Below are 137,754 nucleotides of genomic sequence, written 5' to 3' on the forward strand. Positions count from 1 at the left end.
ATAAAGTCACTGGAAAGCACGAATGGGATGTTCTGCCACTGTCGCTGCACTTACTGTAAGATGTAAACGTATGAAAATATGTGTTGCGAGATTACGCTTTCACAAGGTTCCTATGTTAAATATTAAAGATTCAGTGAAGTGAATTTGGTTTTAAAGTCAAGGGTCCGAATTGCTGGGCCAGCGTGTGGGCCGGTTTTTGAGAGTGCCTCATTGTCGGCTGTTAAGTGTTTCATTCAGAGATGGGAAATCCAGGTCCAGAAAGTAAAAACCCTGCTACCCTTTGGCTTGAGTGACAGGTCCTTGTACTCAACCAGCAGGTCATTATGAGAAGCACCTTTGACTCTGCCAGGGTTCTGACTTTCTCGACCTGCTTTTCCCATCTCTGGCTTCATTGTAGAAAGAAAGTTGGAAATGGCAGGAAAGGGGGATTTTTTTTTGAGGGAGTCCAAGTTGACAAGTCACATTTGGACCAGAGCTTCAGGCTGACCTGGCTGCTTCAAAGTAGGGTTTTAAACTAGCGTTAGGGTTTAAAAATAGGGTTATGGATTCAACTAAGGTTTTAAACTAGGGTTTGGGTTTCAACAAGGGTTAGGTTTTCAAAGTAGGGTTTTAAACTAGTGTTATTCTTTAAAAAATAGGGTTTTAAAGTAGGGTTAGGGTTTCAAAGTAGGGTTTTAAACTAGGGTTAGGGTTACAAAGTAGGGTTTTAAACTAGGGTTAGGGTTTCAAAGTAGGGTTTAAAACTAGGGTTAGGGTTACAAAGTAGGGTTTTAAACTAGGGTTAGGGTTTCAAAGTAGGGGTTTAAACTAGGGTTAGGGTTACAAAGTAGGGTTTAAAACTAGGGTTAGGGTTTCAAAGTAGGGGTTTAAACTAGGGTTAGGGTTTCAAAGTAGGGTTTAAAACTAGGGTTAGGGTTTCGAAGTAGGGGTTTAAACTAGGGTTAGGGTTACAGAGTAGGGTTTTAAACTAGGGTTAGGTGATCGAAGTAGGGTTTAAAACTAGGGTGAGGGTTACAAAGTAGGGTTTTAAACTAGGGTTAGGGTTTCAAAGTAGGGTTTAAAACTAGGGTTAGGGTTACAAAGTAGGGTTTAAAACTAGGGTTAGGGTTACAAAGTAGGGTTTTAAACTAGGATTAGGGTTTCAAAATAGGGGTTTAAACTAGGGTTAGGGTTACAAAGTAGGGTTAGGGTTTCAAAGTAGGGTTTTAAACTAGGATTAGGGTTACAAAGTGGGGTTTTAAACTAGGGTAAGGGTTTCAAATTAGGGGTTTAAACTAGGGTTAGGGTTTCAAAGTAGGGTTTTAAACTAGGGTTAAGGTTTTAAAAGAGGGTTTAAAACTAGGGTTAGGGTTACAAAGTAGGGTTTTAAACTAAGGTTAGGGTTTCAAAATAGGGTTTAAACAAGGGTTAGGGTTTCAAAGTAGGGGTTTAAACTAGGGTTAGGGTTTCAAAGTAGGGTTTTAAACTAGGGTTAGTGTTTCAAAGTAGGGTTTTAAACTAAGGTTAGGGTTTTAAACTGGGGTTAGGGTTTTAAAGTAGGGTTTTAAACTAAGGTTAGGGTTTCAAAGTAGGGTTTAAAACTAGGGTTAGGGTTACAAAGTAGGGTTTTAAACTAGGGTTAGGATTTCAAAGTAGGGTTTAAAACTAGGGTTAGGGTTTCAAAGTAGGGGTTTAAACTAGGGTTAGGGTTTCAAAGTAGGGGTTTAAACTAGGGTTAGGGTTACAAAGTAGGGTTTTAAACTAGGGTTAGGGTTTCAAAGTAGGGGTTTAAACTATGGTTAGGGTTTCAAAGTAGGGGTTTAAACTAGGGTTAGGGTTTCAAAGTAGGGTTTTAAACTAGGGTTAGGGTTTCAAAGTAGGGGTTTAAACTAGGGTTAGGGTTTCAAAGTAGGGTTTAAAACTAGGGTTAGGGTTTCAAAGTAGGGGTTTAAACTAGGGTTAGGGTTTCAAAATAGGGGTTTAAACTAGGGTTAGGGTTACAAATTAGGGGTTTAAACTAGGGTTAGGGTTAGGGTTAGGGTTAGGGTTAGGGGTTAGGGTTAGGATTAGGATTAGGGTTAGGGTTAGGGTTAGGGTTAGGGCTTAGGGTTAGGGTTAGGGTTAGGGTTAGGGTTAGGGTTAAGGTTTAGGGTTAGGGTTAGGGTTAGGGTTAGGGTTTAGGGTTAGGGTTAGGGTTAGGGTTAGGGTTAGGGGTTAGGGTTAGGGTTAGGGTTAGGGTTAGGGTTTCAAAGTAGGGTTTTAAACTAGGGTTAGGGTTTCAAAGTAGGGTTTTAAACTAGGGTTAGGGTTTCAAAGTAGGGGTTTAAACTAGGGTTAGGGTTTCAAAGTAGGGTTTTAAACTAGGGTTAGGGTTTCAAAGTAGGGTTTAAAACTAGGGTTAGGGTTACAAAGAAGGGTTTTAAACTAGGGTTAGGGTTTCAAAGTAGGGGTTTAAACTAGGGTTAGGGTTACAAAGTAGGGTTTTAAACTAGGGTTAGGGTTTCAAAGTAGGGGTTTAAACTAGGGTTAGGGTTTCAAAGTAGGGTTTTAAACTAGGGTTAGGGTTTCAAAGAAGGGTTTAAAACTAGGGTTAGGGTTACAAAGTAGGGGTTTAAACTAGGGTTAGGGTTTCAAAGTAGGGGTTTAAACTAGGGTTAGGGTTTCAAAGTAGGGTTTAAAACTAGGGTTAGGGTTTAAAAGTAGGGTTTTAAACTAGGGTTAGGGTTTCAAAGTAGGGGTTTAAACTAGGGTTAGGGTAACAAAGTAGGGTTTTAAACTAGGGTTAGGGTTTCAAAGTAGGGTTTTAAACTAAGGTTAGGGTTTCAAAGTAGGGTTTAAAACTAGGGTTAGGGTTACAAAGTAGGGTTTAAAACTAGGGTTAGGGTTTCAAAGTAGGGGTTTAAACTAGGGTTAGGGTTTCAAAGTAGGGTTTTAAACTAGGGTTAGGGTTTCAAAATAGGGGTTTAAACTAGGGTTAGGGTTTCAAAGTAGGGGTTTAAACTAGGGTTAGGGTTTCAAAGTAGGGGTTTAAACTAGGGTTAGGGTTTCAAAGTAGGGGTTTAAACTATGGTTAGGGTTTCAAAGTAGGGTTTTAAACTAGGGTTAGGGTTTCAAAGTAGGGTTTTAAACTAGGGTTAGGGTTTCAAAGTAGGGGTTTAAACTAGGGTTAAGGTTTCAAAGTAGGGTTTAAAACTAGGGTTAGGGTTTCAAAGTAGGGGTTTAAACTAGGGTTAGGGTTTCAAAATAGGGTTTAAACAAGGGTTAGGGTTTCAAAGTAGGGGTTTAAACTAGGGTTAGGGTTTCAAAGTAGGGTTTTAAACTAGGGTTAGTGTTTCAAAGTAGGGTTTTAAACTAAGGTTAGGGTTTTAAACTGGAGTTAGGGTTTCAAAGTAGGGTTTTAAACTAGGGTTAGGGTTTCAAAGTAGGGGTTTAAACTAGGGTTAGGGTTTCAAAGTAGGGTTTAAAACTAGGGTTAGGGTTTCAAAGTAGGGGTTTAAACTAGGGTTAGGGTTTCAAAATAGGGGTTTAAACTAGGGTTAGGGTTACAAATTAGGGGTTTAAACTAGGGTTAGGGTTAGGGTTAGGGTTAGGGTTAGGGGTTAGGGTTAGGATTAGGATTAGGGTTAGGGTTAGGGTTAGGGTTAGGGTTAGGGTTTAGGGTTAGGGTTAGGGTTAGGGTTAGGGTTAGGGTTAGGGTTAGGGTTTAGGGTTAGGGTTAGGGTTAGGGTTAGGGGTTAGGGTTAGGGTTAGGGTTAGGGTTTCAAAGTAGGGTTTTAAACTAGGGTTAGGGTTTCAAAGTAGGGTTTTAAACTAGGGTTAGGGTTTCAAAGTAGGGTTTAAAACTAGGGTTAGGAATACAAAGAAGGGTTTTAAACTAGGGTTAGGGTTTCAAAGTAGGGGTTTAAACTAGGGTTAGGGTTACAAAGTAGGGTTTTAAACTAGGGTTAGGGTTTCAAAGTAGGGGTTTAAACTAGGGTTAGGGTTTCAAAGTAGGGGTTTAAACTAGGGTTAGGGTTTCAAAGTAGGGTTTTAAACTAGGGTTAGGCTTTCAAAGTAGGGTTTTAAACTAGGGTTAGGGTTTCAAAGTAGGGTTTTAAACTAGGGTTAGGGTTTCAAAGTAGGGTTTAAAACTAGGGTTAGGGTTACAAAGTAGGGGTTTAAACTAGGGTTAGGGTTTCAAAGTAGGGGTTTAAACTAGGGTTAGGGTTTCAAAGTAGGGTTTAAAACTAGGGTTAGGGTTTAAAAGTAGGGTTTTAAACTAGGGTTAGGGTTTCAAAGTAGGGGTTTAAACTAGGGTTAGGGTTACAAAGTAGGGTTTTAAACTAGGGTTAGGGTTTCAAAGTAGGGTTTTAAACTAAGGTTAGGGTTTCAAAGTAGGGTTTAAAACTAGGGTTAGGGTTACAAAGTAGGGTTTAAAACTAGGGTTAGGGTTACAAAATAGGAGTTTAAACTAGGGTTAGGGTTTTAAAGTAGGGGTTTAAACTAGGGTTAGGGTTTCAAAGTAGGGGTTTAAACTAGGGTTAGGGTTTCAAAGTAGGGGTTTAAACTAGGGTTAGGGTTTCAAAGTAGGGTTTTAAACTAGGGTTAAGGTTTTAAAAGAGGGTTTAAAACTAGGGTTAGGGTTACAAAGTAGGGTTTTAAACTAAGGTTAGGGTTTCAAAATAGGGTTTAAACAAGGGTTAGGGTTTCAAAGTAGGGGTTTAAACTAGGGTTAGGGTTTCAAAGTAGGGGTTTAAACTAGGGTTAGGGTTTCAAAGTAGGGGTTTAAACTAGGGTTAGGGTTTCAAAGTAGGGTTTTAAACTAGGGTTAGTGTTTCAAAGTAGGGTTTTAAACTAAGGTTAGGGTTTCAAAGTAGGGTTTAAAACTAGGGTTAGGGTTACAAAGTAGGGTTTTAAACAAGGGTTAGGATTTCAAAGTAGGGTTTAAAACTAGGGTTAGGGTTTCAAAGTAGGGGTTTAAACTAGGGTTAGGGTTTCAAAGTAGGGGTTTAAACTAGGGTTAGGGTTACAAAGTAGGGTTTTAAACTAGGGTTAGGGTTTCAAAATAGGGTTTAAACTAGGGTTAGGGTTTCAAAGTAGGGGTTTAAACTAGGGTTAGAGTTTCAAAGTAGGGGTTTAAACTAGGGTTAGGGTTACAAATTAGGGTTTTAAACTAGGGTTAGGGTTTCAAAGTAAGGTTTCAAACTAGTGTTAGGGTTTCAAAGTTGGGTTTTAAACTAGGGTTAGGGTTTCAAAGTAGGGGTTTAAACTAGGGTAAGGGTTTCAAAGTAGGGTTTTAAACTAGGGTTAGGGTTTCAAAGTAGGGGTTTAAACTAGGGTTAGGGTTTCAAAGTAGGGTTTAAAACTAGGGTTAGGGTTTCAAAGTAGGGGTTTAAACTAGGGTTAGGGTTTCAAAGTTGGGGTTTAAACTAGGGTTAGGGTTACAAATTAGGGGTTTAAACTAGGGTTAGGGTTAGGGTTAGGATTAGGATTAGGGGTTAGGGTTAGGGTTAGGGTTAGGGTTAGAATTAGGGTTAGGGTTAGGGTTAGGGTTAGGGTTAGGGTTAGGGTTTAGGGTTAGGGTTAGGGTTTAGGGTTAGGGTTAGGGTTTCAAAATAGGGGTTTAAACTAGGGTTAGGGTTACAAATTAGGGGTTTAAACTAGGGTTAGGGTTAGGGTTAGGGTTAGGATTAGGATTAGGGTTAGGGTTAGGGTTAGGGTTTAGGGTTAGGGTTAGGGTTAGGGTTAGGGGTTAGAGTTAGGGTTAGGGTTAGGGTTAGGGTTAGGGTTTAGGGTTAGGGTTAGGGTTAGGGTTAGGGGTTAGGATTAGGGTTAGGGTTAGGGTTAGGGTTTAGGGTTAGGGTTAGGGTTAGGGTTAGGGTTTAGGGTTAGGGTTAGGGTTAGGGTTAGGGTTAGGGTTTCAAAGTAGGGTTTTAAACTAGGGTTAGGGTTTCAAAGTAGGGTTTTAAACTAGGGTTAGGGTTTCAAAGTAGGGGTTTAAACTAGGGTTAGGGTTTCAAAGTAGGGTTTTAAACTAGGGTTAGGGTTTCAAAGTAGGGTTTAAAACTAGGGTTAGGGTTACAAAGAAGGGTTTTAAACTAGGGTTAGGGTTTCAAAGTAGGGGTTTAAACTAGGGTTAGGGTTACAAAGTAGGGTTTTAAACTAGGGTTAGGGTTTCAAAGTAGGGGTTTAAACTAGGGTTAGGGTTTCAAAGTAGGGGTTTAAACTAGGGTTAGGGTTTCAAAGTAGGGTTTTAAACTAGGGTTAGGCTTTCAAAGTAGGGTTTTAAACTAGGGTTAGGGTTTCAAAGTAGGGTTTTAAACTAGGGTTAGGGTTTCAAAGAAGGGTTTAAAACTAGGGTTAGGGTTACAAAGTAGGGGTTTAAACTAGGGTTAGGGTTTCAAAGTAGGGGTTTAAACTAGGGTTAGGGTTTCAAAGTAGGGTTTAAAACTAGGGTTAGGGTTTAAAAGTAGGGTTTTAAACTAGGGTTAGGGTTTCAAAGTAGGGGTTTAAACTAGGGTTAGGGTTACAAAGTAGGGTTTTAAACTAGGGTTAGGGTTTCAAAGTAGGGTTTTAAACTAAGGTTAGGGTTTCAAAGTAGGGTTTAAAACTAGGGTTAGGGTTACAAAGTAGGGTTTAAAACTAGGGTTAGGGTTACAAAGTAGGGTTTTAAACTAGGGTTAGGGTTTCAAAATAGGGGTTTAAACTAGGGTTAGGGTTTTAAAGTAGGGGTTTAAACTAGGGTTAGGGTTTCAAAGTAGGGGTTTAAACTAGGGTTAGGGTTTCAAAGTAGGGGTTTAAACTAGGGTTAGGGTTTCAAAGTAGGGTTTTAAACTAGGGTTAGTGTTTCAAAGTAGGGTTTTAAACTAAGGTTAGGGTTTCAAAGTAGGGTTTAAAACTAGGGTTAGGGTTACAAAGTAGGGTTTTAAACTAAGGTTAGGGTTTCAAAATAGGGTTTAAACAAGGGTTAGGGTTTCAAAGTAGGGGTTTAAACTAGGGTTAGGGTTTCAAAGTAGGGGTTTAAACTAGGGTTAGGGTTTCAAAGTAGGGGTTTAAACTAGGGTTAGGGTTTCAAAGTAGGGTTTTAAACTAGGGTTAGTGTTTCAAAGTAGGGTTTTAAACTAAGGTTAGGGTTTCAAAGTAGGGTTTAAAACTAGGGTTAGGGTTACAAAGTAGGGTTTTAAACTAGGGTTAGGATTTCAAAGTAGGGTTTAAAACTAGGGTTAGGGTTTTAAAGTAGGGGTTTAAACTAGGGTTAGGGTTACAAAGTAGGGTTTTAAACTAGGGTTAGGGTTTCAAAATAGGGTTTAAACTAGGGTTAGGGTTTCAAAGTAGGGGTTTAAACTAGGGTTAGAGTTTCAAAGTAGGGGTTTAAACTAGGGTTAGGGTTACAAATTAGGGTTTTAAACTAGGGTTAGGGTTTCAAAGTAGGGTTTCAAACTAGTGTTAGGGTTTCAAAGTAGGGTTTTAAACTAGGGTTAGGGTTTCAAAGTAGGGGTTTAAACTAGGGTAAGGGTTTCAAAGTAGGGGTTTAAACTAGGGTTAGGGTTACAAATTAGGGGTTTAAACTAGGGTTAGGGTTAGGGTTAGGGGTTAGGGTTAGGGTTAGGATTAGGATTAGGGTTAGGGTTAGGGGTTAGGGTTAGGGTTAGGGTTAGGGTTAGAATTAGGGTTAGGGTTAGGGTTTAGGGTTAGGGTTAGGGTTAGGGTTTAGGGTTAGGGTTAGGGTTAGGGTTTAGGGTTAGGGTTAGGGTTAGGGTTAGGGTTTCAAAGTAGGGTTTTAAACTAGGGTTAGGGTTTCAAAGTAGGGGTTTAAACTAGGGTTAGGGTTTCAAAGTAGGGGTTTAAACTAGGGTTAGGGTTTCAAAGTAGGGTTTTAAACTAGGGTTAGGGTTTCAAAGTAGGGTTTAAAACTAGGGTTAGGGTTACAAAGTAGGGTTTTAAACTAGGGTTAGGGTTTCAAAGTAGGGGTTTAAACTAGGGTTAGGGTTACAAAGTAGGGGTTTAAACTAGGGTTAAGGTTTCAAAGTAGGGGTTTAAACTAGGGTTAGGGTTTCAAAGTAGGGGTTTAAACTAGGGTTAGGGTTTCAAAGTAGGGTTTTAAACTAGGGTTAGGGTTTAAAAGTAGGGTTTTAAACTAGGGTTAGGGTTTCAAAGTAGGGGTTAAAACTAGGGTTAGGGTTTCAAAGTAGGGTTTAAAACTAGGGTTAGGGTTTAAAAGTAGGGTTTTAAACTAGGGTTAGGGTTTCAAAGTAGGGGTTTAAACTAGGGTTAGGGTTACAAAGTAGGGTTTTAAACTAGGGTTAGGGTTTCAAAGTAGGGTTTAAAACTAGGGTTAGAGTTTAAAAGTAGGGTTTTAAACTAGGGTTAGGGTTTCAAAGTAGGGGTTTAAACTAGGGTTAGGGTTACAAAGTAGGGTTTTAAACTAGGGTTGGGGTTTCAAAGTAGGGGTTTAAACTAGGGTTAGGGTTACAAATTAAGGTTTTAAACTAGGGTTAGGGTTAGGGTTAGGGTTAGGGTTAGGGTTTCAAAGTAGGGTTTTAAACTAGGGTTAGGGTTTCAAAGTAGGGTTTTAAACTAGGGTTAGGGTTTCAAAGTAGGGGTTTAAACTAGGGTTAGGGTTTCAAAGTAGGGTTTTAAACTAGGGTTAGGGTTTCAAAGTAGGGCTTAAAACTAGGGTTAGGGTTACAAAGTAGGGCTTTAAACTAGGGTTAGGGTTTCAAAGTAGGGGTTTAAACTAGGGTTAGGGTTACAAAGTAGGGGTTTAAACTAGGGTTAGGGTTTCAAAGTAGGGGTTTAAACTAGGGTTAGGGTTTCAAAGTAGGGGTTTAAACTAGGGTTAGGGTTTCAAAGTAGGGTTTAAAACTAGGGTTAGGGTTTCAAAGTAGGGTTTAAAACTAGGGTTAGGGTTTAAAAGTAGGGTTTTAAACAAGGGTTAGGGTTTCAAAGTAGGGGTTAAAACTAGGGTTAGGGTTTCAAAGTAGGGTTTAAAACTAGGGTTAGGGTTTAAAAGTAGGGTTTTAAACTAGGGTTAGGGTTTCAAAGTAGGGGTTTAAACTAGGGTTAGGGTTACAAAGTAGGGTTTTAAACTAGGGTTAGGGTTTCAAAATAGGGGTTTAAACTAGGGTTAGGGTTACAAATTAGGGGTTTAAACTAGGGTTAGGGTTAGGGTTAGGGGTTAGGGTTAGGATTAGGATTAGGGTTAGGGTTAGGGTTAGGGTTGGGGTTAGGGTTAGGGTTAGGGTTAGGGTTAGGGTTAGGTGTTAGAGTTAGGGTTAGGGTTAGGGTTAGGGTTTAGGGTTAGGGTTAGGGTTAGGGGTTAGGGGTTAGGATTAGGGTTAGGGTTAGGGTTTAGGGTTAGGGTTAGGGTTAGGGTTAGGGTTTAGGGTTAGGGTTAGGGTTAGGGTTAGGGTTAGGGGTTAGGGTTAGGGTTTCAAAGTAGGGTTTTAAACTAGGGTTAGGGTTTCAAAGTAGGGGTTTAAACTAGGGTTAGGGTTACAAAGTAGGGGTTTAAACTAGGGTTAGGGTTTCAAAGTAGGGTTTTAAACTAGGGTTAGGGTTTCAAAGTAGGGTTTAAAACTAGGGTTAGGGTTACAAAGTAGGGTTTTAAACTAGGGTTAGGGTTTCAAAGTAGGGGTTTAAACTAGGGTTAGGGTTACAAAGTAGGGTTTAAAACTAGGGTTAGGGTTTCAAAGTAGGGGTTTAAACTAGGGTTAGGGTTTCAAAGTAGGGTTTTAAACTAGGGTTAGGGTTTCAAAGTAGGGTTTTAAACTAGGGTTAGGGTTTCAAAGTAGGGTTTTAAACTAGGGTTAGGGTTTCAAAGAAGGGTTTAAAACTAGGGTTAGGGTTACAAAGTAGGGGTTTAAACTAGGGTTAGGGTTTCAAAGTAGGGGTTTAAACTAGCGTTAGGGTTTCAAAGTAGGGTTTAAAACTAGGGTTAGGGTTTAAAAGTAGGGTTTTAAACTAGGGTTAGGGTTTCAAAGTAGGGGTTTAAACTAGGGTTAGGGTTTCAAAGTAGGGGTTTAAACTAGGGTTAGGGTTTCAAAGTAGGGTTTTAAACTAGGGTTAGGGTTTCAAAGTAGGGCTTAAAACTAGGGTTAGGGTTACAAAGTAGGGCTTTAAACTAGGGTTAGGGTTTCAAAGTAGGGGTTTAAACTAGGGTTAGGGTTACAAAGTAGGGGTTTAAACTAGGGTTAGGGTTTAAAAGTAGGGTTTTAAACTAGGGTTAGGGTTTCAAAGTAGGGGTTTAAACTAGGGTTAGGGTTTCAAAGTAGGTTTTAAAACTAGGGTTAGGGTTTCAAAGTAGGGTTTAAAACTAGGGTTAGGGTTTAAAAGTAGGGTTTTAAACAAGGGTTAGGGTTTCAAAGTAGGGGTTAAAACTAGGGTTAGGGTTTCAAAGTAGGGTTTAAAACTAGGGTTAGGGTTTAAAAGTAGGGTTTTAAACTAGGGTTAGGGTTTCAAAGTAGGGGTTTAAACTAGGGTTAGGGTTACAAAGTAGGGTTTTAAACTAGGGTTAGGGTTTCAAAATAGGGGTTTAAACTAGGGTTAGGGTTACAAATTAGGGGTTTAAACTAGGGTTAGGGTTAGGGTTAGGGGTTAGGGTTAGGGTTAGGGTTAGGGTTAGGGTTAGGGTTTAGGGTTAGGGTTAGGGTTAGGGTTAGGGTTAGGGTTTCAAAGTAGGGTTTAAAACTAGGGTTAGGGTTTAAAAGTAGGGTTTTAAACTAGGGTTAGGGTTTCAAATTAGGGGTTTAAACTAGGGTTAGGGTTCCAAAGTAGGGTTTAAAACTAGGGTTAGGGTTTCAAAGTAGGGTTTAAAACTAGGGTTAGGGTTTAAAAGTAGGGTTTTAAACAAGGGTTAGGGTTTCAAAGTAGGGGTTAAAACTAGGGTTAGGGTTTCAAAGTAGGGTTTAAAACTAGGGTTAGGGTTTAAAAGTAGGGTTTTAAACTAGGGTTAGGGTTTCAAAGTAGGGGTTTAAACTAGGGTTAGGGTTACAAAGTAGGGTTTTAAACTAGGGTTAGGGTTTCAAAATAGGGGTTTAAACTAGGGTTAGGGTTACAAATTAGGGGTTTAAACTAGGGTTAGGGTTAGGGTTAGGGGTTAGGGTTAGGATTAGGATTAGGGTTAGGGTTAGGGTTAGGGTTAGGGTTAGGGCTTAGGGTTAGGGTTAGGGTTAGGGGTTAGAGTTAGGGTTAGGGTTAGGGTTAGGGTTAGGGTTAGGGTTTAGGGTTAGGGTTAGGGTTAGGGGTTAGGATTAGGGTTAGGGTTAGGGTTAGGGTTTAGGGTTAGGGTTAGGGTTAGGGTTTAGGGTTAGGGTTAGGGTTAGGGTTAGGGTTAGGGTTAGGGTTAGGGTTAGGGTTTCAAAGTAGGGTTTTAAACTAGGGTTAGGGTTTCAAAGTAGGGTTTTAAACTAGGGTTAGGGTTTCAAAGTAGGGGTTTAAACTAGGGTTAGGGTTTCAAAGTAGGGTTTTAAACTAGGGTTAGGGTTTCAAAGTAGGGTTTAAAACTAGGGTTAGGGTTACAAAGTAGGGTTTTAAACTAGGGTTAGGGTTTCAAAGTAGGGGTTTAAACTAGGGTTAGGGTTACAAAGTAGGGTTTTAAACTAGGTTTAGGGTTTCAAAGTAGGGGTTTAAACTAGGGTTAGGGTTTCAAAGTAGGGGTTTAAACTAGGGTTAGGGTTTCAAAGTAGGGTTTTAAACTAGGGTTAGGCTTTCAAAGTAGGGTTTTAAACTAGGGTTAGGGTTTCAAAGTAGGGTTTTAAACTAGGGTTAGGGTTTCAAAGAAGGGTTTAAAACTAGGGTTAGGGTTACAAAGTAGGGGTTTAAACTAGGGTTAGGGTTTCAAAGTAGGGGTTTAAACTAGGGTTAGGGTTTCAAAGTAGGGTTTAAAACTAGGGTTAGGGTTTAAAAGTAGGGTTTTAAACTAGGGTTAGGGTTTCAAAGTAGGGGTTTAAACTAGGGTTAGGGTTACAAAGTAGGGTTTTAAATTAGGGTTAGGGTTTCAAAGTAGGGTTTTAAACTAAGGTTAGGGTTTCAAAGTAGGGTTTAAAACTAGGGTTAGGGTTACAAAGTAGGGTTTAAAACTAGGGTTAGGGTTACAAAGTAGGGTTTTAACCTAGGGTTAGGGTTTCAAAATAGGGGTTTAAACTAGGGTTAGGGTTTCAAAGTAGGGGTTTAAACTAGGGTTAGGGTTTCAAAGTAGGGTTTTAAACTAGGGTTAGTGTTTCAAAGTAGGGTTTTAAACTAAGGTTAGGGTTTCAAAGTAGGGTTTAAAACTAGGGTTAGGGTTACAAAGTAGGGTTTTAAACTAGGGTTAGGATTTCAAAGTAGGGTTTAAAACTAGGGTTAGGGTTTCAAAGTAGGGGTTTAAACTAGGGTTAGGGTTTTAAAATAGGGTTTAAACTAGGGTTAGGGTTTCAAAGTAGGGTTTTAAACTAGGGTTAGAGTTTCAAAGTAGGGGTTTAAACTAGGGTTAGGGTTACAAATTAGGGTTGTAAACTAGGGTTAGGGTTACAAATTAGGGTTTTAAACTAGGGTTAGGGTTTCAAAATAGGGTTTAAACTAGGGTTAGGGTTTCAAAGTAGGGGTTTAAACTAGGGTTAGGGTTTCAAAGTAGGTGTTTAAACTGGGGTTAGGGTTACAAAGTAGGGGTTTTAAACTAGGGTTAGGGTTTTAAAGTAGGGTTTTAAACTAGGGTTAGGGTTTTGAAGAAGGGTTTAAAACTAGGGATAGGGTTACAATGTAGGGGTTTAAACTAGGGTTAGGGTTTCAAAGTAGGGGTTTAAACTAGGGTTAGGTTTCAAAGTAGGGGTTTAAACTAGGGTTAGGGTTTCAAAGTAGGGTTTTAAACTAGGGTTAGGGTTTCAAAATAGGGTTTAAACTAGGGTTAGGGTTTCAAAGTAGGGTTTTAAACTAGGGTTAGAGTTTCAAAGTAGGGGTTTAAACTAGGGTTAGGGTTACAAATTAGGGTTTTAAACTAGGGTTAGGGTTACAAATTAGGGTTTTAAACTAGGGTTAGGGTTTCAAAATAGGGTTTAAACTAGGGTTAGGGTTTCAAAGTAGGGGTTTAAACTAGGGTTAGGGTTTCAAAGTAGGTGTTTAAACTGGGGTTAGGGTTACAAAGTAGGGGTTTTAAACTAGGGTTAGGGTTTTAAAGTAGGGTTTTAAACTAGGGTTAGGGTTTTGAAGAAGGGTTTAAAACTAGGGATAGGGTTACAATGTAGGGGTTTAAACTAGGGTTAGGGTTTCAAAGTAGGGGTTTAAACTAGGGTTAGGTTTCAAAGTAGGGGTTTAAACTAGGGTTAGGGTTTCAAAGTAGGGTTTTAAACTAGGGTTAGGGTTACAAAGTAGGCTTTTAAACTAGGGTTGGGGTTTCAAAGTAGGGTTTAAAACTAGGGTTAGGGTTACAAAGTAGGGTTTTAAACTAGGGTTAGGGTTTCAAAGTAGGGGTTTAAACTAGGGTTAGGGTTTCAAAGTAGGGGTTTAAACTAGGGTTAGGGTTTCAAAGTAGGGTTTAAAACTAGGGTTAGGGTAACAAAGTAGGGTTTTAAACTAGGGTTAGGGTTACAAATAGGGTTTTAAACTAAGGTTCAGTTTTTAATATAGGGTTTTAAACTAGGGATATGTCTTCAAAGTAGGGTTTTAAACTTTGGTTAGGTTTTCAAAGTAGAGTTTAAAACTAATGTTATGCTTTCAAAGTAGGGTTTTAAAGTAAGGTTAGGGTTAGGGTTGTGTTTTGTACGGTGACGTTCCCTCATCAACCTCCAAGTGATGATTATGCTTTTTGCAAAGTGTCAAATTAAAATATGTGCAGTGACGCCTGTTGACTGCAACATCGAGTTCCGACTGTCTTCATATCTGATTGAAATGCTTGCAAATTCCAAACTGGTTTTCCCAAAAACTGCTCTTTGAAACCTTTCATGATGCTGCAGGATTTGCCATCGTGGCCATGCGGGTTTTTGTGCAGGCTGACAGAATGTAGACAGGCCTGGGAGTAAAAGATTCACTTAAAAAATGTAAAATCACTACCTGAATGATTTCACATCTTCCAAAAGACTTTGGTTATGTAACCGTGCACTCAAAATAAGCTTGATTTCAGGTCAATGTCTTGCGTCACTTCTCGTACTGTCTCACCTGTCATTCTCAAGCCCTTGCAGGTGTCCCCTCCCTTGTGACGGGCTGGTATAAAACAAAGCTCACCTCCCCTTCTGAGACTTTTGGAACCTCTGTGCGGTGAAAGCAACTTTGATTTTTCCTTTGTGGACGAGCATGTCACCTGCGCTGGCCAGGTCGGCTCCCAGCGAGCTCAACCACTGGTGGAGTCAGATGAAATTTCGCCTTCAGAACAAGAAAGGATGGAACGAGATGCTGGATGAGACTTTTCTGACACACACCAAGTGGTAAGAAGTCTGTTTCACCCTTAAAAAATGTTGTTGTTTTTTATATCAATTACAGTGGATATAAAAAGTCTACACACCCCTGTTCAAATATACTGTAATTTGTTTATTTTTACTTCCCCATTCAGAAATGATTTATCACATACATTTTTATGTCAAAAAACTGATATTTGAACATGGGTGTGTGGACTTTTAATAATATAGTAATCTATGGCTTTATCATATCTCAGATGGATTACTGTATTGTACTTTACTTTGAAGTCAGCCAAACATCTCTAGTTGCTTTGTTATGCTGCTGCTCAACCTCTCCTCTTTGAAAGTGCTCCAAAAATAAAATTAAGTTGAATCAAAGTAAAAAAAAAAAAAATCCGCAAAATGAATGCTCAGGTTCAGATCAAGGTTATTGTAGTTAACAAAAATTAACAAAATAACAAAAACTAGAATTTTTTTAATATATTTTCGCTGACAAAATAAAATAGAGAGTGATTTAAATAAATAAATAAAACTAACTCTAAGTATATATATATTTTTTTTTATTAACTTAAACTATAATTAGAGGAAAAATGCCCTTTGTTTTTGTCTTTGTCTGTTTAAAAAAAAAAAGAATTCTAAATCTAATAGAAACAAACCCAGCATTAAAAAAAACATAAAAACCAACAAAGAGATACCTGAAAAAAAATCGACATAAGTACAGTAATGAATTTACTTCCCAACACTGACATCAGTGTAGAAAATGATGTATGGTTGGGTGTTTATTATTTCGATTTATAAAAAAAATAATAATAATCCATCAGATGCTTATGTGCAACCAGTTATGTGAAAAACTTATCTTCCAGCATCACTGACATTCCTCTCTTCTTCGCGGCGAAGAACAGCGCCGGCTGCATCAAGAAGCTGCTGGGCTGTTCTTCCACCAACATCTTTGAGAGAGGTACACCTGTCTGTCTGTTCACCCATCTGTCTGTCTGACCACCTGTCGTCCGATGCAAACACGCCTCGTTGTGCTTCAGGCGCTCTGGGCGAAACGGCGCTTCACGTGGCCGCCATGAACGACAACCTCGACGCGGCTGTGGCCCTTATTGACGGCGCCCCTGAACTCATTAACGAGCCCATGACCTCCGACCTCTTCCAAGGAGTCACTCCTCTCCACATCGCTGTTGTCAATCAAAACTTCTACCTGGTCCATTATCTGGTTAGTCGCGGGGCGGACGTGGCCACGCCCAGAGTCACTGGCCTGTACTTCCGAAAGAGGATTGGAGGACTTCTATATTATGGTGAGAAACATTGTACACACTGGAGAGGTATTCACTGGACATTATGTAATAACTTTACAAACAGCAGCAATCAAAACTGAGCATGATGTCAACATGTGCAAGTGTCACAAAAGTATGTACATTCCTCATATTTTGGGAAATATTTTTCATAATATTCATGGAACAACATGGAAGAAATGGCAGTTTGCTACAATGTTAGTGTGCAGTTTGTATAACAATGTAAATGACATGTGCAAGCTGGCAACAAAAGTGAGTACACCCCTAAGTGAAAATGTCAAAATTGGGCCACTATGCCAAAGATGAGAATTATTTGTAAAATGTCTTCATTCAATTCAACAGTACCGGTAATTAAAAAAAGAGGGATTTGAATTGAAACAAGGAGGAGTATAACAATGCCCTTGCCCCAATGTCCTCAGGGGAACACATTCTTTCTTTTGCCGCATGTGCCGGCAATGAGGACATCATCTCCATGATCATCAACGCGGGGGCCAGCACCAGGGTCCAAGACTATCGTGGTATGTGATATTGTGAAAAGAAAGCACAGCATATATTTGACACTATTTCAACTATTCTACAGTACTTAACTTATCTCGTGTCTTCTTCCCTTCAAAAGGTAACACGGTGCTTCACATTTTAGTCCTGCAGCCCAACAAGACGATTGCATGCCAAGCGATTGACCTAATAATGGCCCGCGATGCAGAGATGGACCAGTCGGTACCGCTTGACATGGTGCCCAACTCCCGAGGCCTCACGCCTTTTAAACTGGCGGCCAAAGAAGGAAACACTGTGGTGAGCGCATATGAGGCCTAACCTGTTTCGCAATGGGGGGATGTCACATACAATTACATTTATCAGATATCTGTAATTTACTTGAATATTTATTTGTCTCTAAATTGGAAAACAGATATATTGTACTTTCTACTCATTTTGTCAAGGGTTAGGATTAGGGTTAGCACAGTAGCCTATCTACCAAGCAGCTATCTATCTAGCGGCTAGCTAGCAGCTATCTATCTAGCGGCTAGCTATCAGCTATCTATCGAGCGGATAGCTCGCAGCTATCTATCTATCTAGCAATCTAACAATCTATCTATCTATCTATCACATAAATACAAATAGATTTCCAAAGTTTAATAATAAATCAGACAATGATGGCACAGCACTCGTTTTTTTGTTTGTTTGTTTGTTTTTCAATCAGAAATGCTTTGCACTGGTTAGGCAGTACTTGGCTGAAAAAAAATATTTCACAGGTAAAAAAAAAAGAAAAGGTTAAGAACCACTGATCTAGCTGATGTTTGCCATCTATTTCATAAAAAGGTGAAGTGTCTCTCCTCTTCGTCTTTAAACAGGCCTTTCAGCACCTAGTGAACAAAAGGCGCTTGGTCCAGTGGAGTCTGGGACCTTTGACCTCTCACCTCTACGATCTGAGCGAGATCGACTCGTGGGCCGACAACGTGTCAGTGCTGGAGCTGATTGTGGGAAGTCCACAAAAAGAGGTGCAGTGTAGTGTTACTGTTCCTTTTATTGAGTCTTCTAAATTAGGGGATAAGATATCAAAATGGAAGAAGGGATGGGATTTGTCAATATATTTTGTTCTTCAGGCGAGGCGAATACTGGAGGTGACCCCTGTGAGGCAGCTGGTCAGCCTCAAGTGGAACCTATATGGAAAGCATTACTTCAGGTATACCATCATGTCGCAAGTAAACAACTGCACACTTGGTTAGTGTTGCTTCAGACTTGTTCTGTTATCTTTCCAGACTCCTGATGGTTTTCTACCTGCTCTACATTGGAATGTTCACATTGTGTTGCACATATCGCCCCCTAAAGGACGTACCAGAGAACTACACATCGTCAGATTTGGATAAAACCATTCGAGTCCAGAAGGCGCTCCATGTGCGTTGGAAGCTTAAAATACAAAAGCATCAGCGCATTTATTTTCGATAGCGCTTGTCTAACAAAAGGGCAAGCCAAATAATTCTCCCTTCATCTCTCAGGAGAGTTATGTGACATATGCGGACAACCTGCGTCTGGTAGGAGAGATCATCAGTGTCCTGGGAGCTTTGGTCATCCTGTTGCTGGAAGTATGGCTATTGTGTATGGATATAAAACAGTCTACACTGCACTTTTCAGAGCCAGGTTTTTGTGACAGGTGTGCTTTTGTGTTAGAAACAGCCTGCTTGAACATCTGAACTTTATTTAGGATTAAGGCACTTTAGGTGCCAGGTCTGTGCTGACTTCCATTTAACTTGAGTTCAAATGTGATTGGTCGTTTCTGAAACCAGCCACATCACCACTTAGAAAAGGGTGTGCTCACTTGTGCAACCACATTATCTCAGTTTATTTTTATGGGGAAAAAAAAATTCACTTAGTTGAACAGGCGATAATAGGAAACAGGTTTGAAGTAATTCATCAAAACTGGCATTTAAACAGGGGTGTGTAGACTTTTTATGTCCACTTTTGCTGCCAATCCCTTTTCCCCGATATCAGATCCCTGACATCTTGAGAGTGGGAGCAAAGCGCTACTTTGGTCAGACGGCACTGGGCGGCCCCTTCCACGTAATCCTGTACGTTCACAAAATGGCCGCAAAAGCCGTATGGATTATAATACACTCTCAAATGTGTTGTTGTTGCTTGTTGTTGCAGTGTGAGCTACGCATGTCTGGTGGTGCTGCTTTGTGTGTTCCGAGCGTGCAGCGTGCATGGCGAGGCCGAGGTCATGGCCGTGTGTTTGGTGCTGGGCTGGAGCAACGTTATGTTCTTCGCCCGCGGCTTTGAAATGCTCGGCCCGTACATTATTATGATCCAGAAGGTATGAACAAAAAATGTCCTTTTAACTGACATTGTCAATTTGTAATGGTTTTTTTTTTGTGTCTGGAAGTCAGTGTTCTGTACACTCGAGTAATTTTTTTTATTATTTTTAGAAATACAGTGTGTGTGTGTGTGTGGGGGGGGGGGGGGGGGGGTAAGTATTGCCTTCATGAGTAATGCATACATGAGATTTTCTTCATACTGGCATGTGTGTGAGAGTTTTGTTTTATTTTTATTTTCTTAAACTGACTCAGTGACCCAGTATTGAGCCAAGCAAGAATGCTACAGATTTTTAAGAAATAATAATAATAAATTAATTAATAGAAATAAAATAATTACAGCCTGTTATTTACTTACATTAAATTAGAAAAATTAAAACAACAACCAACCCTGGGTTTTTGTGATTTAGTGCATGCAACAAATTTAATTAAAGCAAAAATAATTTACCCAATATTACCTTAAGTTAAATCAATTATTTAACTGAATTTTGCGCTATAACACTTGATGGAGTTTTGTTGGTTTTGGACACACCGATCACATCTTGGCCTCATTTCCTCCTAGATTATATTTGGAGACCTGACGAAGTTTATGTGGCTGAGTTTCATTGTACTTCTTGGTTTTTCAACTTGTGAGTATATCCGTTCTAAGCATACAGCATCTCACAAAAGTGAGTACACGCCTCACATTTTTGTAAATATTTTGTCATCTTTTCATTAGGCAGCAGTGAAGAAATTACATTTTGCTCAAATGTAACAGTGCTTAAGGTAGTGCTGGAAAATAATAGTGGCCACACACACAAAAAAAGACATTTTGGGGCGTACTCACTTTTGTTGCATTTAGAGGGGGCAATGTAAATTTATGTCTAAACCACTAGCAACAAAAGTGAGTACACCCCTTGGTGAAATGTGAAAATATGGCACAATTAACCATTTTCTCTTCCCAGTATTATAAAAATTGTCATGCAAGGTCTCTGACGTGAGAGTTTGTTAAAATAAATAAATAAAGTATGTGCTGTAAAATAACATAAAACTTCAAAGTTGACACAATATAACGAAATATTTACAAATATGTGATGGGTGTTCTATTTTTGTGAGATAGTGCCAACTCCAAATTCAATCAAAAATAATATACGAGCAACATAATCTTTACCCTCTGTTTGGCTTCTCAGCCCTGTGGATGGTGTACATGACTCAGGATCCAGAGTCCATGCCACCGTATCGTTCTTTCCCCATCACGCTCTTCTCCCAGTTTGAGCTCAGCGTGGGCCTCATCGACCTGCCGGTGGACCACAGCTTCACCACGCCCCCTATCGTCCACGTGCTGCACTGCGCCTTTTCCATGGTCTCCTACATCCTCCTGCTCAACCTGCTGATCGCCATGATGAGTGACACCCACTGGCGGGTAGCCCAGGAGAGGGACGAGCTCTGGAGGACTCAGGTGAGAGTTGCAGGTCTGGACAGCTGGTTATTGATTAACTCATTCACTGCCATTGACGGCTATAGACGTCAAAAATTTATTTGAACTATTTCTATTAGTTTAAATGTTTTTCTACTTTTGTTAACAGGAGTATAATTTTTTTTTTTTTTTATTGTACATTTAGAGCAGATATAACATTTCTGATTGTGAGTTAACTAGTGAAGTCGTGCGATTAATTACGATTAAAATTTTAACGCTCCAAATTTTAAATAATCTTTAAAATTTTCAATTGTAATAAATCGCATGACTTCAATAGTTAACTCACGATTAATCACACATTTTATATCTGTATTTCTAAAAAAAATTTTTTAGGTTTTCATACTCTTGTTAACAAAAGTGGAAAAAATGTTAAACTAATAGAAATAGTTCAAATGAATTTGACGTCTATAGCTGTCAATGGCAGTGAATGAGTTAAATACCTAAACGGCTCGCGATAGCTGTGGTGTGTTGCGTTGTCATGGTAACCGCTGTGCAGGTGGTGGCCACTACGCTGATGCTGGAGAGGAGGCTGCCCCGCTGTCTTTGGCCTCGACTTGGAGTGTGCGGGCTCAGCTACGGCCTGACCGAGCGCTGGTACCTCCGGTAAGACGCGCGCAACAAAGACGTGGAACATTTTTGATCACATTTTGCGAACTAGGCTGGTTTTGACCAACCAATCAGAAGACGGAAAAATGGCTCTATACTTGTGGGATAGTTAACTAGCCCTCGGAGGACAATTTTGAAAAGTGATTGGTTAAATAACAAGTTCTGTTGCAAAATAGTTTGTTACATTCTAACGGGCAGATTAGATTGGCACGGCAACACGCAGGCTGAAATCTGATTGGACAAAGCCTGATCTCTGACTCACTTTCCAGTGTTGAGGACAGGAACGACCCCCTGATGCAGAAGATGCGCAGATACATTAAAGTGTTTGCCCAGGAGGGCGAAAAAGAAGAAAAGGAAGGAAGCGAAAAGGTCGACGTGAACCTCAAGGTCAGACCGAGGAACAGGAGATCCATGATGGGCTGGCAGCTGATTCGGCAAAGTGCTTTAGGTACCGAGGCTGAGCTGGAGAAGCCCGAGGACGAGCAAGACATTCAGTTTGTCTAGACACAGCCAGTGAATGACTTCATATTCTATCTTTTTGTTTTTAGAGTAAAATGGTGAAATTTTTCTTGCAGTATTAACCTGGAGAAAAGAGTGTCTTATTTTTATATAGCAGGAGAGTAAAGTGTTACCCAAACATATTTAAATGACAAAAAATCTTTATTGAAGCAAAATCCAAGAGTGAGTCATAGATTACTCACTGGCCATTCCAAACTCTTCAGCCATATTATCACATCACCAAATAAAAATGTTACAAAAGAATATAAACTGAAATTGTGATGATATTGTGTTCATTTACTGACACACACAAAAAAAAATACTGACATTTAACTCATTCACTGACATTGACGGCTATAGACGTCATTGGCAGTGGATGAGTTGTAATTGCTCTGCCTCTTATATATGTGGCAGAGAGAGATAAACAAATACATATTTTTCTTGCAAATTTTGGATGAAAATGTCATGATTATTGTAATTTAGAAAAATAAAAATAAAGAACGTGATAATTTACTGATGCCAAATGTAGCTGCATTCCAAAACAGAAAATTTGGTTCCAATGGTTTAACATTGAATTCATCAACTGATTTCTGCGTTTGAAAAGGTGAATTCAATCCGCAATTCCTCGATCCTGTTCAAAATGTTAAGAGCTTATTGGAATTGAAAGCTTTTACATTAAAAAAGTATGTCAAACAATGAGAGTTGCTATACTAAATGTTAAGCGTGTACTATAAAAGCAAAGCTGCTACAAATTGCTACGGACGAAATACAGTGCTATGTATCTCAACTGGCAGATCATCTTTTCGCTTAAAAGGCTTCATTTTGCATGCATGGAACGTTGCACCTGACAAACTGCAGTTCAGAGGCGGACTTGGCAGATGTAGTAGGTGTACGAACTGCAGGATGACATCATCCACTTGTTCTCGCCATGATCGTTGCTGCTCAGGATCGCACAATCTCCCGATGTCTGCTGGGCTCCCCAGTAGCTGCAAAGCAAAATAAATAAAATAAATAAATACAAATCTAACTTTGTTTGATAAATCTATCCATCTATAGCGCATACTGTTGTCTTTTCATCTCTAAGCTAAATTGTAAGTTAGTGTGCAGCTTGTAGGTACTGCCCCATCAAAATAACTCAGCAAAATGCAACAAAAGTGAGTAAACCCCTAGGTGAAAATGTCAAATTTGGTCCAAAATGTCCAAATATGGGCCAAAGTGTCAATATTTTGTGTGGCTACCATTATTTTCTAGCACTGCCTTAACCTTCCATCCATCCATCCATCCATCCATCCATCCATCCACCTCTTTTGCAGTGTGGAGTTGTCAACCCAGGTCCACTTAGCCCCGTTGTTCCGCAGACCGATCCAGTATTTCACGCCGTTCCCATTTTGAGTCAGAAAGGTCTGGAATGGAAATCTGACATTGTCATTCAAACAACAACAACAACAATCAAATTGTTTTGTTATCAGTGGTGCCAAGAGGTACCAAGGAGCAATGATTGGCGTGAGAACCACCTGAACTCTTTGGCTGTTGACCACAGCCAGAGATCCTCCCCCCATGGAACAGTTCTTCTGGCTCTCGTCCCAGCTCAGCCTGAACGTGGACAAGAAGAAACAAGACTGGTCCAGCCTCACCCAGTCGGGGGGGCACTGGTGGCAGCAGTAACCTAAAGCGGGATATAAACATACCTGTACTAACTACTCACTGGAAATATGGCCAAAGTGAAGGTAATAACCGTCATTTTTTTTGTTTGTTGTCCTGCTAGTATGCCAATGTTGTCTTTCTAGGGAGGACAAAGAATGTACTATTCGATGGACCTTAATGGATGGACCATAATACTCATCCATCCCACACTCGCACTCACATCGGTTTCGTTCTTGAGAAGTGAAAGCCCGGCATTGCTCCACGTTGCACGATGACGGAACCCAGCTCACCGGGTTCACGGGGCAGGCGGGGGATCCAGCTTTCACTAGAAATTAGAGGGAAAGATTCAGGGAGGTATAAGCGTCAAGCTTCAAGACTCCAGCAGCATTTACTTTTTTATTTACCTACTTAAGATATTCATGAATATTTATTTTATTTACTTATTCACTTGCCTACTTTTATTAAGCAATTTATGTTTGCTTTATTTTCTTTTAACTTTCCTTATTGCACGGCTGATTTATATATTTTTTTCCATGTGCAGGATTTTGTATGCAGCCATGGTTGTTTTAAAGTGCTTTATAAATAAAGTTGAGTTGAGGACATAAATTTAAAAAAATACTGAATTGAATTCTCAATTATGTTCCTTTTCCATTGCACGTCATGAAAATGTAGTTTGAAAGTCATTAAAAAAAAGAAATCCAATGCATCTATGGGTAGACATGTTTAGAGTGTTTACGTGACTTCTTTTTTTTTTTTATGAGATCATGTGAACAAAATCTCGCCTGTAAGGTTGTACCTGCCAAAACTCACTTTTCACTAGGAGGACGACAACAATCAGCAACAGCACAAAGCAGAGCACGGTCAGGATCAAACATGCAACTCGGTAAGGCCTCCTCGCACTTTGGGTCTGTTTGACTGACAAGAGAGAGAAAAAAAATATGAGTTGTAGATATTGGCGACATATTCCAACCTTCCTCTTGTGATAGGGTGGCAACCAGACTTTTTTGACAGACAAAATTTGACAAAGACAAAGTGTCCAGCAGCTCAACTTTGACTGCAACATTTATTGGATGGCTCATATCGAATTTCCGGATCATTTTAGATGTTTCTTTCAGGTTGTAACTAATTCATAAAGGGAGTCAAGCCACAACAAGATGTGAACGTTTGTTACAATTGTAATACTAGACATTTGCAATTTCTGGAGAAATTGCGTGTGAAGGCTGAAAGGCTGAATTATAAAAGCATTGAAGCATGTGGACTGACCTGGAATAAGCTGACATTGGAATGGTTTGAATCAGTCAATATGTGGAAACTGGATGTAAAATGTTGTTAATTTTGTGAATGGTAATGATAATTGAGATGGCTTGAATGATCTGAACTGTTAAAGTCGGAATGGTTTGAATTGGTCAAGTAACGTTGAGAAAGAAGGGAGTAACATAGAATGTCCTGAATATGGAATTTATTGTGCGTATTTTAAAACTTTATAGTTAATAGGCCATCCATGTTGTGGATTTTTGGAATATATTGAAATTGGAATGATGTGAATTGGACCAATTATGTGGAAGGAGATGCACGAAAAAAAATAAAAATACAGTCGGAGGATGAAAAAAAAAATGAAGAAGTTTCAAAGGCTTCACCACCAAAAAGCTTAGTGAAAAATTCAAATAAATGCAAATGTTTTCCCCCCTCCCATTTAATATATGCCCATTTAATTTTGGTTATTTACCATTTTAATGAAACGTTGAGGACTGTCTAATGAAGTTTCTTCTAAGATGAATACTCTTGTAAACAATGTGTGTGTGTATATATATATATATATATATATATATATATATATATATATATAAATAAACACACACAGATAATTTCAAATAAATTAAGAGAAAATGAAATAAAATGACAAATACATCATAAAACTACTTGCCAGTCAGCCATAATTTGGCCACTTCTGCTTTTGAATCTTTTATCTTAAATACCAGCAGCCGTTATTTTAAGAAATCTTGTGTCAGTTTCTCATAAATCAATTTTATCAGCCACAAAAACACTGATGGATAGATGCCCTAAAACGTTCTCAGGCACGCTTAAGCCTGTTTTATCTTTTTTGCGGATGCACTTAAGATACTTTATGTGCCGTTTAAGTATACCTGGTTGCTTATTTGGTTCAGAAATGTTTGAGTAGATATCCTCGGGTGGCTTTTTCAGTCCAGAGTAGTCGCCTGGTTCTGCTTCCTCTGCGGCTAAACCAAAATAACGAGGGCACATTTGAACAGAAACTTTACGTAATTTGCCATCAAAAATATTATCAAACAATTATAAAAAAAAGAAAATAAGGCAAAGAGTGTATGTGTGTCTTTACAAGTTTTGTTCCAGGGACAATGCATGTTGGTTAAGGCTACAAATGTAAAAGGAAACAATTTTCTACTTACAAGATGGGCCGTCGGAAAGTGTATACGGGTTCCCTTCACCTTTGACTTCCAACATTGGTTCCTTTGCTACCGTCTCCTCTTCACGTAGTGTTTTCTTGCCGGCGACCTTCTGCAGCTCCATGATTCCTTTCTTCTTTAGGGATAACTTTCACTTTCCCTCAAAAAGGACTTGATGGGTCTGAATAGCTGATTGTAACCTATCGTCACACAAGCGTAATCGCAACTGACAAAAAGGTGCAACAAAGTGTCGAGATGAAGTTTGACCTTGACAATGTGCAATCGAGGAGGAAAACAACGCTCCCAGACGTGTCCAATCTTCAGCTGTTTATTGAAGACTGAATACTTCCCCTTAATAGGATTCTTTTTAGTGCTTGGCCTTCCTCAAAATCTTTAGTATACAGTGTGAAGGCGAATCCAGGGGAAAGGAACAAGCATTGCGCAAAAGTGCTATGTGACATGATATGCTAAATAAAGCGCTCATTAACATGCTTTTGTCATCTTTATTTGCCACAAAAAAACTCCAAGGTTGCGCCATTTACATATTAAAAAAAAATATGTTCATTAAATACAAAAATATAGAGATGAGGGGAGCGCTAGATCAAGTTCAACTTCCTTTTCCAACTTCCTTTTTGCTTTTTATATCAGTTTTCATTTTCCATTTAAGGAATTAAAAAAAAAAAAGTAAACGTTTTAACAATAAATGAAACTGCAACTGTTATCCTTTTTTCCCCCAGCGTGTGATTTCTTGTATATTACTATAGTAATATTAATAATGGCGTCTCCCGTCTCCCCTCGCTCTCGCCGCCCAGGCTGACCCGGCGTCATGTTCCCTTCAGGCGCCGTAGACGCTCTCGTTGCTGTAGGCCATGTAGAGAAACAAGTCTTCTTCGTGGTGCTCCTGGAACGCAAACACAACACGAGATACATTTTACTCACCTTCTGACCGTCTGCATATGCATGTTAAGTTCATTGAAGACGCTTAACTGTCCAATTAACATCAGAACTATGAGTCAGACGCGCTAACCACTTGAGGGTAAAATCAATGACGGTCTTACCTCATAAACTGCAGAGAGTGGGGAGCTTGAGGGGGGCAAGGAGTTGTTGACGAAGAAGAAGAGCGCCTCCTCTGGTCTCAACGACACACGCTGGCGGATGAGGAAACACAACTGGCCCACTGAGAGGGAGAGACGGCAGAAAGTAACGTGACGTCACTCGCCGAGGCCATTTTGTTTTGTGCAATTAGGAAGGAACGAAGCATGATGGAGAACAGGGGTGTGTACACTTTTGTGCACAAGGGCCACAACTAAAGGCAAGAACTGGGCCACGGTCATTTGTGGATGATGTAAAAAGATAAGTCAAGTGTGTAAAAGGGGTAAACTAGTTTATTTTAATAATAACAATTCATGCTTATTTTTCAACTTACGGTAGTTTGAAAATAAATTATGATTTATTAACCAATCATTTAACTCATTCACTGCCAATGACGGCTGTAGACGTAAAAAAGTAATTTGAACTATTTCTATTAGTTTTCCATTTTTTCCACTTTTGTTAATAAGAGTATGAAAACCTAAAAAAATGCTGTACATTTAGAACAGATATAAAATTTGCGATTAATCGTGAGTTAATTATTGAAGTCATGTGATTAATTACAATGAAAATTTTTATTCATCTGACGCGATTAAAAAGAAGAAGAAAAGATTATAAAAAATTAGGGGCGTCAGGCAATTACAATTTTAATTGTAATTAATCGCATGACTTCACTAGTTAACTCACGATTAATCACATTATATCTGTTCTAAATGAAAAATTAAAAAATTCTAGGTTCAAGGAAAAAAAAAAGTTTGACTAATAGAAATATTTAAAATGAATTCTATAGCCGTCAATTGCAGTGAATGAGTTAATAAAAGAACAAAATCAATTGTTTGGTATTTGCAAATTTGTATAAAATATATATACACTGTAACTTACTGAGTTACTTAGTTGTGGAACTCTTCTTTGCATAATATAGAGGCATGTGTTTTACTGCCCCCTGTTGGCCAAAGCACACACATGGGAAGGTGCACAATGCTAATGTGCGTTGGAGCATGAAATCCTGATGCACAAACGGTTTATTTCTTTACATTCTCTTCAGTTATGTCATTGCAGTATATTTGCTTTACAAAGTACACTACTGTAGAGTGCATTTGAAATGTACCTGTTAAATCTGAGGGCACCAAGTACTTCTTCTTATCCAGTTCAGGAGCTCGTGACCTCTGGGCTCTCTCCACGATGATCTGTTAAAAAAAACAAAACAAGAACAATCAGTCTAATAGCTTGTTGTTATCTACAAAATAAAAAATGTGCTGTTATGCTGACCGGTATCTTGTCAGGATGCTTGGCCCGGACACGCTCTCCTTCCGCTCTCCTCACCTCCAGCGGTACCATGCGCTGGTACTGACTTGCCATCTGAATGCAATGACACAAGAAAAACCTTAAGCTGACCGACAAGTGCTTTATTTACTGGGCGGACAAATGAGAAAAGATGACATCACCAAGCAGTACATTCATTCATCAAGTGACAAGTCTGTTGTAAGGCATGAGGCACGTCCGTACATTTTTGTCTTTATTAGTGGTGAGCTATTAATAATATGTAGTAACAAAATGAAAAAAAATCACATTAACGCTATTTATGTAAATTTTCTTTATTTGTTATGTGGAGTAAACCCATGTGGCACATTATTATATCAGCCAATAGTATGTTAATTAAGATATAACAGTTTCTGATGCCACAACGTGCACATGATGCATGTCAATTTTAACTGGATTCAATGGCCTGTGATTAAAAATGACAATAAATAATTGCAATTGTGTTGTTTTTAAATATGTTCAGTGTGTTCAAAATGTTAAGGCTCGTGTGTGTTTAGCTAACTTTAAATGTTTTTCAAGTCGGTAGTAAAACAATGTTTTAATATATCTCTATATCGCGGATTGTCGCGCTATAGAACGTACCCCAGACAGCGCTAAACGGGGGTTCAATACTCATTTTCGGGCGTGATCGGGGGGGAAAAAATGCAGTAAACAATAACAACAGACTGGAGCTCAAAACAGTCTCTTTTCTCCCCAAGCGGTTCAGCCACTTATCTCGTTTTTGGCCTTCACATATTTTCACGTGCTGGGTCGAAATGGTGTAAGAAAAAAAACCCCGACAGCTATTGAGCAATAACAATGACACGTCACGTCACGTCACAACAGCCGTGTTGAACTTGACAGCTTGCTCGTCTTGCTTCGACAGCCGAGTTACGATAAACAACGTTATCGAGTCTAATTAGAATGGCATGTTCAATACTAGTTGTCTACATTGTGGTACAGTTGGTTAAAAAAAATAGTAACATTAATTAACCAGCTGCTAGCGTTGCCGTGAATCGTCGTTTCTGGTTTACTTACATTCAAGACAGCTAAAATACGTCCTACTCAAAATCAGAGCAACTTCAAAAGACCCCGCTTGTTTGTCGTGTCGCTAAATTAACTATTGTAGAAAAAATACGCTCATATTCTGTTCTAGGGATTTTAAGAAGTCCAATAGAATCCAAAGATGTCGACTGTCGTCTTTCGCTCCACGAAAACAACAACAAATAACACCCGGTCGGCCCACAATATTTCTGGCCAATCACATGTGGACATGTTGATTGACAGTAATGCTCAGCCATTCAGAATTGACAACATGAGAACATGCTGTGATTTCATTGGTAAATGATCGCAATTGACCGTCCATTTTGTATGGAGTACGGGACAATCCGCCAATCGGCGCTTGCGGGACATTTTGAAAAACGCCCCCACCGTCTACGTGCTTGACGTGCTCTGTGTGCGTTGCTGCATACCTTGGGCTCAACGTGAAGGAACTTGTATTGATTGGATTCCTACACAGATGTAGGAGGTAAAAAGTAAACCTTTAAAGGTCGAGTACATAATTAAAACAACTAATTTACAACTAATGCACTAATGCTTAATGCTGTTGTCAGCAGTACTGTAGAGCAGACTGCACTGCATCATGAGAGGTATATTTTTTGTGTACTGTATTTAACTTACATTACTTTACATATACCTTAAGGGTTTGTAAACTTATTAGCACAAGCGTAAATGAACAAAAGCTAAACGTTGCTTAATGAGAAAAAAAAATGCTGTGAATCGTCACCAAAATTCACATCCAACCTCATATCAACTTCAAGCTATGAAAATATCACAATTGTCACACTATTTTGGATTTTATGGGAATTAACCATTTTCTGACCATACAGTGGGCTCATAAGTTTACATACCCCGAGGGTATGTAAATTTTCAAGCACAAATGTACACAAAATGCAGTAATTAAAATCAGCTTTCATTTTAGTCAATACATTTCAATTGGGTATAAGTTCCCACTGAAGGTCCAGGTACCAAATGCACTGCCTCTGCCTCTGGATCTCATAGGTGAGTTGATATAAATAAACTTTCCAGTAAGTCTTGCACATTGCTTCCACATGATTGAAATCTGCATTTATTGAAACATATTCAGTCTACCTAAAATGTTCTGTACATTTATTAATAAGTTGCACATTTTTACATTGAGCCATGTCAAGGTCTCTTTCATGCATGGGCTTGCGCTGCAGTAATACATGCATCATGAAATCATCTTTTCCACTCTAGTAGATATGCAAGTGTATTATTTTCCTTAAAACATCTATTGGAAAACATGTTTGCTTTTTAAAAAACATATTATAGCCACACACTGTTTGTGATGAGGATAGTATTTTTCATAGAGTCCACAGGTCCACTCCTCATCTACTGTGGTCTTACACATTGCTCCAAAGAGGCAGACTGTTCTTTTGATTAAAAGGCACATTTGGAGACACAAATGTTGAGTCTCCAATCCGTCCCAACAGGAAATGTAAAGCAAGCGGATGCACGAGAGTCTCTCGCTTTTTGTCCCGCTCATACCGCAGCTGTGGCCGTCGTGAGTTTGAGGGCGTCAGACAGATTGCGCTGTCGTACCCTGGAGTTGCTGATCAATTCCAAATGTGAGTCCGGGACCCATCCGCGATGCCGATCGGACAGTCTGGTGCCTTCGACCCAATCTGGAGAAAACGATAGAAACCAATGAGGGGAAAATCCCTACTAATTCAAATCGGTTTGAAGTTGAGGTGGTCTTACGGTCGCTGCTTTGTTGGTGCACCAGTATGATATCAGCTTTTTCTAATGATAACTCATCCGGCTGCTGGGCCACCACAGCTCTGATACACTGCATCTGTGGGAAATCTAAAAAAAAAGATGGAAAAGGGGTAACATTTTAAAAGATATGACATGACTTCCTGTATAGACACCAGTTTTTCAGAGTTACAAGCAGGTGCTTGTTGGTCGATATTTGGACTTCTGCTGACATCACTTGCTAGGCCACGCCCCTTAAAGGCACATATTCAGTACACACAAATCCCCTTCATTTCTGGACATTCTCTTTCATTACGTTTGTTTTGATACATTTTAAGGCTATTTTACTTTCTTGGGGGGGGGGGGGGGGGTCCAATTCATTTCAATATGGAAATTAGATTTGATCCTGAATACATTAAAGAAATACTGATTTAATATAAAGCCAGTATGGCTCTGAGGTCTGCAGATTCGGGCCAATTAGTGGACCCCAGAGTTCAAAGCAAACATGGTGAAGCTGTATTTAGCTATTATGCTGCACTCGAATGTAATAAGATGCCAAAAGAAGTAAAACCAGCCCCAAGTGTAAATGCTTTTAAATCCAGGTTAAGGTTAGCTTTTTTCCCCCCCTATACCTTTGATTAAAGTCTTTGAAACATTTTAAATCAATTTAACAGTGCGGTCTTTGAGTAATTTTAGTCAAACATTATTGTACAGTTATTAAGTCATTCAGGAAATGGCAGCACTAGCAGACCAAGAAACATTCATTCACCTTGTGCGGAAGAAAAATCGACTTCGGGGTGAGGGCGCGAAAGGGCGGATATCCAGCGTAGCTTATCACTCCTGAAAGAGACAAAAAGAGAAAAAAATGAGTGCATATTCCCTCAGCCTTTTGTAACCTTATGTCACAGCATGCACACCACCGCCTCTTACTGTGTGTCGGTCCTTAGCAGCAGCGACTTTTGCGACATGTGCAGCCTGAACAGGTTCTTCTGCAGGGAATGAAGTTTGACGCGGCAGTTCTCTGCCCGCAGCTCCGCCACAGGAGCGTGGTCGATCACCGTAAATCTGCCCCCTCTGGAAGAAGCGCGGTACATTAGTAGAAAGCACAATTTATGTAGAAATTGCGTGTGAATCCTTAAAGGCTGATGCTGGATTGAAATGCTGTGGAATTTATTGAACTGTTGAAATGCGCAATGACACACTTCATAGTCTTCAGTCAAGAAATGTGAAAATGGGAGGTCATTAATTATATTATCTCTTTAGTTGTGAATTTTATTGTGAACATTTGAGAATTTGGGGAATGTGATGTACAGTAAGTCAATCCCAAGATGTCCTGCTGTTCATTTTGAAGTTGAAATAGTTGGACTAAGTAAAGAAATGTGGATGGAAGAGATAAATGTGTAAAATATTTCTTAAATTTGAATGAAATGTGGAAGAAGCAAGTAAATACATAAAAAGCTCTTAATTTGGGAATTGTATTGCGAACATTTTTAAATATGGTGAATGTGATAAACAGTTGATGTCCTATTAACCGAAATATTTTGAAGTTGGAATAATTTGAACTGGTCAAGAAATATGGAAGGAGGAGGTAAATATGGAAAATATCCCCCTTCATTTGGGAATTTTATTATTGAAATTTAGGAATATGATATTTTTTTAATTCCAAAGTGTTCTAATTGACTTGACCATAGTTTAAATCAGTCAAGAAATGTAAATGTATTTAAAAAAAAAAAAAGAAATGTTGAAGAAGGAGGTAAAGAAAAAGTATGGAAAGTCATTTTAAAAGAGGTTCTGTGAATGAGCCAAACCATTTAAACTTATGGAGAACTTTTTTTAATAAAAAATCTCTTTCATGTGCTTTTTTTTTGTAATTATGTGAAACCAGGCTTTTTTTTTTTTTTGAGTTGTGTAAAAATTGTTTCCTGGATGTCCTGGATTTTGTGAGTCATTTGTGAGGATAATAATAATAATAATAATAATAATGAATCTTCAGAAAAACATTTGCTATGCTCTTCAGCATTCACACAACAAATCAAATGACAGAAAGGAAGTATTCTCTGATAAGACTGAAGAAGATAAGGCTGCTGCGTCTAGAACATGATGTTGTAAATGATCATTAAAGACATGCATGAATCAGTCATCCAGTAAAAGAAAACGCTGACTCACTCCTTTTGTTGTGAAAGCAGCAGGTAGTCGTTGAATAAGTGCATGTAAATATTCCTCTCCGTCTCCTTCTGGGAAAAATCCATCAATTCGGTGACTGGTCCCTCTCGTACCAACCTCCGAGACTGGCTGATGAGAGGAAGAGTCTGCAACAACCAAGATCTTATTGGCATTTGTCCGCATTGATCACCAGTGCCACAGGGAATAAAAATTCCAAAGATTTGACGTACCCTGCACTCAAAGTCCACCTTGGCACTGAGACACACCAACGACTCGATGCTTTTCATTTGGGAGATGCTGTCATTGCTCTCTTGGATCAGCTAGAGGGCACAATAGTAGTCCGTTAGTCAACTAAAACTTGACATGTTCTGGAGCAAATGGAATCACAATTATTGCCATTGCACAGCAGTGCAACGCAATGAAATTCACATTTACAACCCGTCCAAGAGACATAAAAAAATAAAAAAACAACAATGACCAACAGAGGGAGATTGAACAGAAAGCCTGACCCTGATTTTTCTTAGATGAAGTAGAAAAACATAAAAGGAACAAGCCTCCAAACATGCTTCTACAATGGAGAGGCACAGCATGGGTTTGGAAAAAATTATCAGAGAACATAGCAACAAAGAAAAAAAAAATAGATCTCGAACACTTGCAAAGTTGACCTGCCACTGACTTACTTAATGCGCCTTACAAAAAGATTCAGGTGAAAATGGTGGCAGAAAATGCATGCTTCTTTGGCCAATGAAACTGCATTTATGAAAAGACAGACTTTGTCAGACAAGGAATTTACCTTCTCCAAAAGCCGCAAGGCTTTAATGGCCTGCGTCGCTTCCGGAGTGCCCGCAGTTGTTCTCTTGACGATATTCTGGAAAGGAAACAATAGAGTGTTTGCATGCAAACGGACAGAATTGTATACAGTTAAAGATTCAAATCAAATTGAGGGGTGAAAATATGCTTCGAAAGTCACACACTCGAGATTTCAAACTGTTGTTAGTTCAGTGAGCAACGCTGCGCGTATGTTCAGCCTGATTTGACTTTCTTTGTCTTTTTAAAACACTTCAAACAAATCGATCCCTGGCACCAGGACACCCCCAAAAATGGCTTAAAAATCCAAATATAATCGGACGAATAATCCCAAAACGGACTGCGTTGATCCTTTGAGGTTTTACAACATTGGCACGAATCAACAGAAACCCACCTGGACCAGCAGCTTAATACGTGTAATTCTTTGGAATGGAAGGACTAGGAAGGAACGAAGGGGAAGTCTTTGACAAACAGGACTCCTCTCCAACTTCTCCACGATGCGTTTGAAGCCTGGATTCTCATTCCTAAAAGAAAAACTAAAGTTGAAGCGCTGCAAATGCTATCAAGAAGTCTAATGAGATGAAATGAGAATTTCTTACATGAGTCTCTGGAAGGTGGCATCCTGATAGGACTGGTTGGTGAGGTAGGGTACATAAACCATCTTGAAGCGCTGGCAGTGGCGAGCGATGATGTCACACACTGTGAAGTGCATGATGTCCGACTCCAACCGCTCCTCAAGCTTCGACAAGAAACTAAGGAATTGAACATATTTACTTTGATCAAATTTCAGGAAGAAAATAGCTAAATTAATGCAACAAATACTCCATACAGAACTCTTGATAATGACCATGATCATATGTGGCACACGGGCCATACTTTGCCCACCCCTGACAGAGCTGCCTCATGTCTGACCTGTGGCTGATGGCACGGACGTCGGCCAGCCGGGAAAAGAGCCAGTTCCGATCCTGGGTGGCCAATAGCGCTCCGAGCTGTTTGGACTTTACGAAATGCTCGACGACAATATCCAGACTGCGGCAGTAGGACGCCTCAGAGGTCACCACTTCAAATCGCACCTTTAAAGACAAGAAGAGAAACATGGAACTTTATGACAGGAATACGGGCAACGGTGACTGTTGCCTGATTTGCTCTTGGTGACGTCTTTTTGACTTGGACTGGAAAACAAAAATGCGGAAGTGAGCCTGTCTGTTTCTGTTGAAAAGTTAACTGGAGACACACTTTTTCAAATAAATCCTTACGCAATTGCTTCGTCTGCTCGAAGAAGGATGGGGAAAGTCCAGTATTTCTGTCATAGTAACAGCGGGCGACTGATTCATTTTGGGTTACGCCTTGTTTAAAGCGAAACAGTGGCTGCTGATGTAAAATAACGCCCAAAGACAGCCTGGTCACGAGGATCTAGTAACCTGCCTTTTGTTTTCAGATGCTTTCCCGATGCTCTGAAGGAAAATTCTCTTTATGTTCTGTGAAGCGTTGTCAGAGTTGGAAGGCCTTGCAACCAGAGTATGATAAACGCACATGCGGAAACCAAGTGCCCCGCTTACTGTATATTGCAAGACCCCCAAATGGTTCTTTATGCGTTAATGTGTCCGCTTTACCTCTTGCAAGCGCCTCTTGTCCTCCGTGAGGTCCTCCAGCTCATTGCTGCTCCTGACTCCCGGCAGCTCACGCCAGAGCGTGGCCGACTGCGTGAGCGAGATGGAGAGGCGCGGGGACAAGGGCCTGCCCTCGCTCCTCGGTGGCTCGGGCACAGGCACAGGCAAGCTTTTCACGCTGGTAAGGGAGCCTGTGTGGGACAGGGAGTGGGGATGCGGGACGGGGGGCAGCGGCGGAAGAGGTCGGCGGGCCGGAGGTGGCGACGGACCGGGAGAGGCCGAAATGTCCTCGCCAACCGAGAGGACATCAGAGCGAGACTGGCGCAGGATCTCAAAGTTCTGGGCCGCCTCGCTGTACTGCTGGTAGAGTTGGGCGCGATCTGTTGTGGCGAGTTCCAAAAAAGGGTTTGCTCGAAAATGGTAGCATATTTACATTTTCATTATTTTAATCTTTTTATAATTTCTTTCAAGGTTCAATATAAAATTGTACTACTACGCAGTCACATTAAGCTACCTACTGTTAGAGTAGACAATATTAAGTATTGTACTCTTTGCCTGTTCAATTAACTGAATGGTGAGATCCTGGTGAAGAAGTCCCTTTGCAAAGGTAAATAATTATCAGAAGCTTCTGATGACAAAAGGCTGACGACACTGAAGCCGTGTTCTATCAGATTGTCTGTCTCGTCCAACGTGGGGCATCAATACTTATTCAAAAGTGGGAGAATAGAAATCTCCGCCCATCAGCCCACAGTACACTTGGTTACAACTCAGTGAATACAAGAGAATCTGTTCCCATGGGTATAAATCAGATTAGAAGAAAAACAATAATAATAAGCCTGACTCCCTTCCGAACGGCAGAGACCGGCCCTCCCATTAGAGATAGCGAATGAATGTACAAACCCGTTGCCCTTCTTCTGAGAGTGAGACAGATAATACAATTCTATTCATGAGCCATACTGCTATAACTAAATCCAAAACGGCTAAAATATAAATTAAAACTGAAAAACAATGTTAATAACTCATCACTACCTACCTACCTACCACATAGGATTAGCAAGCTAGTGATCTACAGTAGCCTATCTACCAAGCTAGCCAGCTAGTAGTATCTATCTATCTATCCATCTCATTTACACATAACACCTACTTGCTGGAATGCCGTCACAAATGCAGCTGTTTTTCCCGCAAGTTTGTAGATGTGAGTGCTTGCGCAAACCTGCCTGAACCTTGCAGACATACACACTAATACAATGTCTCAAAACACACGCGCACACACTCCACTATTGACGACATCGATGCGAGTCAAGAGCACCCAGGTTTGTTTAGCTTGTCAAAAAAACATTTTGCTTTCTATTCGTGACATTTTGGTTTCAACCATACGAGCGGTAAGAGGCGGGGGCTGGGGGGGGTTTGTGAGTTGTGTTTCTGCCCAGATGAATCACACACATTGAAAGGAAATGGGCCGATGCGTCACACTTTTCCCGTCTGCGCGCAAGGCCGCAGATACACATCTAAAGAAACGTTGCCTCGGCACCCAGAAACTAATACGCCAGATTAAGATTTATTAGGAGATTATACCGAAAACAAGTGTGGAATGTTTTCTCTGTGTGCTATTTATTCATCCTTGCACCGAGACCAATATGCTTTCACTTAGGTCATTATGTATTGCAGCGATATCCAAGATACGGCCCAAGAGCCGTTTTAAAAAAAACAAATATTAAATTAAGCAAGCCTGCGTCAGAACATTATGAAAAGAGAGTAGGGTCAAAAAACTAAATGCTACAAGAAAAAAAATGTTGTAATGACAAAAGTCACAGATATTAATGACCGTTTGGCTTGATCACCAATTACACAGCGGTGATGGAAGCTGTTTTCTTTAAACATACTGAGCTACTTAGCATATTTCAACTTAGATTGGATTAGTTTTAGCATGTTTAATAAACAAAAGGTGAAGATTATCAAAGACAGTGGGGAGATACTCACTGAAAAACTTTGAATTCCTTTTCCGTCTTCCAATTGTGTCCAAAACGTTCCTGAATAAACACAACACCAAGAGTTTTTAAAAAAAAAACTGAATGATTTAAAGTTTCTCTTAACTATAGTGTTCAGCAACAAGTGTACTGATTGTGTTTTCTCTTCTAAAATTGACTCACCTTAGATCCACCTCTCCCCAGCTTTTACTGTGATCATCCTCATCTGGAACAAGAAAGTGTCTAGTTGTCAAAACATTACACAACAACATTCCCATAAAAGCACTAGAGTGCAAATAGTAAAGTAGTTTAAAAAAATAAAAATAAAGTGTTCAGTTGTTGAGTTAGTAAGAAGTGACTTTGGTGACACTGATCCAAGATGCTCTGCTTATACTACATCTCCAATCAACTTGTCAGCTCTTGGTTTCCTTCAGTGCCTCCAGCTCCACCACCCAACCACAGTGTTACCTGTGATACATGCGCTTCACAATAGAGTTCCCTGATGAAGTCAAACTGTGAGATTCAACCCTCAGATGTGGGTTTGGGGGGGGGGGGGGGGGCTGATTGAGCAACAAAATCATGCAAGATTCTGGAAATTCTATGCGTTAGTATGTTGATCAAAACAAGTGAGATCACAATCAAGTATGATGAAAGGTGCCCCCCCCCCCCCCCAAAAGTGTGTATATATATATATATATATATATGGACATGGAAGAAAGTATGTCACTTGAAATGTATGAGTTGAGATGGAACTCATTGGAACGGTTTGAACTATTAAAAAATGCACAATATGTCTTCTTTAAAATCAATTACTACTCATCTCATTAAAGTTTTAGCTCATTTAAGCAAGTATTGTCTATGTTAGATGACTTTTTGGGACACCTATATTGCATCATTTCAGAAATGGGAAGTGCTGATTGGTGAGCTGCAAATCAAATCATCACAATCAGGGACTGCCTCCTCCCTTGGTTACCTGTTGTAGCGAATATTCGAGTTCTGCGGTCCCCCGCAACACCTTCCTCCTCTTCCACCTCTAAAAGCGCCTCGTCTCTTCTTTCGGTGGTTTTACGGATGCCCCGTCTCCTCAAACGGGCCTCGGGACCCAAATCCCGGAAACTGCAGCTGCTCGTCAGAGTTGAGCCTCCCGGTTTCCTCACTTCCGGGTCTGCTCCATCTGTGCTACACTCATCAGGTTCTGATTCTACGCTTGAGGAGCCCTGACCTTCTGGAAAACCTGTCCCCTCATCCTCCCTTACTTCTTCTGCCTCATACAGCTCTTCCTCATCATCCTCATCATCATCACCCTCTGTGGAGGGCTTGAGGAGTTCTGACTGAGACTGATAATTGAGAATAGGGCAGCTGCTAGGCTTATACAGCGTGTTGCTCACAGACAAATACATCTCCATTTCCTTCTGTCTGCTCGCCTCGTTCTCGATTTCGGACTTCTTTACCTCATCGTCTGCTTCCTCCGCCAATTTTACAGCTACCTTCTCTGACTGGAGATCAAGCTGAGGCTCAGACTCTATATTCACTGCCGGGTTTTGATCCTCCTTCCCTTCTGTGTCTAACAATGTGTCAGCATGAGTGTATGCAGATGTGTCAGCATGCATGCCTGAGAGCTGGTCAGCATGCATGTCTTGCTGGCCTTGCCCCATACCTCTCAGCCCTTCCACCTCCAAAGGCTCTTCCTCCTCCAGCTCCGGCTCGGGTTCGGAGTGCGGCTCGTCCTCTGTCAATCTATGGAGGTGCATCTCTGCCGCCCTCTGCGCAGCCTCTTCTACTTGGCTCGCCTCAGTCCGAGCGAGTTCTTGTTCTCCTGAGCTGGGGTCCTCTGTCAAGTCCTCCCCCGAGTGTCCCAGGATCTCGCGTACCACACTTTTGGCCCACTTAAGGTGAGGGGCTTGTGAATGCCGCTTAGGCTCCTCGGACATGCTCCATGCACCACTCATTCTGATTCGAATGGCCTCTTTCTCTTCTGGGCTCATCGCTTCAACGTTAAGCCCTTCCAAGGCAGGCAGAATTTGCTCAAAAGTCACCTGAGAGAAGACATTGGCGTAAGGATTCCTCGGAAGAGGAGAGAGTCCTTTCCTTTCTTCAATTTGTTTACTCTTTTCCCTCCACTTCGTGAGGAGTTTTTCCGTCTGTGAGTCCCTTTTGCCGGGCCCAATTTCGGCATACGGGTGCTCCGCTTTCCTCGCTCTCATTATCGGATCGTCTTGTGGAGAAGATGTTTGTTGGCTGTCCTCTGTACACCTGTTGCTGTTCCTGTCAGCCTCCTGGTGGCTGTTCATCACATGCTTGTCATTCCTCCTCGGTGACGGACGCAGGTCATCTGGAGGCTGCCAGCTGACATCATTGGAGCTATGATGATGACTTTCTGAAACGAGGCTGTGTCTTTCGTCTCCCTCCTCCTGGTCAGCGAGTGACGGCGACATCCTGTCAGGCGTCGGTTGTGGTAACGCTTGTCCGATCACGCAAAAGACGTACTTGGGCTTCTTTTCCCTCCCAGCTAGTTCCTCCTCATTAGCATATTCCTCTAACATCCGTCGCTCATGACCTGGAGAAGAGGGAGTGCCGCTTGCATCCCCGCCCTCCCAAAAGTCCTGACAGTCCAGAAACTCGTCTCGTTCGTCCTCGTCATCACCGCCGCTCGACACAGTCACAAAGCCGTCCTCCCCTGAGAGCATTCGATCTCTGTCTGGCCTCCCCCCTATCTCACTTCCCCTTTCGCTCTCCTCGCTGTTGCTCTCTCCCTCTGCATCCTTTTGCCAGCTTACCCCCATACCTCTATCGCTGCCAGACAGATGATCTATCTCCCCAGGGACCTCCTTTTCTCCGTCTACATTTACCCCCTCCCGCTGCTCCCTGTACTCGCGTGTCCAACTTTCCTCTACTCCCCTCTCCTCTTTCCATGTGACAGGCCTCTCTCTGTCTACAAAGTCGTCCTCCAGAGACGACTCTTTGCTATTCCTGCCCCTCTGTGGTTCTAACCACATCCGTCTCTGCTCCGGCGCACTGGCTGCCATCTCATTTCTGTCTATCTCACTTCTCCTATGCTCCTCTCTGTTTGGTCTCTGCGCATTCTTCCTGAAGTCCCGTTCACTTTCCTTCCCCAACTCCACCTCTTTGTAGCCGTCTCTGCCTCGCCTGTGTCGCGTGTCACTGTCCATATCGCTGCTCCGCTCGCCACTACTCTGAGATCTTGGCGGTGCCCCAGAGGCCGCCTTCTTGGGGGTTGTGTCATCCCACCTAGGGTCAGCCTCTCTTTCCTGTCTTTGCCTTTCCTTCCTCGGCCCATGCGCTCTGTAGTGCTCCTTCTCTCTCCTGTCGCCGGACTGTCTTCCCCCCTCCCACGCTGCTCTTCCATCGATCTCCCTATGTCGCCCCCGATCCCTCTCCCCTCCTCCCCCGACACGGTCTGCGTCTCTGTATCTGTGCCTGTCTCTGTCCGGCTCCCTTCCCGAGCTGCCCTTGCTGTCCCCCTCACTTCTGCTGTGTTGATATGTCAACTCCTGCCGCTCTCTGCTGTCCCTGGCTTTTTCGCGCCTTGATTCTCGTTCGTCACTGTCTCCCTCGCTCCTTGTGTCCCTCCCTCCGACTCTCCTGTGGTTCCTCTCATGCTCCCGACTGTCTGGATGGATGCCCCCGTCTCTCCGACTGTGCGGTGAGGGCATCCTGTGTTCCCTCCTTCCCATGTTTTCCCTTCTTCTTCCTTCATCCCTCTCTCTCGTGTCCCTTGATCCCCCTGACTCCAGGTCTCTCCTTTTTTCTCGGAGAGCAGGGCTAGAGTCTTGATACCTGTGCCTGGATTTTTCATAGTTTCTCCATTCGCCTCTTTCACGCTCCTTCTGCTGAGCTCGTGCTCGTTCGCGCTCCCAGCCATCCGTCTCAGTCCTTCTCGGCTTGTCTCTTTGGCGCCTCTGCTCTCGTCCTTCGTCCCGTTCACGACTTCTTCTCATCCTGGGAAATGTGTCACCTTTTTTCATGCCCCATTCCATCTCCCTCTCAAAATCCCTCTCTACATTTGACAACGGCCTTCCGTTTTTCCTTTCATCCTCTTGCCTCTTTTCTTGACCAGTCCCCCTCGGCCTGGTGTTTGTTCCTCGGTCTCGCTCGTAGTATCTCTCACGGGGATCTGTTTCTCTGTACCTTGACTTTTCTTTCATTTTCTCCACTTCCCGATCCCTCCGTCCGTCTTCCTCTCGGCTGCGTTCCCACTCTGTCTGGGCAGTCATAGCTGGCCTTGGACTGGAATCCCTGGAGGGTCTTCCGCTTGGCTGAAGCTTGCGGTCAGACGTCTTTATATTTGATAAAGTGTCAAAGAGGGTGCAATTTGGCCTTTTGGTTCCCATGGTACCATAATGTGGAGAACCTTAAAGACATTTCACACAGTTTAGTCACAAAATAATTCAAATCAAAGGACAAGTTGAAGTAACAGCTTATATAATGAAGTACAAACTAAGACTTCGCAATAAGTGTTGCTTCAACAATTTAAGAGCACTGTGCTGTTTCAGTCAGTTTTAGCATCACTGTTGCAGAGCTGAATGCTACAAGGTAGCTTAATGCAGTCTAGCTCCGGTTTACAGAGCATAAATAAAGACGCAGGACAGAGAGAGGAGAAAAGGTGACACCCTCCTACAGTTTGCTAAGAATGCAGCACAAACCTGCAAAGCACCGCATACCAAAGGAGGCCTTTAGAGTAAGCAAAGGCCTATTACACATAGGCACGACATTCAACATGCAAGTCATGACAGAATAAGATTCACATTGCACTGGGCCAGAAAAACACTCAAGGTGGTGTTTGTGTGAAAATCACAAGAAGAGAAAAGCCACTCACCTGAATGTGAAGTCGTGGGGAGAGCTGGTCTCCCCCCGGTCCTGCTCAGCTCTCAAGCATGGGGATTGCACAACACACGGGTATGCATTCTCTGCTTTCACATTGTCCTAAGTGACTTATTAAATCTCAAACATATTTCCAAATGAAGCTACTTGTCTAACGCTGGTGAAAAAAAAGCCTAATGTTTACGCCTGAACTCTCCTCCACTTTCTCACTGCCTTCTCTGGCTCTCCCCACCTCCTTCCTTCTTCAAATTCCCAAACAAGTCTCAACAGATTGACACTTATCTTCTCCCCTCCTCCTTCAACCCCCTTGTGCCTTGTTGTCCTCTATAAGCAACTCTCACTGAACTGCTTTCTCATAAATCAAACAAAAAATTGCAGGGTCTTGTCCACTTCTTTCGCTCCTCTTCCCTCCCCTTCGCCAAAGCATGAAACTCCCAGGAACAAAAGTACACAAGTCGCTGGCTGTGCTGTCCTGCCCCATTCTTCTTTTACCAAACACAGGAAGTACACCTCCTTGGTGTTTCTGGCACTAGCAGCTGATTGGTGGATTCAGAGTAGCCGGGTGTGGCTGCACAACCGCACACACACTCACACAGGCAGGTAAGGTGATAATGGAGTGGGGGGAGGGGAGAAGAGAGTGAAGTCTGTTTTGAGGCCTTGGAAAATACCTCTTGGAATAGGATTAGGGAGGAGAATGAGAAGGAAAAACATATTTTGTTATTATTGAAAACTAGATTAGGCAGTTGCAGAGGGGGGAGCACTGCAAGGGTGCTAACCTCATTATCTTTACTGCAGTTGTTTGTGATTAAAAATGACTTGTTTTTCTAATTTGTCACTTCACTTCTAATTCCATTATATGTATTTCTACACTCATTTTGGTTTTGTTTATAAGGATACAAATACAGAGCACATCAATCATGAAGCACACAAATAGTTTTGAATGCATATTATTGCAAATTGGGTTTTCTATTGTTATTATTATCATTATTGCCATATTTTTTAACTTCCCTGTCTCAAATGTCATTATTTTACTTTCTGCACAGGAAAATTCCTTGTTAATGTTGCACACATTCTTGGCAATAATCATGGTTGTGATAGATTGAAACTGATGTGCAACCAGAGTTGACATATTTTTGTTGGAAGGATACAAGGCTATATTTGTTTAATTCTTCAGGATCATAAATTGTACAACCGTGGCCTTGCACACTGCATTTATAAACTGATATTTTTAGAAGTATTCTTCCCCTAAGGAAATACATTCAGTTGCTGTTGAAGTGAAGAGGCTTACATGGTATTTTTTTTGGTTGAGGTACAACTGTTATGCAAACTAACCTCTTTGTTTTTGATTGGTCCACCACATGATCAGGACTTTGGTCAGTCACGCTGAATGGTGACAAATAAAATGGCTTTCAAGATACATTCAAAACAAGACAGGTGTTAATCTCAAACAAGCAACTGGGTGTCAGTTTATCAGATGATCTTGTTATTTCAAGACTGTAGTCTGCTGACTTGATTAAAGGTAAAGGAAAATGTCATTAATTCAGGTATTGGATTAGTCTGATTCAAGAGGATAAGTGTAATGTTTAAAGCATTTTCAATGTTGATTGATTCTAGCAATTTAAGCAACTGAAAATAATTTATTGAATTCTTGAATGAATGCTGCTAGAATCTGACATATTTACAACTTAATTTGTTGTTCATCAATGTGAATTGTTCCTTTCAAATAAAATGAAATTGAATGTTAAAGCCACTGGGTAAGCAGAGCTGCAGTGTTAGAACAGCTACTTACTACCTACTCTGAATCCACTAGCATTTGCTTCTGATAACACGACAAGTGTATTTCAGTGGCTTGGTGATGGTTAAAAAAAGCTATATTTTCTGGGGTTCACAGACTAGTGTTAGAATACAACGTAAACTTGTGAAATGCAGCACTTGATTACTCAGGGAAGCTATTGGTGCAACGGGGGTCGGGGCCCAGCATATAGGGAGTTATGAGGGCAGGAACACTGCATGAGACAGCTCTGCCCCTAAAATTAGCCAATTTCGTCATGGCTGGAAAAATGTTTGTAAATCATGATCCTTGGGGTATTTTGACAAGAGCATACCACAGACGCCTGGGAACTGTGTGTGGGGAAATGCATAAAATCTCTTCCTTAAATTCAGTGTTGTACCAAAGTTAGTCGTGAAATATTTTTCAGGTAACTGTGCTTGAGCTTTTAATTTTATGACAACTTTAAGTTTTTACCTTAAAGTAGGCCCTACTTCATTTGTAAACAGATGGTGTACTTTGTACTCCTTACTTGGTTAAAATAGGCTTATTGCATTTGTTATCCTCCGTACAACACAAGTCAATTTTCAGTTGAGATTTTTTTTTGAGTATGGGCACGATAATGTTCATAAAAGACTAAAACAATTTGGTGTGGAGAGATGTTTCCATTGTGCCAAGTTATGAACAACAACAAAACTGTATTTCTACTAAGGTAGAGACTGTAATGTAAGTATTTTTGTCTCCATCTCTTGTCAGTGCCATGATAAAAAATAAATAGTTTATATGATTCAAATTTTTCCTTCCCCACGGTGACGATTTCCCAGCATTGGCCATTTCAGCGACACTTCCGGTCAGCTGACTAGACATACAAGAATCTGACGCCTATCATTGGTGTCTTCTGTCATGTGGTCGCATGTTTAGTTTCACTTCCGCACTCTGTTAACTGATCTGCTTGCATCACTTTAGCCGGTCGGATGACGTTTAAAACATTTCCCGTAAAGAGGTAATCGGCCTATTAAAGCATCCAGGACGTTTTGAAGCCTTGTGTAATTATGCCATTATTTGACTTAAGGACAAATGTGAAGCAACGTGTCCGTTAAAGCCAAACAGGAAGTGAGTGGCGTTAACGCTGCGTCGCTAAGTTGTACGCTTCAGTAACTGGCTGCTTGGACGCAAAACTGCAGCTAAAAAGCTGAAATAATGCAGGTAAGTTAAAAAACATGACCCGAATAATGCTCACAGTCACAATAACGCTTGAGCCACATTTACGCTTAACGTACATCACGCGGTTTTTCCAGTGCGTTTGATTGGCGATGCTACTTTTACTATTGCATTTTAAGTGTTTGTTTACCAATTAAAAATAATGTGTATGCACAAGTACAGGGTTTTCTTGGATCATTAAATTGGTCTTTACTCATTGAAGGCCTTAATTAACTTTAGAAATGATAACCTTATCATCAAAGCAGCTGGTTAATGCTCTTATATGTCACGACATATTTATATCCATAAGTATTTCAAATCAGTACTGTATTTTGTTGAGTATAGATAATGTAGATTAAAGTTTTCTTTTAATAGATACCACGCTACTGCAACCACTGATTTTTTTTTCATCCATCCATTTTCTGAACCGTTTACGAGATAGGTCCTAATTCTGATTGAATTGGAGGGGGACTCTAAGGTAATTAATGTCAGGGTTAAATAAAAGTAGTACCTAAATATAAATGCAACTATACTTAAGCAGTGATTCTTTCATGTACCACAAGAGGGTACCTGGAGTACCACGAGTGGTATTCATACCATACTTTGAGAATCACTGGCTTTATTTATATATTGCACTTGCACTAAAACCGTTGCATACTAAATGAATATTCACAGGATTCAAAATGTTACTGAATAATTTTTGTATGGTAATCTGTTGACCATTTTGAAAGTTGATCACTCACTGAATAAAATCACTGAAAATTAGTTGAAAGTCCATCCATCCATCTATCCATCCATCAATTTAATGCTTGTCATTTTTTTCACGGGTTAGCTGGAGCTTCTCCACCCTTGACTGGTCACCAACCAATCACAGAGGGCTCATGTTGGCAAACAACTACTCCCATATCTATGAACGATTAAGAGTCTTCAATTAAAACAAATACACATGCAAACTCTATACAGAGATGTCAGAGTCCAGATTTGAACACCACACCTCAAAACTGTGACCCGGACATGCTAGCCATGTGTCCATTTTGCTGCCTGTGAATGTCCAGCATGTGTTGATATAAAATGTACATACATTGTATTTTTATATTGTCATTTTACAGGTGTTGACGTATCCCATTGTAAGGTGTCTCCTGGTGTGGACACTGGTGGTTCAGCTGGTCCTGCGAGGGAATGGAGCGCACGCTGACGAGACCACGACCAACTGTAAACTCACATTTGAGTCCGAGACAGAACGGAATGTCCTTAAGCGAATAGAGCCGCTTGGTCACAGGAAGTAAGTCGCAGCTTGGACGTCCACGAGCAAACTAAATGTTATTTAACGAAAATCTCCCTAACGATAGCTTTACAGCGGAAGTCAAGATTGGAGGGGACAAGTACTCGTACGTTTTCCAGTTGTGTGGTGACGCAGGCGGCGTTCTCGGAGCTGGCGTCATTCAAGTGAAAGGCCAGGAAACAACGGTGATCGGCAGGTACAACACAACAGAGGTCATCGGAGCAAGTAAGTTGAGATCTTCTGAACCAGTTGTCTATTCATTTCTTTCTGCTTGGACATTTGTCTGTTGTCTTCTTTCGCTTTAGTTCCTATATTTCCAAGTTTCAGCTTCCCAGTTGCTGTAAGAGTAAGCATACAACAAAGGAGAGTTCAAATCACATCAACTGTCGTAGCTTAATGCAAACACACATTGCAAAATGCCGTAGATTGGAAGCAAAAGTAGCATAACTGTTGGGGGGGATTAGAAACCTTGAAGAAACTTCTTATTTGAACACAAGCGGCAGCAGCAGCAATAGAACATAAAACAATACACACAAGCATATATTCTATGACTATTCTGGCACAATGGCTAATTTAAGCATGACTTTTTGTCTTGATACTTCTCCATCCACTTTCTCGCAGGTGACTTTGTGTGGCTGCAATACGGCAACGGAGAAAAATACGACAACCACTGTTCCCAGGAACAGAGGAGAGCCATGCTGATGATTTTTTGCAATCGGAATCTGGACGTGGTGAGTAGGTGGATTCAGAACACAGACAAGAAATAAAACAATAGGCCATGCCTGTGCTGGGAGAGAATCTGCTGACTATGTATTTCAAAACACTTTACTTTTCCTAAGGAATGTCTGTTGACTTAACACACAACACAAAAAGCCATAGACGGGCAAAAGAATAGTGTTCTGTATCCCGATGTGATCAAACTTTGAAGCAATGGATATTTGAACACAAAAGGTGCAATAATACATGCAGACAGATGCATCTTCTCTTTTTGTTTTCAGGGCCAGCTGGAGGTGGTCCAGGAGAACAGAGTACGGGAGCAGAACTGCTTCTACCTGTTCAAGCTGGAGACCAGCGCCGTGTGTCTGCCTCTTGAATACAAGCTCAGCACCGGCGCCATTCTACTCATTGTGTGAGTACATTGCAGGACGTGATGTAGCACACTCAACACCAGAGAATGGCATAAGTACTTGAACGCTATACTCAAGTGGAAGTAAAAATACAATTCTGGATCGCATAGGAATTTACTTCTCTCTATTTACATTGTTTTTCTTTATATTGTCGTCATCTGCGGAGAATAAAAACAGTAATGAGCCCCTTTTTTTTTTTGACAAAGTAAGGAGTAGAAAGTACAGATGTGTGTTTTCAAATGTATTGAGCAGAAGTAAAAAGTCATCAGAAAAATAAATTCTGAAGTGAAGTGCAGATACCTAAAACGTCTATGGGTATAAAAAGTCTACACACCCCTATTCAAATGCCATGTTTTTGTCATATACTTTTTTTTTTTAGAGCAATTTGAATCATTTCAAAACTTTTTCCACTACTGTGACCTATAACTTGTATAACACAGTTTATTGTTGTTTTTAATCTTTTCAACAAAAAGACTTCAGGGTTCTGCTCGAAAGAAAGTAAAATATCAGGAAAAGCCTACTAGAACCACTGAAGTTTATCTGGAGTTGATCAGAGGAATTTGAATGGTGGCAAGCTGCGTGCAGACTCACGTTTAACATTTTTTGTTTGTTTGAGTTTGATCGGTTAATTCTGAACAAAGCCACAGCCCAGTTTTGAGGGTGTGCGCACTTGTGCAACCACATGATCGCTGTTTATTTTTACCTATCTTTGAGGGGGGAATTCAAATGGAAAAGCTAACATGTTTTGTATAAACTGAAACCAAAGGCCTGTTTTTTTGTTTCACAAAATTCTGGCATTTGAACATGGGTGTGTAGATTTTAATTCTCTACTCACTCTCATTTCATCTTCCAGCGCGTTCTGCTTACTGGCCGTTTACCTCATCGGTGGTTTCCTCTACCAGCGGCTCATCGTGGGGGCAAAAGGCATGGAGCAGTTCCCCAATTATGCTTTCTGGGCGGAGGTCGGAAATCTCTCTGCAGTAAGTCCAAGTGGTTACTGTGGACCTTGTCCCACATGGTTCTATATAATTTCATAGAATATTTCAGCATTCACATGCGATAGTTTACTAAATGACACAATCCACTCAACAGGACGGTTGCGACTTTGTGTGCCGCTCTCGGGATCGAGAGGAGCCTCCGAATTACACGGCGGTGTCCTCAGAGCCTTTGGACGAGGTGCCAGAAGAGAGAGACGACGACTTGTTGCCGATGTGACCAACGCATCGATCGACTTTTCACTGTGTGTCTTTGATGAAACTGCTTGTAGGCAAACTCCGTTGTCGTGCCCGTTCAGACGGCGCACGGGCCCGCCCGCGCACATCATTCAGCTGTTTGAAACAAATGAGTGATTCATCTAGGTTTACAGTCAGGTTCCTTCTCAAGAAATCTGCAGGAACTTTCGTTTCTACCTGTTCAACCTAATACAATACATTTTGCTATATTTTTTTCCTGCTAATGTCGGAGAATGTTATATAGAGGTTATAAAACACTGCTGCTCCTTTAGGAACTTTAGGACCGGTTACATAATGTGAATGTTAATTTTAGCTATGACTTGGACTTTCACACCTATCACTTAAAACACTTCACTTCTGGTAGTCGCAAACTGTTACGGTTAGTATACGACCTACAAATGTATTATATGAATAAAACAACCGCTAATGAATCCAAACCATTAACATCTCCCGAAAAGCAAATGTATGCAGATGTAAGAAAATACATATGTGTGAATATATTTTGATAAAGTAAATGCACTTTTACTGCAAATGACCAAAGTTGATAGAAAAAGCTATTTAATTCCGATCCATATTACTGTAGCTAGATGATGTCGAGAGACAGCTAATGAAATAAAACAAGAATGACCCCCCCCCTTTTTGTGTCTACATTCATGTAATTTATCTATTAAAAAAAAAAAAGTAATATTTTTTTGAATTTGCCCTGTATTGTACACAGTGCAAATCTAATATTTCTGTTCTAAACTAGGCTTAAGAGCTTGTTGGAAAATATTCTGAATTTTCTATAGAATCACTTACTTTGCATTAATTTCATAAATTGTTCCATTTCCTTTCTTATTTACAAACTACAGGTAATCTATAGAATTCCTGGATCACAATCTGAATTTTGTCAACAACCCTAAATTGGGAAAATGGGTTGTTTAATCACTACAGTTTGTAGTTTTTGTGATTCAAATCTGTGTGGACATTTTCTGTATGCTATTGTGTTTGAATAAAAACATGTCATGCTCATTCTTTTAAATATTAGGGGCTACGTTACCTGAATTTGTACGGAAGTCCATATAATATTCCTGAATTATTTACAATTCACAGCCAGCTCAGCCATTATAATCTAATTTGCATAAAAATACATTGATTATTTATATGTGCACTGAACTAGACAAAACGCATCAATTAGGGTTTTCAATACATTATATTTCCAATTACATTATTTGAACAGACATGTCATCTCATAAAACAATAGGTAAGAACAATGTTATGCGATTTATACACACTAATTTTTAAAATAGATTTATTTTATATCTCCCCTACCCAAAAAAAAGACTGAAAAATTAAAATAAAAAAATACTCCGAATTAAACACTGGTTGTTAATTTTTTCAAGCGAATACATTACGCTTACGTGCAAAACAATAAAATAAACAGACTAAAAAAAACACTATTCAGAAAAACACGTATCGTAACATTGAAACGGTGCGCGTTGGTGCTTTCCAACAGATGGCGGCATTGTTTGCATACCCCATTCAACAAGCTCCAACATTTCTGTGAGGAAGAAAAAAAAATCGACCTGTTGGGGGCGGATTTTCTTTTTAGAGCCAAAAAGCCAATAAAAGGCTTTCGGCGTCTGTGTTTCAAACCTGAACCGGGGGGTTATAATTTCCTGCAAAAAGGAGTGAAAGTAACACATTAACCAAGAAACAAGGTAAAGACACAAGCATCAGCAGCCTTTTTGGTGGAAGCACACGATCATGATGACGTCTTGCATGATTGCTCGCCGTGTAGCTTCAAATGCTAGCTTGGCAACTAAACCAAAGGAGCTAATTATCTTCAGTTAAACTTTCGCTGCGCCCGTCGCTTTAGCCCGTAAACTATCGTGTCTTTCTGTTCATGTTGAAACGCTACACTGGATGTACTCACTATTTTTTTTAGTCATACATAGCCTACTCTATTGTTTAGCCATAGCTTTGTCGCCTTTTAGCTGGACGAACTCATGATGCTTTATTTTTATTTTTATCGTTTAACTCTCACAGGTTGGCTTGGTTGGGAAATTGAACGAATCGTCCTGGCTTCAATGCGGTTGGCTCGGTTCGGCTCAACTTCCTGCTTTTTATTTTTTATTTTTTACAAACAATTTTTTGTTAGAAGCATCTGCTAGGAAAAAGTAAGTTACTGCCATTTGTACGGGCGCAGTGCAGCATCAGCACCCGAACACTAAACAGTTGGACACGTGCATTAAAAAGTATACAGATGTTCAAATTAAGTTCAGCTGTAAAGGTTGTAATGCATTTTAAGTTTATCAAGAAACCAGTAACCAGCGAATTAGTTTAATGTAAACTTTTTGCGACTAAATGATAGGAAAAATATGAGTGCTTTAACTTAGAGAAAAATGAATAAACATAATGTGTACATTAATGCGACTTTCTTGACACTGCTCACTGTTGTTAGCAGACAAAATGGATGTAAGTGAAGACCCAAACACCAGCAGCAGCACAAACAACAACAACAACAACACCACTACCACTACCACCACCACCAATGGAAACACTCAAACCAGCAGAGCCTCCCGCCCACCGCAGATAGCCCACATGTCTCTATACGAGCGCCAGGCCGTGCAGGTGAGTGCCTGAGCCGATTGATTGACAAAGAAAAATACGCGTTTGCAGTCTATATCTGACTGTGTGCTTGTTTTAAGGCTCTCCAAGCCTTGCAGAGACAGCCCAACGCAGCGCAGTACTTCCAGCAACTCATGCTGCAGCAGCAGATCAATAACGCGCAGCTACAGAACCTGGCGGCTGTGCAACAGGTAGGCAAGAATTAAAATGACAGGTGGTCCTCGGTTTTTAGGAAGGAGCGCTGTTACCATGGAAGCGATGTAATCAGATGTTTTTTTTGTTAGTTTTTTACACAAGTGGAAGAATGATGTATTTTTATCAATAAAATATGCTAACGCCGGTAGTACATCATTCTCCCTATATGGTTATAGTTGATTGTTGTACAATAATACTTATAAGTATTTATAATTTACTTGTTTTGAAAGCAAAGCGCAGAGAGTCTCTCACTGAAAACATGTGCGAAAATCTATTATTATCAACAGCCACTCAATTGATCCTCTCCAGGTTTTTTTTTTGAGGGGGGGTGTAATAGTTTTAATGCCGTTTTGCTTTATAAATTTTGCGAGTTTTAATTGGTATTGAGAGCAGGTTAATTCGTTTTTATTAGTTTTTTTTAAATGCGTTGTTTTAGTTTAGTTTTTATTAGGTTTTTTTTTTTAAGTTTTTTTTTATAGTGTGTGTTATAAATATTGTATTGTAATTTATTGCAAATAAATATTGTGTATTTTTTGTGTGCAAGACTTGTGTAAAAAAACATTGCTATGACTATTGCGTAGTAAAAAAAAATCTGAAGAATTATTTTACAAACTACCATCGACAGAAAAATATAGGTACTGTGTAACAGTTCGCAGACTTCTTAAATAAATATATAAATACAATTATAAAATAAAAATATACAGCACATTCTTCCTGCGAACAACCATGCTCTAATACTAATATAAATACATTTTACCTTGTAACCTTATCTCTCTCCTTTAACATGTATTTTCCTCCCTTTGTGGCAAACCACTTCTTCCTTGACAATCACGCTAGGTATTTGTGGTTCAAAAAAAAAAAGAAAAAAAGTACTAGTAGGAAAACTTATTATGTACGTTTTTTCGCCCCCTTCATGCCTCTCTCTTTTCCAATCAGGCTACACTTGCCGCTAGTCGCCAGTCCAACACCCCGAGTAGCAGCATCACACAGGCGACCACCACTGTATGGTTTATCATCACCGATCATTCGCGTTATTTTCCAAACTTGTGATCTGGATCAGAATGTGTGATTTGATTTTTTTCCCCAGGTGAATCTCAGCACCACGTCGGCGGGGGGAACCGTGGTCACCTCTCGTCCCCACGGGCCAGCCACCTCCGCAACAACTACCGCCCTGAACCAGTCAGTGTTATTGGGGGGAAACACGCCAGGACAGGGGCAGATGTATCTTAGGGTGAGTTGGATGAGGATGCACTGTTGTGTCCAGTAAAAAGAAAATATTCCGATGTACTTCCTCAAATCGTTCGGTGCTTAGTGGGTTCCCTCATTGTATTATAACAAGTAGCATTTGTCCTCCAGGTGAATCGTTCTCTCAGGGCTCCTCTGGCCTCTCAGCTGATCTTTATGCCAGGGGGCACAGCAACAGCTACTGTTGCGACAGTGGCCCAGACACAGCAGCAGCAGCAGCAGCAACAACAGCAACAGCAACAACAACAGCAACAGCAACAACAACAACAGCAGCAGCATCAGCAGACCGAAACTCCTACCTCAGCCAGTATTCAGTCCGACAGTGATCAGGTTGGAGCACTTAAACCACAAAATGTCAACCACACATTCCATTTTTTGTTAGTACATTTGCAAGTTGTTAGACAAATGATAATTTTTGCTTTTGTCTTAGAGTGTAACTAAAATATATTAACAGTGCAGTTAGAAAGCAATTCATTGTGTGTTTTTTGACTTTTAAAATATATATTTCAAAAGGTCACAATTTAAACTTGAGTTGTGTGGAAGCAGCAGTCCAGACTGAAAAAGCTTTTAAATTGGCTATATAGATTATTACGGTCTAGGGGTTAGTGATTGAAAATTAATGTTCAGGACTTTTCACACTGCACTTAAGTCACGTTTTAAATTTTAGTTGTGCAGAAGCAGCAGCCCACAGTCTAAAAAAAACCCAATACATTTTTCATGGCAATTGATGTTGACGTCAGCAGTTGTTTCTATTTAAGTTGGTTATATTATCATTACTGTCTTGGTTTATAATTTGACATCAGTTTTCAGGCCTTTTCACACTGCACTTAGGTATCATTTCAAACTTTAGTTTTGTGGAAGCAGCAGCCCTCAGTCTGAAGATTAAAAACAACAGTTTTGAAATGCATTTGATGTTCATCTCAGCAGTTGTTCCTATTTAAATTGATGATATTATCATTACTGCCTTGGTTTATAATTCGTAATGAGTGTTCAGGCCTTTGTCACACTGCACTTAGCACAGCGCATTGTGCTGTCGACCAACTCGTATGTCGCTGGTAGTGCACAAGGTGGATGTTGGAACAGTGCCCAGAATGAACATTTTTCAATTTGGTGGAAGCACCACAGTGACAACAGATGAGGTGGTGGCGGAGTGATATCAGAGTGACAACAGCAAGAGATTTTGGATTTCAGTACAGAGCAACAAATGATGAATAATATCAACAACTTTACGGTATATTTTGTTGGATTTTATTTTTTAGATTTCTTAGTTTTTATATTTTGTATATGTGCAAAAATTAAATAAAAACAAGTGTGAATACATGGGAGCGGGTAAGATAAAAAAAAAAAACTAGCTGTAAACTAAACTGCATGTACGGAAAACAAACTAAGTTTCACTTCTTGAACCTCCCAGGTGCAGAATCTGGCCTTACACTGCGTGTCCACTCCCCGAGCGGTCGCCATCAAGTCGGAGCTCCCCGAAAGAAAAGAATCTGGCGCCTTTTCTCTCGGTCAGCAGCAGCAAGTTCAACCCCAGCAGCAAGCGGCCAAATCCGGCAACGCCATGGCCGTCAAAGGTTCCAACCAGCCGGCGATGACCGTACCTCCTCCCGCAGCATCTGTGGCCCCCTCCGCCTCCTCCTCCCCGGCGCTCCCCCTTTCCCAGCTGCTCCTGTCGCCCTCGTCCGCCCCCGTCATCCTGGTGCCCACCTCCAACGTGCCTACCTCCACCCAGGGCTACTCCATCGGCTCGGTCGCCCCCAAAGCTAACGTTAACACTCAGACGCTGGTGGTGCAGCCCCTCCAGCAAGTCAATGCCGCCGACAAAGGCCCCGTGCCGATCCAGCCCAAGACACCGCACGGACACCGTTTACCCATGCAGGTGTCCCCCCGTCAGCCGCTCCCCATTCTCCCGGCGCCGCCCAGCAACAGCCACGCGGCCCACAACCCGCCGCATATTCCCGTGCAGCTGGTGGGGGCCAGGCAGTGCATGGCGGGGAGCGTGCAGGCCGTGGCACTGGCGCAGGTGCGAAACGTGGCGGCCCAGGAGAACGTGAACCTCGCCTCGCACAACACTTCTACAACTGTGGTGAGCTCAATCGTTATCGTTTCTGTTAGCAAGGTTGAGCATCAGCGTTAAATAAACTTGTTCTGATAGAATAAGCCTGCCAACGGCTCTCTGAAGAGGAAGTCTGACTGCGACGCACCCAACGAGACCACTGCGGGATCTTCGGAATCTGCGGTGATGAAAGACGCCGCTGCTACTTTAACTCCGGCACCAACGAAGGAGTCAGGTACATACACTAGGGCCCAAACGATATGGATTTAGGCAGAGGCCGACTTTGGCAGGGAGAAAAAAAAAGAAAAGAAAACGGATTAACTTAGCCAATTATTAAAAAATATATATAATAAAAAAGGAACTTATTTAGGTCCTTAAAGTTGAGAACAACAAAGATTTTCATTTATTAATTTATTCATGTAAAACAATAAATACATTGTCTTGTCCAGAGAGGAATTTTCAGGTACCTAAAAATGCCTCAACTGCTGAATTTAGCTACAGGAAAACATGATATTTGCATGATTCCCTTAACATTATATCACATTTATTCTGCTTTATTACTTATTTTCTTTGCAATGAGTGATGACTTTAAAATAAAAAACAATCACTTAACCCTAATACGGCAAACTAAGCATAAAAATAAACCTTGTCATGATACTTACTAACTTGTTTTGATGGTCAAATGAGAAGACGAAGACTGAAGCAACGCACAGAATAACGCCATGCATGTCCTTTAATTGCTGCCCATACCTACTGGACAGCATTTACTGTTTCATGAGAAAGTAAGATTGAATTGAATCGGCAAAACGCCAGCTGATAATTATTTTGAAAGGGGCTTAATAATGAATATCATCGGCCGGCCTTAACCTACACTACTCACAAAAAGTTCGGGTTATTTGCAGGGCTACAGCGATTATTCGATTAGTTCAAATTATTCGATTACAACAAAAAGTTCAAAATTCCTTTTTCATAAGCTTAGTAGGGATCAGTTTTCCACAAGCTCGTAACGGCTACATGTCACTATGAGTTATTCAATCATGTAACAAGCCAATTCTACACTTTTATTTTCTGACACCCACGTCACTCACCAGGCAAATTATTTCATTATGCAAAATACATTTTTGCTTGATTATTTGACAGGGTTCGGCTTTCGGCTGAAATTTCAGGATGAACCTAAAATGCACTACAACATCTTAGATGTGAACTTAATTTGACCTTTTTAAATGCCTTATTTTAGCTGTTCAATGTTTGTATTTGGAAGTCTGATTGTGGCAAAAAAAAAAAATCTTTTCTCTTCCATCTTCAGCAGGTGTTCTCCCCGCAGCCTCCTTCTCGTTGCCACCCGCTCTGTCCCTGCCTCTGCCGCTGTCGAGGGCGGGCCACGGCGACAAAGAGCGGGCGCCGCTCCCGCAGGCGGTGGTCAAACCTCAAGTCCTCACGCACCTCATCGAAGGCTTCGTCATCCAGGAGGGAGCCGAGCCCTTCCCTGTAAGATTTCATCATCAGCTCCTTTCTTAGCGAGGTTGAAATGTTCAAGAATCAGCTTGTGTGCAGCCATCTTGCCCACTCTGTTGAGAAGATTCGTTTTATTGAGGAGGCATTCCTCCCAAATTATATTTCAGTTGATGAAGACTGTAAATGTATTTAATGAAGTGCCAAACAACGTCAACTGCATTACATAAACTTCCTCTAATAAGAAAAGGCCACTCGGGTCTAAAATGACTCCGCCTACTCTCTTCACTCATCATTAGCCAGCAATACTGCAACAAAATAATCACTTGTGCTGCATAAGCAACAACACTCATTGATGATGAAGGTGTCGACACATCTTGAACATTTTTCTGCTTTGATTTGAAGGTCACCGGGCTTCTCAAAGATCGTGACTTTGCACTGGGCGCCCGCGCAGAGAACGGCCCACCTCGTAAGTGTCTCAACACGAACACACACTTCAACATTAAGACCATGTGAGTGACGTTCCCTCGATGTCGCCTTTTCCCAGTGATGAAGTGTGAGTACTGCTTGAGCCTGGCGCCGGCCAACCAATTCAGAGGAACCAAGAGATTCTGTTCCAACACCTGTGCAAAGAGGTACGCCGCCATTTTCATGCACACTTACTTTTTACACCGGTTATTTTCGTTTCCTGTGAATAATACGCAATTTTTTTTGCCAATTGTCACCCCGTTTTATACAAGGATCGATGAAAAGTAAGATTATTTTTTCTTTTTGATTTTATAGATGTTTGCCTAGTACCTAGAGTTTAGTTGTCTTATATTTCCTTATTACTTACCTCATTGGTGCTCTTCTCGTCCATGTTTAATGTGCTTCTATCGTGCAGTTATTCAATACCATATGGTTGTGTGTCAGTTAGCTACATTAGCCCGCTAGCATTGGCTTCAGCCATTTGCCGATACTTACTATACACACATAAGGTTGTCTTTCTCAAATAGAGGTGCGGTACGATGCACAAGCGTAATTGCACATCCACTACAGCAGGTGGCAGTGGCGTTCTCATTGTCAGGGAGTGCGCAAGGATCATTATGTAAAGTAATGTTTGGACTATAAGGCGCACCTGACTATAAGCCGCGCCAGCTAAATTTGGGGAATACTCAAATTCGTTACACATATAAGCAGCACCCGACTGTAAGCCGCAGGTGTTTTAATGTTACCGCACCGGGCTCCCGTTACTTTGTTTTCCATAATGAGGGCACCATTTGTCTCACTCTCGTTCTGTCTCACCTACTGAATTTGGGCTCACTTGGTTTGTTTTGCTCTGCCTGACGCTCTTGCGCTTCCTTTATAGTGCGCCCCCTTGCGATCTGACGGATAAGCCGCACCTTTGTATTAGCTGCAGGGTTGAATGCAAGTGAAAAAAGTAGTAGCTTATAGTCCAGAAATTACTGTACTTCGATCAATTTTGTAGACAAATGATTCTAGTATTTATAGTCAGCGGAGGGTTTGGGGGGCACAACATATTTTTGTTCTTCCTAAAGGGTGTAACAAAAAAATATTGAGAAGCACCGCATGCACTACCGTCAAGCTCTTTGGCAGTTAATTTGTGGTGTGGATTTTATCCTAAAATATATGCCAGCTTTCCACATGCATCACTAAGTGTAATTATTTTAACAGCCACTAGATGGCGCATTAAACTGTCTTTTCTTCGGGGTTTTTGGGAAGGCAACTTTGGTTATATAGAGCATATTTATGTATGTAGTTATGTAAAAAGAGCTTCTTCTTTTTTTTACCTGGATTTAAAACATTTATACTTTATTGGTATATTTTAAATATTTATTCATTCATATTACATATAAGTACAGAGAAAAAAATGCTTTTTAAATGTGATTTTGTGAGCGCATTTTATTCTCAGAAAATTGCGTTAATTTTGGCTTGGTGTCTTTTTCACTCTGTAAAATAAATCACAACAAACCTCGTGCAATCTCTCTTATTGGTCACATTTTCCTGTGTCTGTCACTGTACTGCGTTGATAATGTTGTTCCATGGATAATCTGCCCAGCAAATGGCATGCAGGTGTACATGAGTAAACAATCCTCATTCATACGGATAAAAGATCCAATGACACGTTAACCGCAGACGTGTCAAACGTGTTTGGCAAGTCAACAGTCATCTGTTTACACGCTACCCGTTATGTCACAAACAGGATTTGCTGATGGCCCCACCATTTGAATCGTGGCCAAGCTTGGCAAAAATGTGTTATGGATGAATGAGGTCATCTGACTACAGTCTCCTTGTATGAACAGGTACAACGTAAGCTGCAGAGGAAAAGGCAACAGCATGGCGCATGCGCCGCTTCCGCCCCCCACAGAGAACGCAGCCAGGCGGCGTGGACCCCCTCGCCGCAGCAGCTCCAACGGCAACATATTGGCTGGCCAGCATCTAAATGTCAAGGTAAGAGATTTTTTTGAAAAGCATGCGTTTTAGGTTCGTAGCTGGAATGAACAAGATGTGCTGCCATTTAGTGGAAAATAATTGATTGTTCTGCTTCTTGTCACTCTACGTCACAATGAACCACTGCTACATTTCTTTGGAAATTCGAAATTATTTAAGGGCAGTTTAGTGAAATTGCACAATATTTAGGAATCACCATGTTAACTAACCGTTTGCAATTTTGTCCTGAATCCCCGACGTCTCGTCCGGATGCTCTAGTGCCGCTTGGACTCCAGCCGCTCGGAGGACGCGTCCAGCGACGGGGACGAGGAGGAGGAGGAGGAGGAGGAAGAGGAGGAGGACACGCCTTCCCTCTCCCCCAGCTCCACCCACTCGCGCTCGTGCTCCAGAGCCGAGCAGGACAACGCTCCCCAGTCGGACCCCGCCTCGGCCCCAGGGGGCCTCCCCATGGAGACGGCCGGCTTCCTGTCGGCCACTCCCGCCCAGTGGAGCGTGGAGGAAGTGTGCAGGTTCATCTCGTCGCTGCAAGGTGGGAACGCTGACATTTTGACATTACAAAAGGACAATGGCGTACTTTATAGTTTATACTCTTTTATATTTGTGGTTCTCAAACTTTGTATTCCAATTACCAGCTTCAAAAACAGTTGCTGTTAAAATACCACCATAATGAGCAACATTATAATAAAGTGTATAGATGCTAGTAAAATCTGACAGTATGCTAACGGTGAGCAAACATATCACAATATCGCAGTACTTTTTTAATACTTTTTAAAATATTTTGGTAAATAAATCAGCAATTTTCCCTTTGAACACAATCTATAACCGTTTAAAAAAAAAAAACTAAATATACAAGATTTAGTACAGAAGAAATATGTAAAATTTTTAATTTAAAGGGATACTCGACTCGTTGAGCCATTTTCAGCAGTAAAAAGTTACTATTTTGTCCAGAATGAATTTGATAACGTCATTATTATTTGTATACAATTAATACCTTCAAAACTATTATTCCACTTTCTGTCAACTGAAGATGACATCACTTGTGCTGAGGAAGTAGGTAACGACCAATCATGGCTCACCTGTTTTCTGGGTTTGGTCAGCAAACCAAGCCGTGATTAGTCGTTACCTACTTCCTCAGCACAGCTGACGTCCTCTTCAGTCGACAGCAAGTGGAAAAATTGTTTTTAAAGATATTAATTCTACATGAAAAATAATTAAGTTATGACATTAATTATAGACAAAATTTGAACTTTTCCCTGCTATAAATGGCTCACTGAGTCAAGTATCCCTTTAAATTAATAAATAAATGTAATGTTAACATTTATTCCTCTGTTTCAGTTCTTCTTAATATGTTACACTGTCCCATCAATGGTGAGCTATTTTTAGAACAGACCCATGGGATACTCATGTTGTCCTGGGGGCTAACTAGTACAAATTGGCAACGTTATTTTTTAACTTAACCCCTTCCTTAATGTACTCAAATTCTTCTTAAAATGTACTCCCTGAAAGTCCCTTAAGTATGTAATGCTCTTAATATGAATATTCAAAAATAAAAACTAGGTCGACCAACCGGCTGATTCAATTGCCTGAAATTAGCACTTTTAAAATTGGCAAATATATATATATTTTTAACATAAAACAGAGATAATCCCATTTGAAGGTCCCCCATTTTAACTGGGCTGGTTAACTAAATTAATGTAATTTGATTAAAATAAAAAAGCTGAAGCCACTTTAACAAGATGCAGTTTTACTGTAGAATTAAGTTTCTTTAATTTTTTTATATTTTTTTTAAATCCTTGTGCGTGTGTTTGTCCAGGCTGCGAGGAGCTGGCCGCTCACTTCCTGTCGCAGGAAATCGACGGGCAGGCTCTGCTGCTCCTTCGCGAGGACCACCTCATCTCCACCATGAACATCAAGTTGGGTCCCGCCCTCAAGATCTGCGCCTCCATCAACAGCCTGCGCGAGTAACCTTCTCCCGCAGCCTTATTTGGATTTTGACACGACACTATGATTGACAGTTTACATTCTGGACCTCCATTGTGCTAAAAAGTTTTTGGGCTGTAGAATGTATGAGTGACCAGATGAATTAACCGTGTTAAGTTACGCTAACCCTATAGTGAGGACTTTGGTTTTATCAACTCGTGTTATTTGGTAGCGAGGTTATCTACACAAACGACGCGTTGCCTTTTTAAAGTATTTAAAATGGTGCTTCCATCTTTTTTTTTTGTTACAAGTTCCCGTCCGACAAGGAGGGAGAGTTTAGTTTTGTATCTTTTACATTTTCTACTTTTAAAAATATTTTTCATGACAAAGTTGTAGGAGCTGTAACCAACTTGAAAGGTCTGTCAGAAATGTTCCAGGACTGGTGTCAGAAAAGATGCTTAAGAATAAAAGTAGGTACCTACCTCGCTATAATGAACTTTATAATAACATGGAATGTTAAGACTTATAAACATTTTGTAACATATGTAAAATGTTAGTGCATTTTTTGCAGTGTCATTTTTGATTTGTCAAAAAAAAAAGTTTTTTTCGAATAAAGGGATAGAAAATAAAACATCTTTAAAAGATCTGATTCATCGATTGACAATAATCAGCATATTAATCAATCAAAAATAAGCCACAGCAATATTAGGCTTTCATCGTAAAGGATAAAGAATATTATGCTTTGATTATGTCGTGTTGAGAATAAAATAAAATAAAACAGCCATGAGTAGGAAGGTTGCTCCAGCTCATCTATCATCTTCTGCGCCAAGAACTGTAGGATGCTCAGGTCATAGTGAGCAGCCATTCATTTTCATACTAAAACTCTTGTACATCTTTCATGACGCCATTACTGGAACTTTTCTGACACCTCGTTGCTATCTGAATATGGGTCAATGTAGAGTCAGCATCTTCTCTTCCTCCACTTTGCAATGAGCAGACTGTGATGATTATTTGTTTACATTTTATTAGCCGTGCAGTTCCAGAGGTGTCAAAGCCAGGTCCAGAAAGTAAAAACCAGATTTTTACTTTGTGGACTTGGATTTGACTGTTTGGTTCACGGTCCTTCAATGTGGAAGCATAGAAAAAGATTGCTTCTGTTACTTGACATGGGCTGCAGGAAATTAGTAAACAAGGCAGACAAACCGTCATTCCACAGCATTCACTCCAATTGGACGCCTTTCAAGTTTACATCTGCATCAAAGTCTTATTTCCTTTTGCCTAAAACATTTTTTTTTTTTTATAAAAACGTTTTCATAGAGAAAAGCTTAATAAAAGTCTTGAGTATACAAGGTTTGCATCGCCATGTGCAAAGTGGAATATGTAACAGCTGTGGTGGGAAAGTGCACAAGTACAAAAGTGGAACAGCTTTTGTTCGAATCAGAAGACGGTGTAGCTGTTCGCCTCCCCGTATCCGGCCTCTTGCAGGTAGCGCTCCAGGTGGACCGCCTGCGCCCCCTTGAGGACTTTGTCAGAGGCGCTCTTCTCCCCGGAAACGAGTTTGCGGGTCACGTCCGCCAGCGTGGGGCGATCCGCTTCTTTCCACTGGCAGCAACCTTTAATGACGGCGAAGCTGTGGAGAAATTAAGGTGTCAAGTTGTGTTTGAGTGCGGTGGATTTTCAAGTGCTGGATCCTTACAGGGCGTTTGAGCAGTTGGGATGCTTCTTCAGACTTTTGCCTCGTTGGTGGAACTGGAGCAGCTCATTGACGGGGATCTCTGCAAATGGAGCTTCTCCTGCACAGGCAAAGGGTTTGGGTCATTAGTCCTATTCGCAAAGCCAGCAAGTCGTGAAAATCTGCATATAATTGATGGCCATTGACATGCATCTTTCAAACTGAAAAAAAATCCATTGTGTGTGTGTTTTTTTTTTAAAGAAAAAAAATGAAATAAAAACACAATATTTACAAGTAAAACAATTTAAGAGATTTAAAAGCAAATCAATAAAAACCCATCCATTTTCTGAACCACTTATTACTCACGAGGTTGACAGTGTGCTGGAGCCTATATATTTATATATTTTTTGGTCAATGTTGAAATTAAATTAAACTTCAGATCAGAGCTTTCCGTCAGCCTGCCCCAGGGCAGCTGTGGCTACTTGAGTACCTTACCGCCACAACAGTGTGAAGAAGGAAAAGCGCTGGTTTATTGAGCTCATTGGCTTTAAAAGGCAGCTGGCTCCACTTATTTACTGAGGACTGTTGCGAAAGCATCGTCTGTAAGTGACTTTTAAAACACCATTATATGCGAAATGTAGATCTAATGACGTATGTGACAAGTGTTTTTTTTATCTTAAACGGTAATGCTAGCGCTAATGCTAATTGCGAGTGCTAACACTTTAGAATTGCTTAATTTTGTTGGTGTTTAACAATGCATATGTACAGAAGATAATGAATAATGAGTAGTTATATCCACTCAATTCAACTCGTAGATATAATGATGTGTGATGTGAACTAAATGGTAGTGTTTTTAAATGGTAATCGCTAGCGTGCTAATGCTAATCGCGATTGCTAACATTTAGCATAGGCTAATTTTGTTGGTGTTCAACCTTAGTGGATTAACAAAAACAAAAAAAACTTTTTGTGTTGTGGGGGGTCGAATAATCTTACTTGAGACCTTTATTGGGACATGAGTGTCATTTGAATAAATATGGTAACCACTTAGTTACAACTTACCGAGTGTTGCCATTTCATACAGTAGGATGCCCAAAGACCAGCTAGAGAGAAATAAGAAAGTAAATGTTAAATGGCAAAACTGTCTAAATGATGGCATTTCAGTTCGTTTCAGTGGGGAAAGGTGATATGAGTATGAGTGAATAAGTCATGAAACTAATTAAATTTAAGTCAATGTAATAATAATAATTTATAATGAAATCCTAATACGATTTTCTCTTCTTGTCAATCTGCCAGCGTACTCACACGTCACTGCTGGGGCCGACGGTTCTCCTGGCTAAAATCTCAGGCGCCTGCCACTTCTTCATGCTGGGCTCGTCCTTCTGCGTGGCCCCCTGGTTCTTGCGCGTGAAGACCCCATGAAGCCCCCACAGCTTGGCCGTGTGCGCCTTGCTGACCAGGACGCTCCGCGCTCGAATGTTCCCGTGCAGGAGGTCTTTGCTGTGGAGGTACGTCTGGAGAGGGTGAAAATAGTTTGGGATTTTTCATTATAGTTATTTTTTATTTAGTTTCGTCTTCTGTTTTTCAAATTCAGTTGTTACTTTGAATTAGGCAGGTTTATTTTTACATTTTATTTGGTTTTATTTCCTTGAAAATGCTTTGTTTCAGTTAGTTTTCCTTTTGATTTGATTTTGTTAACAAAAATGTTTTTCCCCTAATTTTTTTAATTTTGTTAGATTTAACTAGCTTTAATAATCTTGGTTTGAAGTTTATATTGAAAAGGTCAACATCAAGCAAAATATTTAAATCTACTTAAAAATATTTTTCAATTTTTGTTCTTATGCAACAATTATTATTAATATTATTATTATTATGTTGATGATCAATTTCTTGACATGTGAAATTGTGTGTGTGTAAACTTCAAATATATATTTAAAAAAAATACAGTTTTAAAATAGTATATCTCCCATTCCAGTCAGTCAATATAATGTGCATAATATAAAGTTTCAGTTTTTGAATTAAACTACTGAAAAGTAGTATGCTGGTTATCTAGTTTAACTTAATTTGTCAAATTTTTGTTTTTAATTTGCTATAATGTATCTTGCTACAATATCTGGCAGCTACATATAGTGAAGATGAAGAAATAAAACAAGATTTTCCATTAGATGGCAGAATGTACATAATTATGCTGTTGAGGAACTTTTTGCTGACATTCTTGTTTGATGTGCAGTGAGATTTTTTTTTCTTTTGTACAATGTGCCTTGGTTCTTTTTTAAGTTGTAGGAGCGGCTTTAGAACAATACATTCTACTACTCAAATAGTCACTTGGCAACTCAAGTCACTTTGCAGTGCATTTTCAGAAGTCAAGGTTACTGTAGGTCAACACATCATATAATGATATGCTAATGAAAACAATATTGATCGTCATACTAAAAAGACAATGGGCTGAGTGAAGCACATACTTCCTGCCATTTCTTCTTCTCTTCCACTTCCTACCAAACTATTTTGACTTTGCTGGAATTGTATACCGCGTCTCACCCCTGGAGTCCTGCTCAACTGATTTGACAGTCAAATGCCTTAAAAGAATGTATACAAACCAGTGCTGAGACCACATGTTGGGCCATGGTAAATATTCGTCTCTCCGTCATCTCGCATGGAGGATTCACATCTTCCTGCGCAAGGAAACGCAAAGGTTTTGTTGACTTGGTTTGGGTTTTACAGTGCAACGTCCAAAGTAGAACACGATCACTTCCAAGACAATAATTTTCAGCGTTCAACCGACCTGTCTGCATCGCCAGAGGAAGCTTAGCAGGTCCCTGTTCTCCAGCTCCTCCACTACCGTCACCAGAGGGGCGCGCAGGGACACCACACCCAGCAGCTCGGGTAAGAATGGGTGCGGTCCCAGCTGGGCCAGGAAGGATGCAAAGCCTAGAAAGTTGTGCCTCTCGTTGGCATCGGCCGAGTCTGCGGACAGACGGAACGTTCATTGACAAAAATGTAATCAGCATTAGTTTAAGAGCAGTGTTAATATTAAAAGCCTTTTATACCTTTTTTTTCCGATATCAATCTTACTAGTACGCTCTTTTTCCTCGCAAGTAAGATGACTGTATAGTAGTGGTAACATTTTTCCCACTACTGCATGACATTTCTGATCACATGTAGACAACTACATGTTAACAGTGAGTCAAAACTGGGTATTACTTGACAACTGTGCACTACTAGTAGTAATAGTGAAAAGCTAATAGAATCTTATGTCACTAGTAGTCCTTGTACCATCAGTTGTCAACTAATGCACATTTTTGCCACACAAGACATGTAGTCATACTAGTAGAAGTGCAACGATTATTTGACAACTATTCAATTATAAAATTAATCAATTAATCACTTACATTTTAAAATAGTCCAAATCCTCAGAATTTCATCTTCTCGACAGTAAACAGTTTTTGACATCCCCCCCCCTTGAAAAATACTTTAAAAAAATAAAAAATTGGGGGTTCTAAAAAAATATTTTTAATATTCTAAAAAACACTTGAATGCATTTTTAAAAATGTTTTGAGGAAAAATTGTGGGATTTTCTTTCCTGAAAAAATATTCCAAAAATGTTTTCTCTGAAAAATACTATTAGATGTTTGTAGAATTTCATGTCACTAGTACGACTACACAGAACTAGTGCATAGTTATTCCTCACTGTAACATGTTGCTGTACTACCTTAAGCTGGATATCACATTTATGGACAGAAAGCACTGTCTTACGAGTGAGGACAGAGCATACTGGTGCATTGATATCAAGGCTGTGGAACAAATGCTGAAAGGGCTTCCCCACCATTTAGCACTTGCAGGATCACGTTCCTGTTCTCCATGCGGGCCCTGTAGAGGGACACGGCGGAATCGGAGGGCAGCGGGAAGGAACCAGGCAGCGGGGCCACTTTGTTGAAGGACTCTGGCAGCCTCTGGCGGGGCAGCTCCCTGGGCTGGACGACGGCGTCTAACGCCGGCTGGTATTCCACCGCTTGGGCGCCCGACGACACCGGGGGCATGTCCACGGACAAGGAGAGCTTTTTGGGCGCGTATGTGCTGGGCGGGTGGAAGGTGGAGTACGAGTTGGGCATGTCCAGTGCGATGCTTTCGTGCTCCAGCACGTTGATGCCCGGTGGAGCTGCACAAAGACCAAAGGAGGAGAAGTTAGTGGGGTTGGCAGAAGGTTAGCGCTGGAGGACTCGGGTCGACCTTTGTTGAGCTTACCGTCGATGCCATGCAGCTCCCTCCTGTAGTTCGGCTTCAAAGAGCTGAGACGGATGCGTTCCACCTTCTCTGGACAGAAGCGCAGCAGGAGGATGAAGACCAGCGTGACCACAAAGGTGGCCAGCAGAAGGAGGGGCACGACGATCACTTCCTTCTCATACTCGCGAATCTCTGTAAAAATAAACAAAATAATAAATACAGCACATGTTAGAGGCTTTGGAGATAAAGTCAGAGAGGCCGGACTGCGATGGTTTGGACATGTCTAGAGGAGAGATAGTCAGTAGAGGAAGGAGGAAGACCACAGAGGAGGTTTATGGATGTGGTTAAAGAGGACATGAAGGTAGTTGGTGTGAGAGCAGAGGATGTAGAGGACATGGTTAGATGGAGGCAACTGGTTCGCTGTGGCGACCCCTGAAGGGAAAAGCCGAAAGGAAAAGAAGAACACACATTTTTTTTTAAACTAAAACTAATACTGAAACTAACTGAAACTAACTAAAACTAAGCATTTAGTAAATAACTAAAACTAATAACAACTAACAGAACCACCCAAAAAAATAATTAAAACAAACTAAATTTAAAGAAACAAAACTCAAAACAAAATCAAAACTAACTAAAATAAAAATCCAAAACTATAATAACCCTAATGGGACTACCACCTCTACTACTAAACTTTTCTTGATATGTAGAATCACATAAATTTACAACTATGTGGAGAATCAATCGGATTTTAGACTAATGACAAGACAATAGATAAAAACTTTATGCAGTTAAAAAAAAAAGTGAAAAGACAAAATTACAGACCAAAAGTGGTCGAACAAAGAAGTAGTACAGTAAATTCGAACGAGGCATGAGGGTTAAGAGTAGACAAGAGTAGATTTTGCTAACTATTTCGCTCACCACAGATTGTGTCTCCTTGTTGGCAGCGGAAGTCTGCGTTTGATATTGACGACATCCTGTCAAAGAGGGAGAGCAGGGCAAGTTAATTAAAGACAAATATTAGTTTGGAGAGGCAAAGAAATAATGATTAAAAACAAGCTTAAATAAAAGAGATGAAAATCAAGGTAAAAATCACAACAGAAAAGCAAGATGAATTTATGTGTTATGTTATGTGTGTGCATAGGAATGAAAAACTTTATTTGTTTCTGTAAACACTCGATAAGCAGAAATTCGATCAAAAGAGGGGTCTGGAAGTCTTACAGAAAATTAACAAGTCTTGACTATATTTAGGGCCAAGGCTATTCATAGCTTTGTACACCAACAGTAAGATTCAATAAGTAAGAAAGATCTAATCTTTGAGAGGTTTTAGGACCGGTGTGGTGGGTTCCCGTCAAAACTCGAGCAGCAGCATTCTGAACCAGTTGCAGCTGTTGGATGGATTTTTTTTTTCTTCCAGACCTGTAAAATCCTTGTTACAATCGACTAAAAATGTTCGTGTGAACAAGCTTGTCCGTCTAGTTTGTAAAAGGAACACGACTGTAGTCAAACACATTAAACAAACACGGAAAACGTTAATCCTCATCCAGGGAGGAGTTCTCACACCTACAGACGTTTTCAAATTCCAATACATTTTGTTCAACAAGGTATTAGTGATTCCCAAATGCTGTGACGTGAGATCATCAGGTGTGCTGCAGGAAATGATCCAATTTCACATATTTAGTCCAGGAATGATTTACTACTAATGTATCTTTGTGCAGTGAGAGGTCAAACAATCAACACTCTACTTGTGGATCTACATGTTCACATTCATAGAACAGAATAGTAACTTTTCCGTCAATTAAAAATATGGAATTTTTTTTTTTAGGCCCATGGCGATTTTTGACAGAAAAATATTTAAAAATATAGAATGAAAAAAATATATTAAAAAAATTATTTTCTATAAGTGGCTTGGCTCAATAGAGGTTAAGAAACACTTTCAGTATGTTGCAGTCTAGTTCTATAAACACTACCACAAAAATAAACATACAGAACTAATTGCTAACTAATTAACTAATAAAATAAACTTACAGTCCTGAATAGCATTTAAAAACTTGTGTCTGTATCATGCTCCTATCAATATTCCGATTGTTTAGCTATGCCCTAGATCTTTATCACGGACAATAATCAGAGTAGGACTTGACCTAGTATGAACTTTAATTATATTTAACTAATACAATTGTTGACAAGAAAATGTTAGTTCTTTAAGGGCACAGTAGTTGTATTTGTTAATATATATGCTCCCAAACTGCTTTTAATTGTTCTGCATCTATGACAACTGGTTCCTATTCTTCTCTGATAGTGTCATAACAAACTCTGCCTTTTGTTGATACAGCGCTTGTTTTGGAGCTCATGAAATTGTGTACCTAAGATGTAACATGCCGTAAAAGTGTTATTAATAGAGTGGATTTTGCTGGCTAAACTTCAAATGGAAATTCTACTGCCGGTGACCGTAACTGTTTGGACGTCAGCACGGGCAAACCTGTCTATCTGCATTTCTGACGCCTTACTGCCGGCGTTGCGCCCACACGCCCATGAAGGGAAAACCAAAAGCGTCAACTTTGATATAAAAAAAAAAAAAAACACTATTAACATGTGTAACATTGTTGACAAATGACTATTTAAAGCAGGATTTGAAATAGACATACGGGGGGGAAAAAACATATTGTCTTACCTTTTGTTTTCAGTGGTGTCCTAAATCCTCCAAAATATTCTTGCTACTTCAGTCGTCATGGAGTCAGTCCTCGTACATCCACCCGGCAGCGTTGTTAAATCCTGACTCGGTTCTACATGGTATTGTTTTCCTCTGTGTGACTGTCAAGGGGATCAGTGTACACCTGTTTGTCTATGCTCTAGCGTCTAATGTTTTAACTCCGCCCCTCCTCTCCTGCACCTTATTCCTCAATCCCGCCTTCCTCTTTCTCTCAGGGGGCAAATCAACACGTTTATGGTAATCAACAGTCCAGCCCTGCCTCCTCTTTGTGTTTGCTCCTGTCATTTCCTTCTCGACCCGCACAGGTCTCCATGTGGCCCAACCTTCCTTGGCTTTGTCAAGAACTGGTCTTGCCACTCCCCGTCGTTTTGACTCGCCGCGGGGCTTTTGATAAAAACGTTTAGCTGCCCCTACAACCCGTACGACGAGCTCGGCGCACTCGGGTGGATTGATTCAGCGATAAGCCTCGTCTTTGCGCTCTTCAAACACAAACGAGCGACCTTTGCCTTTATAGCAGCAGCGATTTATTTCAATGGCAATATACAGGATGTTCCGTTTGCTTTTCATACACAGGATTAAAAAGTTGTCATGTGGACTTTGCCATTGTTATCAAGAGGCACAGCAAATTAATGTATAGTTTTCAAACAAGTTATGAGAGTGAATATATTTATTAGTGTGAGGTGACATTAGGTTTTAAAGGCAGCTTTGTCTCACAGTTTGGCAGATGACCTTTCAAGATGAGCGGGCTGAGGTCCGAGCCACTTCTCACCTAAAAACAAACAAACAAGTAAATTGATCAGCATTGTAATTTGTAAACAAAAAAATGAGTATAGTATCAACTCCTATCTCAAGGCACCACTGTATACTTTGTGTGATGCCCTTGCATGTGGGAAAGGAGAGCCAATATTACCAATGTAATTTTCAGCCATTCACTGAACAGTAAAACACACTGAGGGGACACCAAGCACAAGACGCAGACTCGCCAATGCCATGTTCCACCACAGTAGGCTCTTAAAGGCACATGCAAGTACGCAAACAGTACCATGCCTACAGTATTTCCTGTGTGTTTTTATAAGTTTTAATGGGGTAAGGAATGGGTGACACTTCTTTTAAAAAATAAATAAATAAAAATGACAGTCTCTATATCGTAAATTTATACCAACTGCGGGTGGGGAGTCATTTTCTGTAGGCATAAATTGCAGGATTACAACATATGACGTCCAAACATTTTCAACAAAAACTATTTCAATAGTGCCGCTATCTAGTGGTTAACAGTGAAATTACAGCCAATATAAACAAGCGTTAGCCCAAAATACAGTTATTAATTATTTTTAAAAATGTATTAAAAATCTGCACGGCCACGAATCTGGAGCACACGAGGGAGGGAGTTTTTTGTTTTGTATGACATCCTGCTTGCCAGCAACAAATAATAATGAATAAAAGTTTACTTACCAAGGCAGTGGGCCATGATCTCAAATCTGTCGGAGCCAAAAAACATCTCAGCTTTTCCGTCGACGTGACACACCATGAAAGGGAAGCCAAATGCCTGACAAGAGTAGAGTAAGAAAAAAAAAAATCAAGTCCTGTTCCAGTCCACCCCACCGTGTTGTGAGAGAGTAGCTGAAGATAAACTCACCCCATATTCCAGCGCGTCCTGAGTGTTACTCTTCAGCTTATCTTTGATTTCCTGCGTGGTGCACAGCTTCTGCAAGTCTTCTATTTCACTTACGCCCAATCCGGCTTTCTGTGCCGCCTGGCAACAACATCGCAAATAGTCTCTCAAAAAAATGTTTGTAATGATTTTTCACCAAAACAGGCAATCTGGGGTGGGGTTCTACCTCAGCCAGTGATGCTGGCTCAGTGATATCTTTGTCCTCACTCCAGATTCTTCTCCAGAGCTCTCTAGACACCTTCTCCACCTGTTGGTCTCCGCCTGTCTCTTTCTCCTGCACTGCTTTCACAAAGCGCATTGCATTCAAGGAGCCTACAAGAAAACAAAAACACATCTCAGCATACAATAATGTAATTAAGATAAAATGCCCCTGCTTTATACTGTATGGTTATAATAACCCTCCTCATCTACTATATTTCACAATCACAACCACAGTTTTATTATAATAGTATAGTATATAACAACATACAGTATGAACTTAATTTTACAAAACTTTCACATTGTATTTCTTTATTGAATCATATTTCTTTTATCTTAAAGGACCCACCAAAAAACCATCAACTTAATACAAATGTGAATATCCCCTCAAATTAGCTGTCAATGTGAATTACACTGTATATGTATAATTAATACTATAAAATTATAATGTATTTTAACATTAAGCACTCTCTATCATTTTAAAATGGACCCCTCTTTAATTTAACAAAAATGACACTGATTTTACTTGGTGTGTACCTTTCCTGAACATGGCTTCGGCAGGGTCTGAAGGAGAATGCATAGGGACGTTGAAATATTTTGCCAGGCGGTACAGGTCGTTGTTCATCCACAGGAATTTGTTCGGAACCAATCCCGGGGGCTTGTTGCCTGTCATGGTTAATGGTGGAAGTAACAAAGAACAAATACTTTGTTATTGTATTTAGATTAGTAAGTCAGTAGATGTTTCAGGTACTTATATTTCAGATAACGCTTTACTCCCAACATTTAAGTATATTTCAGTAATTTTTACTACATGAGTCTTTTACTCAAATCCGTTCTCTACGCAAGTACAGTGTTTTGCCACCACAACTGCGTGTTAACGTAGTGCGTGTTAATCTTACCAGAACTTTGCATGACACCACCCAAAAACGCAGGTCTCAGCTTGAGATCAATATTCCACACGGTTCTATAGCGGCACATGACCTGTAAAGTAACCACTTTAGGTCCGCTTTGACATGGACAGCAACTTGCAATAGTATTATTATTTATGTCACGAGTCTGATAAATAATAGACACACCTCAAAGGCCAGCCAGGAGTAGGGAGACACCACATCGTAGAACAACTCGATCACTTTCTTGGAGGTCATATTCGACGCGTGCACTCATACACACATATCAAACTAAATCGTCCACAACCTGCACAGTGTGTCGAAGTTCAATCCGTCCGCAAGCAATGTAAATCGGTGTTGTGTAAAAACGCCCCTGAAACCGATATCAAGGTGTGAAAACGCGTGAGATTCCGAATTTAGGGGAAAGTTTACGGATTTGTTAACAACTGGGTGTTTATATCGAATTATTAATTAGCTAAATTCTTCTTCTACTGTAAAATACCTTGGGTCTGAACACAGTTAAGTTATGTACTGCCACCTATTGAAATTGGGTATTACTGCACTCTGAATGCTAGCAAACAAATCCTATAAGGAATTAGATAAAAATCACAGAATTCTGTGCTGGATTAAATTAATACAATCATATGTTAGGTTTTTCTTTTATATATATATATATATATATATATATATATTCTTATTATGAAAACATTTTCTCACCCAATTTTTTTTTTTTAATCTCTTCAGTGAAAGCAACTTTCTTTCAGGGTCTCCAACATGGCAATTTTTGTTGTTGCTATTACTTTTTTTTTTTTTAAAGGTTGCATTAGGTTGTATAAGGTTTATAAACAAAAACAAAAAATGTAGAAAAAAAGCATACAACATCCACCTAAAAAATGGATGGATTTATTATGTTAAGCTATTTTTCCTTACTTACCGTTCTTACCTTATCGTCTCAATTTCTGATGTGCTTGTCTCCGTAGGGCTTTAAAAAAAGCACTTTCTTCACACATTTGTAATGACTCGCACCTTTTCTTAAACATTTGCAGGTCTTTTATTTACCATACTTATCACTGAAATATAATTTTTATACTCTTAAATCACATATATGACTGCTATTGATGTATGATAACCACATCAGCAGCAATGCTACCTTTATTGTCTATTTACATATAATAAGGTCAACATAAAGGCTTTATGTGCATTAATGCCTAAAATCTGGATGTGGAGGTTTTTTACGTCTCCTCTTGAGGGCTTGCTTGATCTTTGACTTCAGCTGGAGCCAAACAGTCGCTGCAATCATAAAATTACGTTGTAAACAGTATTTCAACTTCTATGGAAGTCAAAGGAAAAAAAAGCCAATTATTGTTGTGAGTCTCACCTTTCTGTTTCCTTGTCAGTCTGTAAAAGAGGTTTGGATACATCTTAAACTTTTCTTTGAAATTACATGTATTGCTTTGTTTGTCAGGCAAAAACAAATCAACTTTGGAGAACAATTAGCTGCGCTACACAAAAATGAACATACTTTTAAAGATTAATTAGGATCTCAAATTCCTCTCTCCATATTAATAATGGATTATTTTAGGATTACTGTATATTATATGCACAAAATTGCATAAAATATTCTACTATAAAAATATTGAAACATTTTGGAGTTGGAAGGATTACACAAAGAAATTTGCATATTCCCAGGTAGGCATTGGAAATTTTGCCTATTCATGGATTTTCGGTGGGGAACCTTTATTTGCTGAAAAATGCAGCTATTCACTGCTTTTATTGGCTTAGACTAAACCTATGTCAAAAATTGCTCTGGTACCTTCTGATGTCACTCATCGCCCTGTATGTGGAAATAAGTCCTTTGCCACCATCTTGTGGCATCTACATTATAAGCAAATGGGAAGGCCATGGCAATGACAAATCTTTTGGGGTGAGCGTGAGTCACTTGTGGAAACTTGGTGGTTCACTGTACAGATCACAAGTACCAAACTCCAGACCCAGGGGCGAGATCTGGCCCGTCATATCTGTTTTTGTGGTGCACTAAAATAAGTACATTTATCAATTTCAATTGATTTTTGCTAAATTGTTTTTTTGTTTTTTTTTTGGCAGGGAAACTAACAAAAGTTCAAATTTTCTTCACTTTTTAATATTATTTGTTTTAAAATATGACAATTTTTTTCCCCTCACTGAAGCCCTTCTAAACAATAGTTTACGTAAATAGTTGGTTGACTCCTGAGTTCAAATCCTATTTGTTCAAAATATCTACAATAATGACATAAAATGCTGGGGCGGTTGTTTATCCTAGTGATTCTAAAACTGTTCACACCAAGAACCACCCCCCCAAAAAACAACTTCATCTCCACTATCATGACTACTGTTTAAACACAACACTGTCCTTAAACATAGGACAATAAAAGATTGTACTGAAATAATTATTTGATAAATATGTATTGCACATAAGCTAAATAAAGACTGTACTAAAATGTTAGAAACAAACTGTTCTTAAAGATAAAATTTAAATGTATTAAACTAAAAAGTTAAAAACAACCAAAGTGTACTTTGGCAGTGATTCCTTTACCTATCACAAGAGAAAGCCCATGTGCCACTAGTACCACATTTTGAAAATGACTGGATGTAATAATATGATATAATAAGGTGATTTTATGTTTATGTGATTTTTAACAGTCATAATATCGCCCTATGATGAAAATGATTTTGACTCCTACCTTTGGTTTCTGCTGTGAGGTGCCGCTGATCTTCCTGGGCACCCCGAGGGTGTCGAAGGAATGGCTCCGCACTCTGATAGCCCTCTGAGAAAAAAATAATAATAAATGAGCAAAATATGGCTACATGTGAGATTGAATATAACTCTGCATGCTGACCTTAAAGTTCTCAATGAACCCCCCGCTGCCTTCGGACACCCCCCTGACACTCTCAGCAGCGGGGAGAGAGGAGGCTGATGGATGATCTCCCAGCATGCACTGCGAACGTGTGGAGAGTTCTGCCTGCAGACTCTCCAGAAGTGATGAACGCGTGCGTAGCTTCATTTGATTTTATTTTTAAAGGGAAAGGGAGATTTAAAAAAAATATTATATTACAACCAAATAGACTTGATGAACTTGAGATGAGATGAGCATCTACCTCCAGTCTGCTGAACTGCTCTGCTTTATAGCAGGAAATTTCCGCATTGATGAGCTTGGTCAAGAGGAATTCTCTCAGCAGGGAGTGCTTAAGAAAAAGCCGGACTTTTTAAGCATCTCACTGTGCACATTTGGAGCAGGATTTCACAGATTGGCTGCTCATAAAACGGCAATTCAAGTTATTCTACAATAGGATTTCTAGTTTAATGTTTTAGTCATTTTTCAAAGTATCTTTGACTGACTTTTAACCCCTTCAGAAGTTCAGACCCATCGATGATTGCAGTGGATATGGAAATAAAAACACGAGATAACCCCCCCAAAACATTTTTTATGTTGTTCTTATGTGAGAAAAGAGTCCAAATAAGAAAAAAAGGGAAAAAATGCCCAGCAGTTTAAGATACAAATTAAAAAGAAGAAAATAGTTTTATGGGTTCTTCTTACATCTGTAAAGACTGCAGGATCTGGAAGGACTGGACCAAATGGAGGAACATCATCTCTGGCTGTGACAGATATCTGTGACAAAAATGATTTTTTAGGGTTACGGTTCTAACAACATTTCCCCCTGATACTTCCAGGTCATCTCGCTCGGGTAGGATAGATTAAAAAAAAAACACCACCTGGTATGCAGCTTGGCCAGTGTCGTCTGTCTTCCCACTCGGAACCCTCCGGACCACGATGAAACAGTGCAGGAAGTGCGACTTAATGACATCGGCTATGAAAGGAGTTGGACCCTCCTGGTAGACCAGCGCTACAATGTCGTTACCGATGTGTCTCTTTCTTTGCAGCTGTCGGATAGCAGATGTTTGTCAGCAACGTGGCAGAAGTACAGTAAGATTCAACTCCTTTAGTTACCTAAGTTACTTGACTTTTACTTAGTTACTTTAGATCAGGGGTGTCCAAACTATTTCGTTTGAGGGCCACGTAATGTTATGAAGAGGAATTGGGTTTAGTACAAATAATTTATTTGTGTTTTTGCATATCTAGAAAAATGCTACAGTATATGAACCGACTTATTTGTAATAGCGGCACCTATTTTTTCCACACCCTCCCTTCTTACTTTGACCATCTCCCCCCCCAAAATTTTCTAACTGTGTCAAATGGCATTTTTAGTATATATCGCGGGCCACTGAAAAATGGATGGCGGGCCACAAATGGGCCCCGGGCCGTAGTTTGGACACGACTGCTTTAAATACTTAACCTCTTTCTATTTATGTATTTTTTACAATGTGTCTTAATCCACAAAAGTTGAAAAAATGTAACAAGGTTATTTCGTAGCCTAACGATATCAGAAGTACAGATGTCAATTTTGAAACATAGGTAGTAAAAGTAATCAGAAAAATAAATACTTAAGTACAGATACCTGAAAAATCTACTCAAGTACAATCTCTGCTTGACACCATTTTCCTGTTTAGAACAGAAAAGATATGTAGATTCACCAACCTGCTGTGGGTCGCCTTCTGTGAAGGGCAGTTTTGTCGCCACGTGGAAGATCATTTCTCTGCCGAGAAAGGAAGTGAAGACAGCCTCGCTTCCTGTTTGGCCGTGACACACATCCAGACCGCCCCTGAACCTGAGAAAAGGAAAATTGGATGAGATGTTGCACCGTGAGTGTCCGTCAGCCAATCAAACAAAGCAAGCTCACCCAGTGAAGCCTTGGAGTTGAACCGTGTTTCCCAAAATAGACAAGAACTCCGTAAACTCCTCGCTCTCCTCGTCGTTACCGAGTATGTCCTCCTCAGTGAACTGGTCAAAGAGTTTAGTGTGTTTGACTGGTTGTATAGTCGAACCTCTCAATTAGTATGCTACTAAGGATGTCGATTTGTTATCGGACCGATGAAGTGGCACAAAACTTCACATTTTAAAACACGGTTCAGTGAGCGGCAAAGAATAAACTCTCTGTCTGTTTTTTGAGGATATGTATAATCCTCAGAGTTTACTGAAAAGCAGGACCAAAAACAACAATTCTGTTTTTACCTGATTCTCCTTCTGGTACAACACACCAAACTTGAAATTGGAAGACACTCTGTGTTCATCGAATGCTTTTATTAGTATTGGAGCCTTGAGAGGATGAGCGAGTGGAAATACAAGAGTTTAATTAAAATTAAGTCGATACTTTTGCCTTCCTGGCCATGTTAAAGAATTACCTTGAGGTAGCTGACTGCGTCAAACTTTGAGACGGTCACTCTGTCGCACAGAATCTAGAAATGATACGATTATTATTTTTCTTTTGCCTGAGGTTCAGTCCTACGCAAGATCAATCTATACGCCGCTTGAGTCCAAAACAGCATTTAAAATGTATTTTTCATTTTCACGAATGCATAACACTTTTTTTCCACTGGAATCGCCAACTCATATTGAAAAAACTGTGTACCTTTGCCAGTTCGACAGCTGATGGAATGCCAGAAAAAAGTGACAGGGAGAAAACTCCATGCAGAGAACATTCTTTCATTCTATGAGACAAAAAAACATAATGTCATAACAAAATAACACAGACTCACATTTAAGTGCTTATATAGGTAAACACAAGATTATCCAATGTAAAACATGATTAGCATTTCACCTTAGTATGACTCGCATCCTATTTTCTTCTTCCTCCAAACACGCAGATAGAACTAGAGGACCTAATATCGGATCCAATGCTGTGAATGAATTGTGATACTAGAAAGTACAAAAAAATAAAGACAAACTTAGAAAAGCAACATTGATTTGGCTTTATTAATGGTGGATTAGTGCCTTTTTTTTTTAAAGAAAAAGTAAAATTCCTCAATCCATCCATGTCCTCATTTGGGTTGTTGTGGTTGAGCTGAAGCCAAACTCAGCTGATATCTGATAAGCAGCACCCCAGAGTGGTTGCTTGCCAGTCTCAGGGCACTTACGCCACACATGAAGGCTGATATTGAGGTTCAAACCCAGATCCCTAGACCTGTGAGGCAGAAGTCCTAACCAATAGTACACCATAATGCTAAAAGTATTCTTTGGAAATTTGACCGGTTGTTTAATTTTGAGTCATTTTGGTCTCGTAAATTGTCATAATTTGTTGCTCTAACCAAGGGTGTACATGAGGGTAAACAGTGAATATACAGCAAAAGTCTACACACCCCTGTTCAAATGCTAGATTTTCGTGATCTAAAAAAATGTGACCAAGATAATTTATTTCCAAACTTTTCCCACCATCAGTGAGGCCTATCACGCAATTGAAGAACAATATTTTGGGGAGATTAAGTAAAAAAGAAACAATCAAGATAATGAATCTCTCAAACACATATAGGAAAATGTGTTATGGTCCGAATAAACAAAGGTTGATCTTTTTTGCCATCATTTGGCGCAAACACAACACGTTTGGCAGCATCATGCTTTGGAGCAGGTGACGAGGTGTCATATGGAACTGTGACGAGGTAGAGTGAATTATGAACAGTTCCAAATTGCAGTCACTTAGCACAAAAAAAAGTCATGAAAAGCTCACTAGAACAGCTGAACTATATTTGAGCTTAACCAGAGACACTTTTAATGATGGCGGGTGTGTTATAACTTCCATTTACCATGACTTTGAATGTAATTGGTTAACTCGCCACAACCCAGATAAGATAAGAGGGTGCGCGCACTTGTGCTACCCAGTTCTTTATTTTTACTTCTCCTCTCAAAAAGATTTGAAATGATTAGTCTTGGTCTCATTTTTCATTTCATTTCTCATTCTCGCAAATCAGCAATTTGAACAAGACTGTGTATACTTTTTGTTTATATCATTGTAAGCCATTATAAGTCCCAGACTATAGTTTACTTTAAGTTGGGGACATTTTGAGTAAAAATTGTAGTGTCCATTTGAATGACAGCTCTGTAACATGAAGCTGACTGACCCGTGAGCAGAAGAAGTCATGGTAGATTTTGGCTTCTCTGTCCCTTTCCATGAGTTCGTAGCTGTGTGACGGGAAGCCGTGATGGGAGGAGGTGGGACTGACATCGGCGAGTCTCTCCAAAGGGGGATCTATCCAGTAGCGCCCCAGCTTCGAAGGGAGGATGATTGGCAGATCTCCACCTATCGTCAAAAGCTGAGACTAAAATAGACGAGGATGAGCCCGTGTTGCTTGATTAGGGAAACAAATCAGCACAAATATTTATTTTTATTTTTTATTTTTAATAATCGGACTAACCTTGAGAGGTAGAGGGAATTCACATCGCTGCTCATCGAGTCTTCTGCCCTGATGTACCAAAGAGGCACTGATGACAACAACGTCACTCTTGAATTTGTCTCTCGTACCACATCAAAATAACATACCTGGAGTTTTTCAATGATTTCAAACAGCTCTGTTTCCTTCTGGCTGTTGCTCGCAGAGAGGACTGGCTTGCTGTTATTGACCGGGGAGTCCAAGATGTCCATTGCGTTGTCCTCCGCAGCTTCCGCTCTGCAGAACACAGGTGCATTCACACAAACAAATTCCACATTCACTTCTTCTTGTCTGCGCTTCTTTTGTTTGTAAAGTCAGGTCAAAAGTGCCGTAATAAATGAAGAATAAAGCCTCACCCTGCCACATCCCCGGATATGTCCAGGCTGTAAATAAGAAAGTGAAAAAAGCTCACACGGAAAGTGTTAATCGCAGATGAAATGTATGCTAATTTTTTAGTCCAAATTCAAATTTCAAACGGTGTTCACTCACCTTCCATAAACTCCAAAAGTGAGACTTCTCCGAGGGAAGAATGTGTCTTCTCTCTTTTCTTCCTCCATGTTTGCACTGCACTGCAAGTTTGCAGTATACAGTCAATCAGGGCTGGAAAAGACTGAATTAATTCACTCAATAATTCTGTCACTTCCCTTCCATGACCCCCCGCCACCCACTTATTTAAAGCTTCCCTTCGCCTCCTTCTGTGCCGCTGTCACTCATCCAGCATAAGCCCGCTTGTTCACGGTCACGCGCAGGTGCAAGCAAAAACACAGCAGCATATACAACCGGCTACACACCAAACGCCGCTAAATACTTGCCGGTTTCTCCGAGACCGACTTGTGAATAAATAAAGAAATGACACATGAGACATTTTCTGCCGGACCTGTTACCCTTTGAGAGTCACTAAAGACCATCAATTATTGACAGCACACAGTGAGGGTGAGGAGATAGACAGCAGGGGAGGGTGAAGTCGGTTTAAGAGCAGAGGTGCAGTGAGACACATGGTGGAAAAATAGCAAAATATTAGGCACATCTGCACAACCCAGTTACGAGCAACTTAGTTTTGCTGCCCGTGGCCGCCATGTTGGAAATGGATGCATTGTTTTGTTGGGTTCCTTTTGAGTGTTACATTAGGCAAATTTGATAGCCATAAAAAATGGCGACAGGTGAGAGGGACAAGGTCTCATTGAATCTTTTTTTTGTTTTTGGTTTGGGCAGTGGCACCAATTTTGAACCAGGGCAACTGTACTTTTTTTAAGGAAAAGACGGAAATGATGGTTTTCTCGGATCCGAAATGTGGGATTGAATGTTTACCAGAATGGCAGCTCATTCCCACCATGCTAACGTGTAACATAAAGTCAAGGCTGTTTTAGGAAAAGTAAAACAAGCTGTCAGCTATCCTGCATGGGTCCATAAGTGAAACAGTCCTGTTAGTCTTTCAATTCCATTTCAAGCCAAGCTGATCCTCAAGATCGCTACCTCCAACATGGCAGATATAGACAAATACTGATCACATGATTACAAATTTAAGGCTTAAGGTATAGACTTACTGGTTGTAGGTTTTGTAAAGAAAACTGTATTACTCACATCGAAATACTGTACACAAATAAGGAAACCAAAATATTAGAAGAAAAAAAAATTTCAGTGTAGTTATGAAACCATTGTTGCTTTCTAGCATGCTTTCACGTAATCCTATTAAGATCAGGGGTCTCAAACTAATTTTGTCGTGGGCCACTTTGTGGTTACGGCTTCCCTAAGAGGGCCGTTGTGACGGTGAAACTAAATAAATACATACAAATAGACAAATAAATGATAGATTGCTAATTTTTAAATCAGAGATAATAGTTTAATAAATTACTGTAAAATGCATTACAAAACAAATGGCTGCAAAATTGCATGGTTGTTATCAATCACACACATGAAAACTTGAAATTCTGGTACAGATTTTAGCAAAGATTATGGAAGGTGACTGCGATTGGCTGGCAACCAGTTGAGGGTGTACCCCGCCTACTGCCTGAAGCCAGCTTTCGCAGGCCACATAAAATGATGAGTTAGGCCGGATCTGGCCCTGGACCCTCGAGTTTGACACCTGTGTTTGAGATAGGCCCTACTCGATAAATATACTCGAGGCCTAAAAAGGTTTAGGCCTGTAAGTGGATAATTTGCTCCAGAATTGTTTACTAGATCCACCAAGTATAACTAACGAACTGCAACTGCTACAGCAACTACGTATTTCATAAGGAAATATAACCATTTAAAGGTGAAAAATGTATTCGAGTCTCCTTGGCGCTGTTTGTTTTCCGCCTTAAAACAACCACCACGTTCAATGTCCCGCCAGTACAAAGTTAGTATGACGTCAATAAAACGACTGATTGGCCTAGAATTATGCCACTCAATCTTTTCGCACTTTCATTGGTCCAAATAATAAACAATAAGTTATTGGCCCCGCCCATCACATTGCAGCTACTGATACCCACGGAAGTTGGGCGGTCGATGGGGCTGTCGTTTTCTGGCGTGGAAATATAAAAAAACGACCACATTTGGCCGCCGTCCAACTCGAAGATTTCATACTTTGGTGCATCGCCGGAAGAACGCGTGAAGGTAAGAGAAACGTGGTTTGCTCTACTCACCAAGTTCGGCTAGCTAGCGCGGTCCCCCACTGCCGAGTGCTTGAGTTAGCCATCAACTGTCAACGTGTGTGACTTGCTTTGACAAACATCTTCTGCTAAAACCATCAATTGGAATGAATTTTAAACCATTCTAATTTGTGTTCAGTGTTTTCCTTGTGTTTTGTATCGCCAAGCTTATGCCTAGTGTTTTTACCAGGTTGCTAATTGCATGTTTAATCGAAAGTGCGGAAATCGTTAGGAGATAGTCTTCTTTACCCCCTCCCCCCATAAAAGAAATTACTAAAAATGCACCGTGTGTTTTATATCAAGATGCGGGAGTGTGGCATGCTGGAGAGGCATCGGGTCGCTCTGCGGAGTGCCTCTCTGTGCAAGCAGCTGGTGGTGGACGAGCTGCTCATTCAGTTTCTGCTGCAGGACAACATCCTCACCGACAGCATGGCCGAGGGCATCCTGGTATGTTATGTTTTCAACAGACCGTTTAACGATGACGTCACGCGTACTTTTAGGTGGTTATAGTAAACAAACCTTTCGGTGTCAGTTGATGGTACAGTTTAAAATGCTTAACGTCTTGAGAACTGTGATCAACCGTCGCCTAAATATATGTGGACATCTCTTCTCATGCCCACTTCCACCTTTGAAAAACTCTGAACGAAAGCGATTGTCTCTTTGACATCCACTCAATTTTTTAGCTTCACCGACTAGTTCCACTAGATTAATATATATATATATATATATTTTTTTTTTTAAAGACATTAAAACCTTTCGTGATGTCGTTCTGTGCAAGGCCAAGCACAGCATTTCTTTGTCATTGTTTAAGTTTAAGTCTAGTTCCTTTTTGTTTAGAAACATTATGAAATGGATTTGGACAATTCCGGGCTGACGTTACAATTGCGTCAAGTCAAAATGGCAATCTAATGCTGCATATAAGGACAAGATGAATGTAACTTTTCCAACTTCAAACCAAGTGGAAGGCTCCGTTGAATTCGGAGATACGACTTCAGTCTGACTTCATTCAACTGGAGAGACACAGACCGTGAATTGCAAAACATAATTTACACAATTCTGAACATATTTCTTTCTTTATTTATTATGTCATTAATTTAGTTATTTGAAGTAAATAACTTCACATAACCCAATGTGATTTGGACTGACTGTGTTAAACAGAACAGCAAACAATTTTTTGTAATCAGCCATCTTTGTTGTTTACATTTGCCTCAAACGTTTTAAGGTTGGAAGTGGGACAATTCAAGTGTGATAAGTCCGACTTCCCACCTTTCTCAAATGCAGTATTAACTTGGTGAAAGGAAGCTCTCCGCTCATTGAAAAGCATTGGACTTTGGATTGTTGTAATTTGATTTGTGAAGATTATTTTCATTTCAAAATGTGATGAAATGTCATTTGACTACTATAACAATCCGCCTCGTCAATACAGCTACCAAAAACAGATAATATTGGTGTTGACTTACACGTTTAAGTCTTTACATGACCAAGCTCACAACTTTGTCCTCATTTTCACCATTGAAATGAATTGAAATGCCTTCAATGTGTTCGATCCCAGCAGTCCTACAAACTAATAATTGAGGATTTAAAGGCCTCGAAATTCACTCTAAAAATTCTGTTCAGCTATATAGCCGTGCCCATCATTGGATTTTAATGAATCATACGTTACCCAAATAAACACTGTGATGTCAACAGTTGTGCACAAATGCTCTCTGAGCCCTTGCAACAAAAGACTTTGTGCCAAACAAAACAGACTTCATGCAAAACGGATAAACTTGCTTAGCACAAACTGCAGGGGGGAAAAATCCCATACATTTTGCTCTCTTTTTGACTTCTGTCGTGTTTCTGACGGACAATTTCCTCAGGCCGAGCAAACGTCCCAGAAGCGAAGCTGGCGTCTGCTGCTACTCCTTCCCAAGCGAGGGCCGCAAGCCTTCAGCAGCTTCTGCTCGGCGCTGAGAGAAACCGAGCAGCGGCACCTGTGCGAGCTTCTCGCGCATACACAGGAGAAGGAAGGCAAAGACACACAAGTGAGTGAGCGTTTAGGCAATCAGTCACCCACGCCCTCCAGGCTCATAATAATAATCGTAGTGTCTTTTATGGTTTCAGCCTGAGGAGGAGTCGGAAGGACGGCCAGCACGGCAGCTAATCCAGACATCAGAGAGGAGGAGAGAGGTGAGCTGCCCAACCTTCACTCTTGATACTCTTGTAAATGATTAAGTAGCCTGTGCGTAATTGAGCACAGTCACTCACCAGTTCTTAGTGGGACGTTTGCTCTATTTTAATTGCTAAATTTGGTAAACAAAAAGTCTTCACAAAACTGAGCATTTATATCTTTTTGGTAGACAAAACATTTCAAATGCAGATAAAAAAAACACCAATGAAACCTAACAATAACAACAATGTTCCACCAGGTGGCGTCAAAGTAATAATTTTGTCGTTTTGGCTTGAGCCCAAAAACGGCTAATAGACAAGATTTTCAGCGAATATTAGTCGACAGCCCAAAAATCAACAGATATGCAAATGTGCAAATACTGAATTTAGATTATGAGATGGTTGACTGTTTACTTAATCCAATGTATGATTAGTGCTAGCAACATTCGACTCCACTCGTCAAATCAAGCAAATCTTCCGTTGACTTTGGTTTATGTAACTCAAAGAATCTGTCTTCATTTCAGAGATACGGCGACTCCGCTCTTCCACTTTCCACCCAGGAGGAAATCGCAGCCAAACGAGCGAGGACGCACGGTGAGATGTGACATATCACTGAAGTGTCTCGTGTCAATATTTTTCCGTTTCCATGGACACACAGGCTGGTAAAAAGGGGTTTGTCTATTGTCAAGGTTCGGGAGATGGGTAATCAGATCTGCTTGGAATATGCTGGATATTCTTCTCAATGGGTTAATTGTTTATGTATCATATTACTGAAGGGAGTGCGGCTGGCGCACCTTGCGAGTGACTCATGTTCAGGCTTGTAGTACGTTGTAGAGTTTGTCATCTTAAAGCTGCTAGTGTGTCGTAATACACTCACCGGACACAACATTCGGCCAATCCTGCATGATGGGTAGAATATCTTCTGGCATGATGATGTCATTTAAAACATTACAAATACCAATTTAATAAGATGTAGTAGCAACGGTATGTGGTGAAGTGTGTGAATGTGTGTTCTTGTTGTTCTCAGAGTCCATGGAGTACAGCCTGGATGCAGACAGCCCCATCACCACTCCCGTGCTCCCTTGCACACATGACCTCTACCTCGCTCAATGCATAAAGGTAACACAACTTCTGCAAAGTGAGTAAGAAGACTGTTGGTGTTGCTCAGTAAAGAAAAAGCAGCCCTGTAGAGTGCAAGGAACACTTCATGGAAGTAGATTTCTCCCAGGAAATCAGTAAAGACAGTTTTCAATTAAGTTATATCCAAATATAATGAATGATAGATATATTAAATATATCAAATAAAACAGTAAGAAAACCCGAGGGAATTACTTTGGTTTTGTTTCCCAGCATGCTTTCGTTTGTGTCAAGGGTTAGATCATTTCACAAAATGAATATGAAAGTGTTGCTTTTTGGCCTTCCTTGATGCAAAGTCATCTGTGATGTCCTTGTATGATATCTGCTGCCCAACTGTGTGGTTGATGCTTATGAGTTTTAAAAGTTCCTGGGGCATGCTTGACCTCAAGTGGGTTTTAATTCATTTGACTTGAGCTTTGAAAAAGTATCTTTTCTCCTCAGGGTGACTCCACAAGAGGGTGCTAATTCCCCGCACAAATACTAAAGATTGACATGTCATGCAATACACGATAGAAAAACATTTTATGTAGTCAAAGTGGAAGTCAACCTTAAATATTTCTTGACAATAATATGTCATATGTAACCTCACTAATCTAAACATGACATTTAGATTAAAATGACATTTGTGGAATATGAGCTAAGCAGCAAAATCAAGCCGTATTTATCCATCTCAGGGGGCGGCCATTTTGCCACTTGCTGTTGACCGAAGATGACATCACAGTTAATCAGGACTCAGGCAACGACCAATCACAGCTCACCTGTTTTCTGAAGCTGAGCTGTGATTGGTCGTTGCCTGAGCCCTGAGCAACTTTGATGTCATTTTCACTCGACAGCAAGTAGCAAAATGGCCGACTTTTGATCTTGATAAAAACGGCTGGATTTTGCTGCTTAACTCTTATTCCACTAAGGCAATATTAATCAGAATACAGTATTTAGCTAGTGGGGCTGCATAGAACGTATTATTGTCAAAAAAAAATCCTTCCCTTTAATATGCGCTCCAAAATGATTAGTTTCTCTGATTTTGCTGCCTAAGGTACATGTTAAACGAACATTTCTGTTTCGTTCTAAAAACTCCTGGCAACATAATACATTCTAAATACAAATATTGTCATATAGAGCATTTTAATATAAAATATAGACAAAATTCCCATAAAGGTCCAGTATTTTATTTGTCTACTAGTTTTTTCTTCATAGCAGTAACGAAATGAGAATGAGTAATAACAAGGAAAAATTTACTTATCGTTATAGTTGCATAATATGAATGTTTATTTTATTTTATTTTTAATACCTCCTGATAATAATAAAATGATGCCAAAAGAATGCAGGTTCATTTTCTCCTCTATGTTGCAGTCCTACGTATTGACGTCGTCCCCACGTGGTTTGGCCCTGGTGATCAGCAATGTGACGTTTGACGCCGCGACCGACCTCGACCCCAGGAAGGGAGGCGAGGTGGACGACGAGGTGCTCAGCAGGCTTTTCACAGATCTGGACTACGCGGTGACGGTCCGCAGAGACCTGACTGCCGAGGTGACGCCGTCTCGCCCACGCCACTTCTGCCTCAACGGCGGCCACGAAATAACTTGTTGTCTTCTCCGTATTTTCATCCAGGAAATGAGAACTTGCATCGAGACCTTCCGCAGGCGTCCCGAGCACCGCACTGTGAACAGCTGCGTGGTTTGTCTGCTCTCCCACGGCGTGGAAGGAGCCGTGTACGGCACAGACGGCCAACTCCTGCAGGTGTGCCGTCGTCTTGTTCAACACGAATACAAACTTTATATTGTCATCTAGCCTAACAGCCACACTGTCATGTGTTCATTTTTAGATTCAGTGGGTGTTTGAGGCCTTCGACAATGTCCGCTGCCCGCTGCTGCAGAACAAACCAAAGATGTTTTTCATCCAGGCCTGCAGAGGAGGTAAAGAACGGGACTTACAGTAGACAATGGCATGTCACAGACATGCGGCTAACCTCTGGATTCAAAGCAACAAAATGAAATCATGTCCTAATAAGAACAACAAGGTACAACCTGCTCTGATGAGATGACATGAATAAATGAGATTTTCCACATTAACATTCTGGATCAGTTCAGTCTGACATTTGGTTTAACATTGCAGCTTCTGTCTATGCATACACATTTGAAATTTGTTTGTGTAAATCACTTCTTAAAGTGGAAGTCAACCTTAAACATTTCTTGACAATATTACACTTGTGGAATATGACTTATGAAGCAAAATCCAGACGTTTTTATCCATCTCAGGGGGCGGGCCATTTTGCCACTTGCTGTCGACTGAAGATGACATTGCAGTTGCTCAGGCAAGGTCACAACTGTTTTCTGAAGCTGCACTTTGATTGGTTGTTACCTGAGCAACATTGATGTCGTCTTCAGTCAACAGCAAGTGGCAAAATGGCCGCCCCCTGAGATGGATAAAAACGGCTGGATTTTGCTTCATAACGCATATTCCACAAATTTAATATTAATCAGAATGTCATGTTAAGTTACATATAACTTATTATTGCCAAGAAAAAGTTTTGGGGGTTGACACAAACCCTCCTCAACGTTCCCGGACCTTCTTTGTGTTTTATTTCTCTCTTAATATGATAGTATTTTTTTTATTTTTGCTTTATTCTTTTAACACATTTTCTCCCCCAAAAATATAAATACGTTCTATTTTAAATGTTTAAGTGTCCCAAAGACGTATTTATATGTTTTTAATGTTTGTTTGTTTTTTAAATGCTAGAGCATACAGAAGGTTTTAATGCAGCCTCTCAATGGCAAACAACGGTTGAAGGAATGGTAGTTATTACACAAACGGCCAACAGGTGGCAGCAGAGTATAAGAGATCAACCAGGGCCATTTTGAAAAAAAAAGCTAATTTACTCACATTTCTAAAAACTAAACTAAACTTATCTATATTCTAATGCTAATTGCTGCAAAACTGAAACAGATCGAAATGTACTTTTTTTCCTGATGAAAGAAGAGACTCTAATCTTTGTTTTGGTAGGTTCCATGTTTTTATATCAATAGAACACAATATTCTGTGGGCCTTGCAAAATCTGTCAAAATCCATTAAAACAGCCGGGAGTGAAGGGGATTGCTTCTGTAAAAATGGCTGGGAGTGAATGAGTTAATCATGTTGATATATTTTTTAATGGGAAAATGTATTTTTTTGGGCAACTTTGATGACATAATACATCTGAGTTTGCCATCGTGTAAAAAAAAATATATATGTATGTATTTATATATATATATATATATATATATATAGCCAGATGTTAGACACAAACAAACAAATGGGGCAAAAAACAGATAAACCACCTTGTTGAAAAATAACTTTCCCTGGTGAAGTTAATAATCTTTGACTGTGTGCTTAATTAGTCTCAGCCCCAATGCCATTACAATGCTAATGACGCCTTGCACAAATCTGCAGACCCCTCGGGAGTCACCGCAATTATTACAACACTTTCCTTTTCTTACTCCAACTAACCCAACACCACAGGTGTGCTGCTCAAATGCCGTTAGGTGTTCTTATCCACTTCATCTGCAGTCAGAAAAAAAAAATTCTCACTGAAATGGCAATAATCTTATTGTTGATGTCTTGCTGTTTCACAGATGAGCTGGACTGCGGAGTGGAGCAGGTGGATGGGCCAGGAAGGACCAGCTCACCCAGCTGTGAACAGCGGGATGCTGGGCGAGAAGGTCCCAGGGCCGCCGGTGCTAGACAGGGGGGAGACTTGGGACTGCCCAGGATTAAACTGCCCCAGCGGTCGGATATGATTTGCGGCTTTGCCTCTCTCAAAGGTCAGAGAATTTGTAAGTTTGTCCCCTTTTTGATATCCTTTTATGGGTTTAGCTGGGAACGTAACTTATTACCTAACTTAACTAACTTGCACTCATTGAAAATACAGATGATGTTTTACATTTGGATTCACCAAAATTGAATACAAACTTTTTGGGGGGGGAAATGTAGATGATAAGTAGGGGCCCATTTTATTTTATTCATTCTTTTTTTAATTAATTAATCAGCCAATTAATCTGTTATTGGAAATTGTATTCTTCCTTATATCATATATTTCCTTAAAAAATTAGTTTTTTAAGGTGTAGGGGTTAAATGTTACCAATGTCTTATGTTATGATATGTAAATGCATTAAAAAAAACAACAACCTAAATTTGGCGACAAAAAAACCCATCGGGTGATTTTAGTCGATTTTAACAGAGCTATTATTGGTCAATCAAATCAGTCAGACCCTAGTAAAAGCTGTTTCTAAATACAAACTACTGCGAGCTCAACAAGCATCCTGGAATGCACAACGTTGCGTCTCCGAAGTTCCTCTGTGCTTGCTCGTCTCACTCGTGTTGACACCTTCCTGTAAACACATTCCGCAACATTACGGCGCGAGACCTGTTATTTATTCCGTCTCAGCTGGGATTCTCCTGACAATGTGTTGAGACACCTCTCTCTATTTACAATCGGTGCATGTCGCTGACAAAAAAAAAACAAGCACAAGCAATGGCACCGTACGATTATTTGCAGACGCGTCGTGATTCCCTGTGTCCTTGCGTCTCGTCTCGTTGCGTTCTTGTGTTATTAAGGGCTCGTGTTTGCTTTACTCTTAAAGGCACGGCGGCCATGCGCAACACCAGGCGAGGATCCTGGTTCATCCAGGAACTCAACTCTGCCCTCCGCCTCCACGCCAGAGACACACACATGGCTGACATCCTGGTGCAGGTGAGCAACACAGTATATGTACATTGAACATGCCACGTATTTGTGGTTTAGTATCCGCTAATTTTCATATTGATTTTTTTTTTTTTAACCTTTCTTTTGGTATTTGTTGAAAATCTCATTTAGTCACCGTTTTTCATGCCATCTGGTGAAATCTTGATCTTGTTGTTTATTAACTATGTTTAATTCATTGATAGTTCATTCACTGATGGATGCTAATAGCTCATGAAGTCTGCTTTGCAGGCTAACATTTATTATTGTGTCGAAATGCCAAAAGGTGAGTACTTGATATCGTTTGTGTAAAATGCTAAACTAGTGTGCTGGCTAATACGATTGATGAGCCTCATGTGAAGGTGATTTGTTTTGAATAATTTACTTAAAGGGGAAGTCAACCACCCCCAAAAATTGTTGACAATAATATGTTACATGCAGCCCCACTAGTCTAAATACGGTCTTTTGGTTGATATTGTGTTAGTGGAATATGAGTTAAGCAGCAAAATTCAGCCGTTTTTATCCAACTCAGGGGGCGGCCATTTTGCCACTTGCTGTCGACTGAAGATGACATCAATGTTGCTCAGGGCTCAAGCAACGACCAATCACAGCTCACCTGTTTTCTGAAGCTGCGCTGTAATTGGATATTACCTGAGACCTGAGCATCTTCAGTCGGATTTGATGCATAATTCATATTCCACAAATCAGAATATCATGTTTAGACTAGTGAGGTCACATATAACATATTATTGTCAAGAAATGTTTAACGTTGACTTCCCCTTTAATATAACCATTTATGTATTATGGATTCTTGACTGTGTACATGTTAGAAACCTGGCTTTATGCAGACCACTTTTGGATGCCAATGATATGCGGATTTTTGCTATTCGATCATCAAGAAAGCGAAACGATGGCTGTATCGAAAATCACTCCCTGTTGACTGTTCTTCGTTTTCCTCCTGCAGGTCAACGGGCGGATCAAAGAGCGCGAAGGTTACGCCCCCGGCACGCCCCACCATCGCTGCAAAGAGATGTCCGAGTTCACCAGCTCGCTGTGCAAAGACCTCTACCTTTTCCCCAAATATCAACCCCACTGTTCATAATGCACTTACACACACACACACACACACATCATTCCCGCCAGTGTGCTCACACGTCCCCTCATTCCAAGCGTATTACTGCCACACACTTTTGCATTCCAGCGTTACAAGCTGACACACGCACACACACACACACACACACTCTCAAACTGGCACCCAAACATTTATTCATTCACATTTTCCATGTTAATACTGCCTCAGCGAAATTCCATCCACACTCAGCGATGTCGGGAGGAGAGCTTATGCTAATCGACATGTTTCGACATCTCTCAGTGTTCAGTTCACCAGTTTATCAGTGTGTGGAGTATGTTAATCCCTCGCGCGGGTATAATTGTAATATGTATTTTCTACACAGATCTATTTTGGTTTTGTTTTGTATGAATTTATTTTGTAAGGATTTTGTAAATGAACCCGGCATTTTGATGTGTTTGTTCAGCTTCACCGTCGGTTGTCTTGTCGCAGTGTAGTGAGAGGCAGAGGGCAGCATTCAGCAATGAGGTTAGTGCTGAAGTTTTATTTTCGCCACACCCAATGGGAAGTACTTCAGCGTTCCAAATTGTTTTCTACTCTCATGACGGTGTCACCTTTTATTCAGTTCAATCCCCCTGACGTGCTTTTACTTGCAAGAAGATGTCTGTGTTGTAAATATTTCTTTTTTTTATGTGTAAATGTCAGGGGAATGCGCGGTGCTACTCGTTGGGCCTTACACCTACAGTGTGAACTTTGACCTTTACGCTAACGCTGACACCCAATCACGCTCCCGTCTGAGGGGGGGGGGCACGCATTTAGCGTCACCCCTACTCAACCTTTTAGCATTTATTTTCTGTTATTTTTTTGTATGTGATACGGTGACAAATGAAAATCTCGCAACTTCCGGAAGGTTTAAGGAATATTTAGTTTATGGGATTAGTTGTTGGATTCACAATATATTGAACCACTTGACCCTCCCGACTCACAGCATTTATCAATGCTGGGGGATGTTTCCCAGAAAAGTCACAAAGAGGCGACATGTGTTTGGTTACACTGTTGTGGAGAAAGATACTACGAAGCAGTATTGATTTGTGACCAGAGAGGCTTTTAAAGTTAATGTGTGCTTCTTGAGTATTGATTTTAATGATAGGAAAAGAATGGCGAAGAGGTCACCCGCACAGCAAGAGGATGTTATTTGCTGCCAAACTCTTGTGCAGGGACGGGAGGGGGGAGGATTTATTTCTGTCATTGCTGACGACTGCCAATTCTTCTTACAATAAACAAGCTAATGTTTATCAACAAGATTGTGTTTTTTTTTTTCTCCCGCTTTGCCGACAGTAGCGTATAAGGTGCATCAGGAAAAATTCCAGGCTTGGTGTCACAAAAGCTGTCTTCTAAACTCAAACTGAAAGTTTTCCTTTGTTCAGTGCACAAGCTGAGGTGAGTTTTTTTCTCTGTATTGAATTTTGGGGAGAATTTGTTATTTTTTACTAGTGCATTTCAGTGGGCGTCAACTAAATACGAATTTTGGCTGTTCGTGGGCGGGGTCTGTCCCAATCCCCTGCAAAAATATTGGGGAGTCTACTGCACAGTAAATAAACAGGTTTGGATAGATTGGTCCATCTTCTCTTTGCATCGGTGATTGATTTTTCTGTGATTGGCTCCGAAAATCATGATCATAGTTTACCTACCTTACATAAAGGCTCTCTTCGAGTGTAATGTGCTTAAATTTTGCATTTCTGTTCCTTGTAATTGACTTGACAAGTCAGGATTCACCTCCAAATCTTATCATGTACTCAAAAGCTGTGCTGATCTCAAATCCACAGCAATGCAACGCCACCATCTACAGGGATCTGTTAGTCATTACAAGTGCTTGACGACTTTATACGTGAGCGGCATTTAGCAGCAAGATACCTGTGACAACGGACATGTGGTGGATCTAGAAAAAATCCTTCCAGGAGTGCGTAAAGACATCCGATCCAATCCACTTTATTTCTATGGCACATTTTATAAACAAGTGTTTTCAAAGTGCTGCACATTGAGACCCGCACACTATCGTACACATAAAATCTAGTAAAAACAACTTTTTAAAAAGTCCATAAAATACGAGTAAAACAAAGAAATAAATACATTAAAATTTAAAAACAACTAATAAATAATAAAAATAATGATAAAAAAAACAAAACGAAAAGACCCCGAGGACCACACAATTCATGCTGAACTAAAATACATGGCAGATAAGGAGAATGGCATTCAACTGCAAGGGGATGACTTTGAATGGGAAAACTTGTAGTTTGAATTTGAAATATAACTTAAGTGACGCCAGTCCTGGAACTTTTCTGACACACCTTGTACATGCGGCAAAAGTCGCTCTGCATCGGCTGCTTGCGTTCTCTCCTCTGCATGCGATCCTCCTTGTTGCTGTGTTTGTGTGTGTTGTTGCCCCACGTTACTGCGTGTCCTCGCCGCGCTCAGGTGTAGTGTAACTGGCCCACCCGCTATTCCGCTGCGCTCAGGTCTCTCCGTGCCCCGGGACGACGTGTGTCATTCCCGCCGCTCGGTGATAATATTCGGAGTGTATCAGATGGAGGCCCAGGCCAGCTGTCCGGAGTCATTCCCTGTTGACACACACACACTCACATGCGCGTGCGTGCACGCCCTGCGGAGGTCGGAGTAATACATTTTTCTGTGGCCTGCCGCGGAGCTGTGAGATTAGGCTGTTATGCGCCGGCGCGTGGACCACAAAGCGGGACGGAGTTAAGGGGGATCTGCATGTGTCTGTGTCTTTGTTGTTGTCATGATGGCGGCCTACAGAAAGTCATCAGATGACCAACGCGCACACATGTTAAAGGATCTTGTCTCCGCAACCCACAGGGAAACCTCGAAGGTCGAAAGTGATCCATTCTGAGAGGTTGGCCGACCTCTGTGGTGGTGTGATGTTTGAACAATTTTCCCATTGGAAATATTACAAATACAATTACTGACTGTGCATCCCTTCCAGGGTCAAACTGTTGTCATCAGAGGTGGGGGGGCTTAAGTCACATGACCTGACTAAAGTCTCACTTGAGTTAGCAAAAAAAAAAATCAAAAACTCACAGTATTTGGAATTTTCAAATCAAGTACAAATATGTGTAAATGAAAAGAGGGAATAATTGATTACAAAATATGATGGAAAGCAAAACAAGTCTTGTTTATACTTTAAAAAGTCAGAAGAATAGTCTACAATTTCGGATCATATACCGAATAGGCTTTACATTGATCTGATCGGCTGGATTGGATAGGCAAGTAAATTGTATTTTGGCTGTAAAGTCATAATTTGCTGATTGATCAATGATTTCATTGATTGAAGCCGCAAAATAAAACATGACAGCAACCGCAATCTTGTTTGCTCCAGCAATGTTCTGTGCTGCCATTGTTAATAATTTTTCACAGCATAAACAGATTTTTTTCCCAATTATTTTCCAATATTTATTTATTTATTTTTATTTTTTAGGCTGGGTTTTATGCGGCGAAAATTTTACAAACAATCCCCACCTTCAAATTAATTAGTAATTATTTTTTCCTATTAAACCCTAAAAATTCTCCAAAAACGCTGATAAACATTCACAGAAAATGGGAGGAAAAAAAACAATCCCCACCCTAAAAAATAGATAAATAAATAGAATATTGGAAAATAATTTGGGGGGAAAATTTAATTTGAAATTGCAAAAAAAAAATTGAAGAAAACATTTTTAATAACGCACACTGAAATGGGGAAAGAATGTATTTATTTCCCCAAAAAAATTCCCATTTCAGTGACTTTTTGGCTATTTGTGGTCCGGGCTCGCTCCCAATTCCCTGCGAATAGGCGTGACTGTACAGTAAACAAGTTGTTTAAAGGTATATTTATATCGGATTGGCTCTCAAATCCTGATCGTGTAAAGGCCTAACACTTGAGTATGTTTTTTGAAGGTGAGGGTGAGTATAATTTAAGGGGAAATTGAATTTAAAGACAGTAATGAAAAGCTTAGATTTACGAACTAAATCTGAGGTCTAATGTTTCAGTTTCACGTTGCACAACTTTCTGTCCTTTAACAAGGAGCTGAACAGCAGAATTCTCAACAGGTGTGTTGGATCCACAAATCAACCAGAAGATTCCTGGTTTCAATAGAATTGGTTCAACTTAAAACAATCGTCGTCATAGAGGTAAGAATCGTCTGTTAGCTCAGGAGTTTTAGAATTCAGAGCTTTCAAAACACAGTCACTGCCGGTCCCAAGCTCGGATTTAAAAATAAGCTAAAATTCAGGTGTGAAAACTGTGCCAAACAAGTAATGCAAGCCGACTCCCTGTGATGACCCCTGATGGGACAAGCCAAATGCCACAACAACAACGGCTCCATGTTTTGTTTTTGGGGGGGCGTTGTGATTTACTGGCACGGCATTGAAGCGTTTTGGGGATTGCCCCCGCATCATTGGCTGACTGATAAGACGTGAGCTGTCATAGGGATGTCGTGTGCAGCTTCCTGCTCACGTTGCAGGGGCAGCCCTATAGGGGGGGGGGGGTGTCCTTCCAATACCCCCCCACCTCACTGTACCCCCTAACCCCCCCCTTTCAAACAAACTCTGTCCATCCGGCAAACACCTCTAATGGCCGGCTGGCGGGGAGGGTGCTGCTAAGAGCAACAAGTGTGTGTGTGTGTGTATGTGTGTGTGTGTGATTAGGTGTCTGCAGTTCTAATAAAGGAAAGTGTCCTTCGCTGCCTCATCAGATGGCTTTGCTCTGCTTTGTCCGCCTGTCTGATTTCTCTCAGCCCGTCCGTCCCACGCTGGATCTCCCCCGACCTCTCGACCACCTGGAGACCGCCACCAAGACCACCGCCGACACCTTCTGTCTTGGCAGCGCGCGCTGTATGTTTCTAAATGGAGAGTGAAACGGATGGTGGTGAATCGCGCGTGGATTTGACTTGAACGCTGTGTGTTTGAGTGCGTGGAGTTTGTTGCATGTTGGCGATCCATGCCAGTGGAAATGCTGGGGTGTCCGGCGAGGTTATTTTTGGATCACTGACAGCGTGTCAATGGCTACAGATGCATCGCAAAGGAAGGCTCTGAGATACCAACAGACCTTGGTAGGTCTTTGCACATCTTCTTCTATGTTCATGCATGCCTACTCCTCTGTTGTTCTTTTTTTCTTGGGAAGCTCCTGCTGTTGCATCTCCACCGGCGTCAACACATCTCCTACCTGTCGCACCACATTTCCCCTCCAACTCTTCCCTCCTATCGCTCACGCTTCCTTGGTGCAAAAACATTCCTTGTTGGGGTCGTTTTTTTTGGACAAAAATTCTGCATGTAGTTTACTTTTGGGGCCGTCTCCTCACACGCCTTATGAAACACTTGCCTGAAGGGAATGAATGCAAAGCCGTTGTTTTAATTGACGGTGACTCCGTGAGCGCTTATCCCGGTCCCCTTGCATTGCAGATCCTTAAGTAAATGTCCTTAAGTTCCCCGCCGTTCGTCGTCTTCTGCCATCCGCGCGTCTCCTCAAGCTGCTGGCTGTTTTCCCGTGTCGGCGGATATAAGTACCAAAATGCGGGAAACCTGAGTGGACAGGTTAGGAGGCGCATGCTAAGGTGAAGTCATGTCACAATATCCTCGGGTTCTACTCTATTTGTTTTTAAACGCTCATAGTGAAGGATGCTACTTACTGGTTTAGCAGTGCCAGGCATTTGGTACCTTGGCCTTCAGAATCAGTGAAACGTATCTCCACTATTATGTCACAATTATAAAATAATACTATACAAGAACACAGTAAACAGCACACATTTATTGAATAATATGAAGTAGAAAAAACTCAATTGTATTCAATACAAAATTGTTTGTCAGGCTTATTCAGAGTCCCCGGCTGAGGTTTACGCAGGTGTGGAAGCTATGATGCTGCGTTTGCCTGTGAGAAGAAATCAGAGCCTTGAAGGATTTGAGGGGTTTATATGCAGAGGTGTTACAGACGGATGCTGATCCATTCGGAGGCAATGACTGCATGTATTTCCTCGGTGATTACATCACAGATTTGAAGTCTTGCGACTTAGACGTTCCAGTTGACAAATCTGTACAATCTTGGTGCTGCTACTTAATGCAAAATATTTTTTCAGCTCTCATTCACTTCCAAATGGATCATTGTTATACTAACTACACACTTCTTTCTGCTCATTAAAAGCAACTTATCGGTAATTTTTTTACTGTCAAAACAGTGTTATAACTACAGTAGGTCATGTTTTGCCTCATTTGTTAGAGATGTAAATCTTAATTTTGAATCATTATTGCTGAACTAAGTAATTCTGATTCATATAAAATTATGCAAATTTTTTTTGGGGGGGGGGAGTATAAAAATGATGCGTAATGATAAAATTTGATCAGCAGTGTAAGAATTCGTACTCACGCACAAACCCGATAATATTTAATCATGAGAAGAAATTCTACTCGCGGATATTATTTTTAAATTAAATGCAATGCAATTAAATTCTGCTTTAAAATAGAGCTTTCTATTCTTAACCACTGTGTTAGCGTAAGTTAGTGACATACAACGCCGTTTTAATTTACACCTAAATTCAGGTTACGTCGCCGTCGTAAAGGAAACCACTCATAAATTCTACTAAAACTAAAGTACAAACATTCTCTGCTACTTGTGATGAATAAAATGTCGTGGTCGTGAAAGTAGAAGTGCTGATTTGTCTCCTGTAATTAAGTAAAAACAAGTTCAGACTCCAAAATATAGTTATCTATATATCGGTATATGTTTTTGATAACTTGGTGCTCATATTGACGGAAGAAAACAAAATCGTGTTAGGGTAAGAGCGAGCTAGCTAGCTGGCTCAACTTTTATGTTATCAAAACAACTTGTTTCCAAGGTTTTGCTAGCATTGTGAACGCAGTAACAAACAATGCTAAAACTAGCTTGAATTAGCTAACAACTGAAGAACCTTACTTGTATGTGTTTTTTCAGATTTAACTGAGAATTTTTGACCGCCAGAGGCTTGTGGTTTTTAGACTGGCACAAAGCACAACCCATTTGCCATTAATTATTCTTATAGCATACAGCATCAAATGATTCTCTTAAATAAGACCAAAAAATAGAGAATATTTTACTTCTTTGAATGTGTAGCCGTCGTTGCTAATGCGCCTCCATCTTGCTACTGTTCCTGTTGTTTTCCCATCTTGTATAAAAGACCAAGATAAAGATCTCAGTCAATCAAAATCTCAATGAAGGTGGACTTTACGTTTCTCTAATGCCATGTTTTTTTTTTTATGTTGTAAAAGTATTTTTGCACTTTGTTTCTTTCTACCACTGCCTGTGCTTGTAACGGCTTCTTGTTATTATATAAGTGGTCTGAAAATAATATACCAAACCTTTAAGACTAAATGCCCGCTAAATAACATCATGTGATACATGTGGGCAAGTTTGCGGAGGCGCAAATGATCAGAATGATACTTTTGGTATGACGACATTCTTGCATTGCAAATTGCTTTCTGATGGCGCTGTCAAGCGGCGTTGATGACCTCAACAAGGACAAAGCCACGCCGGCGTTGTAACCGTCATAAAAACAAGGGTTGTTCAAGTAGACGGCTCGCACGCAGCGAGGCTGTCATCGGTAGCGAAATAGATCTCGTAAGTCTCAAATGTTACATGCTAGCAAAAGGGATGATGTTCACCTGCCAAATGTCTCGCAGCAGCTCGACTGCCATGCGAGCGATTAAGCCATTAAAACTTCACGTGATACTCCGGCCACTTGATGCCCCCCCTTCCCTCCGTCCCTCTGGCGTGGAAATTAAACGACGATCTGCGCTGACACGGCGTCAAATTACTTGTCATTGTTTTGGCCGAAAGGTTAACATGCGCCATCTTTCAGTGCGACGGGCCTCGTGGGAGGGATGAGCACTTGTCAGGGAGACAAACAGGCCGAGCGAGCGAGAGGTGTGGAGAAGTGTGTCAGTGAACATTGGGTCACACCGTGTGCTAAATTTACACGCGAGTTAAGGTTTCACCTCGGGGGAGGGGGCTCAGATGGATGGGGACCCGGGAGGGTGCCAGGGGGAAAGTTGTGGGCGCTAGAGTGAGAGAGGAAGGTGAAACTCTCAGGTGGTGGTGGCGGGGCCATGCATTTCGTACCTGGGCCATCAGTGGGGACTTACCCAAATCAAAACAAGTCTTGAAGCACCGCCACTACGATCACATCGCAATTATAGAAAGCACCAATATTAGACAAATCACTGTAATTGACCCAACTAGTGGATCAGTCCAATTTTTGACCGAAATTGGGTTGTTTTTTGGCGGGGGTTATTTATTTAACCCAAAAAGTCGGATGACCTCTTTGACCAAATTTGTGTTATATTTTAGCTAACTGTTTTTAGAATTAATACTACTGGGTCAAAAATAAACTTAATTTGAACCCACCCATTATTGGGTTGTTTTGTTACAAAATAACCCTTTTTTGGGGGTTGTTTTATACACACACACACACAAAAACATTAAAAAAAATATTAGGTCAGATTGACCCAACTAGTGGGTCACTCCAATTTTTGACCAAAATTGGGTTGTTTTTTGGCGGGGGTTATTTATGTAACCCAAAAAGTTGGATGAACTTGCGTTATTTTTGAGCCAACTGATTTTAGAACTAATACTACTGGGTCAAAAATAAACCAATTTATGGTCCAAATTAGAACCGACCCATTACTTGGGTCAATTTGACACAACTTTGGGTTGTTTTGTTACAAAATAACCCTTTTTTTGGGGGGTTGTTTTATACACACACACACACACAAAAATACATTAGAAAAATAATGTTGGGTCAGATTGACCCAATTAGTGGGTCAGTCCAATTTTGGACCAAAATTGGTTTGTTTTTGACCCAGCAGTTTTTCATAGTGTAAAATGTAAGAATTATTCGTCAACTAATCAAGGAGCGGCGTGTCTAGCCCCTTCATTCCAAAAATCTGCTCTAGAATTTACGCCTTATTTCAAATAGAGTCAATGCTGTAAGTACGCGTTGGGCTGTTTGCCAGTCAATCACTGCTCACACATAGACAAACAACCATTCACGCTCACATTCACACCTATGGACAGTTAGTCCTCAAGACAAAAAATATGCGTGTTTTTGGAATGTAGGGAGAAGCAAAAGTACCTAGAAAAGACGGGGAGAACTTGCAATCTGCACTTAGTCAAGATTCAAACCCTGAACATGAAAACGGTGATGCAGACATGCTAACCACGTGCTGCCCTCTTGAACTGAATATTACTCATAGTCAACAGGGTTGTACCACAAATGAATCCGTTGAAGTGAAGCACACTTGTAGGCACATCTTTCATCGCAAAGCACTCTAGTATGACCTCTACCGTCTTTTTTTTTTCTTTTTTTATGACCTCCCAAAAAGAGAACGCCACACATCCTATACTGTCTGAATCCTATATTGAAGAATTGAACGCTATACTGTACGTGCTTACCCGCCATCCTGCATACCGCAGACAATGTCAACGTGCGTCCACTCCGTCAGCAAGTATTATTGTCATACTTTCAGCTCGCGAGCGGGCCCCGCTTCCATTAGCATCGTGCCGCACGACTCGGCCGGAATCTGCTGGATCGGACCGCCGCGCGGGGCTCCGAATTAAGAGCTGCTGACACTTTATTGTCAAGCTTCGAGTGTCCGTATTAACCTCAGTGTGTCTTTCGATGCGTGTGTGTTTGTGTGCGAGTGCAGACTTGGTCATACCTGGTCTGCCACTGGCTGACCGCGCGCCGCGCGCAGGCAGGCAACTGGCCGCCAGGGCAAAGACGAGGAAGGGCAGATTTAAGGCGGCGATGTGAGGTGAAGGAAATGCAGAATGTTGGAGAGCGGCAGAGGAACGGCGGGAAAGATGTGTGAGAGGATCAATACTTTTGAGACGGTGCTCAACATAGATCAGTTGCTGGTAAGGCCCGACATACGTAACCAGTGTATAATGCTAGAACTTTTTATTTATTTATTTATTTATTTTAGCTACGCCTGCACAATCCACATTTGTGTTTTGTTTTTTTATCGACACCTTGAGTCTGTCAATAAAGATAATAAATAGGGGTGTCAAAATTAGTGCGTTAATTTTGAGTTAATTCAAAGTTCCGGCAATGCCACTAATTTATTTTTTATTTTTCGGAAGACACGTCCACGTCAAAATTTTGCAGTAATAAATATAATAATAGTAAGACAATTAACTGCCAAATAGAATAATAATATATTTTTTAAAATCCACTACTAGTGGCTCTTTTGTCCTTCTAGTATGCAATTAAATCTTTATAGTAAACTACTGTGCTGGACTAATAACATGGCTACTAGTACGTAGACACGTGAAATGCACTAGTAGCCCCAAAATGCCCACTAGTAGCTTTGCCTAATATGTAGTGGTTCTGCTAGTGTGCGGAATTGTCATACAGTAGTAGAAAAGTAGTGGTGGTAATATTCATCCTACTAGTGCTTACTTGCAGTTCTACTAGTGCGCCGAATTGTGTAACTCATACTAGAGCATACAAGCACCTTAAGCTTGGTATTAAGACAGAATCATTTGCTCAAAAGGCTATCGTTTTGAATTCAGAAAACAATTCATAATATTTTTCCTTTTGGGCAAATGACAAAAACAGCTACTAGTAGAAAAGCAACAATACTTAATATATGACTTCTCCTGGATGGGATGAGCTTGTGCAGGCGTACCTAATGTTGCGGCCGGTGTGCGCTTTGCATCAACTTCAAACCTGCTCAGCTTTTTTTGATATTTAATAGAGCGATTCGCGCTTTAGCGTGAACGTTTCCGCCTCTGCGATGGCTGCAGGCTCATACGAAGCGCGTGGAATAACCTGCACTTTTCTTTTTTAGCCTCGTCGACACGCATTAATTAGAACATGACAGCTTGAGCAGTGTTTGGACCAGTCATGATGTTGTTATTGTGCTGTTAATTAGGGTATGCATATGGTTACTCGTGGAATGTGTGTGTGTGCGTGTGCGTGCAGTGCTGGGGTAATCTCCTGATCTATCTGTCAGTGAGCGGGTCAAATTTGATCATTAACCTTGTGCCGCGGGACAGGGTTATTTTGTTGTAAGGCCTCAGCACACAATCGGCACGCCGCGTTGCGCGCTCATAAACACAAACGCGCAGAAATTTATGAATATGCAGCGACCCGCTCTCGTAAGGGAGCCCCGGAATGTGCAATTACGCTTTGAATTAACTCTCAGGGTCACGCCGACCTTCAACCACTGCATTCATTAGCCCGGCTTTGTCGCTGTTCCAACCGGTGCACTTACATCCAGCAAAAACAAATGCGACCTCAGAGGGACCGTTATAAAAAAACAAGGACCCAAAATATTAACCCGCGAAGGACCATACAGCTCATCACGGATTTTTAAGTGATTATTTTAGGTGTGTACAGTTTATACTGTACAGTCTAAAAGTAGAGTGTCTTTAGTGTGGTGCTATTAGTGTTGACATTAAAGGGATGCTTAAAAATATATTTAGATAATAAAAAGTTATTATTTGGTACAGAATGAATTTGATAACTTCATTATTTTCATGTAGAATTAATACCTTTAAAAACAAATTTTTCCACTTGCTGTCGACTGAAGATGACATCACCTGTGCTGAGGAAGTAGGTAACGAGTCACGACCAATCATAGCTCAGTTTGCTGACCAAAGCTAGAAAACAGGTGAGCCATGATTGGTCGTTATATACTTAACTTATACTTCCTCAGCACAGGTGATGTCATCTTCAGTCGACAGCAAGTGGAAAACAAGTTTTTTTTAATGAGTTCCGAATCAACTCGAGTGGGTTTACTAATAATGATAAAAACTCCACACACATTAAATTCCAAATTCTATTTTGCCGAGGCAGTAACGGCTTAATTGATTTTGTTTATTAATGAAAGTAACGTGTCATAATCATTTCATCAACATCAGCATGGATGAGAGGAAAATATTTTCACAATTCTAATTCAATAATTGTAAAGATCCTGAATTGTCTAAAAGTGCAATAAATCAGATTTTTCATAAATGTAAGGAAATACTTTTAAATTCATGTAAATAGTAAATTTAAAGAAAACAGTAAGATACAAAAAAAATTGGCCTTTAAAATTCTATTTTCTTTGGAATTTATGGGAAAAAGAGATTAAATAAAATAAAAAATAATTTATATATATATATATATATATATATATATATATATATATATATATATATATATATATATATATATATATATATATATCCCTAAATAAATAAATACAAAAATAAAAATTGAGATTCAAAAGATAAAAATAAATGTGTGTGTGTATATATATATATATAATTGTATTTACTTTTACTTTTATTTATTTATTTAGGGATATTTTTTATTATTTTTTTAATGATATTTTTCATATCTGTTTTTATTTTCACTTTCATTTATTTATTTATTCCGTCATTTATTCACTTTTAATTTTGGCAGTTTTGGTCCTCCATAGAAGCAGCCTCATCAACCTACAGAAAAATTTCCCTTTTTGGTTTAAAATAACTTACTTTAACCTACCAGGATACCCCGCCCGCTGTACCCTCGCCAACAGCGGAACCTAGGGTGTCCATTTTTAAATGCATGCATCATAGCTGTTAGCTAGCGCTAAGCTAACCTGGTCATCTCCAGTCCAGTGTCTGTTCGTTTGTTGCTAGGATGGTGTGAGAGGCCAACAGCGAAAATAATGACAAAGGTGTTAATATACTAGCTGGGCTTTATTTATTATTTATTTACTGTTTACATTTTCATTTAATACTCATTAGCCAGCCAAATATTCTCATACGGGACACTCATATTGAGACCATGAGTGTTGCCATCCAAACATTCCTCTCTGACAGTACACGTGACAATATTGTGACGTGTTTTGTGTCTCCAATCCGAAAATTCAGCGTCCGTACGTACTATGTATGTTTGTTTTATTTGTATTTGGTATGACGGTCTCATTGAAATGTAATGACCCCAAAGTCACATGACGAGATTCAAATACTCCTAATAGCTCAGCAGTGTGGTTAAACGCCTCTTTTGCATTCTCAGCAGAGATAAGACATACAGGACGGTTCTCTCTTTCTCATCCTGGGAGACTTACAAAGAACACACAGTCACTTCTTACAGTATGGTGGGGGAAAAAAAGTTAATGAGCGGCAGAGCTGTACATTAAAGCTGACCACTTTTATGCCCTGGTCGAGTTTATTAAAGGAGTAAAGGGCAGAGTGATAATGAGCAAATTTGTGTGAGTATCCGGCAGCTACAAACATCAGAAGCGTGTGAAAGTTGCGCAAGGGGGTCACCTTGGGCCGCTCCGGCCGGTGCGTAAGTGACACCCAAGGTCACATGACGGTATCAACGTAAACACAAAGGTTGACAGATGGAGACAGCAAAGATACAAATGGAGCTTTCAATGTCTTTCCCACATGCGTTTGACACTTTCATGGGTTCTTTGGCTTTCACTGAGTTCACTGGGTAAATATGCAGGACTGAGAAAAAAAATTTCTTATTTAAAACAATGCCATTTTTTAAATACATTGAACCGTAAGTCTTGCTTTTTCCCAACTAATACATGAAATGCATGGTTTTTGCCATAATTCAAAAGCACTAGCTAGATGTCAGATTTGAACTTAAGGGCTTTACAACAAAATTAATGAATGAGCAAAAGCACATACTGTAAATTTGGTCATGTCTATAAATGCTATAATTTGCAAGAAACATTCGTTATTTTCCGGTTTGTTTTTTGCAGCAGTTAGTGTTGATGTAAGAGCATATTGTTTTCACAACTTTATATAAGTTTCAGGAAATAAATATTATTCATAAATTCAAATGTTCCTAACGATTCTACTTAAAGAGAAAAACTCATAATATTGCAATAGTACAAAATCCTTATCATGAGAATATCATTTTGCTATATATCCTAATTTTATTTCCCTGAGGAAATTAATTAATAACAAAATGCATAGTAGTGCAAATCATCAAAATTATTAAATCATCAATCATTGTGGAAATGTGTTATGTACATAATAATTTTTCATAAAAATGACTATTTGTATTATTACCAGTTATCGAATGAATTACAGTAATTTAAAAAACTAAACATTTAATTTGGATTTTACGAAATTCAAGTAAATATTAACAAAAACTAAAACTGTCGAACGATTAATTTTTTTAATCAGATTCATCACAGATTAGATTTAGAATTTTGATTAATCATTATTATGAAAGTGTTGCCCGCCAAATTTGAAAAACACCTGTTATGTGTTAATTCTACATGTAAAGGTTTTTTTTGTAATGTTATGAGGACATCTTCAACATTTTTTGGAACCACTGCACACTCTCATCTTCCTCTTTTTACTTGCATAATTTGAAATGGGAAAAAAATTACCTTAATGTTTTGACACGAACAAAGAATGTTAATGTCATACGCAAACATTTATTAAATTCTTTACTTGAATGCATGTAGTTATGTTTATTGCTCAAACAACCTGTGCTATTTTTAACCTAATCATCCACTGTCAAGCTAAAGCACCATTTGCGGTCAAAATTAATAATGTGATTAATCTGCGTTAATACATGATTAATGCGGTATTTTTTGTGGTTATTCAATGAGTTACCGCTTTAACAACACTCATTTAAAAAAAAAAAAACGTGTTTGAGAGCTGCTACGTTACATCCGCGCAATACACGAGCGCAAGAAGACGTGTAGTTACTTTTGCATCAGCGTGGCTCTCGCAGGGAGGTCAAAGGTCACGCCAGCGGGTCTGCCGCTTCCGTGAACAGTGCACAGGTCCCCCTGGTTAGCGCCGGCCTCTTTGATGGCGCCTGCGAGCTGATGTTGATGGATTGGAGGCGCGGCGTTAATGCGCGGCGCAGCTTGTCTGTTGTGTGGGACAGGTGAACAGAACAAGGCGCACAGCGCGGACGCTCGCCAAGTCATGCCCGAGTCGAGTGATGAGGTAAAGATCTGGATGAGAAAAAGCTTTTGATTTATTCTCCCCCTTGGTTGCTTGTTTTGCTCTGAGAACTTGACAGGCGCAGCTCCCAGTGTTCCCTTGCTCTTATTCTTCTCATGAATCTTCTTGAAATGATTATTTTTTGTATTCATTTTTAATGGGCTGTGTGTGCAACTTGACTTTTATTAGTGCGTGTGCATATTTTAATGCTGACAGTTGAGACTACAGCGCCTTTAATGAGATGAGTTCATCAAACTAATTCTGCTGGCACGCTTTGGATTTGGCCACCACCAAAAGCTGATTACGAGAAGGAGCTTGTTGTGATTTGAGAGAATATTTGACGCTCGTGCCAATAGTCTTAAGATCAAGTATTAGTTTTTCTTTATTACATTACAGCTACACAATACTCCTTTTCTCGTACTACAGAGTTCATATTTTTATTTAAATTCTGAAAATATAGAAACAATCAATATACAGTAATAGACCATGTGTTTTGAGTGTATATTGTACAGTATAATTATCATTTGTTTGTTTTAACGGAGCATTTAAAAGCAAGAGTGCAGATATAGGTACTGTATTTCTCAATACTGGCAGATATTTTTTTTAAATTGACTTATATGGCTTGTGAGAAAAAGCAGTAATGTAAGTGAGCTCATATCAGGCTGATTGTATTCCACACAAGTTTATTAACTCATTCACTGCCATTGACGGCTATAAACGTCAAAAATTCATTTGAACTATTTCTATTGAACTTTTTTCCCTACTTTTGTTAACAAGAGTATGAAAACCTAGACATTTTTTTTAAAATAATCTTTTATTTAATTGTATTTTTTTTAAAGAAAAGATTAGGGGGCATCAGGCGATTAAATTATTAAAAATTAGAAGCGTCGGGCGATTAAAATTTGTAATTGTATTTAATCGCATGACTTCAATAGTTAACTAATTAATCACAAATTTTATATCTGTTCTAAATGTACAATAATATTCTTCTAGGATTTCATACCCTTGTTAACAAAAGTGAAGAAAAAAAAGTTAAACTAATAGAAATAGTTCACATTTTTTTTACGTCTATAGCCATCAACGGCAGTGAATGAGTTAAAGTTAAAACAAAAATTTGAAAGAAAACATTTCCATTAACAAAGTAAAATAAAAACGAATGTTTTTTAAAAAGGAAAATAAACTGAAACTGCATAACTAACTATAATTATAGTGAAAATGTGCTTTGTTTTCATCTTATATTTTTGTCAAATAATATCATACAAGAGCTTGAGAATTGTACGAATTGAGACAGAATAAAAAAATAAAAAAAGTCAAAACAAAATAATAATAATACACTATAATGAACAACCCAAAATTATTATAACCCTGATCCCACCTTAAAACCAAAAACTACAACTCCTAATATAGACATTTGTACAGGTCAACTAGCTAGCGATAGATAGACCGATAGATGGATGGATGGATGGATGGATGGACATCTGTCGTTGCCACGGTGACCCCAGATCACCGACCTCAGTGCTTATGGTGGACCAGCCAGGAAAGAGCTTACACAGTGCCTGCTAAAATTGAGTAACTGCGCACACTTTGTTGCACACTAAACTAATTATATGTTGATATTATCAATGACAGCCAATTCATTCGCTTTTCCTTGCAATCTTGTCTTTTTAAGTGCTTTATTGAAAGGGCATCTAGTTAAAGCGAGGGTAGCAATGGGAAGTTCATTAGCGAAGTTAATACAACAAATGAAATGAAATTGTGGGAAAGTTATTAACATATTAGCCGCTGTTGACAACAACAGTTTAGTAATGTATGTTAACTGCTGTTGTATTGAATTTATGAACTGTGTGTGTGTGTGTGTGACTTTTATAGGCAAGTAAGCGCTTGAAACATGTAGCATTATTTTTTTCAGCTTGTAATACTGGTATTTTTTCGAGCGTAGACAAAAGATCTTGATTTTTCCAATTTTTCAACATACTTGCTGTTTTTGTTTTTTTTACCACTCAAATTTGACATGGTTGTTTTCTGTGCTGTCAAATTTATTTTCACTCGACAGCGACTTTCTCCACCACTTTTGCAACTGTTGCCGACAGCGTGAACAATCTGTTCGAGTGAGTGAACGTGCAGTTTTGCACCTGCTATTTCGCATTTCAGCGGTTCAGAGAATAGATAAATCAGACCCTAGAGTCGTAAAAATGGTGACTTAGTCTGACTTGACTCGAGTTGCTGTATCTTCATAAAATCCTGTGCCATGTGGTTTTGGTGTCATTTCTATCTTACGGATTACACGTTATAGTGCAACAAGAGTGTAGATTTATAGCCAGTTAGAGGAGCTTTAGTCCTCTTTGGGGCCTCCTGGCCAGCTCTCCTTTCCCGTGTGAACATGAGAGCCAAACGTGGAGGCCGTATGTATGATTTAGCGTCTTGCTCTGCTGCGCGGCGGCGGCGGGCGACGGCAGCGACGGCAGCGGGGATGCGTGCAATTTGCAGCTTTGGGTTGCACATGCTGCGCCTGCGCCCGGATGTGCTGGATTTCACAGCTTCTGTGCTCTTAATGAGTGCAAACCGATCAGGCCGGATCGTAGGGTGTCATGTTGTGCGCGCATGTGACCGGGGTGGAAGGTGTAAAGCGCGCATAGTCGGAAGGGGAAGATGTGGCATGTCCTCGTGTGGCCGCCGTCCAGAGCCGGCCTCCGCTCGGGGAGGGGTTTTTCCGATCTCTATGCCCGTTTTGTCTATTTTTGTCTGCAGGGTATTCAGGTTGGTGTGTATCCCTTACACTAGGGGTAATCAATATGGTGCCCGCGGGCACCAGGGAGCCCCCCCACGAGCAGCTTGCGGGCCTGGTCTAAAAAAAAAAAGAAGCTTTACAGGGAGATCTGTCAAATGTTTTATTTTATTTTTTAAATCACATTTGCATTGGTGTGAATTAGGAAATAGTAATTAAAAAAACAACTCGCATTAGCATGCTTCGAGCTGATGTGGCCACTTTAGAGTGCCTTGTTGTAAGTCATGAAGCCTCTTTTTATATACTTTTAATCCTTCAGATTTGGCCAGGTTGTTAATCTCACTCATGTATATGGTGTGTCAACAATGTTGCCAACAGTTCAGCTATTGGCTGTCCTAAAATTCACTAAAGATGCCATCACCTGATTTTAATGTAATGGATGCTGTGAGAGAGGCAGAAAGTGAGTAAAAAAAACACACCCTAAATATGTTTAGAATTTGCATTAAAAAATCATTTAAATGCTTTGTCTACCAGGAAAAAGTCACTAGATTTGTGGTTAGTCGCTTTTGACAAAAAAAAGTCGCCAAGAGGTTTTGGTAAGTCGCCAGATTTAGCGTCGCTAAATTGGCAACACTGTGTATCAAACACATTTATTATGACTCGGGGTATCAGGTGATTAAAAATGTTCATTGTAATTAATCGCATTACTTCAATAGTTAACTCACGATTAATCGCAAATGTTATATTTATTCTAAATGTACAATAAAAAAAAAATTCATATCTTGTTAACATAAACATAAAAGCTAATCGAAATATGTCTGCATCTTTTAGTCATTGATAGAGTAATTTAAAATTAAAAAAATATGTACTGTACTGGAATAAACGAGTGTGATATTGATTTGTGTTGGGTCATTTTTTTTCCACTAGATGGCATAATTGCATTTTTAAGACATTGGCAACAGCTCAGTGCATTTTTCTTTTCATATTAAGAGCTATCTAATCTTTAACATGAAGTAACTTGTGAAATTCCGCACATTTTTAAAATGGTAAAATACAACTTGACCCCAGTCTCCACAAATATATGCATTATTATTCAATTTATTACTGCTAAATAGTGGCGTTAAAGGAACTTTAAATGAACTCAAAATTAAGGCACAAATTTTGACACCCCTAATTATGACATTTACTTTCACTTTATAGAAAATGTAAGAATCTATAGATTTCCCCCAAAGCACCATTTATGTCTGTATTTATAACGTCGTTCTTTGTCACATTTCCGCCCTCAGCTGTACGGGGAGTACAGGGAGCAGCTGGGAAACTTTGCCCGGCGGGAGGCGGCCCGTTTGCTGACAGAGAGACAATGGCGAAGACAGGCGGGAGAGAACAACGCGGCGACGGGCAAAGGCACCGGACGGCGGCATCAGCATCCCGCCATCTTGGAGTCCCACCTCAGTCACAGCTCGTCCACCAAAAAGCCACGCCCCTACTCCAAATGTCAAGGTGAACATTCCGGCTGGTTAACGGACGTCAACTCTTTTGTAGCTTTATTATTTATATGATCTGATGCGATCCTTTAAAAAATATAACAAATATTTAGACTAATATGTTTACTTGTATTCATCTTGAACATGATTTTTCTAGTTTGGCAATAACATAAGAAAAACTCGTTTCCATCTAGTACACATGCATTTTTCTCAATTACACCCGTCTCATAAAAACCGCTGCAGAAGCTACAAACCAAATTATATTCCCATGGACGGCATAGCTTGGCTGTCAATTAGTGATAATTCTTTTTCTATCCGCCTTTCCACAAGCAGACATTTTTAGCAGAAAGTATATTTCTTATCCCAAGTGGATGCAAATTGATGGATGTTGTCTTGTTGGCCAATAATGGTATAAACAGGCATGCCCTTAATGGGGTAAGGAAGCATATTTGAAACTTCAAAATGGCCGCCGCATGGCTAACGATAAGGCCGTAGAGTCAGCCATGTGGTTTTTCTCAGGTAGCCAGTGAAAAGAAAAATAATGATAATAAAAATGCTAATTAGTTTTCATGAAGTGTATTTAAAACAACCAGAAAATCTTCAGAAAATCTGCTAGCCTAATGCTAAAAAGCAATGTTAAGTCATTCACTGCCATTGACGGCTATAGATGTAAAAAAAATTATTTTAACAATGTTTATTAGTTTCCATTTTTTTTCCATTTTTGTTAACAAGAGTATCAAAACCTAAAATTTTTTGTACATTTAGAACAGATAAAAAAAAGTGATTAATCGTGAGTTAACTAGTGAAGTCATGCGATTAATTTCGATTATAAATTTTAATCACCTGATGACCCTCATTTTTAATAACCTTTTTAAAAAAAAATAATAATAATCTTTTTAATTTTTAATAATCGTTTTTTTAAGAAAAAAATATTAAAAATTAGAGGCGTCGGGAGCAATTTTTTTTTTAATGTAATTAATCGCATGACTTCACTAGTTAACTCACGCTTAATCACAATTTTTATATCTGTTCTAATACAAAAAAATTCTAGGTTTTTATACTTTTGTTAACAAAATTGGGAAAAAATGTTAAACTAGAAATAGTTCAAATGATATTTTGACGTCTATAGCCGTCAATTGCAGTAAATTAGTTAAACGGTATAGAGATGCTAACAAAACTAGCATTGATGTTTGCGCATGTCTTTGTTATACTGCCCCTGGTGGCCAGAAACAGCCGCACATGGAATAATCTCGATGCACTATACAGTGCTATTTTTTTCATAAAAAAAAAAAAATACAAAAAAAAAAAATACAAAAAAAAAAATACAAAAAAAAAAAATATATATATATATACCAAAAAATAAAAAATTCTATTTGACTTTTTGTTTTTTTTACTCTATTTGATCCCAATTGCAACAATCAATTAACTGAATAATCAATTATCATGCCTATAGTTTACATTCATATATACATGATAAGGACAATTCTTCTCAAATAGAATCCTATAAGCCATCAGCATAATGTGTACTAATGAAGTCTTTCGCCTCCTCATCATCCTCATCATTACTCGCAGCGATGGTTACAACAACTGAGTGTCACAAACGAGCCGCACTGATAAATGGAATCATTAATTTCCGCTCCAGATTGCTTGGCTCGCGCGCGGCGCTACATTGTGACCAAGATGGGGGAGGACTGGATCTTCCTGGTCCTCCTTGGCCTGACCATGGCGCTGGTCAGCTGGTGTATGGACTACTCCAGCGCCAAGAGCCTGCAAGGTAGCTGAGGCGGTGGTTGGGAGGGGGGCGGGGGGTCAGCGTCAGATTTACGGCGCCCGTCTCCCCTGGTTTACCTTTGACCTCTCCGTCTCCGTCCTGTAGCCTACAAGTGGATTCACGGGGAGCTGAAGGGCAACGTGGCGCTCCAGTACCTGGCCTGGATTAGCTATCCCATGATCCTAGTCATGTTCGCGTCGCTCTTCTGTCACCTGGTTTCCCCGCAGGCCATCGGTAAGGTCTACTCCACGTCACCTGTCAAGCCCTCTCACCGCGTTACAGATGTTTGCTTCCCCTCGCTGATCCAGGTTCCGGTATCCCCGAGCTGAAAACCATCCTGAGGGGCGTAGTTCTGAAGGAGTATCTGACCCTGAAGGCCTTCGTGGCTAAAGTCGTTGGCCTGACGGCAGGCTTGGGCAGCGGGATGCCAGTGGGCAAAGAGGTAAAGCTGTGATGTGCTAACTGTAGAAATTAAAAAAAAAAAAAAAAAAAGGTCATTGATGGAAAGTTTACGGTGATTGTTTTTCCACATAGACTGTTAATGCAGAGCAATAAGCATGAGTGTTTAAGAGCAAATTTGAGAATCATTTCACTCTTAATTGAACCCTGCTTTTAGCCTGGTTTCTCAGGAACAACAACAATGTTCCCGGGTCAATTTGACCCGGGATGTTTCATGATAAAAACACATCCCGATAAACATTATGAACTACTTTTGTTACAAATATTTTTAAATTAATCAATTTCAACTAGTTTTTTAATGAAATACAACTTTTGTAGTTATTTTACTTTGAAATGGATCATTATTAACCGGATATATTTCATTCATTCACTCTCAGCCATTTTCACTGAAGCAAGAGACGTTCGAATTGTCATTGTGGAGTAATAAATTCAAATAGTCGACTAGTCTGTACAAACCCTAGTCATTACGTTGTGTTGTGTGCTAGCCTAAAAACAACCAGCTTTGGCAAAAAACAACACACACATACAAGTAATTTGCAGTGTTTTGGTATCATTGAGGGTGTGCCCAAAAAAATCGATTCTCATTAGCATCACGATCCTCATTTAGTACGATTCAGAATCGATTTTAAATGTCCCAAAATCGATTTTATTTAAGTTATTTTATACTGTCTTCCCTTTGTTTATGTGTGCCTTTATTGGGAGCGCTGTTCATGGTGTACCTGATTTGGCCACTGAGGGGCAGTGTGGTTCCACGCGGTCTGATACACTGTTAAGTTGTAGCCACATTAGAGAGTAGAAGAAAAAGTCACGATCAAGTTATACCAATAAAAGTTGTTTTTTTGCAGCGTGGAGACGTTCTTTTGAGTGATAAAAGTGCCGCGAGTAGCGCGCTAATTAGAATTAGCGTGTCAGAGTGGAGTAGATCATTACGATTCCTTGAACATCTATAAATTGAAGCAAAAATCAGTCAATCAAATCATTTTGAATCAAAAATCTTTCCTAATCGAAAATTTATTCTGAATCGAATCGCACACCCAAAAATCGGAATCGAATCGTGAGACATTCACAGATTCCCACCCCTAGTTATTTTTTTATATATTTTTTTGTCAGTTCACAATGTTACAAAAACTATGGGAACAATGTTTGGGAACAGTGTTTATTTTTCAAGCATTGTGGACTATTTCCTGTGCAGTAAAGTTGTTTGTTTTTCGTTGTACCAAGTTATCAAAAGAGTAGTAAATAAATGTTTACGTTTCACTTTTCAGAGTCTGCGCTTTTTGACTTTTGCCTAAAAGTAAAGAAGTTGAATCCGTACCGAGCGCGAGTCATTCTGCCAACTGTGGCCCAACAAGCTTTTTCATCCTCATTTGCATCCAGCATCGCCGCCATCATCACTTTTTTACCTTCCCCTCATTCCTCTCCCACTCTATCTGTTCTTGCCGCCATTTTAGCGGATAATAAATCATCAGCTGTCTTGTTGCCCTGCCCTGCCTCCCCTCGCTGATTATTCAAGTCCTCCAAGGAGTGCATTAGTTCTTCCCACCCCCCCCCGTCGTAGCGGCGGCGAAGGCCATCTCACCCGGCAATTAGGCCCTGATTGATGTGTTTCGATAGCACGCGACCCATTTTAGACTCCCTGTTTTACACGCCATCGTCAGTGTTTTTGTATGTGTCTGTCATCCGCCTCGTCCCTCAGGGTCCGTTCGTCCACATCGCCAGTATCTGTGCCGCCGTGCTGAGTCGCTTCATGTCCATCTTCTCTGGCGTCTATGAGGTAAGATGGAGCCTCAGGCAACACGCCGACCAACATGGACGTGTGCTGTTTCCCCCCTCTTGTCCAAAAATTCCCATTTTTGTGACCCCGAAAAAAACACACATTTGAAACAAGAAATACATGTTTGGTCATTACCACAATGTTTCTTACTGGACATTCAGTGGGATCCACTTCTTAACTCATTCACTGCCATTGACGGCTATAAACTGAATGAAATGAAAATGGGAAAAATGTTTTCCTCTCCTATCTGTCCTCCCCACCCAGCTCGAACCCCCCCGCACCAACACCTCATCTGTGTTTGTGTCTCTCCGTATTAATAGTGTGACGCTAATGTGTGGCATGTGTAGTAATGTTGACCTCCCATGTCCCCCTTTTGTCCCTGTGCTTTCCCTTTTATTCCCACCTCCCATTCATCCCAACGGCTCTGCCCCCTCCCCTTTGCTTCCCCAACCCCTACTGACCTTTGAACCCCAGAACGGCACCCATAACCAGGACCTGTTGGTGTGTGCGTGTGCTGTGGGAGTGGCCACTTGTTTCGCTGCTCCAGTGGGAGGCAAGTCCCACCTGGAGGTTTAAAAGTATTTTGTATACATTGTGTTTGCTTGTTTTAATGTGTTAAAAGTATGTGGCGACAATTGCAGGGGGGGGGACTTTGATTTTTTTCCGAGATGCATGCGCTCCCTCGCTGTGCTGTGATGTTTCCTCACACCTTTATGACTCCCTCTTGTAAAAATCATTATTTATTCACTTTATCCAATTTTGCTTCCCCACTGTCACACGACCCCCCCCCCCCCCTCCTCCTCTCCATCATCACCTGTTTTTATGTCTTTCTGTCCCATCAACCCCACCACCCGATACCCTATTGCCACCCCCCCTCCCTCCCCACCCTTCTGTTGTCTGTGTCAGTAGAACCCTTACGGTTACACAGATATTCTGACTGTCGGCTGTGCCGTTGGGGTGGGATGCTGTTTCGGCACTCCACTAGGAGGTACTGTACAACTTTGCACCCCTCACAACATCGCTTTTCAAAGCTCTTTTTGCAACAGATCCCAATTTATGAGATTTAATCAGTGATCAAATGCTTATCATCTTAATGACACTTTGCTGCTTCACTGGCACATGAATGATAAAGTGCTGAGAAATGAAAATGCTGGGGAATTGTAATCGCTCTTGATTTTGCTGTTATTCTTCAACCTCCAGTGCGGTCCCTGCAGTTTACGCAGGATCATCATGTCGGCGGGAAAATTACTGTTGGTTTCAAAACTGATTAGCAGTCAGCGAGATTGGTTGTTAGAAATAGTATTTGTGAAACTTTGACTGATGTTATATGGGCTTCGGGAAAAGAGCGAGCAGCGGTGGACAAAATATGGCCTACGGGTCACATGCACTTCCGATCATCTTTCTTTCTTTATGATATTGTGTTCTACAAAAAAATAGAGAGAGAGAACAGCCTAAAAAAAAGAATGAAAACATTTTGTACGTCATGATTTAATTCAACTTTTCCCTCTGGTGTGCCCACCTTGGCCACCAGGAGGCAAAATAATACAGTCATGACGACACACACAAAGAAGACTAGTATTTCTTCTCGTATGTAGTAACTAATAAGCTTTTGTAGTATTAGTCATTTCTGGTGGAGAATAGCAAAAATATATATGTCTGTAAGTATTGTTATACTATCTGTCTGTGTTTTTCCACCGTTTATGTCTAAATATTCTTTAATTCTAAAACGGCGACTATTGATGCTAACATTAGCATGTCAATGGCGTTTTGCAATGTATGTTAGCATTAAGCTAAGCGGACTTTACCAAGGCTAAGCTAAGCTACGTGTTGTTTTAAATACACAAGGTGTAATTCTCTTCGTTTTGTGTTCAACCTCGAGTAGCAATAAATATCTTGAAGCTTCGTTTTTTGATGAACCGTTCACTTAACATGTCAATGGCGTTTTGCATTCTGTGCTAGCATTAAGCTAAGCACACTTTTCTAAGGCAAAGCTATGTGGTTGTTTTAAATACACAAAGTGTAATTCTCTTCATTTTCTGTTTATTTTTTCACAAAACTTCCACTTTGAGTGGCAGCAAACATTTTGAAGAATTGTTAATTTAGCTACTTAAACTCTCAAAGCAAAAAAATAAAAAAAAAAGCTGAATGGCGGCTCGTATCTCAAAACTCACAAATTGGGTTACTTGTATCTTAAGACACCACAATATTAACTTTCGGTCATCTGAGTCACTCACATGTACGTGTGTTTGTGTGTGCCTATATTTAAGAGCTCACTCGTGTGTTTAGTGGCCCTCCTCTTGCGTATGATTATGCCCTCAACTCCGAGTGTTTTTCGTCTCCTTCAGCATTTTTTAACTCTTTTCTCTCTCCCTCTCCACGTCGTCTCCCTCGCTGACCACTTCTTCCCTCATGTTTTCCCCCTTAATCCTCCTCTTCTCCTTCCTCCTCTGTCCTCCATCCCTCCTTTCGTCCCTCTCTCTCCTCTGCCAACACCAGGGGTGTTGTTCAGTATTGAGGTCACGTCTACCTACTTTGCAGTGAGGAATTACTGGCGGGGATATTTTGCCGCCACGTTCAGCGCCTTCATATTCAGGGTGCTCTCTGTATGGAACAAGGATGCTGGTGAGACGCAGTTCACACACACACTCACGCACACACACACTGGAAATACTGCAGTGCTGGCATTTTGTAGAAAGTAGCCGGTTGTGACAGCAAAGTCCTTCGTCTTTTTCCCCCCCTCAAGTATAAATGTATAAGCAGCGATTTTGCACTATTGTCCAAATGGGAGGACACATATTGGGAGATTAGGATTATTAACAGAGTTGGCAAAAGTAATCACATTGTGTACTTAAGCGGAAGTACAGATACACCACTGCATATTAAGAACTGATCTGCGTAATCCAGTCCCCAGCAGACGTCATACATCATCACAGATTCAACAATACGTGAAGTCAATAGCATGAGTACTCCCAAGTACCGCTAGTTTGAGGTAGAATATACATTTTATAAAAAGACAACTTGGTTTTGAGCTCGTATCAATCACTCGTTTGCCTGCATACACCACCAACATTAATGAGATTAAATAAATTGCCGCTTCCAGTTTTCAGCACTCTAGGAATGACACGTGTTGTGGTATACTTTGGAAAGCTGAACGTGTCCCGGATGTGAGGCAGAAAACTAATGTGAGACTCAAACAAAGCAGCTCTGAGGTTACTTTGGGTCAGTGGCATGATCAAGAAACGCTGGATCGTTACAACAACGTGGCATTGAGACAGAATGAGACTCGAGGTTAAATACGTGAGGTCATCCGATAATAACGAGGCGCAGGTGAGGAAGACACATTCAGGAGCAGGTGAGCACAAGACGAGGAGGAGAGGTGCAGGACACACGCACACATGAGACAGAATGTCTACGCTTCTGTCACATCTACAGTGTTTTATTTCAGATGAGTTGTTCTGCTATATAAAGTCATGAAAATAATTTTTTGCCCAAATACTTGTATGTAATTGTATTTTATTATTATTTTTTTAATTTACAAGATGTAGAGTCCCCCACCCCGATATTGGTTTATTTTGTATTTATGCCCTTTTTTTTCAAAATTGTTGGGAATAATAAACTACATAAATATTAGTAAAATGTACAGTTTTATGGTGACGTTTCAGTAAAAAAAATATTGTTTATTTAGAATAACTTGCTATTTACTTCTAATTAAAGAAAATAAATGCATACAATACAAAAGTGAGAAATTAATTTATGATTTTATCATTAAAAGAACCAAATTTATTTGTTGTCTTAATATAACAATTTTAACCCTACATTTGGTAAATTAAAATGGATTAATTGAATTGTGTATTAATTTATCTCATTAGTTATTGATTTAGTACATACTAAAATAAAAAAAACATTAGTAAAGTACAAAAAAGTGCATATCATTTTTCAAAAACTGTAGTAATACAGTATATTTAAATGAACATTCGTTATTTTATTATTAAAATTAACCATTTTACATACTTTATTTACATTTTTTTTTTACTTACTATAATCTACAAATGAGTGCCCCATCTGTTATTTTTAAGCACAAAAGTTTTTCCACCCCTATGCTAGATGATCAACAGTCTGCCTTACGAGGTCCCACGGTGGTTGTGTTGCTATTTGTTGGTTAGCAGGATCATGCAAAAAAAAGCACTCAAAATGACAGCTTTCATTAAAAATGAAAGCTTTAATTCACATGCAATACACTTTTAGAGGATATTTTACTTAATTTCTCAGCAGATAGCCGCGTAGCTTAATGTCAAAAGTCCAAATTGCATTGGAATATTGCAGTCCAGTTGAAATCTAGAATCTGAAGGCTATACTTTTAGTTAATATATCACATTACAGCAATCCCCAGATAACATGAAAATTTGACCTTGCGGGTTTGTGAGCAGACTGGGAATGAAGTCAAAGCAATCTGATTTAGTTAGGTAATGAATTAGTCGTCCAGGCTGTACGCGATTGTATTATTTTCTTCAACTAAAGCTGATTGTTTTTTTTGTTTTTTTTCCCTCTCTTAACAGTCACAATCACTGCTCTCTTCAAAACCAACTTCCGTATGGATTTCCCCTTTGACCTGCAGGAGCTGCCAGCGTTTGCAATAATCGGGTAACGTGTGCTCGTGCGTGTACATAATTAAATGGAAACGTATCTGAGGGATTCGTCTCTCGGCTTTCAGAATCTCGTGCGGCTTCCTGGGGGCGTTCTTCGTCTACTTGAACAGACAGGTGGTTCTGTTCATGAGAAGACCCACGGCGCTCACACGCTTTCTGACAAAGCAGTGAGTCCACACACACACACACACTTGCATGCACACACATATTACATCCGATTTTTTATTCAGCACTATACTGTGGACCCCTGAAGCATGAACTCAATCCATTCTAGGACCTTGGAGGATCTGCTACCGTCACGAAACCTTGATTAACTTTCCGCGTCTTTGATGCATGTTGAACTGAGATCTCGTAGCTTGTGACTGAATGCGACTATAGAGAAATGTTTGTGTCGCGAAAGCCTCACTTGAACATCTGCTGACGTAAAGCACATTATTTTGCACGGCTCTTCTCTATGAGCTCATCAGTCTCATGGTGGCAGAAAGAAGGAGAGCTTTAATAACCTTTTGGCAAGGTATTCACTCAATGTCTGCTCCCCTGCGGCCCGACAATCTGGAAGCACTCATCGCCGCCATTACACGGGCAGGCAGAACAGATTTGATTCACTTTAATCCAATTTTTTGTTTTCCTTGTATAAAGTGTCAGATGTGTGTGTTGTGTGTGTGTGTGTGTCCAGTCGGTTGATCTATCCAGGCGCAGTCACGCTGATCATCGCCACCTTCACGTTTCCTCCTGGATTTGGGCAGTTTATGGCTGGCGAGGTGAGGAAGAATCGTCTCGCGCAAATATCGTTGTTCCTCAAATAATATTTAATGGACGCCGGACGCGAGTTACGATGAACTGATATTTATTGCAGATGCAGTTTCAGACTCAAACACAATAGGTGAATATCTGCGATAAAAGAGACCACATCAAAAAAAAATATATATTTGTCTATTCTATTCTATCCATATCTTTGAGTATTGTTATGTGGTCTATTTACATGTTTCTGTCTAAATTGTGTTCAAATAGTCGCGCTAAAAGGATTATGACATCGCAACATCGATGCTAGTTTTTTTATCCCACTATAGCATTTTGCATTGTAGGTTAGCATTAAGCTAGCAGACTGTCCCAAAACTGTTTCTGTTAGGTTTAATTTGACAGTAAATGTCAACTAGGACTGGCATTTAACAGTTGAAACCTTTTTTTAAACCTTTTTATTTTATTTATTTTTTTCACTATCTGTCAAGTTCACTAGCACTCTTATCTCAGATTTTTGCTCAAAAGTCAAAGCAAAAAAGTAACTTGTTAGTTAAGGTACGTTTAGGTAAGTTGAGGTACGACTGTTTTTCTCCAGCTCAATCGTGACCCTAATGAAGACAAGCTCCATAGAAAATGGATGAACGGACTAATTAATCGTGTAGCTTGAGAAGGTTGTACTATTAGATCATTTTTCGTTTGTCATCTCCTTTGCCAAGTTTGGCCGGTGGCGACAAGAGCAATGATCAAATGCACCGATCCTCTGCATTTTTATTGAATTTCACCTTTCTGTGAGATGAGTTTTGGAGTTTTACAAGCAAGTGTCATCTTCCTGTGGCAGCTTATGCCCAGAGAATGCATCAACTCCCTGTTCGACAACTTCACCTGGACCAAAATCTCACCGTCCGCCCCTCCGCCCGGCCTTGGCCGCTCGGCCGTGTGGCTTCACCCTCAGGTCAGCGTCTTCGTCATCCTCCTCCTCTTCCTCGTCATGAAGGTGAGCAGCAGTACACACTCAGAGGCCACAACGTTAAGTACACTTGCGCAATGAAATACAGAATTCCAAATAATTTGACATCATTTAAATTATGAATATGCTAAGTAAACATTGTTTATGTACAAGATAAACATAATTAAATTGTCACCCTCACCCTTTACTCATTCACTCCCAACCATTTTCACTGAAGCAACCCCCTTTCGCTCCTGGCTGTTTTACTGGATTTTGACAGATTTTGCAAGGCCCACAGAATATTGTGTTCTATTGCTATAAAAACATGGAACCTACCAAAAGAAAGATTAGAGTCTCTTCTTTTATCAGGGTAAAAAAGAAAGAAAGTTTATTTCTATCTGTTTCCATTTTGCTGCAATTAGCATTAGAATATAGATACATTTAGTTATTGTTATTCACAAATCTGTTTAAAACAGTGGGAAAATAGCTTTTTGCAACATGGCCCTGGTTGATTTCTTATACTCTGCTGCCACCTGCTGGCCGTTTTTGTAATAAAGTCACTTCAGTTCAGAGGCTGCATCAAAGCCTTCTTTATGCTCTTCTAGCATAAAAAAAAACCATAAAAAATTATAAATACGTCTTTGGAAGCATGCTAATATTTCAAATAGAACGTATTTGTATGTTTTTGGGAGCAAATTAATTAAAAAATACTATATTGGTTAAAAAAAATTACTTTAATTTTTTTTTTTTTTTTTGCCATGTCCAATTCTGCTCTCTAGTTGGTGTATTCTTATATAATTTTCTTGCTATTTACGCTTAAAAAGCATTTTGTTGCTAATAAATTTAGTTTTTTACCCTAAAAAAAGTAAAAGTAATACTTCGTCACCCTCTTAAAATAATTGCTTAAGTCATTTTTTTGCAAAAAATAATATAAAATGTGTTTTTTCCGAAATCATCTCATGATGCAAATGGTTCAATTTGTTGTGTTTCCTGAAAAATCTGGGAAAAAAATGACTTCGACACATCTCATGACAAAGAATCAAGAACTGGGTATGGTGACAGATTTTTTTGTAGAACACCTTGTACAATAGGAGTTGTATGTCATTTGAGTGTGTTGTTGTACTGTACCTATTCACGTGTGGCTGAATGAGTGTGTACACAACCTCTGGGATTGCTCTCCATCCTTCCCTGATCCTGTTTTTATGTCGCAGTTCTGGATGTCAGCAGTTTCCACCACCATGCCCATCCCCTCGGGCGCCTTCATGCCAGTGTTCATATTAGGTAAGAGGATTTATTATTTCTTTCTTCTTTTAGTGATGCAAGCGTAGTTACCGGCCGCTGACCTTCAGCAGCTTCTTTTGGTTGGTCCTCACCAAGCGTGCCTTATCTCGCTCTTCTAGGAGCCGCTTTTGGTCGCCTCGTAGGGGAGATCATGGCCACTCTGTTCCCAAATGGAATCCTATTTGACGGGATTGTGTATCGCATCCTGCCGGGAGGCTACGCCGTCATCGGTCAGTCTCGGTCTTCCACATTGTACTTTGCACTGACCTTCTGCTGGAAAATGAAATATGGCCTCCAATGGATGATGACTGTGACCTTTTTATAAAGCCGATCACAAAAATGTTATTATTATGGGAGTGGATTACAAGATTATTTATTTTAATTTGCTTTTTTTATTAATTTTTTATTAAACTCAGTCATTACAGTACTAGAAACGATATATCTTTTTTTTATAATAATTTTTAAAATTACCTCAGTGGAAATAAAAACATTTAAAACAATTATAAAATTAAATTAAAACAATTATTTTTTATTATTTGTATTATTGATCAAATTATTATAAATCAAATATATAAACACTATTGGTTATTTTATATCATATTATGTATATTTGTATATATGATTTTTTTTTATTTGCATACATATAATGCATTTTTTTTTTCTTTGCTTAAATTTATTTGATTTCTTTTGGGGAGCCCCAAAGGCAAATCATATTTGTTGACTTCATGTTTCTTGTTAAAATATAAAAATTGCATATTGTCTTCACCCTTAACTCATTCACTCCCAGCCATTTTCACTGAAGCAACCTCCTTCGCTCCTGGCTGTTTTACTGGATTTTGACTGATTTTGCAAGCGCCACAGAATATTGTGTTCTATTGCTATAAAATCATGGAACCAAAAGAAAGATTATAGTCTCTTCTTTCATCGGGATTTTTTTATTTATTTCTATCTATTTCCGTTTTGCAACAAATAGCATTAGAATATAGATAAGCTGGCTCTACTGCCACCAGCTGGTCATTCGTGTAATAACTACCATTTCTTCAACCGTTCTTTGCAGTTGAGAGGCTGCATCAAAGCATACTGTATGCTCTAGCATAAACCCCCCACCATTAAAAAAAACCTTATAAATACGTCTTTGGGACTCTTAAAACAATTAAAATAGAACATATTTATACGTTTTCGGGACCAAATGAGTTAATAACGATATATTGCAAGCTTTTTTTCTCTTTTTTTTTTACAAGATGATCTTGTGCTCCCTGTACCAGGCGCGGCGGCCATGACAGGAGCGGTCACTCACACCGTTTCCACGGCAGTGATCTGCTTCGAGCTGACGGGTCAAATCTCCCACATCCTGCCCATGATGGTGGCGGTCATTCTGGCCAACATGGTGGCCCAAGGTCTGCAGCCTTCGCTCTACGACTCCATCATTCAGGTGAAGAAGCTGCCGTACTTGCCTGAGCTGGCCCTCGGGCACACCAGGTAGGGTTGGCACCCACATGTCATGAGCCGAAAAGGATAGTCGTGTTTAGTCATGTCCATTGCGGTGTTTTTTTGTTTTGTTTTGTTTTAGCAAGTACAACATCTTTGTGGAGGATATCATGGTGCGCAAGGTGACGTTCTTGTCATCTCACTCCACCTATCGGGAACTCAATCATCTGCTGGAGACTACCACACTGAAAACCATCCCCCTTGTTGACTCCAAAGGTTAGGGATGTTAATAATTTGCTAAATTAGGAAATATACTGTATATATTGCCGGTGTAGTCAAAAATGGTTACAGACTTGCCAACTTTGCGTTCCTTTCATGCCTGCAAAGAATCCATGATTCTTCTGGGCTCCATTGAGAGGATAGAACTCCAAGCCGCCACCGACTGGTGGCTCTCGCCAGCCAGGCGGGTCTTTGAGAAAGGTCAGCGTTCACCGAGCCAAGTCTCCAAAACCAGCTGGGAGTCGTTCACCTTCGTGGATGAGGAGGGCGGCAACGAGGGGGGGGACAAGGTGAGGATGATGAGGATGGATCGCTACGGTGTCGTGCGATGCAGATGAATATGAATGTGTGTTTTATTTTCAGAGTGTACCGGTGCTGGATGAATGTAATGGGCCCATCCCGTCCCCCAAACCTCAGGAACCCGCCAGCAATCACACAAGCTCAGGTAGCTCCCCACACGTGTCAATTTCGATTTTCTCCAGTTTCCTGTTTTAGTGGCCAGTTGCGTCTTCCTTGACAATCCCGCCATGTTTTTGTTTTTTGTTGTTTCTTTTAGTTAGCAATTTTTTCATTGTGTGTCATGTGACTCCCAAGCTAGTTGTTATCTCTTGTAGTACCAAGACTGACCTGTGAGAGGCATCATGGTGCCACAGGACATCCAGGCTGCCAGAAAATACAAAGAAAAAGTAGTAGTAGCGATAGAAGAAGATGGGTTAGCTATTAGCTTATCCAGCAATGCCATTGTAGAAACAAAACAAACTCTTCTCACTGTCTTTTTTTTACGGTGGAAAATGTTGGCCCAATTGTCGGTTTGTAACTCACTTAACATCTCATCCATTAAACTGATGCTTCTTCTCTACGTTTATATGTTCACATCTTCAGACAAGCGCAAAGCTCCTTCTGTCCGGAGGACCCTTCAGAGGCTCTTCTCCTCGTCATCATCGACCGGGCAGACTGACGCACAGGTACGTCACCCTGCCATTTGCCATTTTTTGACTTGTAGTGTCCAAGATGGCAGCTTCATTCATATTCTTTGTTTTAGTCCTCCGTCCAGGAAACAGCTCCCCCGACACTGACTGACACCATGTCGCCAGACGAGGTACAGGAGCGCCAGCGTTCAGCTAATAAGTCAAGTCAGCGTTTGATAAGTGTGGTCCTGTCATTGGCAAACGCAGATCAAAGCCTGGGAGGAGGCCGAGATGGACAAGCCAATGGATATGGAGCAGATTCGCATTGACCCCTCCCCCTTTCAGCTGGTGGAAAGAACGTCTTTGCACAAGGTAAGAAGCAAGTCAAGTGCCAAACAGTCGCTTGGTGAGGAAGACCATTCAGATATGATAAAACACCTGCGGGTTGACGGAATACAGTATTATATTGTATTTTCTTGAGGTCCTCAAAAATGAAGCTCTTTTGTGAAAAATTCCAGTTTTATTTTAATAAACTGTTTTAAAATACAGAAATTCATAGTAAAAGTTCTTAACAGTCAAAAAGTTAATGAAATTAGGGAACACCTCCCTGCTTAGCTCCCTCATTTAAACCATGCAAATGTTATTATATTTTTTGAAAGATTTCAAATTGAGACTTGTTTGCAACCCAAATTGTCCAAATTCAAACGATGCCCAACCCTATTGTTTGATTGAATTTAATTAATGTATTAATTTTTGAGAGAGAGTTTTGAGATTGTGTGCCACAAACGGTGGGAGAAGAATTTCACACACGGTATATATACATTATGTGCCATCTGACTTGTATGCAGCACATTACTCCATACATCGTTAATAAATGGAGGTGACGTGTTTAAGAGCAACCACGCAAGCAGAATGCTGTCACATTCCAATACATTTAACACTGACTGGACGCCCCCCCCCCCCCCCCCCACACCACCCCTCCTCCTCCTTTCTGTTGTTACTCAGACCCACACTCTGTTCTCTCTGCTGGGTCTTAGTCACGCCTACGTCACTAGTATTGGCAAGCTGGTGGGTGTGGTTGCACTCAAAGAGGTAAGAGTCCTTTTTGTTATTTTTGACAGTTTGGATCTTGGACATAAATGCGCCTCACTAAAAAAATTGTGCATGCTTATGAATTGACGCTATTTCAAAAAGTGGACTTTAGTTGTCTTCTTCTGCTGTCCCAGTTACAGAAAGCCATCGAGGGCTCGACTCGGAGCGGCGTGAGGCTCCGCCCTCCTTTGGCAAGCTTCCGGGACGCCAGTAGGAAAACCAAGAAGCACCAGCCGCCCTCCTCCACCGCTTCCTCCCCCACGTGGGACCGGGACCTTTGGGGCGAGGGGAGCAGGAGGGACGGGGATCTGGTGAGGAAGGACGATTCCCGAGGGATGCCCGCCCGCGACGCCCCGTCCTCGCCCGGCAGCGGCGGGGGCGACTCGGCCGGCGTGCGCGAGCCGGCGTCCCCGTCCACCTCCTCTCCCTCCTCACCCTCGGCCAGCGACTCGCCGGGCTCGCCCAGCGGCCCCGTCCTCACGCTGTCCTCCCTGCATGAGGAGCGGGAAAGCGAGGAGTCGGATGAGCCCATCTAGGAAGGGCGAGTCAGGTCACAAACTTTGCGCTCTCAGCGAGCCAACTTTTCTACTTTTTTTTTTCACTCTTCAAATCTCAGGTGCCTTCCTGTGTCTTTTACAAACTCTTTTGACATCTCTGTCTTTCTATACCATGCAGAGCTACGTCAGCGTGTGCTTATTTTCACCAAGAAGCTCCATTAAAGACTGGCAATGCTTAACAATGAAATATGACAAGATACTTAATGACGTTGACCTCGACGAGGATTGATTGTTTACTGATTAGGGTTCATTTAAATGTATGATTTTACTATTATATAATTGCTCTAAAATCACCCATAATGGTCTGTAATTTTTAAAAATAAATGGGGGAAAATTATGAACAATTCATTGAGACCTCTTCCATTCTACTCAATATTGAGGCTCATCCACGAGAAAAAAAACACCCACTACCCATTATTTCAAGGATAGGCAACTTGGAGAAAAGAAAAAACTCATTATTTCTATGTATGTATATATATATTTTTTTCTTTTCTTTTTCTTTTTTTTTTACAAACCCAAAATATTATTCAAAAAATGTCTTACGTGGAAAAAATGCACATGTCAAAAATTAAAATTATGAAAAAATATTGAAAAACATCTGCAAATAGGCAAATCTGCTGAAAATGAACTGGCAATTTGCAAGAGTCGATTGTGGTTTGAAGTTGTAATATCACCAATCACCACTAGATGGCAGACATTTCTGCCTTAGACAACAACAACAACGGGTAGGACTCATAATTTCTGGTGGATTTGCAATGATATGCAGGACAAACATTGTACCTCAATAATATTAAGATTTTGAGTGAGTTTTTATTTTTATTTTTAAGAAGAAAAAGAGTTCTTAGTCAGTTTTATGACATCCTTCAATGAGATAGAAAAAAAAAAGTAATGTGGTTATTTTGGTGTTTGCTTCAAACCATTTGATAATGGGTCTTACCAAAAACGAAATATATTAAGAGCACGTATTTTGCCCATATTTAAAAGTGTGTATCACTATCAACGTAAACATCCCTGATTGAAATGCTTCTCATGTCTTCAGACAATGCAAAAGCAAAGCAGAGCAGGTCTAAAAAAGACAAACGCACATACAATATGCAGGAGCTGTTTGCTTTGTCTGTTTATTTGCTCCACAGGTGGAGACCAGAAAAGGAGTCGCAGTGGTGGGAGGAGGTTCGGTCGTGCGGGAGAAACGAGGAGGAGGAGAAACAAAACAGATGAAGACATTAACGGGAAAAAAATTGGAGACCGGAAGGAAGAAAGGTCCATCGAGCATGCGTGAGTGCCAATTTTTATACACACTTTTACACAAGTGTATTGTAATTGTCTTGATGTTGCTGATTGCCTCTAATATCCTTTGTTTCAAAAATGTTTCCGAGATTTCTCCCCCCCCCCTCCTTTTTGTTTTAACCGTCTTCTGACATGACAACACATACACACAAACATAGAAATACACACATAAACACGCACAAAGCGGCAGTGGACTCATACAAAAGGAGAACGAGAGAGAGAGAGAGACGTGGTCCTTAAAGCCTTTACATCCACAGAAATCAATGTGGCTTCTTATTTATTCATTCATTGAGATTTGGATCAACAAAATAAAAGCAGGAATTCAACCGTCCGGAAAAGAGGAAGCAGTGCCGTTCCCGCCTCCCCCGCCCCATGCATGTTGCCTCTTTGAGGTGAGCCCATATAGAACGAAAGCAGCATCTAACGAGAGACCCTTACAGAAACATAAAAGGGTCACATAAAACCGTAGATTCTGTACAAGCTAATCCTCCCTAGTTGCTCAATAAATAAATGAATATGTGCCATTGTGTAAAGACATTCTATTCGGAATGCGCTTAACCGACGCCAAAATTCAACTTTTAATCCCTCAGAGGTTTTTTTCTTGGCGTCCAAGTGCACACTAAAAATTACTGGGTTGATTTCCTAACCCACTCGCTGGGGATTTTGAAGAGATTGGGTTACTTTTACCCAAGTTTGGGTTAAGGGAAAAGTTTCTTCTTCTTAGAAAATGTTGGCAATATAATTTGTCTTATTTTTAAGCACAGCTATACTTCTTGGTAGCTTTAACTCTTCCGACCCCTCGTTGGATCCAAATCTTGACCCGACGTGCTAGGTCAAATCCTCAACCCAATCCACTGGGTACAAATAACCCAGCATTGGCTCTGTCCCTTTTGGCCCCAGCGCTGGGTTAGCCACTTCACCCAATTTGGGTTACTTTTGAGCCAGCAGTTTTAAGAGAGCACGACTTTACAACCATGACACCTATTCTAGCTTCAGGGATTTCAAGTAGAAAAATAAACATTGTCCTGACATTGCATAAAGAAGCCATCGATACATCAATTCATTTGAGTCAGTAAATTGCTGTTTTTTTATACAGTATATATATATATATATATATGTATATATACAGTATATGTACTGTATCTTAAAAGGTCCTCACACAATCAACAACATGAGGAGAAGATGCTCCCCGACAGAAAAAGACATGGAAGGTTTCCATGCACGGAAAGTCTCTTTAACGCCGGCCCCTCCGTATTCCTCACAGGAAAATAAAACAAAATAAATGCAAAAGTGTGAGCGCACAAGCAACTGCCTCACAGTAATCACACATGAGCAAGGAAGACGCCTTTAGCTCCGCCTCATCTATTCCCTGATTGGCTGATTGGGCAGCACTCGTCCGTCGTAGGCGCAAGGCAAACCCACACAAGCATGTTTTCATCGCCACCTGAATGGAACCTACACACAAACGCAACACAGGCCTAAATTGTGAGTTAAGGAGAAAACACAACATAAAGTTAAGACCAAATGGTGAAAGAAAAAAATTGGACCTGATCATATTTAATGAGAAATTTGTGAGTCTAAGCTGTTTTTCCTCAATTATTTACATCTATATAACACGAGCTGACACTGGCAAGCCGGCCTTGTGCCTGCCTATTGCTGGTTACAATTTGGATATTCATGTTTTAGGTCCAGAAGCGTTTTTTTATGACGTTTGGCTTTGTACATCGCCGTGATAGAGATGGGATTCAGTTGTGGACTTTGAGATTTTATGCAAAAGGACAGATGGCATTTACCAGTGAGGAATTAAAAGTCCCGATCTTTCAATTTTCAGGGACTCAAAAGAATCAGTGACATGTTTGTGAAAATGCAGTACCACTGTCACTATTGACGGTTTCCTCCTTGGAGATGCTTTCACTGCAGCCACCTTCACTTTTGTCTCCAGTAAGAGAAAAGCACGCTCGATTGGCTCGAGATCTGAATATGCAATTTCTTTGCCTTGTCTCAAGTGGCTTTTCACAACATCAGCAGAAGTCTGGGGAATCGAGGCGTATCATTCATCGTCAAGAAATGCCGTCATGAATGTAAATCGGATGGAAGGATTCCAACAAGGTGCAAACAACTGGTACCAGAGACATTTTTTTTCAACTTTGGAAAACATTTCACATGTGAAAAATAAACTAGAGAAATCACATGTACATAACATATGTAAGAAATGCGAACATTCTTCAATGGTCAAATTGGTCGCCTGATCTCAATCCTATAAAGCATGTAGCACATGAAGGCGGAGCCTGTGAAAGCCTGGCAAAACATCTCCGGAAAGGAAACTAATTAACTATTAATAGACTACAACCCACTAGTATGATTTGATGGTGGAAAAAAAAACTTGAAAAAAGGCCCCGCTAGCCTAATGTTAATGCTAATTAGCATCTATGTTGCGGTGCTTTATCTCTTTTCACAGTTACATCTTCTTGATCCCCTGCATAGAATGACTAATATTAGTGCCGCACCGATGAGTTTAGAAAAGAGTTGAAACATTATAAGCCCCACTTGAGTTAATTTTTTGTTTTTGTGGGGAGGGGGGGGGGGTGCCTTTCCATTCATTTCAATGGGAAAAGATGTGAAAATATCACAATTGATGTACCGCGTTCTGCATCAAATGGCTCTAATTCCTGAATGGTAAATGCCTTCCTAACTTTTGTGAAACCGCTCAGGTGAAAGCTGAAAGTCTCTATTCGAATGGCATCTCGTTTTATTTTTGCGGCAGTGCAAAAACGCAAAATCCCAAAACTTTCATTGTCCGCAGAACTTCTGGACCGGACCGTATGTAGTGGTTTGTGGTGTTGCAGTCGAGCCAACAGTGAATTCCATCTCAACACACAAATCCCTTGGAAAACGTCCTGGTCCAGGCCAGTACATTCAAATAGTAATCATCATCATCATCATCATCATCATCATCATGTGAGGGTTGGCGTTGTCAAGTGGCGGCGTTTTGGTTGTTGAAAGCTTTCAAGAGTGGACCTCGGCCAACATCAACAGTTCAGAAGGCAACCTCAGATGGGTTGGATTGCATCAGTGCAAAAAAAAAAAAAAAGAAGAAGAAAAAGAGAGCTTTATCTTTTATCCCCCCCGCCCCTTTATCGTTCCGCGCCGCGACGAGCTTACTGCAAATCCTCCGTCCCGCCACCCGCACCCGACTATGGTTCAGTGCAAAGTCTATACAGTGCTGTATAGTGCAGGTACTCCATAGGAACATGCATACAGTGAGACAGAGTAGGAAGCACACTTATCTTTACAGTACAATCCTTATCTGTGCAGTGTTATTGTGTGTGCGCGGCGTCATGGAAGTTTTCATTGTGTTCATCATTTGGGGGGGGGGGGGGTTGCGTAACTCATTAGGATGTAAGAAGGGGGGAACACGATGTTCTAATGTGTAAACAAAGTCGCCCCCTCCTCCTCCTCCTCCTCTCACCTCCTCCATTGAAGGAAATTATTAATATTATACACTTAAATGTTTTTTTTCTCACTTGCACCTTCACCCCATCTCACGTTGTTATAAAATTATTCCTATTATAATGTTTTAATATGTTAGGTCTTCGTTATAGGGTGATGGGGTCGCATGCATGTATCCGCCGCACAGCCACCCCACCCTTCCTTCCCCCCCACACGCACTGCCTCCCCCCTCCCTCCTGATCCCTGATGGTAATGTCCGTGTTGCTCCTCATCCTCTCGTCTTGTGTTTACCTTTGGGATGTAAGGCTTACAAAGTTTGTTGCATCAGGTCTCCTTCATCAGCGCAAGTTTCAAACAATCCATCTTGCCCAGGAAAAAAAATGTTTGTATTTTTTTTGATACCTGAAAAGCAACATGATAATAGATAGATATTGTATTACTACGGCTGACTCCCGGTCAGTTTGTACGGAGGAGTCACGTGACAGCCAGGAAATCAGTTGGTTGCCATGGAAGCGGCCGGGCCCTCTTCCTGCTGCCGGGCAGCCTCTTCCTCCTCCTCCTCTTCCTCCTCCTGTAGCGTGTGAGCGAGGCTGGCCGCCGTGGCGTCGCAGGCCCTCGGCTCGCCCACTGGCGAAGCCGGCAGTTGCCCCGGACTACTGCCGCCTGAGGCGTCCCCCGGATGCGTTGGCGGAGTCAACGTGGACGACTCCGGCTCCATACACAGTGTTATTTCTCCATCCTTAGATAGATAGATAGATAAATAGATAGATAGATGAATTGAGTTGAAATTAATGGCTATAACAACTAATATTTTTTTTATCTTCTGTGCATTAACATTATTAATTGAACACCAATAAAATTAGACTATGCTAAACTGTTAGCAATCACGATTAGCATTAGCGCGTAATGACCATTTAAGGTAAACGGACACTAACCACCACTTTGTTCACACATACATCATTATATCGACATGAGTTGAATTCAGTGGATATAACAACTAATTATTTTTATCTTCTGTGCATGAGCATTATTAATTAAACATCAACAAAATTTGACTATGCTAAACGGTTAGCATTGACCTTTTAAGGTAAACAAACACTAACCATCATTTAGTTCACACATACATCATTATATCTACATTACATATGTAATAGTGTCTTAAAAGTAACTGATAGATGATAATTGCATGCGTCTGCAAAAAAGGTCCGTATAGAAACGGCGCGCAAACTTGTTTCCGGTAGAGCTTCAAGGCAGACATTTTTAGTCGACCTATTTTTAAAGTTGACTAACTGACTTGGACGACTTTTTCCCCCCGGCCCTATAGGTACTGTAGATAAATAGATGCCGTATAGCCCGTATTGTAAATATAACGTGAGCTCACCTTGACCTCCTCCTCTTCCTCCTGCTGCTCCAGCAGCGGCGAGTGTTCATTCCCCACCAGCTCCTCTCCGGCGGGAACGCAGAGGCCGGGCTCCACCACGGCCGCCGCGCCCATGTAGCCTCCGGCCTCCACCTGGTAGGCTTCCATCTGGCCCGTGTTCCACAGATCCACCAGCGGCGGGTGCACTTGGTGGACCAGGCTGTGGATGGTGCTGTTGGGAGTCGCTTGCAAAGAGTGGTTGGCGCTGTGCAGCCTGTGTTCCAGTGACTAGGAAACAAAAGCGTGGAGATTGGGATCAGAATGCGAGCGAGAAAGATCTGTTGTGATGATTGACCGGGTAGATATGTTGTGAATGGGCTGGGGAGGAGTTCTGGTGGGGGGTGTCTGGTCGGTGCTGGATTTCACCTTCCTTGGTTTTCTTCGGTCCCCTCGGGTCTCCTGGTGTTCGGTTTAGGTGAACGGTATGAGATTTTTTTCTAATAGGTTTTCTGGTGAGCTAACAAATACACACACGCACGCACGCACGCACATACACATACTCACCCACACACACAAAAAAAAAAATATATATATATATATATATATATATATATATATTTAAAAAATAATAATAATAAAAAAAATATATAAAAAAAAAGAGCAATGATGATGACATTTCCGAATGAACAATACTGAGCTCTTAAAAAAAATAAAAATAATAATAATAATAATAAAAAAAAAAAAGATATGTTGTGAATGTGTTATGTAAAAATCATCAGAAAATAAAGCGCACTACTCGAAAGTACAGATAGTTACTGTAACTATTCGTTGCCCGCGCGTGCTCACCTGTTGCTGCTGATATTGCAGGAGCTGCTGCTGCTGCTGGTAGTGCTGCATCTGCTGGAGCTGCTGCAGCTGCTGCAGTTGGCTCTGCTGCTGGAGGTTAAACTGCTGTTGCTGCTGCTGCTGCTGTTGCTGCTGCTGCTGCTGCGACAGGAAGTGTGCGGCCGCCTGCCCGTCGTAGCCCTCGGTCCCCACGAGGTAGGAGCCGGCCGGGGGTGACGCCACGCCGGACGGGTCGTTGTTGATGGGCTCCCAGGCGTCCGAGGAGGAGAGGCAGTAGTGTCCCTGGGAGACGTAAGTGTGAGGCCACACCTCGGCTGAGGAGTGGTGCAAGATCTGGTCTGGAGGAAAAATATTTTTTGAAAAAAAAAAAAAGGAATGTGTGTTTTTAAAAAGCCTTGTCAGTTGGATGTGGGCATTCAGTGTGTGTGTACCAGAATAGAGTAGAGAACCTGAAGTCACCCAATTTCAAATTTGTTGTGAAAGACACACTCCTAAAGTCACTAGAATGTTTTTTTAAACCGCGGCCATGGATTAAATCGCACAAATAATAAGCATATGATGCGAGACCACATTACAAGACCTTCGTTTAGGGAGTATTGAAGGTTTCATTTGTCTGATTTGATTTTCTTTGTGACTTCATTGCAACACTTCCAGAGAAGCCGAACGATACAATACGATACTACAAGACTCAAGGAAATTCAGTTTCTTTCCGATCTCCCCGAAAAAATTAAAGTTAGAAAAATTATTAGTGGTGCCCGCTCTTCAAAAAATTTAATAATTGACAATAATATATTGGCAGTTTTTTTCCCCACTGTTATAAAGTTAAACAAAAACTAAAGGAAAGGACAAAGTTTTGTAAAACAATCCTGCCTGTAATTCAAATACTTATTGTATGAGTTGAATAACAAAAAAAAAAGGCACTTGATTCATTACATATATTTTTTTAATTAATTGGCCAATTAATCAGTAATTGAAATTTCATTCTGCCAAATATCGCAATTTCAATTGGCCTCATAATAGCCATATTTGTTAATAGCAGCACCATAAATGTGGATTCATGAATTGTCACATCATATGACGGCAACACTGCTTTCTGTTTTCCCTCAAGAGGCAGATATAAATTGGACCCCAGAGTAAAAACAGCCAAAAATTTAAACTCGGAGCTTGTTATTTTTTGTCTGTATTTGATTTAAGAATCGTGGGATAATTTCATGCAAATGAAGCATCACAAACCTTTAGGTTGTAAGGACAACAACAAAGCATAATGTGAGGCTCATTAAGGCTGACTTGCATGCGGGCTAAACTCTCCAAATGTGCTATTTATGCAGATCTGGGACTTGCAATTTGGAGGGGGGGGGGGTTCTTAACACCGCCACGCTTTAGGATATTTGCCTTTGCCAAACTTTTTACCTCGACTTGTGATACTCTCCTGGTTGACCTCGCTCAGATGCGCCACGCTGCCCTGGTTTGATCCCGACCGAGGGCTCTCGCAATCCATCGACGTCCAGGCCATGAGGGTCGCCTGGGAGATGGCAAACTGCTGCAGGATGCCTGAGGTTAGAAAGCAAAACACATGCGGAGCCTGTAGCGTCATTGGCTGAATAACTGGCACGTATACAATGAAATTCAAAACGACATCACAATGTAGTAAAATGCCATTTTACGTATGCAGTTCATTTGAGCGTATATCCAGAAAAGGCAATATTTCACTGGCTAACGCTTCGCTGTTGACCGGCCACAGCTAACGGCGTCCTAGCAACGGGAATATTTGTCCGGTTAACACCGCCCTAGCAACATCAATTTTTGGCTGGCTAACACCACGCTAGTGTAACGTGAGAGTGCGTTGGTGGTTAACGGAACACGCTTTATAAGATGAGAAAGAAAGATGGAGACGGATTTCTTCTGGAACAACTCGTCACACATGCAGCTAACAGCGGCAACACTTCCTGACAACTTACACTAACCAATCAGGAGCAAGCAAACTTTAGGTAAATGCAAGTGAATGAGAACAGCAGATTCAACACGTCAATTTAGCTACTTGTATGGGAAAACAAACAAACTAATCGTATAAATGTGTAAATAATAATTCTGGAAACATAAATGTTTATGAAAATATATATTTTAACAAATTGACTTAAATCGTACTCGTTTCTGAACCTTACACTAGCAACAAACGAAAGGGAGTTTAAACTTGGACGCCATACCTGAAAGACGAAATAATTTAGCGCTAGCTAGGATGAGGCTAGCAGCAATGTCGATGGATTTAAAATGGACCAAAGAGGGGAAAAAAGAACAACCTTTATCCTGCCATTGTCCAGGGCAAAGAATCCTGGAGGTTAAAGTAAGTTATTTTAAATTAAAAAGGTTCAACTTTCCGTGTGTTGAATTGATACGCTAACGCACCGTTGTAGGCTACTAGTAGCTAATATGGCTTTGTTGACGTATAACCAAGCTAAAGTGCTATCTATATAAGTGCACTCCATTTACTATTTTGATCAAATTGGATTTTCATTTGTTGGACTGTGACATTTTTTGGGGCAAAAGTGCAATGAGTAACAATATGAATAGCAAATGCAGATTTATTGTGCTGAATCACAATAGCAAAATTGAGGAGGAAAACAATTTCAATTACATTCTCAACCTTAAACATTTCTTGACAATAATGTGACCTCAACTAGTCTAAACATGACATTCTGATTAATATTACATTTGTGGAATATGAGTTATGCAGCAAAATCCAGCCGTTTTGATTCATTTTAGGGGGCGGCCATTTTGCCACTTGCTGTCGACTGAAGATGACATCACAGTTGTTCAGGGCTCAGCCCAGCTAACAACCACCTGTTTTCTGAAGCTGCGCTGGGATTGGTTGTTACCTGAGACCTGAGCAACATTGATGTCATCTTCAGTCGACAGCAAGTGGCAAAATGGCCGCCCCAAGATGGATAAAAACGTCTGGATTTTGCTACTTAACTCATATTCCACGAACGCAATGTTAAACAGAAATGCATATTTAGACATATTATTGTCAGAAACCATTTTTGGGGGTTGACCTCCCCTTTAAAAGACGTTTGCCAACCTGCGGCGAATCGGGCCTCCTTCTCGCCGTCGCTCAGGTCGCTGTACGCGTCGTTCTCCAGCCGCCGCTCCTTTTCCCGCTCTTGGGTGGTGATGCGGGACTGGGGGATGCCCCCCGCGCCCACTGTCGACATGCCCCAGTTTTGCCACTCAATCATGTGGGCGACGCGGCCCTGGGCCATGGCCGTGGGTTTGGTCACTCTTTCCTTCATGGTGCGCGACACACCTGAAGGGCGGCGGCGAGACGAGACGAGGAGGTGACGGATGGAGGGGACGCGTCATTTCCAGGGTAAAATGGAGACGAGGCATGTGGGCAAATAGAAAAGAGGGGGAAGGGCAGACAAAGGATAGACGCGTTATTTCCGAGTGTGCATGACGGTTTGGCGGCGGATGTTTTGATGGCCTGTCAAAATACGTGGAGCCGTTCGGCTTCGACTGATATATTGCTTTTCCATTTGATGTTATTGAGCAGCAACTTTTGTCTTTCATTATGATTGATATGATGTCATTACACGCTCTCACCAGACACTTCATTATGTACACCTCCACAATCGCGTCAAATCAAAACCCAATACAGCATCATGCGTCGTTTTGATTGACACACGCCAGGGAGGCATCCTTTCAACAATATGTTGACTTTTGTTTGTAATATTTCGGGAACGTTATTTACCTGCATGACATTTAACCATGAGACTGAGAGGTGGTGAATTAGAAATAGATTAGAAACACCTCTCTGCAAATAACAATCAATACTCAGACGTCTCCTCGTTGGATTGTGCTGGTGTACTTAATAAAGTGTCCAGTTTGTCAATTTAGCGTCATCAGATTCTCCTTTTTCAGTAGATACACTAGCTATAAAAAGTCTACACACCCCCATTTTATTGGCCAAGATCTTTTCCATCGTCAATGTGACCTATAACCTGTACAACTCAATTGCTTTTTTAATCTTATTGAGAGGGCATGTAAAAATAAACTGAAATAATGTGATTGCAAAAGTGTGCACACCCATGACTGTAATGTGGCTGTGTTCACAATTAACCAATCGCATTCACTCACGTTAAATGAGAGTCAGCACACACCATTAAACGTGCCGGATTAACTCCAAGTACATTTCAGATGTTCTAGTCGGCTTTTCCTGCACTCTAAATGCAGTTGGGTTAAATATAACCCAATTATGGGTCAAAAATGGACTGATCCTCTACTTGGGTCAATTTGACTCAACTTTGAGTCAAGAAATGGGTCTTTTAGTGTAAAACAACTAAATATTGATTAGATCCTTTACTTGGGTCAAAAAAATTGCATCATTTTGTATAAAACAACCCAGAAAGTTGGGTTAAATTGACCCATGAAGTGGATCGGTCCATTTTGGATCCATAATTGGGTTAGTAGTGTGACCTTTTACCAGAAGCCTGATGCGCTAACATTGACTTTTTTTCTAGACCGATACCAGTACGATTATTCTCTACAAGCAACTACCGTCAAGGAGAACTTACTCCATGTCAGATGTATTCATTTATTTTCTTGCCTTAAGTATCGGTGACTGGTATCTGCAGCCTCCACGAGTACCCAATACCTTAAAATAAAGCTAGTATCAGTTTGATGCATGTGGAAAAATGTGTTACAGTCTTAATTTTAATACGACAAAAACCTGCCATTTGATCAAGGGGTGTGTAAACGTTTTATATCCACTGGACAAATGAAAGTGATTTTGTCTCCGTGTACAGTGTTTTTAATGTTGCAATTTGTAAACAATTTCCCCCTTATTAAATATTGGTATCTCTTCTAATAGAATTATGTGAGCATACGGTTCAGTCAAAGCCCGGCTGCGGTTAAATGAGGGTGTTCATGAACATGGATTATGAGAATAGCTGAATGGCAAAGGTTATGGAGATGACATTCATGTGTTGAAATGAGACGGAGCCGTCCTGGCCCGAGCGGGAAGGAAGGATGGGATGGGATGCATGAAGCGCTTGTCTGTCTGTCTGTCTGTGCATGACGAGCTGGAAGGGGTTAATTGGGGTGACGTGACAGCTTGGGCACGAGTAACGAGAGGTGGGGCCCGCTGACACGCTAGCGCCCGAGCTGCGCCCGCTAAGTGGGAACGCGCTATGTCTCCTCACTGTCAATCAGCCTTCCCCGAAGCGCTTAGCGGGGGAGAAATTCATATCCCGCA

At 40.4% G+C, this 137,754-nt stretch overlaps 12 protein-coding genes and 2 long non-coding RNA genes across 33 annotated transcripts in view; 6 read left to right on the forward strand and 8 right to left on the reverse strand.

Annotated features, from left to right (window-relative positions):
* Positions 1-14,176: 14,176 nt before the first annotated feature.
* trpv6 (transient receptor potential cation channel, subfamily V, member 6) lies at positions 14,177-21,265 on the forward strand. 3 transcript variants are annotated; one of them, XM_086078091.1, is made up of 16 exons: positions 14,254-14,354; positions 15,188-15,206; positions 15,257-15,282; positions 15,362-15,625; positions 16,042-16,140; positions 16,239-16,414; positions 16,972-17,118; positions 17,224-17,303; positions 17,380-17,515; positions 17,617-17,703; positions 18,110-18,186; positions 18,266-18,431; positions 18,992-19,058; positions 19,599-19,867; positions 20,382-20,488; positions 20,761-21,265. In XM_086078091.1, exons 4-16 carry the CDS (start codon positions 15,397-15,399, stop codon positions 20,993-20,995), a joined length of 1,875 nt encoding a protein of 624 aa, XP_085934217.1. In that variant the 5' UTR covers positions 14,254-14,354; positions 15,188-15,206; positions 15,257-15,282; positions 15,362-15,396; the 3' UTR covers positions 20,996-21,265. The 3 variants fall into 3 exon arrangements, with proteins under 3 accessions (XP_085934215.1, XP_085934216.1, XP_085934217.1); XM_086078089.1 differs by having other exon boundaries at positions 14,177-14,354; positions 15,188-15,282; XM_086078090.1 differs by lacking the exon at positions 15,188-15,206 and having other exon boundaries at positions 14,206-14,354; positions 15,222-15,282.
* Positions 21,133-25,384, reverse strand: LOC147172862 (early activation antigen CD69). The gene is made up of 7 exons (XM_086078092.1): positions 25,060-25,384; positions 24,778-24,870; positions 23,444-23,548; positions 22,854-22,958; positions 22,504-22,655; positions 22,292-22,392; positions 21,133-21,975 (listed from the first exon to the last, which is right to left on the reverse strand). Exons 1-7 carry the CDS (start codon positions 25,178-25,180, stop codon positions 21,849-21,851), a joined length of 804 nt encoding a protein of 267 aa, XP_085934218.1. The 5' UTR covers positions 25,181-25,384; the 3' UTR covers positions 21,133-21,848.
* Positions 25,385-25,545: 161 nt separating this feature from the next.
* On the reverse strand, positions 25,546-28,685 carry LOC147172863 (gamma-aminobutyric acid receptor-associated protein-like 1). Its single transcript, XM_086078093.1, has 5 exons — positions 28,483-28,685; positions 27,415-27,504; positions 27,254-27,332; positions 26,115-26,233; positions 25,546-25,957 (listed from the first exon to the last, which is right to left on the reverse strand). The coding sequence occupies exons 2-5, from the start codon at positions 27,502-27,504 to the stop codon at positions 25,892-25,894; spliced, it is 354 nt and encodes a 117-aa protein (XP_085934219.1). The 5' UTR covers positions 28,483-28,685; the 3' UTR covers positions 25,546-25,891.
* An 860-nt stretch (positions 28,686-29,545) lies between these two features.
* Positions 29,546-42,108, reverse strand: arhgef5 (Rho guanine nucleotide exchange factor (GEF) 5). Of its 2 annotated transcripts, none has more exons than XM_086078362.1 (15): positions 41,604-42,108; positions 38,424-41,138; positions 36,950-36,992; positions 36,780-36,829; positions 34,803-35,179; positions 34,102-34,262; positions 33,789-33,941; positions 33,584-33,713; positions 33,176-33,250; positions 32,613-32,702; positions 32,386-32,528; positions 31,150-31,293; positions 30,989-31,059; positions 30,226-30,330; positions 29,546-30,149 (listed from the first exon to the last, which is right to left on the reverse strand). In XM_086078362.1, the coding sequence occupies exons 2-15, from the start codon at positions 41,116-41,118 to the stop codon at positions 30,007-30,009; spliced, it is 4,380 nt and encodes a 1,459-aa protein (XP_085934488.1). In that variant the 5' UTR covers positions 41,119-41,138; positions 41,604-42,108; the 3' UTR covers positions 29,546-30,006. The 2 variants fall into 2 exon arrangements, with proteins under 2 accessions (XP_085934488.1, XP_085934487.1); XM_086078361.1 differs by having other exon boundaries at positions 37,740-41,138.
* Positions 42,109-44,276: 2,168 nt separating this feature from the next.
* m6pr (mannose-6-phosphate receptor (cation dependent)) lies at positions 44,277-49,240 on the forward strand. The gene is made up of 8 exons (XM_086078363.1): positions 44,277-44,379; positions 44,449-44,582; positions 45,686-45,858; positions 45,926-46,083; positions 46,480-46,589; positions 46,857-46,987; positions 47,839-47,965; positions 48,078-49,240. The coding sequence occupies exons 2-8, from the start codon at positions 44,577-44,579 to the stop codon at positions 48,198-48,200; spliced, it is 828 nt and encodes a 275-aa protein (XP_085934489.1). The 5' UTR covers positions 44,277-44,379; positions 44,449-44,576; the 3' UTR covers positions 48,201-49,240.
* Positions 49,241-49,774: 534 nt separating this feature from the next.
* On the forward strand, positions 49,775-62,065 carry phc1 (polyhomeotic homolog 1). Of its 6 annotated transcripts, none has more exons than XM_086079405.1 (15): positions 49,775-49,917; positions 50,246-50,300; positions 50,661-50,830; positions 50,908-51,018; positions 51,959-52,024; positions 52,110-52,253; positions 52,379-52,597; positions 53,679-54,353; positions 54,423-54,558; positions 55,630-55,811; positions 56,181-56,244; positions 56,323-56,410; positions 58,079-58,226; positions 58,485-58,755; positions 60,040-62,065. In XM_086079405.1, exons 3-15 carry the CDS (start codon positions 50,669-50,671, stop codon positions 60,189-60,191), a joined length of 2,418 nt encoding a protein of 805 aa, XP_085935531.1. In that variant the 5' UTR covers positions 49,775-49,917; positions 50,246-50,300; positions 50,661-50,668; the 3' UTR covers positions 60,192-62,065. The 6 variants fall into 6 exon arrangements, with proteins under 6 accessions (XP_085935531.1, XP_085935528.1, XP_085935533.1 ...); XM_086079402.1 differs by having other exon boundaries at positions 50,246-50,376; positions 60,040-62,064; XM_086079407.1 differs by having other exon boundaries at positions 50,246-50,376; positions 55,633-55,811; positions 60,040-62,064.
* On the reverse strand, positions 57,658-58,674 carry LOC147172867 (uncharacterized). The gene is made up of 2 exons (XR_015095443.1): positions 58,436-58,674; positions 57,658-58,214 (listed from the first exon to the last, which is right to left on the reverse strand). It is a non-coding gene; the product is annotated as an uncharacterized LOC147172867 (long non-coding RNA).
* On the reverse strand, positions 61,154-69,056 carry styk1b (STY kinase 1b). Its single transcript, XM_086079414.1, has 10 exons — positions 68,705-69,056; positions 66,955-67,010; positions 66,058-66,228; positions 65,639-65,971; positions 64,598-64,779; positions 64,413-64,487; positions 63,121-63,329; positions 62,878-62,918; positions 61,843-61,939; positions 61,154-61,776 (listed from the first exon to the last, which is right to left on the reverse strand). The coding sequence occupies exons 2-10, from the start codon at positions 67,007-67,009 to the stop codon at positions 61,584-61,586; spliced, it is 1,356 nt and encodes a 451-aa protein (XP_085935540.1). The 5' UTR covers position 67,010; positions 68,705-69,056; the 3' UTR covers positions 61,154-61,583.
* LOC147172869 (uncharacterized) lies at positions 62,146-77,314 on the forward strand. The gene is made up of 5 exons (XR_015095442.1): positions 62,146-62,420; positions 63,112-63,323; positions 75,210-75,326; positions 75,420-75,462; positions 76,047-77,314. It is a non-coding gene; the product is annotated as an uncharacterized LOC147172869 (long non-coding RNA).
* Positions 69,245-71,971, reverse strand: LOC147172870 (glutathione S-transferase kappa 1-like). The gene is made up of 7 exons (XM_086079415.1): positions 71,690-71,971; positions 71,513-71,594; positions 71,151-71,279; positions 70,582-70,727; positions 70,380-70,496; positions 70,196-70,289; positions 69,245-69,512 (listed from the first exon to the last, which is right to left on the reverse strand). Exons 1-7 carry the CDS (start codon positions 71,756-71,758, stop codon positions 69,454-69,456), a joined length of 696 nt encoding a protein of 231 aa, XP_085935541.1. The 5' UTR covers positions 71,759-71,971; the 3' UTR covers positions 69,245-69,453.
* Positions 72,126-81,859, reverse strand: rap1gapl (RAP1 GTPase activating protein-like). 2 transcript variants are annotated; one of them, XM_086079409.1, is made up of 19 exons: positions 81,422-81,859; positions 79,287-79,366; positions 79,154-79,180; positions 78,908-79,034; positions 78,783-78,830; positions 78,489-78,686; positions 77,195-77,292; positions 77,006-77,084; positions 76,779-76,832; positions 76,609-76,692; positions 76,277-76,377; positions 76,075-76,204; positions 75,252-75,419; positions 75,076-75,147; positions 74,636-74,722; positions 74,377-74,535; positions 74,221-74,304; positions 72,879-72,898; positions 72,126-72,790 (listed from the first exon to the last, which is right to left on the reverse strand). In XM_086079409.1, the coding sequence occupies exons 2-19, from the start codon at positions 79,352-79,354 to the stop codon at positions 72,733-72,735; spliced, it is 1,662 nt and encodes a 553-aa protein (XP_085935535.1). In that variant the 5' UTR covers positions 79,355-79,366; positions 81,422-81,859; the 3' UTR covers positions 72,126-72,732. The 2 variants fall into 2 exon arrangements, with proteins under 2 accessions (XP_085935535.1, XP_085935534.1); XM_086079408.1 differs by having other exon boundaries at positions 79,287-79,397.
* casp2 (caspase 2, apoptosis-related cysteine peptidase) lies at positions 81,243-90,935 on the forward strand. 3 transcript variants are annotated; one of them, XM_086079410.1, is made up of 12 exons: positions 81,243-81,392; positions 81,727-81,874; positions 83,287-83,451; positions 83,513-83,596; positions 84,100-84,169; positions 84,603-84,694; positions 86,063-86,239; positions 86,321-86,449; positions 86,535-86,625; positions 88,321-88,521; positions 89,329-89,438; positions 90,391-90,935. In XM_086079410.1, exons 2-12 carry the CDS (start codon positions 81,731-81,733, stop codon positions 90,526-90,528), a joined length of 1,401 nt encoding a protein of 466 aa, XP_085935536.1. In that variant the 5' UTR covers positions 81,243-81,392; positions 81,727-81,730; the 3' UTR covers positions 90,529-90,935. The 3 variants fall into 3 exon arrangements, with proteins under 3 accessions (XP_085935536.1, XP_085935537.1, XP_085935538.1); XM_086079411.1 differs by having other exon boundaries at positions 88,321-88,509; XM_086079412.1 differs by having other exon boundaries at positions 83,531-83,596.
* A 9,384-nt stretch (positions 90,936-100,319) lies between these two features.
* clcn1b (chloride channel, voltage-sensitive 1b) lies at positions 100,320-126,915 on the forward strand. Its single transcript, XM_086077775.1, has 24 exons — positions 100,320-100,432; positions 109,484-109,697; positions 111,324-111,455; positions 111,558-111,686; positions 111,761-111,894; positions 113,608-113,685; positions 114,595-114,673; positions 116,182-116,307; positions 118,242-118,326; positions 118,397-118,498; positions 119,008-119,092; positions 119,911-120,066; positions 121,230-121,299; positions 121,419-121,529; positions 122,565-122,778; positions 122,870-123,003; positions 123,115-123,296; positions 123,370-123,451; positions 123,889-123,971; positions 124,049-124,105; positions 124,182-124,286; positions 124,920-125,006; positions 125,141-125,556; positions 126,697-126,915. Exons 1-23 carry the CDS (start codon positions 100,346-100,348, stop codon positions 125,540-125,542), a joined length of 2,934 nt encoding a protein of 977 aa, XP_085933901.1. The 5' UTR covers positions 100,320-100,345; the 3' UTR covers positions 125,543-125,556; positions 126,697-126,915.
* A 171-nt stretch (positions 126,916-127,086) lies between these two features.
* Positions 127,087-137,754, reverse strand: part of fam131bb (family with sequence similarity 131 member Bb) — a 33,171-nt gene continuing 22,503 nt past the window's right edge. For all 9 annotated transcript variants that reach the window (XM_086077778.1, XM_086077784.1, XM_086077777.1 and 6 more), the window contains 5 exons: positions 135,583-135,807; positions 133,917-134,057; positions 132,507-132,844; positions 131,682-131,948; positions 127,087-131,039 (listed from right to left, as the gene is read on the reverse strand). In XM_086077778.1, coding sequence (XP_085933904.1) covers positions 130,794-131,039; positions 131,682-131,948; positions 132,507-132,844; positions 133,917-134,057; positions 135,583-135,807 — 1,217 coding nt within the window. In that variant the 3' untranslated portion in view covers positions 127,087-130,793. The remainder of the gene's footprint in view (positions 131,040-131,681; positions 131,949-132,506; positions 132,845-133,916; positions 134,058-135,582; positions 135,808-137,754) is intronic.

The sequence above is a fragment of the Leptonotus elevatus genome, chromosome 6 (assembly GCF_054856555.1).
Source record: "Leptonotus elevatus isolate MCC_2025b chromosome 6, RoL_Lele_1.0, whole genome shotgun sequence".
Taxonomy (NCBI): Eukaryota; Metazoa; Chordata; class Actinopteri; order Syngnathiformes; family Syngnathidae; genus Leptonotus; species Leptonotus elevatus.

Excerpts from the sequence above, each read along its gene's own strand:
- trpv6 (XM_086078089.1), top strand. The coding sequence starts at position 14,224 with ATGTCACCTGCGCTGGCCAGGTCGGCTCCCAGCGAGCTCAACCACTGG. Across the intron at positions 15,283-15,361 it reads CACCAACATCTTTGAGAGAG|GCGCTCTGGGCGAAACGGCG; the intron begins GTACACCTGTCT and ends GTTGTGCTTCAG. Across the intron at positions 17,704-18,109 it reads TGGTCATCCTGTTGCTGGAA|ATCCCTGACATCTTGAGAGT; the intron begins GTATGGCTATTG and ends CCCCGATATCAG.
- LOC147172862 (XM_086078092.1), bottom strand. The coding sequence starts at position 25,180 with ATGGAGCTGCAGAAGGTCGCCGGCAAGAAAACACTACGTGAAGAGGAG. Across the intron at positions 24,871-25,059 it reads ACTTTCCGACGGCCCATCTT|CCGCAGAGGAAGCAGAACCA; the intron begins GTAAGTAGAAAA and ends ATTTTGGTTTAG. Across the intron at positions 23,549-24,777 it reads TGAACCAAATAAGCAACCAG|TCAAACAGACCCAAAGTGCG; the intron begins GTATACTTAAAC and ends CTCTCTTGTCAG.
- LOC147172863 (XM_086078093.1), bottom strand. The coding sequence starts at position 27,504 with ATGGCAAGTCAGTACCAGCGCATGGTACCGCTGGAGGTGAGGAGAGCG. Across the intron at positions 26,234-27,253 it reads GGTGCCCTCAGATTTAACAG|TGGGCCAGTTGTGTTTCCTC; the intron begins GTACATTTCAAA and ends TCTCCCTCTCAG. Across the intron at positions 25,958-26,114 it reads CACTCTCTGCAGTTTATGAG|GAGCACCACGAAGAAGACTT; the intron begins GTAAGACCGTCA and ends TTTGCGTTCCAG.
- arhgef5 (XM_086078361.1), bottom strand. The coding sequence starts at position 41,118 with ATGGGAACCAAAAGGCCAAATTGCACCCTCTTTGACACTTTATCAAAT. Across the intron at positions 36,830-36,949 it reads TGGGGAGAGGTGGATCTAAG|GAACGTTTTGGACACAATTG; the intron begins GTGAGTCAATTT and ends GTGTTTATTCAG. Across the intron at positions 30,331-30,988 it reads CGATTTTTCTTCCGCACAAG|ATTTCCCACAGATGCAGTGT; the intron begins GTGAATGAATGT and ends CTTTTTTTTTAG.
- m6pr (XM_086078363.1), top strand. Across the intron at positions 46,988-47,838 it reads GGCGCCATTCTACTCATTGT|CGCGTTCTGCTTACTGGCCG; the intron begins GTGAGTACATTG and ends TTCATCTTCCAG. Across the intron at positions 47,966-48,077 it reads AGGTCGGAAATCTCTCTGCA|GACGGTTGCGACTTTGTGTG; the intron begins GTAAGTCCAAGT and ends TCCACTCAACAG.
- phc1 (XM_086079405.1), top strand. The coding sequence starts at position 50,669 with ATGGATGTAAGTGAAGACCCAAACACCAGCAGCAGCACAAACAACAAC. Across the intron at positions 56,245-56,322 it reads CGCAGAGAACGGCCCACCTC|TGATGAAGTGTGAGTACTGC; the intron begins GTAAGTGTCTCA and ends GCCTTTTCCCAG. Across the intron at positions 58,227-58,484 it reads GCCAGCATCTAAATGTCAAG|TGCCGCTTGGACTCCAGCCG; the intron begins GTAAGAGATTTT and ends CGGATGCTCTAG.
- styk1b (XM_086079414.1), bottom strand. The coding sequence starts at position 67,009 with ATGTCGTCAATATCAAACGCAGACTTCCGCTGCCAACAAGGAGACACA. Across the intron at positions 66,229-66,954 it reads ACAAGGAGACACAATCTGTG|AGATTCGCGAGTATGAGAAG; the intron begins GTGAGCGAAATA and ends TTATTTTTACAG. Across the intron at positions 64,488-64,597 it reads TCCTCTGGCGATGCAGACAG|GAAGATGTGAATCCTCCATG; the intron begins GTCGGTTGAACG and ends TTCCTTGCGCAG.
- LOC147172870 (XM_086079415.1), bottom strand. The coding sequence starts at position 71,758 with ATGACCTCCAAGAAAGTGATCGAGTTGTTCTACGATGTGGTGTCTCCC. Across the intron at positions 71,280-71,512 it reads TGGTGTCATGCAAAGTTCTG|GCAACAAGCCCCCGGGATTG; the intron begins GTAAGATTAACA and ends TAACCATGACAG. Across the intron at positions 70,290-70,379 it reads AGGACGCGCTGGAATATGGG|GCATTTGGCTTCCCTTTCAT; the intron begins GTGAGTTTATCT and ends TACTCTTGTCAG.
- rap1gapl (XM_086079409.1), bottom strand. The coding sequence starts at position 79,354 with ATGGAGGAAGAAAAGAGAGAAGACACATTCTTCCCTCGGAGAAGTCTC. Across the intron at positions 76,833-77,005 it reads CAGCTGTCGAACTGGCAAAG|ATTCTGTGCGACAGAGTGAC; the intron begins GTACACAGTTTT and ends TATCATTTCTAG. Across the intron at positions 75,148-75,251 it reads CTGGCCAAGCTGCATACCAG|ATATCTGTCACAGCCAGAGA; the intron begins GTGGTGTTTTTT and ends TTTTTGTCACAG.
- casp2 (XM_086079410.1), top strand. The coding sequence starts at position 81,731 with ATGCGGGAGTGTGGCATGCTGGAGAGGCATCGGGTCGCTCTGCGGAGT. Across the intron at positions 83,452-83,512 it reads AGGAAGGCAAAGACACACAA|TGTCTTTTATGGTTTCAGCC; the intron begins GTGAGTGAGCGT and ends TAATAATCGTAG. Across the intron at positions 84,170-84,602 it reads CAAACGAGCGAGGACGCACG|AGTCCATGGAGTACAGCCTG; the intron begins GTGAGATGTGAC and ends TGTTGTTCTCAG.
- clcn1b (XM_086077775.1), top strand. The coding sequence starts at position 100,346 with ATGTTGGAGAGCGGCAGAGGAACGGCGGGAAAGATGTGTGAGAGGATC. Across the intron at positions 111,895-113,607 it reads GGATGCCAGTGGGCAAAGAG|GGTCCGTTCGTCCACATCGC; the intron begins GTAAAGCTGTGA and ends CTCGTCCCTCAG. Across the intron at positions 123,297-123,369 it reads GCAACGAGGGGGGGGACAAG|AGTGTACCGGTGCTGGATGA; the intron begins GTGAGGATGATG and ends TTTTATTTTCAG.